Raw genomic sequence first — 116,652 nt, 5'->3', positions numbered from 1 at the left:
CACACACACCAAGTCCTGCCTCTCTCTCTCTCTCTCTCTCTCTCTCTCACACACACCAAGTCCTGCCTCTCTCTCTCTCTCTCACACACACCAAGTCCTGCCTCTCTCTCTCTCTCTCACACACACCAAGTCCTGCCTCTCTCTCTCTCTCACACACACACCAAGTCCTGCCTCTCTCTCTCTCTCACACACACCAAGTCCTGCCTCTCTCTCTCTCTCTCTCTCTCTCTCTCTCTCTCTCTCACACACACCAAGTCCTGCCTCTCTCTCTCTCACACCAAGTCCTGCCTCTCTCTCTCACACACACACACACCTGCCTCTCTCTCTCACACACACCAAGTCCTGCCTCTCTCTCTCTCACACACACCTGCCTCTCTCTCTCTCTCTCTCTCTCTCTCACACACACCAAGTCCTGCCTCTCTCTCTCTCTCTCTCACACACACCAAGTCCTGCCTCTCTCTCTCACACACACCAAGTCCTGCCTCTCTCTCTCTCTCTCACACACACCAAGTCCTGCCTCTCTCTCTCTCACACACACCTGCCTCTCTCGCTCTCTCACACACACACCTGCCTCTCTCTCACACACACCCACACACACAGTCCTGCCTCTCTCTCTCTCACACACACCTGCCTCTCTCTCTCTCACACACACACACCTGCCTCTCTCTCTCTCACACACACCCAGTCCTGCCTCTCTCTCTCACACACACACCTGCCCCTCTCTCTCTCACACACACACCCAGTCCTGCCTCTCTCTCTCTCACACACAGTCCTGCCTCTCTCTCTCACACACACACCCAGTCCTGCCTCTCTCTCTCACACACCTGCCTCTCTCTCTCTGTCTCTCTCACACACACACACCAAGTCCTGCCTCTCTCTCTCTCTCACACACACCTGCCTCTCTCGCTCTCTCACACACACCCAGTCCTGCCTCTCTCTCTCACACACACACCTGCCTCTCTCTCTCACACACACACACACCTGCCCCTCTCTCTCTCACACACATACCCAGTCCTGCCTCTCTCTCTCTCACACATCTGCCTCTCTCTCTCACACACACACCCAGTCCTGCCTCTCTCTCTCACACACACACCCAGTCCTGCCTCTCTCTCTCACACACACCTGCCTCTCTCTCTCACACACACACACCAAGTCCTGCCTCTCTCTCTCACACACCCAGCCCTGCCTCTCTCTCACACACACCCAGCCCTGCCTCTCTCTCACACACACCCAGCCCTGCACACTTTCTGTTTGTGCTTCTTCCACATGCTTCCACTTTCTCCCTCTCTGTCTTGCTTTACCAGCCTCAGTTTTTGTGCTTGTCTCTCTTTCTCTCTTCCTGTCTCTATTTTTGTCTCTCTCTCTTTCTGTCTCTCTCTCTCCCTGTCTTTCTCTCTCACGCACACTGCGACTAACATCGGAGCATGTGACAGTCACCCCAAACCAACCCGCCTGACACTAAACACACACACACACACCACAGCTGACCCTGTGATCGAGTGTCAGGATGATGGTGGGTGGGACCTGCAGGTCCTGCAGCCTGGACTGCTGGCAGCGCCGCTGCTTTCAGTAAGCAGAGTAAAGACTGGAGAGTGGGTGCTTTCAGACTCGGTAGAGTGTAAACGTGTGTGTGTGTGTGTGTGGTCACGGTGTCACGGTCAACCCTGCAGCTGAGGAGTGCAGGGGTTTCCCAGAGTCTGCAGTGGGAGTGTACACAAGACCATCACCATCCCCTCCAAAATCCTCTGGGTCTCTCTGAGAACTGCTTACCCTCTTCACATAAAAAGTTTTGCCTACAGAAGTAGAGACAGGGGGAATGCGAGTGTGAAGAATCTTGATTGGTGAAGAACCTTTACATCAGTAAATGATTTATTTGACCTTTGAACTGCTTTGGAAACCTGGTACTCTGTACAGGTGGAGAGCAGAAAAGCATCTCGGAATGATCAGCACCTCCAACCTTGAGGAGGACATAGAGCTACAACAGCAGAAACACCACCCAGGGGTTCCACTTCTCTGTGTGAAGAACCTCTGAACTGGTAAAGAACCTTTAGACTCATCTCTTTTATAAACATGGTTCTTCTATCGCATCACTCAAAGAACCCTTTGTAACTGTCAGACTTTTGCCAGTCTGGTGAAAAGGTCTGAGAAAACGAGCAGTTGGATAAAATTTACACCGAATTCTTTACATTTCAACTGAAACCAATTTGATTGGTAAAAGTGTAAAAGTGAACACTCTGCTTTTCCAGAAGATCAGAACAGCACCCCTCGCTCCCAGTGCTGCTTAGAGAGCGGCAACCTTGCCTAGACGTCCTTTATGCAAATTCTTCCAACTGATCTCAGACCAGTTTTTATTAACCCGACACTCTGTCCACTTCTTTACAACAGAGGTGTGAGGATCTTAATTTGCTAATGGAGAATTACATCCTTAACACATTTTGGCTCAAGTGTGCTAGTAGATCAGTGGAACTGGGACACTGACTCACTAAAACTAATCTCTGCCTGCAGCCTCTGTCAGAGAATAACACGTCCCAGTAAATCTCTTCATGAACAGTGTCAGAGCTCAGTGTGGGATTTGACCCTGCAGGTTCACATTGTGCTAGCATTTTTAACATTCAGAACTTTTTAGCAATGTGAAGTCAGCTAAAAGGTCTTAACACTGTGTCTTGATTAGGAAAAAGGTTTTAAATCGTTTTAATTACTGTAGTGCTTTAAATGAGTGTGAATTTAAAAAAGAGTGAAAAATATGCAAAAATCTAAGAACAAATCTCCAAAGGCAAAATCATTCACTTTTAATGTAAGGTATTATAATTGAAAGCAATTCTGGAGCATTTGAACTGGTAGGAACAATGTAACGACTGTGGCTGACTATCTATAATAATATAGAAGAATATTAATTTGTTTTTGGACCGAGAAGAAACAAACATTGTATTCATAGTATTCTAGTAAATTAGTATGTAATTTATTTATTATTTTTTGAAGCAATGTAAACATTCCATGTCATCAGGTCATTTTGGAGCATTTCTATGGATCCATCATGACATTCTGACACTGTATAAAGAACAACTGCAGATTCACATTCTGGAGAAAAGAAAAAAACAGCAAATGATATGATATTGCATTACATTCAAACCATTCTGTAAACCCAACTCCTCAGAAAACACACAGAATCCCCTTCAGTGAGATAAAGCCTGCCAGACAGGCCAAACCAAGTGCCCTATTGTACTTTTTCGTCAGGTCAAATCTTCAGTAGTGATGTTTAATCCAGTAAGTAGCAAAATCATAAATGACTGAGAAGTCATCCAAATAAGCACTCTTATTCACCCCCCTCCACCATCTCTGATCTTAACAAAGCTCTCCAAAGAGGACTGATTCAATTATCACAAACAAATCACAGACATGCCTGCCTCCAGCACCGGCTCCGGCCTCTGCCCGGCACGGACTCTACCTCTGCTTTTGGGAGGAGCCTCTTGCTGCACATTGTTCAGTGACCTTTAGCTGTTTGCAGTATTATGTAGACTTCTAGCACTCAACACCCTGCTCCCGAAATAGACTCGTATATATTTAACAATCACTCTGGGGGGCTTAAGCTGGAGTTGCAGACCTAACTCCTTGCGTACGTTCTACTCAGCACTCTTCTGCAGGCTCTTTTCCTCAAACGCTGCAGACAGACATTACATTAGATAGACAGGGTCAGAGATTATATAGTTTATTTTGGTTTTGCAGGCTAAACTACTGCAAGTTGGATTATCACGTGGATCAATTATTCAGTTAGACCCATTATAGTGAATAATTCAGCAGGTGTTTGCTTTTTGTAGTGGCCGAACACTCTCTAGAACACTCCACACAGCGGACCTGAAGCAGCCAATCAAGGCAAAAAGACCCCAGCACGGCGTCCCGATCACAACCTGCTGTAAAGCTCCAGACAGGCCTGCAATATTTAGACTGAAGAAAAAAAAAGCTCCACTATGACTCCTGGTCTCGGCCTTCTGATTAGTGAGGGCTTAAAGTCAGGTACATCACACAGATATTAAAAAGGACCACTGCAGCTGACTGCTGTCCACAGTGGTTCAATAATGGGGTCAAGCTGCAGCTACTGAGCACTACTGCAGCCATGAGAACTAAGTCTAAGCTGTTAACAAAGGGCAGAAACGTTGGACTGTATGTAACTTCCCATAGATGAATAATGAGAGTGGGTCGGGGGGGTGGGGTGGGTTGTTAAAGCAGCAGGGAAAGCACTGGAGTATATTTTTTACTGGACTGGAAGACTCGAGACAGTCAACACCCACGGAAGCGAGCACATTTACATCTACATTTACGGCATTTAGCAGACGCTCTTATCCAGAGCGACTTACAGAAGTGCTTTGCTATTTATCCAAGAAAAGCCTCAGCTAGTTAGAATAGACTAATAGTTCAAAGATACCTCTAAGCTTTAGACATTACTAAACACAAGACAATAAGGTGACCATAGTACTCTATTCGTCCAAGTACTCTCTGAAGAGGTGGGTCTTCAGTCTGCGTTTAAAGACAGCGAGCGACTCGGCCGTTCGGACACCCAGGGGAAGCTCGTTCCACCACTTTGGTGCCAGGACAGAAAAAAGCCTGGACACTTGTCTTCCACAGATTTTGAGGGCTAGGCTAAGGGCTAACCAGCTACAATCTCTTCAGATTGCTAACAGCCCAATGCTCTGATATTAATCATAATAATTACAGTGTTGTTAATTGTCAAACACTTATTAACTCAAAATACATGTTTGACACCTTTAAGAAACTCCATTCTGATGAAAAGGAGGGTGTCATCTACAACTGATATGCCTGGTCTCCCGGGTTAGAATCTCAGAGGTTCAGTTGTATTCCTACCCAGCGAGAAGGGTCTTATCTCTCTATAAGGCAGTGAGCTGGGATAGGGAGGGTCTGTTCACATGTGGGAGTTAAAAAGTCACTCCAGGCAGCTGCCTGGTCAAGAGGAGTGAGACCAGGAGTGACAGACTCCCCCACAACACACACATTCAGAGGACCTGACCTCAGGACCCATAACTATAGGTCAACAGAATATTGATAAGGGCTCAGTGGTTTAACCAGTGGAGCTAGGCTAATACTTCAGCGTTTGCACAACAAACACTACCTGAAGGCTCACCATTTCATGTAGTGTGTTCAAACACAGTGGGCCAAAAAGTAGAATATAACGATAATAAAGAGGTATGAGGATAGTCTTAATATAGCAAAATATTCAAATTCCCAGATTCTAGTGTTTTCTTTTCTGTGCATTGCCTTTAATTTGACCATGATGAAGCTCCAACGTAAACACTATCACTGTGTTTGATGCTGGAGCATCCATTGAAGTTAGGGGACGTCTAAAATGATCAAAACCAAAAACATTTGCCATTGTACCAACTGGATCGAGTTCAGAGTTGATCCAGGCATACTTTATTGGCTCTGCTATCAGCTATTAGAAGCCTGATCCAGTTTAGATCCTTTGTTTTTACCCCTGTTCTAGCTGCACACTCCGGCATTCTAGGTGCTCTTCTGGATGTGCCATTATCATTATAACAATACTGAAATTTGATGGAATTAAATTTAGTAACAGTAAGAAATGTTCAGACTTTTACACCAGTCTCGAAACACTGTCCATGTAAGTTCACAAATGCAGAATATATCTGATGCTGCTGTTTACAAAGTATGAAATTAGCTGTTTACACATGTTGAAACATTTCCTTACAAAGAATTAGCTAGACTAACATTGGAACAATATGTTAAATGTAAATGAATTATGAAACAGCTTACAAAAAATATTCATAATCTGTTTTTTTTCCTTTTGCACAGTTTTATCCTTTAATGAAACATTTAAAATAAAATAAATAAAAAATAAGTAACTTGGCTAAACATCCAAGCAGTAATTAAACCCTGCAAACATGGAAACATTTAGTGCAGTCTCACACCAACAAATTAAAGTGAAAGGATCGGCCTAATTATCCGAAACCCTATCCAGCTAATTTTGTTAATTACAGGACTGATATCTGATCCTAATATCGGATCGGTGCATCCCTAGTATTTAACACTCTTTATCACACTCTCCATAATCGCTTAGCTTAGCCTGACAGTAGAAAAGCTGTTTTGTTAAATGTGACTTTCTGTTTTGAGAATGTTCAAAAATGTTCACAGTACCACAGACGGCTTCAGGTGACCATTATACCTGTCTTCAGTAGAGGTGTTCAACCAGACCAGAGCAGCTGGCGTTTAATGAGGGTTTACTGTCTGAGCACAGGTCTTATTATTGTGTAACTGCAAAGACCTTTAAAAAGATTTCATCAACTACGCAAATGTGTGTGATACATTGTCTGTCACTCTGATATGCTTCAGGGGTGTACGATCTGATCTACACTGATTTCCATATCTACTTACATGGATGCAGTTCTATAAGCTACACACAACGTCTAGGCAAAGCTTGACCTTTTACACATACAGTAATCATCAGCAGCAGCCAAGTCAAATAAGAGTTTTCACTGGTATGGCCTACTTTCCAAAAACTTGCAAGTGTCATCTATTAGTGGAGGCGTGCATGAAGGCTGAAACTTGCAGACAAAGATTTGGGGCCGAATTCACAACAAACTCTACTTTTCTTCTTATCTTCAAGCTTAAGAAAAACGCTGAGATAAATTATTTTCTCATATCTTCTCACAAGAAAATAGGAAAAAATTATGTATTAACCTTATGAAGGCCTCACACTGCTCTCAGACTGTAAGAGGTGAAAAAAGTAGCCTCTAAAATGGTCAGTATAAATACCTGAATTACAGAAGTTAGTAATGTCTAATTCTAAGTCTGACCAGACTAAACATGGAGATCGTGCTTAAGTACTGTTAGACCGCACATAACGTAGAAAAATGGTGTCGCCACATCTCAAATCTTTTAAAGTGGATTTTTCCCTGTTGGCTGTTTCTCCATTTTGCACAGATTTAAATGAAAAATAAAAAATGACAATATGTTGTTTATGATAAGCTGAGAAATGCAGAATAACAGACTTTGTTACAAATGGCTACAAAAGAAAACAATGAAGAATAAATTTAAGAAAATAATGAATAGTGAATCATTCTTATAAGAACTTCTTCTGGAGAATTGCATTCAAGATTCTTACAAACTTTTGTTTCTATCTTAAGATTCTTTTATATTTTTTAGGCAAGCTTTTGTGAATCCGGCCCCAGTGGCAAAAGTTCTGGCATCACTGTTGACAGTCAGCAGGTCAGTAGTATTAGCGATTCGGTTTGCGGAAAGACTCTGACACAGCATCTGACCTCTTAGTCTTTCAAACTGACACATGGTCAGCATTGAGGTCCGTTCCCTGCAGAGCAGCAGCCATTGCGGAAAAAAACAGAAACTTGCTGTTTCTTGACAGGAACCCCAATGAAGAGTCTCCCAGATGCCTTCATGAAGCGCCAAACAAGCAGCTTATTGTCTGCCAGAGGTCAGACTCCTTTCCTGTTAAGTGAGCAAAGAAGACACTAAGAGCTGCAGCATGCCCAAACAACATGTGATATCTATCGAAATACTTTCCTGCATGATATCAGCCTGAATCAAGCCACAAAGGCCCCTTTGTGTGGTGTGGATTGGCCCAGTGCATGTGAAGCCCAACAGGAGGTCAGCATCCAGGGAACAGACTAACCTATATCTGCTGCACGGTCTGGGGGTGGAATAGCAGCCAAGTTCAGGCCTCTGCCACACTGCAATGCTGTTGTAATTGGTAATCGAGGTCAGGCCAATATATCATTTGATCGTTAAAACTGGACAATAATGAGGTCTCGTATGAATTAATTTCAGCAAAATCCCTCTCTGATAAAACTTGTGTATCTAGTATCTTGTTTTATATATAAAGAAGTAGACCACTGATCCAAATAAACTAAAGGACTCCTGAGGATTTACTGGTTTCATGCTTCTCTGCCAATCATGACATCACAAACATATAATAATATAAAAACATTACAATGCTAGCAAGCTCAATACATTTAACTGCAAATCTGATGGTGCTTGATCATCCAGGTTAAAACATGCCCCAGGCAGACTGGTTAAACTGGATGACCAGCATAGCTCTTGACCACCACAGTAAATGTTTTCAATTGGGTTTAGTGGTCTAAAAGCTTAGTCCAACTTGCAGGTCATAGTGGCTCAGTTGAGTCAAGTTGGTCAACCAATATGTTGTCAGGCTAGACATGGTAGTTGGCCAGTGTCACAGTGATTGACCAGCCTGGTTAAGTTGGTCATGCTGGTGGATTAACTAAACTATCAAGCTCAAACAAAAACACACCTGGGCAGCTGACAGTTAAATGTCATATAATTAGGACTATGCTACTATGCTAAATGTCTCTCCAGATCTACTCTACTGGTTGAACACTTGGTTCAGTAACCTGGGACTGAACAAAGGCCAATGTCAAAGACAATCTTCAATACTACCAGTGGACTAAAAATAGAATCTTTCCTCATGGAAAGACAAGAGCTGCCCAATCAGACTCCCAACTTTATCTCATCTCAAACCAAGAAACAACAAACACTGGCCCAAAGAACCTTGGCCATTCAATCACGTCACATCCGTTGTCAGTGACCAGGAAACCCTGAGGTCAGAAACTTGCTTATTTAAGGAGCATGGGGACGGAAGCAGTGAGCAGAAGAGCTGATGAGATCCAAATGGAGGCAGGAAACACACTGATGTCTGGAAGTCTTCTCCCTGCCTGTCACGGCTATGAAAACAAGCCACACCACTTGTGATGTGCCGCCAACAACATGGTGGCATGCTTTCACAAAACCACGGTACGAGCCACACAGCGTCGGAAATCTCAACAACGAAATCGGGATTGAGCGTTTGTGGGTTCAGCCACAGTGGGTTTTTTTTTCGGAAAAGGATATAGAAGATCAGTACGTGATAAATAAATGACACATACTGCATCACCCGCTGAGTGCTGCAGCTCAGGAAAAAACACAGAGGGCTGAAAATTACAGCACTTCCTGCCATTTAGAGGACTCCAATTTACCGCTCTGAAAACGGGAGGAAAAACACAATCTCTCTCAGTGAGTCTATAATTAGTCAAACCGAGGAGAAGAAAATAAAGGCATAGGCCAGGGCTTGACAGAGCTGAGATGGCCAAGTCTCTGACTTTAATCTGTCAGAGCTCTCTAGCGCGACATAAAATGTCAACACAGTCACTGTGATAATGGCACACAATGGCTCATGTATGATCACCAGGCTTGGGTTTGGGTTCTAGGGTCCGGTGGGACTAGTCCAAAAGCGGCTCCTTTTCCAGACCGAATCCTGGAGTTCAGTAGGGTTAGCATGCCTAGAGGCGGCCTCTGCAGGAGCTCACAGTTTGTGGACCAGGCCGCAGTTGTGTCTGAATAGTATTGTGAGTTTTAGAATCAGAATCAGAATCAGAATCTCTTTATTTCACCAAGTATGTTGCACATACAAGGAATGTGTCTTGGTGAGAGCAACATATATGACAAGTAACAAAAAAACATTTTTTACAACAAAAACAGATTATTTACAGTATTAAACTAAAGGAAAATTACACTAAACAATAAATAGGACAGGGGATAAATTAAAAAAGTAAAGTAAAAAGTACTAAGAATAACAAGGGCTGAAGAAGCTGAGAGATGTGAAACAGTTTTAGAGTTCCTTCCAGTCATTGTAGGCAGTCTGGAGTTAAGACTTCCCAACATAAATTACTGCTGAGTAAGGAAAGTCCTGCGTAAGAAATATGAGACCAAAAAGTGCAGATGAATTACAGTTTTAATCAAAATCTTCAGGCACTTTTGCGCTGCATGCAAACTTGTGTCTTACTCCATGAATGCTCAGCAGCGCCCCCGACAGAGCTAAAGCCAAAAACTGCTACTACTACAGTTCTAAAATCCAGACTGAAAATCCACCTGAAAGGTGAAGAATTCCACATGTGGGGTGATGAGCTGTGACAGTTAGTCTGATAAGAGCAGATTGCTAGACCTGGTCTCAAAGCCAGGGGGAATTCCCTTAAGCTTTTGGGCCTCTGGTGGCTCTGTTGCTGCGTGGTGGGTGGAGGTACCCTGCAGCATCCTTCCTCTAATCGACACAAGCTGAAAGAGTGCTTGTTTTAGCGTATTTACTCTGCAGAGCAAAGTTACCTATGTCTAGGGGTGGGCGATATGGCAAACAAAGGTTTTACCGTGATATTTAAAGGAATTCTTTACGACACATGGTATGTCCCAGCTGACATCGAGTCAGCAAAATTGAATGTTAGGAAAACATCTAATGCCAGCATCGATTTACTGCAGAATAGTGATGTTGATGTTTTGTCGTTTTAGGTTGTGATGTTCATTATAAGAGCAGAGCTGTGAACAGTTCTGCTCTTTAAAACCCATCACACAAAAACACAATCTGACCCAGACCTTCTGACAGGACTTTCCTCATCATCTCATCTGAGAACATTCTGAGAGAGATATCGGAGAGTGACCATTTACATATATTTACCTACAATTGGACACATCCAAGGAAAGCAAGACTGAGCTACAGTTATTCTATGATCTATCGTAATACGGGACACCTCATTTGGAGCTCAGATCTGATGTCTCCACAGGAGTCCAGCTAAGTTAGAGTAAAGGAAATAGCTGAGCTCCTCTGAGCTGTGTGAAATCATGGGGCGAGATAAGCCCAACCAGATGAGGCCCAACCCCATTAAAGTGAAACTTAAACAGCCATTCTGGAGAATGCACAGAGGTAAAACTATGATATCTGTGGTTTAGACAGGTGCTCTTACCTGAGGCAAACATGTGGGCTTATTCACCCCACCCACACCCACCACACACACAACACATAAAGAGACATACACACTGTGCAAAACGTGCAAAACGGAGGTTTAAAGAAAAAGCCCTGAGCACGACTCTGAGCCAAATCTGGAACTTAGCATAACAGCCTGTTACTGATATGATCTCCATGACTTTGTAACCCACATTGGACACGTCACATAAGGGCCTCTGGGTCCGGCTAGCCTTAGTCTTTTAAAATAAGAGGGGATATATTTACACGCTTCAACTACAAACATGACTAACTGGGCGATTCCCAAGATTCTTTTAAGTCTCTAAGACATATGGTTAATGTTATCAATTGGGAAAATCACTGAACTCATAATCAATCACATTATATACAAAAAAAAAACCTAAATCTAAAATTAATAAATAAAACAGATATTTAAAGCTTGAGTTTCCTGATAAATTTCAGCATTTTGCTAGTCCCCTTGTGTGTAGACTGTTAAAAGTGCAACATTTATATCATTTCTTTTCTCAGTTGTTTCAGCCTTATTTTCACATAAAAATATTTGGCATAGTACGAAAACACCATTTTGTACAATAGCCTTTACTAAAAGAGAAATTTTAGCACAAAACCTTCAGGGTTGAAGGACTGTCATTTTTTTGTCTTCCCAAAGAGCACCCAACTGACCACTCAAAGACTTATTTTTTTCTTCATAAGAACTGGCCTCCTGCTCCAAGTCTTCTGTTCGTGGACTATATCATGTGAGACTGAGTGAATCGGACTCTTGTGAGTGTTGCTCCTTAATGGGTGTTTCAGTCAAGCATTAGGTCATTACAGCCTCCCGACCTCTCATTTGCTCCGTAATCTCTGTTTTAGTCATACTGGATTACCAAAACTCATGGTGACTTGGCACTTCCACTTTAGCCTAATGCTTCTATTGGTCTTTAGCAGAGGGATTCGAGCATGCGTGATAAGGGCCATTTAGCTTCAGATACCCCAGATACTCGCCTGCAGTGTATTCGATGAAGAATTCTATGTGAAGCTAAAGTGGGAAGAAGGAGGTGCAGAGAACAGGGCTGAGAGAGGGACTAAGTGAAAGACAGAAAGCCAGAGAGGCATGGAACATGGAGGAAACTCCCGCTCACAGTCACAGGAAGACAGAGAAAGGCTCTGGGGAGCTGCAGAGGCAGAGCGTGGGGGAGGTCACTTAGCCATACTGCTCTGGCTAACAGTGGGCCGGCCTATTCAGGGAGATAGTGTGAGAATAACCAGGTCTAAAAAGAGCAGTTGGGTGAAAAATCAAGACATGTTTGTTCATGTATATTACTGGAGCATCAAGGCTAATGTAGCTAACGGTTAATGAAAGTTAATGCCACACCTATTAGCTTCATGCAAACTTAATCTATAGTCTTATCCCTTAAACCCTTTGAACCAAAAATGGCTTTTCTGTGCCATCATTCAAAGACCTTTGTAGTGGCTTCATGTAGGAGAGAATAAAATTCATAATTCCAGATCAAGCAAAACAATAGTGTCTCAATACAATACAATACAATAAATATTAAATATTAATAAATATTAATACAATATAATACAAATAAGGTGTGGCTGGAAATGCTGATGTAAAATTTACATCAGTTTCATCGTTACGGTACTCAGACTGGGTGCCTGGTTTCTAGCGCCGTACTGAAATAGCTCCAATTCCAATGGCGCACAGGCGTATTTTTACATTCCTTCACCGTCCAGTGCCAACGGAAGGCAACTAACAGAATGAAGGCGCTCTTGTGAGCTGTGCATGTAAATGTGTGTGTGTGTGTGTGTGTGGGTATAAGTGCAAGAACTGCACTATGATCACTCCGCATTTGGCTTCATCCTCTTGCCTGATCGAAAGCAAGAATCCAGGCTTCGTCCCAACACAACAGCTAATCGACCCGCCTATGTTAATCGATTCCTCTTCAAATTGGAATCTCCAACCTCACGGTCAGCTCACCTCCTCACCCAGGAGGAACTTTTTCCCAGACTCATCTACTGGCCTGATGCAGAGTCATTCGTCCTTGGTCTGCTGCTGTAACAGCATGTGATCCACCACTTGCATATTTGAAAAGCGTTTACATCATCTCTCCTGGCAGGCTGCAATGCCAAGCCTAGACAAACAGCAAATGGAAAGTGAAGCTGGATGAGCGCTACACTCTGGCATCCACAGCACGGCGTGGCTGGTGGGGTCCACTAATTGTACAAACCCAGCATGAGGCACCATTAGAACATCCAACAAACACAAAAGGATCTACCAATATGAGAAGAGCATCTGATACACTGCATAATCCCCAAAGAAACCAATCATGTGACCTGCCAATGTCTCTTTCGTTGGGGGTTGGGGGCTGAATGTGGACCGAGCACTGCATTCGTTCATACAAGAATCTCTGTTGGCTGATACAGTTATTGGTCATGTCCGACCCAACCTACTCCCATAAGGCCACTGAAGGCCAAGTCTCAGTCCACAACACACCCTCACTTTCAGACTGTAGAAAAAGCTTTAAAGACTCTGCAGGAAGATTGCACAGCTCTGCTGAAAGACATTGTGAGAGGAGAGCCACTTCAAACTGAAGCCACACTGTGTTCTAAAGATAGAGATGGAGGATCTGGTCGTCCTATTTAAAACTGCACACTCATCCTCACTGCACTGAAGCAGGAGCACAGTGCTTTGTTGTTTCTGATGCTCTTTGCCTTTTGAAAACAGAAGGAGATTTAGGAATTGCTAAAATGGTAATACTTTACCTTTGCGGCCCTCGAGGGCAGCCTGGAATTGGGTTTGCACAGATTCAATTTCCAGTGTAAACATGTTCAGGAAGGAGGATAATGTAAAGTATACCACGCAGCGCGGTAGCATTTAAAAGTGAACACAATTCGTAAACACTCTTAGAAATAAAGGTACCAAAAAGGGTTCTTTGGACCAATCTAATAAAAAAACACTTTTGGTTTTCTAAAGAACCTTTCAATGGCTGGTTCACAGACGTTACGGAGAAGTGCGAGAGACTGAACCACACACTGAAATAAAGGTTTCACATTTACATCATACCGACACCTTCTCTAGAAGACAAAGCGTTACTGTCAAAAGAAAACCTTCAAAATGGTTCCCTACCCCAATGTCTCTGGACTGTACTGCTGAAATCCCTTCTTAAACAATTTGACATTGTATACATTTTAAATACGTTTCTCTGCCTTTTAGGATTGACAGCATAATCCTCATGTCATCACAGACTAAATACATCAGTAGTGACAGATTCTTAAAAACTACTATCCAAAAATACTCCCCCTACTGGGTACAGTGATTTGCTGAACTTCATCTAATTAAACCAGTTTAATTAAACTGTTTGTAATGAAACATCCAGTGTTTATTAAGCACTAGCAATGTCCTCCCTATGCTTAGAACAGCATACTGTGTATCACAATTACACAATTGATCATGATATGAAGTTTGCCCTATATAAATATTTTTTATGTATATGCAATTGATAAATAAAATGACAAATCGCTCTTTTTTGGCTAGTTAGTTGCCCAAGCTAATGTTTTCTCTTGATAGCTTAGCTAGCTGTTGTTTTATTAGCTGTTTGACTCATTTTGGAACCTTTCTATTAATCTGTGTCACAGTTTCACACAGTGTAAAGTAAAATTATGTAGAAATGATTTAAAAAAGGAAAAGAAAACGATCCTGACAACAATAATATGAATATTGAAGAAGGCTGTCTTTCGATTCTATAATAAAGGCTCTATATTAGGCTTTCCACCTTTCAGGTCTAAATATCACAGAGGGTCCACACTCCAGACTGACTAAAGGACTAGTGTTTTTTTCTGATACACCAGGGGGTGTTAAGTTAAAGGTACACACCAGTTTATCACACCATCCATTAGAGCACCAGCTCATCAGATGGGAAACACACCCTACACAAGGCTTGGATGATCAAAGCTATGGAGGCCTTCCTGTGGGAACACCCACAACATTCTCACCGGCCTCCAAATTACACCCAGCCCACTCACAGGCAGCACACATAACCATCCCACCACCTCTGCCACCGGGGTTTATGCAAGCTTACAGCACAGATCACTTATGCTCTCTTATGAAGTCAAGCCTGCCAAGGAAAAACAATCGTCCTAAATATAACGGAAAACTCAGGTGTGGGGTTGAATTCCAGACAGTTCCCTTTTTTTAACCTCCTCAATTTTGTTGAGGATAATTCCTACCTTATATCTTCTCCGTCCCAAGCATGGGAGGCTGAGGGCTTGCTCTCTCCGATACACGTGGGCTGTTTCCACTGTTTCATTCAAGGTTTTTATTTGAGTGAAAGAATTGTTTTTACAGTGAACTGAGAGCCTTAGCTAGCATTGTGCTAAGTGACTGAGGGAGAGGGAGGGCTATCCCAAAAAGAACGAGGTCAGCTATGCCATGAATGGCTGTAGCATCACTAAGGATTAAACCTGTGACCAAATGACAATAGGGCCAACAATCATGACAGCTGCGCCATTTAAATTTACTGCATTTAGCTGACGCTCTTATCCAGAGCGACTTACAAGGTTACTCGTATTACACAGGTGGGCCAATGTAGTGTTAGGAGTCTTGCCCAGGGACTCTTATTGGTGTAGCGCAGCATAGTCACCCAGACTGGGAATCGAACCCTGGCCTCCCACATGGTGTGGTAGCTCAGTAGCAGCTAGTGGCACTGGCAGCTTTAGGAGCCATTAAACTGGACAGTGTGCTTGAGACCAAGAGGTCACCTGTTTTGTCCCCTGGACCAGCAGAAAGCACTTTCTCCTAGGCCTAGGCAATATGGTTAAAATATTCTATTAAAAAATAGTCTCTGTCATTCCCACTCAGCACTGCTGCTACCGCACTATGGAGGTTTGGTGGTGGAGCTGCAGGAGGAGAACCTCTCTCCAGAACTGCTGTGTAACGCTGCAGAACCCATAGAGTCATATTAGTGTAAAATCCTGTAGGGTTACTCTACCACCTCAGCCCACATGCTGCTCCACCTTCAGATCAAGCTTCTGCAGCTCTCACACTGTCCAGAAATGCACGTGTACAGCCGTCCATGAGGGGGCGCTCAAACCGTGATTCGGTAGAGGGAGCCTATGAGCAGGAAATACCAATTCCCACATGATGCTGCTTTAAAACTGCTGCGTTGACACTGGAAAACTGTAGGGTTTTCTCCACACATGAAACTGATCAGGAATCAGTAAGGGAATCGATAAAGAATTAGTAGGCAGGAACCAATAGACAGAATCAAAAGACAGACCAAAGCAGCCTCCAACTTAGCAAAGCATCTTTCTGACAGACAGACAGTTTAAAGAACTCATCAGATTAGTGAATGATGATCTAGCTATAACAGTCACTCTACCGGTCAGAGGAGTGGGGTTTTCAGGAGGCAGTTTATGGCAGTGATAAGTGTTTAAGTTAGCTGGCTTTCCTTTATTGATCACTTCTAATGTGGTGAACTGGTAACTGGTTTTCCCAAACTTCCATGCTGCTAAATATCAGGCATTCACCAGTAGATCAGCACCAGTTATAAACAGGCCTGTCACAATAATTACGCTATAAACTCATTTAGAAAATAATTTTGGACGACCTTGATAATGCTGTTTTGTTTATTTGCGTGTATTTAAGCAGAGACGTTTATCGAGGCGCACTTTTAAGTATGATCATCTATTATTCCATTACTTTCCTGAAGTTTTAGTTTTTTGCTGTGGTATCGTTTCAGTACTGGTATTAAGATATTTAGGTAGGTATTGTATTGTAAGTCATACACTAGGCAGAAGTAAAACTGCACTCAACACCACCTGGACCAGAGGCCCATCAGAAACGCTGCAGTCAGCTGAATGAGGATGGCCTGATCCAAGCACACTCTCTCTCTCTCTCTCGCTCTCTCTCTCACACACACACACACACACACACACATACACAAACACTCTCACATTCACAAGTAATCATCTGGTATGTTGATTCCCACCCAGCTCAGGCATTTTTACTGTTGACCAGGAAAATGCTCACAGATCACTTACAGACACAGTGTGTCATTGTGTTAGTGTGTTACTGTTGCCAAGTTAAATACACATCCCGTCACACTCTGACTCCAAAAGAGGAAAAACCTACTAAAAACTTCCCAACACAGCACTCTTACAAAACGGGAACAGGTTATGCAGAAAGCTGCTGACCATTCTTGTGAAACCTCTCTGACATCTTCAGCTTGGGTTGAACCTCATGCTACTCTGCCATCCAACCTCTACAAAACTCAAGCTTGAAGAAGATCCTTCAAAAGTCTTTATGGCTTCATATTCCCAAACTGTGAAGTGTTTGAAAAAAGAGCCAACCTTTTTATCTGCCTCCAGAGAACAGCAACCTTTTGTTTCTAAAGCTGTCAAACAAGTCGGCCTGCGTGCTTTACCAGAGGTGATAGCCCTGACGTGAACTCTCTTCTTAACCGACTTCCAGGTCACATTTTACATATCGCTGGATCAAACGGCTTCAAGCTCTTGAGCCAAAACTACATTTTCTTAGTTTTCTTGCATTTTTTTTATCTTCGTATCTTTAGCACATCAACAACATTCACACAGACGTCTTCGCAGGAATTCCAGAGATGAGCTCAAATGGTCTACTGAGGCTCTTGTTTGCTAGATGCTGTAGTGTGATAAGAGAGGACAGCCCGGTAAGCTCGAGCAGCACATGTGGTGTGCACCCATTGAACTAGTCAGCCAGGCCAGGCTTGTACCGCTGGGAAAAGATTCAGTGTTTAGACAGGAACCACAAGAATGTGTCGATTTTGTAACGTGAAGATAATTACAACATATTGAGTGTACTGAAGATGCACAAAGGCAAAGTCATCTCAGACAAGAACGGGAACCAAAACTAGCGCACTAAGCTTCCGTACGCATGCAGGCCTATGGGAGCGGCTAAAAGTTAAGACAGGCCAACAGGGGACAGTCTTTTTAGCTACCTAACCGCACACCGAGCAGAGAGGACAGCAACACTGTCCGGTAATACTCTGGAATTGTTACAGTGGGTCATTACAGCAACTTAAACCAGAGGAACAGGATCAGCTTTTGGGCTTTTACTTTTTAAATGGTTCTTTAAGTCTAGATCTCAGAAATGTTTTAAATGCTTTTATTTTGTCTGCATGTAAAGCAATTTGATTTCCCACTGTGTGTGAAAGCTGCTATGCAAATAAACCTGCCTTGCCTTGAGCACCTGGAGAACAACAGTAGGTCGTATGTAGACTGTATTTATTCGGTTTGTGTTCATGGCCACAGTGGAGCTGTGTAAAAGCAGATCCTAGTAGCCTATCAGGGCTAACTTTAGCCGTGTAGACTAAAACAATTTCTGTGCCAAAAAATACTTAAAGACAGGGGGGTAGGGCTCGTCAGAAAACAAACCCACATGTAGGCTAATGAAAGTGATCCACCTTTGGCCAGACAGAGACAGATACTGCCCTATGACTCACTGACGCATGACTGTATTACTGTCTTTCTGCTTCCTGCAACACCCACTCTGCAGCCAGCGCCAGGACAGCCCACCTGCTCACTTCCACGCCAGCTCCAGACCTCCACTCCTCTTTTGCTCTTCCAGAGAAGCTCCTGTAACTGTTAAGGAACAACATCCTCCACCCAAATTTGCTAAAGGTGCTAATAATGCATGAAAGCCGGTGGGGAGACTGTTAGCAAGTGGGATTCAGGTCTTATGGCTTGATGCATAATAAGACACAGTGTGTTATACTATATTATGGGACAGTGTGTTTTATAGTAATGAGAGCATAATGTATTATAAGATAATAAAGGGACATGTATAACATATTATGGGATGTGTTATATGGAAATGTAGTGTTTACAGTGTAATTAATGCATTATTAATGTGTTATATGGTTAGAATAGCAAATAAAAATAAAGTGGAATGAGGCCAAAATGGGACAGTGTGTCATAGGGTATTGTGGTACAGTGAGTTATGTTGTAATGTAGTACAGTGCATTCTGAAGTATTATGGGACAGTGTGTTATATGGTAATAATAGGAAAATGGATTAATGCGGTGTGTTAATAAAGAGAACATGGGAAGGACTGAGTCCAGAACTCTACTCGCTTTTGGCTTTTGGCCAACACCCACAGCCGTGATGTTCTTCTGTTGTTATTAACACCTGACCTTGAGTCCTATTGCCTTCAGCTTAGAATCAACCCACCATTTCCAAAGGAGACAAGACTAGGCTTATTCAGTGATGAGTGACAATTTTGTCTGATAAGATTCTGATACTGCACCTGCAATCAGTGTTGAATTCAAGACTTTGGGTTCGTTCAAGGTATCCCCATGCTGACATTTCCTCCTGGTCTTATTGAAAGTCTACTCCAGTAAGCATCAACTGAAACCGTGGAGCACCCCATGACCCTGATGCAAACAGGGCCAATTGGAAGTGGTTCCCAGTAACTTTCATTCAGAGTCATTAAGCTGAATCACTCCTTTCCTGCCTGCACTGCAGACCTTGACGGGGACTGACCTGCAGGCCTGGCTGGACCCTCTCCTGTCATGCCTCTGTCGCTTTATCAGGGTCATTACATCACCCTGTGTGTTGATCCTCGTGGACGAGGTAATGTTTCGGAGGCTGTGGGGACACGCGGCCAACAGCACTCCACATCCACCAACTAAATACAGCCCAGCCTCACACTAGACGAGACCCTATCCCCATATATACTGTAAACACCCCGACTTCTGTTTCACAGGGAGTCTGCTTCCAATTTCAGCTTCTACATCAACAAGGACAAGGAACAACCCAGTCAGAAGAAAGGCTCAGGTACAGATTAGCTCACCAAGGTCTACAATCAGGTATACAGGTATACAATCTAAATGTGCTCTCAAGGGAAGAACATGGTGCTCACGGTCCAATTGTGTACATTAACACTCCATTTTGGAGCACGAAACACACACACACACACACATAAACTTTTTTCAGGTTTTCTGTTGTAAGCACAACTCAACAACTGAATTTTATTGATCCTGAATAAAATTATCACAGTTCTGTACATATTGCACACCGGCACAGACAGACATTACTAGAATACTGAACTGAATGATCATGAATAAACCCGTAGCCTGTAAGTGTTGAAGACTGATCCATTTATTAATTTAAAAGATTGTGTTTATGTTGACATTATTACTGTTCCTTACAGCTGAATGTAACACGAGGGTTAAATATACATTATCACTAAAGATACTGAAGACGTAGCCTTTAGGGTACCATCCCAGTGATATCCTAGGCAGTACAGGTGATACGGCCCAAACTTGCTACAGTGCCTTTATATCTGGCCTTTGTCCACAATGAATGATGGTCATATCTGCAGAGCACTATGTTCACCTCCTCACTCAGATGGTGGTGTAATAGTGGTGTAAGGGATGTTTTTTGGCACAATTTGGGGTTTTAATACTAATCAATCATCTCTTGAAGGCTAGAGACTATTTGAGTATTGGTGCTGACCATGTGCGTCCCTTCATGTCCACAGTTTACCATCTTCTAACGGCTACTTCCAGCATGATGATGCAACATGTCACGATGCAAAAGTCATTTCAGACTGGTTTCAGAAACCTGACAATCGACACAAACATGGCTTGAATCTCCAGATAAGAACAACATGCTACAATTTTGGTCAAGCTGGTCATACTGGTAGATCAGACTGGTCAAGAGCTAAGCTGGTCAACCAGTTTACCCATCAAGCTGTTTTTTTCACCAAGGTACTTAAAAACCTATTCATTGAGGGGTCTCATATGGGGGGTCCCACCCCACTAGGCTTAGAAGCTTAGAGGAGGTTGGGGGCGTTACAAAAAAATAAGTAAAAAAAAAAAACATCACAGACATACGTGACAGCACACGCAGCTCAAAATAGATGGTCAGACCTGCCCACGAGCTGAGAAATGCCTGCTGGTTTGTAATTCTGCGATCACGACACAGGCGAGCAAACGGCACAGACTCGAGGGAGGGAGGGATGGGGGGGGCGTTTAATATTGACTGACAGGCGGTGGGTTACACATTCAAGTATGTTTGATTGACAGGTGGTAGACAATCAGCTATACAGCTCCTTTATGGTTGTAAACTACAAATAAACGTGTGGCAGTACATACAGACACGGATGGGTGGTGTATATCAGCTATATGTTGGCCTTGTTTGTGAAAAAGGAGACAGCAGCGGGGCAGGTGATGCATTACTGTGCACGCGCTGCTGAAAACACCGAGCCCATTCATTCATTACAAACCCAACACGTTACTGTGTTAATTAGATGTTCATAAACCTGGATGCACTGATTTATACACACCTACAGATATACACACATACACACCTACAGATATACACACATACACACCTACAGATATACACACATACACACCTACAGATATACACACATACACACCTACAGATATACACACATACACACATACAGATATACACACATACACACCTACAGATATACACACATACACACCTACAGATATACACACATACAGATATACACACATAGATATACACACATACACACCTACAGATATGCACACATACAGATATACACACCTACAGATATACACACATACAGATATACACATATACAGATATACACACATACACACCTACAGATATACACACATACAGATATACACACCTACAGATATACACACCTACAGATATACACACATACACACCTACAGATATACACACATACAGATATACACACATACACACCTACAGATATACACACATACAGATATACACACATACACACCTACAGATATACACACATACAGATATACACACATACACACATACAGATATACACACATACACACATACAGATATACACACATACACACCTACAGATATACACACATACAGATATACACACATACACACATACAGATATACACACATACAGATATACACACATACAGATATACACACATACACACATACAGATATACACACATACAGATATACACACATACAGATATACACACATACACACCTACAGATATACACACATACACACATACAGATATACACACATACACACATACAGATATACACACATACACACATACAGATATACACACATACACACCTACAGATATACACACATACAGATATACACACATACAGATATACACACATACACACCTACAGATATACACACATACACACCTACAGATATACACACATACAGATATACACACATACACACCTACAGATATACACACATACAGATATACACACATACAGATATACACACATACACACCTACAGATATACACACCTACAGATATACACACATACACACCTACAGATATACACACATACACACCTACAGATATACACACATACACACCTACAGATATACACACATACAGATATACACACATACACACCTACAGATATACACATATACAGATATACACACATACACACCTACAGATATACACACATACACACCTACAGATATACACACATACACACCTACAGATATACACACATACAGATATACACACATACACACCTACAGATATGCACACATACAGATATACACACCTACAGATATACACACCTACAGATATACACACATACACACCTACAGATATACACACATACAGATATACACACATACACACCTACAGATATACACACATACAGATATACACACATACAGATATACACACATACACACCTACAGATATACACACCTACAGATATACACACATACACACCTACAGATATACACACATACACACCTACAGATATACACACATACACACCTACAGATATACACACATACAGATATACACACATACACACCTACAGATATACACATATACAGATATACACACATACACACCTACAGATATACACACATACACACCTACAGATATACACACATACACACCTACAGATATACACACATACAGATATACACACATACACACCTACAGATATGCACACATACAGATATACACACCTACAGATATACACACCTACAGATATACACACATACACACCTACAGATATACACACATACAGATATACACACATACACACCTACAGATATACACACATACAGATATACACACATACAGATATACACACATACACACCTACAGATATACACACCTACAGATATACACACATACACACCTACAGATATACACACATACACACCTACAGATATACACACATACACACCTACAGATATACACACATACAGATATACACACATACACACCTACAGATATACACATATACAGATATACACACATACACACCTACAGATATACACACATACACACCTACAGATATACACACATACACACCTACAGATATACACACATACAGATATACACACCTACAGATATACACACCTACAGATATACACACATACACACCTACAGATATACACACATACAGATATACACACATACACACCTACAGATATACACACATACAGATATACACACCTACAGATATACACACATACACACCTACAGATATACACACATACACACCTACAGATATACACACATACAGATATACACACATACACACCTACAGATATACACACATACAGATATACACACCTACAGATATACACACATACACACATACAGATATACACACATACACACCTACAGATATGCACACATACAGATATACACACCTACAGATATACACACCTACAGATATACACACATACACACCTACAGATATACACACATACAGATATACACACATACACACCTACAGATATACACACATACAGATATACACACCTACAGATATACACACATACACACCTACAGATATACACACATACACACCTACAGATATGTCGACTCACCCTTCCTCCAGTCGACCTCTTCGAGTGGTAGAGGGGATGATAGTGGTTGATATTCCAGATATTCACTGATATTGTGTCACTTCATCGTTACACGACGAGCAAAACACACACGCTGAGACGCGCGCGCGCACAGCAGGAAAAAGGAGTGGGAGCTGAACACAGCCTGCAGCGCGCGAGCGGACCTGCCCACGTTTAAGGCATCGTCGAAAACCGCTGAGCGGAGCTGATTTGCCCCCGCAGTGTCCAGTACATTCCCACGGGCGACAGGGCAGCTCGGCTAAGTTTTTGCGGACTGCCGGTAATTCAGCTGCTTGACCGGAGCCCCGCCCGTAGCGACGAAACTATGCGAGTATCACTGCGTCGAGCGGCGCTACCGCTCCGTTCCCCACCCGTTCTCCGCTAACCCCGCCTCTCACGCGGATTGGTGTTTGAGCGCTCTGACTCCACCCCTTAGGATTGGCTGGCAGTTCACGCTCTGCTCAGAAGCGCTACCGAAACCAAAGGCAGCGAGGCGGGGCTTGTCTGCAGCAGCCAATTGCAAAGCGCGGTGGGAGGGGCGCCGCTGTGGCCTTACAGTGAGGAGCGCACGGGCGTCACTGAGCAGGGTTACAAGTTTGAATAGTTAAAGAGACAGATCCAGCCCGGGGCCCAGATTCAGCTCGCGCCCAGATTCAGCTCGGGCCCAGATTCAGCCCAGGGCCCAGATTCAGCCCAGGCCCAGATTCAGCCCGCGCCCAAATTCAGCCCGGGGCCCAGATTCAGCCCAGGGCCCAGATTCAGCCCGGGGCCCAGATTCAGCCCGGGGCCCAGATTCAGCCCAGGCCCAGATTCAGCCCAGGGCCCAGATTCAGCTCAGGCCCAGATTCAGCCCAGGCCCAGATTCAGCCCAGGCCCAGATTCAGCCCGGGGCCCAGATTCAGCTCGGGCCCAGATTCAGCCCAGGGCCCAGATTCAGCCCAGGCCCAGATTCAGCCCGCGCCCAAATTCAGCCCGGGGCCCAGATTCAGCCCAGGGCCCAGATTCAGCCCGGGGCCCAGATTCAGCCCGGGGCCCAGATTCAGCCCAGGCCCATATTCAGCCCAGGGCCCAGATTCAGCTCAGGCCCAGATTCAGCCCGGGGCCCAGATTCAGCCCAGGCCCAGATTCAGCCCGGGGCCCAGATTCAGCCCAGGCCCAGATTCAGCCCGCGCCCAAATTCAGCCCGGGGCCCAGATTCAGCCCAGGGCCCAGATTCAGCCCAGGCCCAGATTCAGCCCGGGGCCCAGATTCAGCCCAGGCCCAGATTCAGCCCAGGGCCCAGATTCAGCTCAGGCCCAGATTCAGCCCGGGGCCCAGATTCAGCCCAGGCCCAGATTCAGCCCGGGGCCCAGATTCAGCTCGCGCCCAGATTCAGCCCAGGCCCAGATTCAGCTCGGGCCCAGATTCAGCTCGCGCCCAGATTCAGCCCAGGCCCAGATTCAGCCCAGGGCCCAGATTCAGCTCGGGCCCAGATTCAGCCCAGGGCCCAGATTCAGCTCAGGGCCCAGATTCAGCCCAGGCCCAGATTCAGCTCAGGGCCCAGATTCAGCTCAGGGCCCAGATTCAGCCCAGGCCCAGATTCAGCCCGGGGCCCAGATTCAGCCCAGGCCCAGATTCAGCCCGGAGTCCAGATTCAGCCCAGGCCCAGATTCAGCCCGGGGCCCAGATTCAGCTCAGGGCCCAGATTCAGCCCAGGCCCAGATTCAGCCCGGAGTCCAGATTCAGCCCAGGCCCAGATTCAGCCCGGAGCCCAGATTCAGCTCAGGGCCCAGATTCAGCCCAGGGCCCAGATTCAGCCCAGGCCCAGATTCAGCTCAGGCCCAGATTCAGCCCAGGCCCAGATTCAGCTCAGGGCCCAGATTCAGCCCAGGCCCAGATTCAGCCCGGAGTCCAGATTCAGCCCAGGCCCAGATTCAGCCCGGGGCCCAGATTCAGCCCAGGCCCAGATTCAGCCCGGAGCCCAGATTCAGCTCAGGGCCCAGATTCAGCCCAGGGCCCAGATTCAGCCCGGGGCCCAGATTCAGCCCGGGGCCCAGATTCAGCTCGGGCCCAGATTCAGCTCAGGCCCAGATTCAGCCCAGGGCCCATATTCAGCCCGGGGCCCAGATTCAGCTCAGGGCCCAGATTCAGCCCAGGCCCAGATTCAGCCCGGGCCCAGATTCAGCTCGGGCCCAGATTCAGCCCAGGCCCAGATTCAGCCCGGAGCCCAGATTCAGCTCAGGGCCCAGATTCAGCCCAGGCCCAGATTCAGCTCGGGCCCAGATCAAATCAATTCTGTTTGTGTAGCTTTTTATTACTATAACTGTTGGTGTCACAAAGCAGCCAAAAACCACCATGCAGGAGAACCTCCCTCAGAGCTGGAGGAAGAAATCTTGGGAGGAAACAAAACTCATAGGTGGACCTGACCCGTCCTCCTCTGATCTATTTATACATTATTGATAAAAGTTACCAAACCATCTCAACTGATCTACTGCAACATATTCTTAATAATAATATATTAATCATGGTGTAGAATAACTGAATATAGTCATGGCAGTGATGGTCAGAGTAATGAGAGGAATGATGGGTAATAGTGGTGATATTAATAGTGGCAGACAGTTAAGAGTTCATTTAGGTTTAACATGGTCATTAGACAGGAAGCAGTGGTAGGAGGGTGTGCTGCTGGTCTGGCATGGGTGGTGGGAGAGCCTGGTGGTCGGACTGTTGGGTGGCAGCTAGTCTGATACAGGTAGAGCTGTCAGTCTGCCAGCAGATCAGACTGGGTGAACATTTACTGGGAAAAGGTAAAGAAACAGAGTTAGTTCTGAGAGGATTTTATAGAGATCAGAGAATGTTGATCAGTATTTTTTTACAATTTGAGAGGTGGTGATGGATCCAGGTAGGCCTCTCAGGATATTGTAGCTTGGCACACGATTCTCCTCTATGAGGACCTTAAATGAGAAAGAGACTATAACCTTAGACAGAGAGTGCTGGGCATCAGCAAGCCCCTCAAAGACATAAACCTCATGAAGGGGTTTGGAACAAGGTTTTTTATGAGCTGTGAAAGTAATGGAAGCTGTAGTGGCACTTAGACCCAGTTCAATAAAGAAAGATCCAGTTCTGGAAGACTCACATTTGCTGTGTTTGCTGAGATGTGTATCTGAAGTCAAACACAAACAAGTTTGTCTACATATCAGGTTCAAACATCATATCCTGCAACTTAGATTTTAACATCCAGACAAACGTTGTTTCACTGTAATCTTAGTCCATATGGGGCTCATGATTGCTAAACCATGGTCCAGGAGTAATGAATGGATTCTAAAGTGGCCCCATGGGCCAGAAAGAGATGAGAAGAGGACTGGGGTGCAACTTCTGACCAGGCTTCAGTGGCAAAAGCTGGGAGAGCACTCAAGCTCCTCTGAAACCCCATCATTCAGCCTGAGATAAAAGACTTTGAACACCAGGCTTGTGTTTAGCAGAAGAACAGAGACTGATGGCCCATAAAGGGTTTCCTCTGGTACTAACTGTGCAGAAAAGTGGTTGAGCTACTCACAGTCCTATGCTAGGCCTAGGGTTCACCACAGGTCCCACAGGAAGAAAAAGGGAAGAGCAGAACAAGACAGCCCGATATTCTTCAAACTTTCTTACTGGGTTGAGATGCAATCAGGACTCCTGTTTCATAGAGATTATAAGAAAAATAGAGAAATCTGTGAAGGAAATCGTTCATCTCTCTATCTCCGAGAGAGGCTTAATAAATGTCAATCAGCCATTAAACCAGCAGACCCTGTGATATACATTGTGCCATCAATGCACCAACATTATTTATCATTGATTAAAGGTGGTGGTGGGCAGTGTGATAATATACCCTGCTGAAAATGAGGGCCTATGAGGGTCGAGGTCAGGCTAAAACATATCCTAAACTGGAACAGCATAGTGTATGTTGCATTTGATTTTGGTCATGCTTGGTCTTGCCGGTCATGCTGGCCGACCATCTAAACCATCAAACTCAAACGAAAACATACCCTACACTGGTCAAGAGCTAAGCTGGTCACCTAGATTTACCAGCTTGACCAGTTGAGTTGGCCATGCTAGCGTCTTTGTTATTGTAATAGTTGTCCTACTGTGCTTTTCTAAGCTAATAATGGATATAATTGAGCACCTAATCCTGAAGTACTATAATCCTACAGTTTTTCCTGCTTCCTCCCAAAAAACACTACTCCACAATCAGGACCAGCTGGTTTAGGACATCATACAACTGCATGACTGTTTTTCAGAAAAAAAAGTTTTTTGCAAGTGAGATTTATATACACCATTTTAATAATTTTAATAATTGAAATGATTTTAATAATGTTGCCTGCAGACATGTTTTAAAGTCATGATGCATATTTATATCTTTTCTTCAAAATCTGGTAAAAAAAAAATGAAATCAGTGGTTAGGGTTAGGGTTAGAAGTTTTGTTTTTTATTAAAATCGATGCAGTCCCGTGGAAAATTTGGGTTATTTAATCAGGGTTAATCTATATCTCCTGAAGCTTTAACCAATGGGATAGCTGTCTCTACCTCGAGTCCACAAAGGAAAATAAATCCTGATTGGATCATTTACCTTTTCATGGTTCAAGAGTGTAATCCTTTAGTTTAGCCAAAACATTAAAACTAGATCATTTTGCATGACCTCACAAGGATCTGCTGATCTGCTGTGGTGCAGTGGTGCTCAGCGGTTAGAGCTCCGGGCTATTGAAAAAAGGATTGTGGGTTCGATACATGGGCTCAGCAAGCTGCCACTGTTGGGCAGGGCCCTTCACCCTCTCTGCTCCCTGGACACTGCAGCAATGGCTGCCCACCGCTCCGGGCACGTGTGCTCACTGTCCACTGTGAGTGTTTCACTGGTGTGTGTGTGTGTGCACTACACAGATGGGATAAATGCGGAAGCCAAATCTGTCTGTCACAAATGGTCAATGTGGTTGTTTAATGTTAATATATATAGTAAAGTAAACTTATCTCAGCGGATAGTAAACTCATTAAGAACATGCAAAAGCATCTGAAAATTACCACCTGGAAACATCTGCAATTTGACAAATGGACACGAAGGAGTGTAACCCCCCCCCACCCAAAAAAACCATCCCTGCAGATAAGAGGTACAGGCTACTTCTGTTTATGACTTGTGAACAGTGTAAGGTTCTTAACATGACATTTATTGAAATGAGGATTTGCTACTGTAGCTCTACTCTCGTCAGAATCAAGTTTTAATGCACAAATCTCGCTCAAAGCATTTTCAATTGCAACTGCCTTGAACTTGCAGACCTGACTGGAAACATGCAAAATTGGTAATTGACTCGAGATGATCCACAACAAACATCTATTGTGGGAGTGAAATCGTGTCATGCTAAAGTTTGGGAAGCTCTGGTAATCCTTGAGCTTGCTCTTCTTGACGTGGTCCAGTGTGGATGTTGAGGAGTGTGTAGGGTCATTATCCTGCTGTAGAAGCTCCTCCTCTTTTCATCTTCAGCTTTTTTACAGATGAGGAGATTGATTTGATGCTTGCTTCCTATGTTTGAACAAGCCACAGCCCAAATAAGCCGACTAAGGTTCGAGACCTTTGAGACAAATTAATCAATACATCATGGTGTGGATGTGTTGTTGTTTTTTTGCCTCATCAAATAAAAAGCACACTTGCTGCTGGATGATTCTTCAATAACCTGAACTTTTGTTTCCCCAGGTTATAGATTCATAATGAAATGCTTAATTACAAAATAAATCATGTTTGTATTAAATATATAATATAATATAATTATATAATAACCACAACAGAACAAATGATACCAAAATCATTATGATTATGATTTCCATTTTGGTAATTTGGTCATTACCGCAACAGCCTGTGATTTCTGTAGGGAATGTTTAAAAGGTAACACATAGACTAACAGGGAAGCACAGGTCAGTCATGAGAGATCATGTATTTCGTTATTCACTCATTTATTCAGTGTCATTACCGTTTATCCAAGTGCAGCAATATAAAAAAAACTGTAACTGAAATGTGTTTACATAAACAAGTATATCTTCTACCAGCTGTTGCGTGGTGTTAGGAAATCTATGATCCAGGGTATTTTCTTCCTTAAAAATTGTCATTACTACAACACAAATCAGGCTGTGATGGTAATGACACCTGGTGATAGTAATGACAGGTTTTCAGTTTCACCATCAGTCTCTTTGTAACTGATTAGAAATGAAAGTGAAAGACACACTTTTCACTGTTTTTAATCAATATGGCTCTAAGACATCTGTAGAGCTCTAGCGAATAACCACCCAGGTGCTGTTACTGTACATCGTCTCGAGTGTCACATCTACACTAGCGTCTCTCATGTTCCGGCTGCTGAGATCAGATATGGCTGAGCTGTTTTTCCTCCAGCCCGTTTGGAGTGCCACCCCTGCTGATGAATGAATAGACATGAGCAGAGCAGCCAGCTGTTTCTCCTCAGCCTCAGCACAGACGGAGCTGACTGTACGAGCTTCTATACCACTTCCCAGGAGGACACATGATAATCCTACCTCTCCATCTTCCACCCGGACCACCCGTGCACTCGTCCCACACCTGACAGACGCTACAATGCACAGCCGGAGTGCCCTTAAAAATGAACAAGCTTTTAATTAGAGATGGATTTAATCAGAATGATAGAGCAGATGGAGAGGCAACAAGAGACTTTCTCCAAATCGCATAGCAAACTTCTGGTGAGGTGGAGGAATGGAGCTGTTGGAACCTGGTAGAAATCTTCTATTTTCTGACACAGTCACAAGCATAACAAAGCTAAAGCCTTTCTGCCCCAAACCGTTGCCAAACAGTGGGTTCAGGATTAAGGCATGAATTATGCGTCTGTTGAGCAACTTATGACAGTTCAACCACAAGCTATGTAGATATGAGCAAGATTGCAAAAGTCATTGCATCTAAAGAACTAATGTGTTTACTTAATTTACTTCACATGGTATGTCAAAGATATAACATTTCCATGCTATGTGATATATAATCTGATCAGCCATGAAATTAAAACCAATAAAGTGAATATCATTGATGATCTGGTTCCAGTGGCTCCTGTTGGATTTATTAGTCAGTTCTTGAAGATGTTTTTTTTTTTTTTTTTTTTTTTAGTTGTGTTATTTATTGTATGTTTAAGCACCTTAAGGATTGCTGCTCAATTTCGTTGTACATTGTGCAATGACAATAAAAGTATCGTATCGTATGAAGGTGTCGAAGCAGGAAAAACGGACAAGCGTAAGAATCTGAGACACTTTTAAAAAGAACGAAACTGTGATGTTCTAAATGACTGGGTCAAACCAGCTTACAGATCTTGTGGGGTGTTCCTGGAATGCAGTAGTCCGGAAGAACCAGCGACAGGGTCATGGGTGCTCAAGGCTCACTGATGCTCACAGAGGTCCCACCTCATAACTTACAGGACTTAAAGGATATGCTGCTAATGTTAGTGTTGGTGTTCCAGATACCACAGCAGGACACCTTCAGAGGTCATCTGGAGTCCATGTCTCAACAGGTCAGAGCTGTTTTGGTGGCATAAGAAGAACCTACACAAAAAGGAAGGATTTATTGTTATGACTGATCAGTGATATTTTGCTATCCTGAGGTTTTAAACTGCCACATTAAAATTGCTAATAAAAATAAGCACTGTGATTTTCCTTTATTTAACAGCACGTCTCTGGTGCTGGACTGCATCCAATTAATCGTGTCCACATCTGCTCTCCTGGAATTCCAATAGAGGAGTAGATCAGATACTTGTACAGGTACTTGTGAGTCTTTTCTAAACATGTATTTTTAAAGAAAGTCAGCATCTCACCGCTAATGGAGAACATAAAGCTCTCTCTCAACACAATCACCAGCACATGGTGTTCTTGCTTCAGAAAAGAGCAGAATAAAGTGTGTTGAAGGAATCCAATGAGATATTTTGGCCCAAGCTGGAAGCCCTATGTTCTAACTCCCAAACCACAAAAATCTAACACCCACCTCATCAGCATGGAGAGCAGCCACATCCAACTGAGCAGAGCAGCAGTTAATATGCAGTCTAAGTAAAAAAACTCCACAAGCAAATCATATCGTTCTTTAGCCCGATTAAAACAGCAGAGTCTCTCAACCATGACTGCAAGGTAAAAAAGTGTGGATTTTGCACCAGTAAAAAAAAAAAACGTGTGTGCTGGTGCAGATCTGGGGGTCACACCGAGAGAGAGAGAGAGAGAGAGAGAGAGAGAGAGAGAGAGAGAGAGAGAATGTATAACAGTAATAGAGACAGTAACTGCTCTGATTAGTAGTGCCGGGATCCTCCTGTCAGCTGACAGAGCTATCAGGTTAAATATAGCAGAGGTTCACTGAGGCAAACAGAGCAGACTGTGTCAGAGAAAAACACTGCTGCAGTCTCCACAATCTGACCCCATATTTCACAGCAGAATTAGTTAAGACGTAATCCTCCACTGGCCAAAGCAGCCTTCTCCACAGCTTCACCATTCAAACAGGCCCATTAGCCACTGTGAAACAGGTCTGTCCATGGGGAGAGGCTGCATCTGACCAGACGTTATAGTCAGAAATGAGCAGTATTGTGCGGTTACAGTGCAGTGTTCACACTCTTTACAGGTTTCTGTCCAGATGTATATACACTTTTCATAGGCGTGTATAGTAAAGCTTCAGGTAAGGCTCACATCAGCCAACAGAATGGAGAAAAAACCCAGTGTGACCTCAGTGAAATCAGTGTGGTGTGGATGTAGTGGTTTTCAGCCCAACAGACTCCAGAGTTACCCAGAACAGTGGAATAAAGAAACCCATTCAGTGAATGGTGGTTCTGCAGTTCTCTCTTGATGATGAGAGATGGTCAGGCTGGTTGGAGCTGACAGAAAGGCTACAGTAGCTCAGGTAACTCAGGTAACTGCTCTGTACAGCTGTGGAGAGCAGAGAAGCAGCTCAGAATGAACAGCACCTCCAACCTTGAGGAGGATATAGAGCTAAAACAGCAGGAGAACCTCGTCAGGTTCCACTTCTGTCAGCCAAGAACAGAAAGCTGAGGCTGCAGTGGCTCAGCACAGGCTCTCCAACACTGGACAGCTGCAGACTGGAGAAACGTAGCCTGGTCTGATGAGTCTGGGTTTCTGCTGAGGAACAAAGATGGTAGGTTGAATCCATAGACCCATCCTGCCTTGTGAGAACAATCCAGGATGGTGGACATTTCTTGTTGAATTCAAGAACTGAGGCTGCTCTGAGAGCAAACGGAGGCCCTAAAGTGCTGAGTGTTCTCACTGTGCAAACATGCATTTAGGACACTGAGTGCAGTTCTGAGTCACAGTGAGGATTTTTGTGTAGATTCACTGCTGTAGAAAAGTGCCACAGCACTATATATACAGTTGTGCTCAAAAGTTTACACACCCCGGCAGACTTTTTGCTTTCTTGGCATTTTTTCAGAGAATATGAATGATAACACAAAAACATTTTTTCCACTCATGGTAAGTGGTTGGGTGTAGCCATTTATTGTCAAATGACTGTGTTTCTCTTTTTAAATCATAATGACAACCAAAAACATCCAAATGACCCTGATCAAAAGTCCACTTACCCCAGTTCTTAATACCGGGTATTGCTCCCTCTAACATCAATGACAGCTTGAAGTCTTTTGTGGTGGTTGTGGATGAGGCTCTTTATTTTCTCAGATGAGATCTCCCCAGAGTGGCTCAATGATATTGAGGTCAGGAGACTGAGATGGCCACTCCAGAACCTTTGCTTTGTTCTGCTGTAGCCAATGACTGGTCAACTTGGCCTTGTGTTTTGGATTGTTGTCATGTTGGAATTTACATTTACATTTATGGCATTTAGCAGACGCTCTTATCCAGAGCGACTTACACAGTGCTCTGCTTTTACCCAAGAAAAACCTCAGCTAGTTAGAATAGACAAAAAATTCAAATGACACCTCTAAGCTTTAGACTCTACTAAACACAAAACAATAAGGTGACCATAGAACTCTATTCGTCCAAGTACTCTCTGAAGAGGTGGGTCTTCAGTCTGCGTTTGAAGACAGCGAGCGACTCGGCCGTTCGGACACCCAGGGGCAGCTCGTTCCACCACTTTGGTGCAGGACAGAAAAAAGCCTGGACGCTTGTCTTCCGCGGATTTTGAGGGATGGCGGGTCGAGCCAAGCCGTACTTGTAGCTCGAAGGGCTCTTGGTGCGGATCAGCTTTTGACCATTGCCATCAAGTACAGAGGGGCTGGTCCGTTCTTGGCTTTGTAGGCCAGCGTCAGGGGTCTGAATCTGATGTGGGCAGCAGCTACAGGAAGCCAGTGGAGAGAACGCAGCAGTGGAGTGACATGGCTGAATTTAGGGACATTGAAGACGACCCGTGCCGCTGCATTCTGGATGAGTTGCAGGGGCCTGATGGTGCGCAGAGGGAGACCAGCCAGAAGAGAGTTGCAGTAGTCAAGTCTGGAAGTGACGAGAGACTGAACAAGCACCTGGGTGGCCTCTCTAGAGAGGAAAGGTGGAATTCTCCAGATGTTGTACAGGAGAAATCTGCAGGACCGAGTTACGTTTGCAACATGACTTGAGAACGATAACTGATCATCCATGACTACACCAAGACTTCGAGCTTCTGTAGAAGGAGTGACCAGTGAGTTCTCAAAGGTCCAAGTACATCCAAGTTCGTCCCACACGCAGCTTCCGGGCTGATGAGTGCAAATCTGCCTCCAGTATTTGCTGACAACGTGCTGCATTCATCTTCCCTTCAACTTTGACCAAGTTTCCTGTGCCTCACACATCCCCAAAACATCAGCCATCCACCTCCGTGCTTTACAGTAGGAATGGAGTTCCTTCCATCATAGGCCTTGTTGACACCTCTCCAAATGTAACATTTATGGTTGTGGCCAAAAGGTTCGATTTTGGTCTCATCACTCCAAATGACCTTGTTCCAGAAGTTTTGAGGCTTGTCTCTGTGCTGTTTGTTCTTCTGGCGACTCGACCATGCAGCCCATTTTTCTTCAAGTGCCTTCTTATTGTGCATCTTGAAACAACCACACCGCTAGTTTTCAGAGAGTCCTGGATTTCAGTTGATTTTTCCAGGCAGTTGTGGCCGAAACTGTTGTTGGTCTACCTGACTGTGGTTTGGTTTTTACAGAGCTCCTGATTTTCCATTTTTTAATCACAGTTTGAACACTGCTGACTGGCATGATCAATTCCTTGGACATCTTTTTGTATCCCTTTCCTGTTTTATACAGCTCAACTACCTTTTTCCGTGGATCCGTTAACAATTCTTTTGTTTTCCCCATGACTCACAATCCAGAAACGTCAGTGGCAAAGATGCAAGAGTCTGTCTGGATCCCAGAAACTCACTCAGCTTTTATGCTCACACCCTGATTACAAGCAAACAGGTCACAGGTGAGGACGTTACCTTTAGTAGCCATTCAAACCCATTTGTGTCTGCTTCTGTGCATGTTATCAGGCCAAAATTACCAGGGTGTGTGAACTTTTGATCAGGGTCATTTGGATGTTTTTGGTTGTCATTATGATTTAAAAAGAGAAACACAGTCGTTTGACAATGAATGGCTTCACCCAACCACTAACCATGAGTGGAAAAAAACTTTTTGTGTTATCATTCATATTCTTTGAAAAAAGGCCATGTAATGCAAAAATTCTGCTGGGGTGTGTAAACTTTTGAGCACAACTGTATATAATATATATATATATATATATATATATATATATATATACAAATATCTAAAACATATGAAACCTCTCTGTGGTATTGCTCTGAAGAACACATTAACGTCTTTAAGTTTAAGAGTTTCTACATTACTCTTATTAACACAGAGGCTATCTGAAAATGTGCTGTGGGCCAGGTGCAGGACAAAGCCAACAGGCTCCAGAGGGCTAAACAAAGCAGGCATGTGGAAAATACAATGTAAGTCATGCATGATTCAGGACTCTGGAAAACCAGTCTTCCTTTCTCCCTTTCACTCTGCTCTCTGCTGTGCAGTGCTCTGCAGGCGCTGGATGGTAAGATGAGAGGATGGCCATCTGTCAGTGTAAATGACTTGGTAAGTAAATCATTATACATCACACCATGCTCTAAACACTTGCTCAGGAAGGTATAGACGGCAGACACCTGCCTCAGCAACCCCCCCCCCTTTCTTTCCCACAAGCCATCGGTCATAAATATTTCAAAACAGTCGAGTCTTTTTTCTCTGCAAAGAAAAAACACACATGTTTAAAGATTCATCTTCCGCCAAACCCAAACAACAACTCAGTCTTTCCATCTGGAACAGCCCAATGTCAAACACAGCTAAGAATGTAATGATTTGCAGTTCTAGTAATTCTGATGGATTCGTATTATCCTTCAGCAACTTTAAATTCAATTGAATTCAATTGCAGTGATACTTTTACTTCACTGTTAACTTTTGGAAACAGGTTAAAATCTAAAAAGAAACCAATGAAAAATTGCCCAGTCACAAATTGTTCTCTGTGGGATCCAAGCATATGCATCCAGGCAAGTGGTCTCATTAGCAAGGCTTCCAGGAGCTGGAGTGGCCTAGTGTTAGACTGATTACTTGCATCATCACTAAGAAACTAACCAATCATGTCCTGATTTCCACTCAAAACTTTTTTAACATTTCAAGCAACATTAATGTATCATTTTTGTTTGGTACTATTGGAGAGTGATAAAAGATAAGAAGAACAATGCAGAGATTTGATCTTTTTTTCAAGATCTCAGACCTTAATTAGCTTGTTAGGGCTATTAGTTGTTCACAATTATGGTTGGAAAAGACCAGGTGTTTGCAAGTGGTGTTCGACTGTGCAGTGACAAGTTTTATTAGTGCTTTTTCACTAAATTTGAACAATACTGCCAAAACTATAAACTGATTGATATCATAATAGAACATTTCCCTAGACACATCTAACAAGACTAAACAGTGCTTATTCATCCTCACTCCAAAGAGCCAGTGCTGAGCTGGGAGCAGTGAGTCATGATTCAGCAATGGACTCGCGATCAGTCGGTGTGGATGAAGCATTCAGGGATTCGGTGCGTGATGAGCGTCCCATACGTCAGCACCATGCCCCTGTCGCCTATGTGGGGGAGCTTTGCCTGCGTCCAGCCTGCCAGAAAACAGTGGTTCTTCCCTTGCGATGGTGGTCCCTGCCAGAGCCCCTTTCCATTATGCTGACAAACACATGAAAGCTGGCCAAAGCATTGCAACAATGGCTCCAGCCAGACTGACAGATATATGAGCCAGTCAGTGAACCATCCCCGGCTTCTACTACCAGTCATGCCGGGTGAGCTTGTGTGTCTGGCTCTGGGCTCGGCCAGCTGCCGTCCAAGTGCCAACTGGCATTGGGCATGAGCTTACTGTATATTCCACTCTCGATGATTATGTTCCTGCTGATCCTCTTTTGTACATGTTGAACTGTTGAAAATAATGCTGCTCATTGTTCCCTGAAGAAGGGAAGATGGTTCAGAGCCAGGCACACATCATTCTCTCTCATAGGTCAGGATGCAGCAGACCAACAACAGCAGATGTTTGACAATATGTCAAACAGAGTAAACCTTCTGAAAGACTTAAAGGCTACTTAAACTGTAAGGACTAATGCACATGTTCTGTCCAGGTGGGATAGCCTTCATAACCCTCACATTTATTATTTTTATAAAAATGAAGACCACTTAAAGATGAAACAAAGAGCGTCAATTATCCCGTAACAGCAGAGCATGACGAGGTCTGGGATCTCTGTTAGACAGTAACTGAGCAGTCAGTTATTGTAGTTGACGTGTTGGATGCAGTAGAAACTGCAATATTGAAAATGCAATATATCATCTTGTTTCTAGTATCACAATATATCAAAATATACTGAATCGTAACCCCTGTATACGTATCGTGTTGCCAGATTGTTGCCAACAAACAGCCCTAGTAACTACTGACAGTGCTCAAAGGAGGAACAAATCAAAAACTAGTTATGGAACAATACTAATGTTTGATTATAAACAGAAACCTGCATTTTTTTAAAACTTGATTCACATGCTTTAGTACCAAATATATACCCATACTCTAACTGTAGTTTAACCATTAGTGGTGTAAAATTTCATAAAACTGAGAATTTGATACAGTAAGATATGGTGGTATTTTTTAATAAAGCACAAATGTGTTGTGTGTAAAAAAGCTATGAAACAACATGTGTGTGGTGACTCAAACTAGCACACTAGCCTCAAGCTAACATGGTATATAATGTTACACAGGTGAATGTAGAGTTAGGAGCCTTACCCCAGCAGTGTGGTGTGATCACACAGCCAGGGACGTGAACCCCAGATTAACACAGAAATAGAGAAATATTCCCTCTGGAAATGAGAGATTTTTTTGAATGACAAGACTTTTTCAACCAGGTCCCCACAAATCAAATCCCAAAGCCAGTCACGTTCAGTCCCAACGACTTCAAAGTTTACCCCATTATCAAGCTGTTGAGTATAGAGATCTTTCATGAACAGCTGGTGAAACTTACTACTGGACACTTGCCACAGCCCAATAAAAGCGACCCATGGACATATTTCATTTCGGAATGTTTATGGCGTTACTTAAACATATCGGTTTACCCATTAGCAGCCAGCAGCTTGCCCTCGGCCTATTTCCGCCACCATTACACACTGAACCAGCGATCTCTGAACATGCAGGTCTCGCTGGCAAGCCTCCTGATCACTGAGCCACGGCAGCACTGCTTCTGTCCACAGACTCAGACCTGCACCACATGGGAAAACACTTGGTCTTGTACATACATGCTCACAGAGTCTTGTCCGTATGGTTTATTGCTGTAAGATTGAACAAACCACGAGAGATTATTGGTAACCCTTAAAGCAGGACCTAAAGGTGAAAAATAAGAGGCAATTCCAAATGGAGCACACTGTGTATATAGCTGCAGCCTGTGGCCTCTTGCCGCTCAACAACAACATATTGCTGGCCAACTTCAAAGACTGGAAGAGCTTCAGTGGAGCATCTTGGGGGACATGAGACAGGCTTTCCCCTGCCTTAACAGAGCGTCTCTCCATTAACATTTCCAATCCTGTCACAAATAAGAGTGCATTCTCATTAATTAATATTAACAGGCCTCCAGGGCCCAATCCGAATTTCTAAAAGAATTTATTAATTTCGTCACAGACTTGGTAACATTCATTTTGAAAAGAGCAATGATCCATTAACGAAAGAATTTACATCAGTCTTTACTTCATTCTGTCTGCATTACCCAAAACTAACTGGACCCACACATTACTGTAATTATATCCTACTTTTAGTCTTGATCATTTAGATGTTTAGGTGTTAGCACTGATAACCTAAATATTCTTCCTCAAAGTTCAGTAGTCTTAGAATATTACCTAATCGCTTACAAGCCACATCTTAGCCAACATGCTTGTTCATCCCCTTACTATTGTTTAAAGCGCTCAATAACAGCCTGAGAATTTACTGAATAGACTTTTCAGTGTGATTACTAAACATACTACAGGTAAGAACCTCAGATTGCAGCTACCTTTCCAGCTAGAAAATATTAGAGTAATAATAATATTTAAGTAATAATCTGTAATAAAGTTGATCTCTAAATGAAACACAAGCAAAATCAAATATGTCACCAGAGGTCAACATTTAAGCAAGTTTCCTCTAGGAAGGAACAGCCAGAGCCTTCCCAACCCTGGTCCTGGGTTACCCCTTGTGTATTTCTGTGAATAGATAAATAACAAGATAGCAAAGACCAAGAGGACCTTCAGAGAGAACTGTTCATAGGACTGATAGAAAGGCAAACAGAACCCCTGTTTAAATGAAAAAGACCTTCAGAAAGATTTAGCAGACTCTGGAGTGGTGGAGCACTGTTCTACTGTGCAGCTCTGCACTAATATGACCCTCATTAAATGTAATGAGAAGAAAACCTTCCCTGCATCCTCACCACAAAACTCAAATTCATAATCTCAAATTTGCAAAGGAACATTTAAACACGCCTGACACATTTTGGAAACACGTCGCTCTGAAAATAAAAGTCATACATATAAAACAAAGAAAATCTGTGGACAACAGGGTGCAGCATTTCATGTAAAGAACCCCTCTCCAACTGTTAAACACAGGGGTGGGAGGATCGTGCTTTGGGTTTGAGCTGCAGCCAGTGGCACAGGGAACATTTCACTGGTGGAGGAGAAGACTGGATTCAGTGAAACACCAGCAGATTCTGGAAGCAACCATCAACACATCTCCTCATCTGTAAACAAGCTGAAGATGAAAGGAGGAGCTTCTACAGCAGGATAATGACCCTACACTCTCCAACATCCACACTGGACCACCTCAGGAGACCTCCCAGGATTTCAAGGATTGTGGTGGTGGTGCCTTTAAGAGCTCAGGCCCACACGCTTCCACCAGACATGGAGGAAGTATCCTCTAACCCGGGTGTCTGTGGGTAAAACAGCTGTGAGAAGAGTGTTCAGACAGATGGTGATGATGTGGGATTAATAACAGATCACATCAAGTCCTGAACGTTTTATCCAGGGCGCTAACGGAGCTAACTGAGCTATAACTGAGCTAACGGAGCTAACTGAGCTATAACTGAGCTAACGGAGCTAACTGAGCTATAACTGAGCTAACTGAGCTAACTGAGCTATAACTGAGCTATAACTGAGCTAACTGAGCTATAACTGAGCTAACTGAGCTAACTGAGCTATAACTGAGCTATAACTGAGCTAACGGAGCTAACTGAGCTATAACTGAGCTAACTGAGCTATAACTGAGCTAACTGAGCTATAACTGAGCTAACTGAGCTAACTGAGCTATAACTGAGCTATAACTGAGCTAACGGAGCTAACTGAGCTATAACTGAGCTATAACTGAGCTAACTGAGCTATAACTGAGCTAACGGAGCTAGCTGAGCTAACGGAGCTAGCTGAGCTAACGGAGCTAACTGAGCTAGCTGAGCTAACTGAGCTAGCTGAGCTATAACTGAGCTAACGGAGCTAACTGAGCTAACGGAGCTAACTGAGCTATAACTGAGCTAACGGAGCTAACTGAGCTATAACTGAGCTAACTGAGCTATAACTGAGCTAACTGAGCTAACGGAGCTAACTGAGCTATAACTGAGCTATAACTGAGCTAACTGAGCTATAACTGAGCTAACGGAGCTAGCTGAGCTAACGGAGCTAGCTGAGCTAACGGAGCTAACTGAGCTAGCTGAGCTATAACTGAGCTAACGGAGCTAACTGAGCTAACGGAGCTAACTGAGCTATAACTGAGCTAACGGAGCTATAACTGAGCTAACGGAGCTAACTGAGCTAACGGAGCTAACTGAGCTATAACTGAGCTAACGGAGCTATAACTGAGCTAACGGAGCTAACTGAGCTAGCTGAGCTAACGGAGCTAACTGAGCTAGCTGAGCTAACGGAGCTATAACTGAGCTAACGGAGCTATAACTGAGCTAACGGAGCTAGCTGAGCTAACGGAGCTAACTGAGCTAACGGAGCTAACTGAGCTATAACTGAGCTAACTGAGCTATAACTGAGCTAACGGAGCTAACTGAGCTAGCTGAGCTAACGGAGCTAACTGAGCTAGCTGAGCTAACGGAGCTATAACTGAGCTAACGGAGCTAACTGAGCTAACGGAGCTAACTGAGCTAGCTGAGCTAACGGAGCTATAACTGAGCTAACGGAGCTAACTGAGCTATAACTGAGCTAACGGAGCTAACTGAGCTAGCTGAGCTAACGGAGCTAACTGAGCTAGCTGAGCTAACGGAGCTATAACTGAGCTAACGGAGCTAACTGAGCTAACAGCTAGCTCATCCCACTGCTGTTTGTTTTTAGCAGCTGAGCTAGCTGAGCTAACCTGGAGTCCGTGTAGTCCCACACGCAGCTCTGCGGTTCCTCCTCAGCGCATTGCCTGTTTACTCATGCCGACCCGAAAGAGGAAGCTTCTCTGCGCGGCCCCGGCTGCTCAGCGGTCAGAGGCTCTGCCCAAGCAGCCGCGGCAGCGAACCCGCCCAAAGGAGGCCGACAGAGCCGGGCCACAGGACCCAGAGGAGCTCCGCAGTCAGTACTTTCCGGATCAACACGAGAATGAAGCCCGACTGAGCTCGAACTTCTTCAACCAGCCGTGTGTGGATTTAGCTAAAGCCTTTCTGGGCAAGGTAAGCATCAAGTCCTGTCCTCTGTTCAAAAGTTTGTGCACCCCTTGTCAGGTGGGACGTGCATGGAACACTTTTACCCAGTACTGCACTTCCCCTGTGTGTCCTAGAGCTCAGTTCCTTAAAACACACAATCAAACGCGCAGTAATGTGTGCAATTAGTTCATGTTCTAATTTCGCAGGAGAACTAAATGTAATTAAGCCCTAAAGTGCATCTCCGACAACTGTGGGAGTATTCAGTCCCTACCACAGGTGCTCAGAACCAGCAGAACCAGCAGAACCTCACCTCAGAACTTGCAGGTCTTGAAGGATCTGCTGCTGAGGTCTTAGTGCCAGACACCACAAGACACCACAGGACACCACAGGACACCACAAGAGACCACAGGACACCACAAGAGACCACAGGACACCACAGGACACCACAGGACACCACAAGACACCACAAGACACCACAATATACCACAGGACACCACAAGACACCACAGGACACCACAGTATACCACAGGACACCACAAGAGACCACAGGACACCACAAGATACCACAGGACACCCTCAGAGGGCTTGTTGGCTCCATGCCTCGATGGGTCAAAGCTAGTGGGATGAGGTGGACATAACATTAGGCAGGTGGTTTTAATGTTATGGCTGATCTGTTTGACTCGTAGTGGCCTGTTAACTGGGAAGTAGCTCTGCTGTACAGGTCAGAGCGGCAGCTGCACTTACGAGGTTATGATAAACTGATTTGCCTGCAAAATAATATGGAGAACAGCCGAATGTCAGCGGTGGAAGATTTGGTGCACAGCTGAGGGAAAGGCTTGCGGCCCTGCCTGTCAGATCTAACCTGTAAATCGAGCTGTGTGAGAACTTTGAGACATTACTAGACGATGCACATCTTGGAGCCCTCCTCTGCAAGCTGATCAGCTGAGCAACATCTGTCAAACGTAAGAGAACTCTCCTCATGCTGTGTTCATCGCACATTTCCCACTGAGAACTGATCTACTTTTACTTGATCTTAAAGATGAATTCTAGCAAAATTCTCCAGAATGTCTGCATTAGTCACTCAGTAAGATCCTGTAAGCGAGACGGTGAATGTGGTTTGCTGTGTAGAGTCAGAATATAATCACAGTGGTGGTGAATGGAACCAGATGTCTGAAGAGTTCACCCATCCATCCATCTTCCATCCATCCTGCCTTCTCCTGGTCATGGTCAGGTTCTTAAACCTACCTGTAATCAATGGGCACAGACTCGTCTACCTCCTGCACAGGTTGCCAATCCATCACAGGGTACCACACACACACACACACACATTCACTCACACCTAGGGGCAACCCAGGAAAGCCACATGGACCCTGTAACATTCAAAAATCCTCACCGCCAAAGAGCAGACCCAGGACCGATTCCACCATGACCTGCTGAGCCGTCTTTTGGCTACGCCAAATTGCCCCTAGGCGTGAGTGAATAAGTGTGTGTGTGTGTGTGTGTGGTTGGGGGGGGTGTCTAGTGATTCCAGGTGATCTCTGGACCCACCCTGACTACAAAGAAGCAGATAAGAAGATGGATGGTTCAAGTCCCTCTGCAGTGCCCCATTTCCCATCAGACCACTCTGAGTGGTGAGCTGAATTATGCTGAATTATGTACTGCAACAGTTGGCAGTTTTGGAGACCTAGAAGTAGTTGGAGAAGGGTTGGAGACCACAGATGTAGGCCAAATGTCACAAGAAGGCTTTCTTTGTAGTGAATCAGTGCAGAGCCAGGAGTTCAGACTTAAGGGTACAAGCTGTGCCAGTTAGCATTTACACAAGCGCCAGAGAAAGCATTTAGGCTCCAGGAGCTGAATTAGTGATTAATTTTGAACTCACGCCTCCTCTCTGGATATGAGTACGCCTGTGTGTTTGTAATTTACGAGTGCCCGGAACTGTAAAGGGCAAGAGAGTAATAAGAAGTATGAAGGCAAATATTATGTTAGGGGGCATACCACATAAGACAGCCCCCCCACCTCCCACCTCTCCCTCACCATGCATTCCTGCTTCCTGCCCGTCCACAGCTAGCTTTTGGAGGAGGGGCCACTTGTGTGTGTTCACACTATGAAGCATTTACTACACACACACACACACACACACACACACACACACACACACACACACACTGCACAAAAGGACTTGACTTTGTTCAGACTTCCTGTTTAAAGGGTTGCTGTGTTGAGTAATCCACCCAGAAATGTTGCAAACAGTCTCAATCATAGTCATAGCGTGAGGCCGTTTAGTGTAGTGACATCCTATCAGCCCACATGATTAAGCCAATGATATAAAGGCCCTCCAAATATTCAGTAAATGACATTGTTGCTGTTTTAAAAAAAAAAGTGCAGTAATTTTGGAGCATTTCTATTGACCTGTTAATCATGAAATTCTGATACAGTGTAAACTGCAGATGTACATTATGAGAGCAATGATATGTATACATTTATTCATATTTGGAGGTCCTTCATAACCATGGCGTAATCATGAGATCTGATTTGTCCCCTGTGTAAATCTGCTAATCTGGACAATAAGGGTTTATCTCCTCAGTAAAGCACTGCTATCAGAATAAACATTAATAACAGTGTTTACAGAAAGTGGTGGAGGTTCTCCATCAGTGTTCATCATTAGAACATCTCCAAAGTTCTCCTCATGGAGTCTAGTATTATTTAGAGTTCTCCTCAGATCAACACCTGGTTGTAAATCAGGGCTTAATGATGGTAAATCAGGTGAGCTGCTGCAGCAAATTATAATAAAGTGTGTGTGTGTGTGTGTGTGTGTGTGTGTGTGTGTGTGTGTGTGTGTGTGTGTGGGTGGGGGGTGGGGGGGGGGGGGGGGTGTAGAGGGACTGGGTTCGAGGCCTAAAACCTCTGCACTGGATGTAATGTATTGTGGTTTGGTTGTGGTAAACAGTCCCTGTCTTTAATATCAAGGGCTCCACCTGCTGGCAATATCATGAATTTCATTGGAAAAAAACAATTGTTACATTTCATTGTGTGTTAGGTGCTGGTCCGCAGACACACTGATGGCACAGAGCTGAGAGGCAGGGTGGTGGAGACAGAGGCCTATCTGGGTGGGGATGACAAGGCATCCCACTCTGCTGGAGGGAAGCGAACGGAGAGGAATGTTGCCATGTTCATGAAGCCTGGGACCATCTACGTTTATCCTATCTATGGCATCTACCTCTGTATGAATGTCTCCAGCCAGGGTAAGATCTCCCAACTTCTTTAGCAAGAATCACTCTTACACTACCAGTCAAAACACCCCCAGATTGTTCAGTAGTCCAAAGTGGCGGTGCTGCTCGGCCCAGGCTAACCTGCTTTCCCTATTTTACGCGCTGACGTCCTTCCTGCCACTCCAGCTGCAGTCAGGCTGTAGCTTCTCCTCACAGTTGAACCTGAGACCTGCTCCAGTGTTGAGCTGCTGAGCTACAGGCTGTGGTCATGTGATCCGCCTATCACACAAGCTGCTGACTCTCAGAAACTGGTCTTCAAGACTTCAAATCTTAATTTATTTCCATTAATTCAGAGCAGCTGTGAGTTCTTAACCAATGGCCAATTCCCTTGTTTTCTTCTAAAGCCCTGACAGGTTACTGCTTACGGTTATTCAGTGGACTGGACAAAAATGATGTTCTAAACATGCTTTGAGAGGAGGGACTCATGTTAACTGCTGCATCTGTCTATGCTTTTTTGCAGGGGAGGGGGCAGCAGTGCTGTTACGTTCTCTGGAGCCCCTCCGGGGACAAGATGTCATGAGGGGACTTCGGGCAGCCAAACGTAGAGAGGGTGCCAAGACCCTAAAGGACAGGGAGCTGTGTAATGGCCCTTCCAAACTGTGCCAGGCCTTGGCCATCCAGCGTTGCTTCGACCGTAGGGACCTGGCCACGGACGCTGACGTATGGTTGGAGGAGGACTCCAAAACATCAGGGACCGCAGAGGTGGTTTCTGCACCACGGGTTGGAATTGATTCTCATGGAGAATGGGCCACCAAACCTCTGCGCTTCTACCTGCAGGGAAACCCCTGTGTGAGTGTAGTGAACAGAGAAGCTGAGAGCAAACTACAGGTAACTGACAGGGCTAATCAGGCTAAGACAAGAGGACAATTTGAAACCTTCTTGATGTTCTAAACTGGACAGTTTTCAATCATCATAAAACTGTGTCTGATTAAAGGGTTCTTTGTATTGGTGAGTATTTTTCTGTAGATGGCTTTATGTAGCACCACAAAGGGTTCCACTGTCATGAGTCAAAGAACCCTTTTTGTGTAGTGTAGGATTACCTAATTTGCACCAAGACTCTTCTGTAAGAAGCACTCATGTGTTGTCTAATAAACACCCATGAGTTCACAGATGTTTGGGAAAATCCTGCTTAACTACAGATCTATCGCATCAGGAATCAACCCCAGTCCCCTAGTAGGAAACGCTTGAGTGCAACACTAACTCTCCATTTTACAGCTATCCAACGGCGCACAGCACAGGAGGACGAATGAATAATGTACTTCCATTCATGCATCCATTGAAAGAATGTATGTACAATTTATTGGCCATTGACCCTCATATAGTTACCCTAGTCTTGCAGACATATACATACATTATATATATAAGACTATTTTTAAAGCACTGAGATGATTAGTAATGCTGTGCACTGTGCATCCTGGCAGTATTATCCCTAGCTCCAGTGTTGTGCAGATATGGTGTGTCTCACTCTTGTTACTCTGGTGGGGACTGGAAGAGAGAGATGATGGGGTCCTCATGGTTGGTTACCACTAAAACACTACGGAACTTGTCAAAGAGAGTCTTAAGCTGGGAGCGCCGCATATTCTCGTTGTACATGATTTCCTCAAGGTGGTGATGACCTCTAAAGTAGTGCAGCAACCTGTGGAATATTTTAAACAAAACAAAAGGAATTCTTTAAGTAGACATAATGACTGAAGATCATTGGGGATCAGTTTCTGTACAGAACTTACCGGCCCCAACATGTCGCAGTTTGCACATCTACATCTACAACGCAATGATAGAACATGTAAGCTGGACTAAACAACACTGTATAGGCTTTGGAAAACGCTGGTGTTTCTTAATAAATGCCATTACACTCATTCCCAAAACCAGCCTTACAGACTGATACTGATACCCTTCACTGTTAATCAGAATTATTAGTATGTCCATTATTCTGCATGCATACGGTCCATCATTTTGTGCACTGTTACATCCTTGTTTTAAATACAGAAAGAAACAAACACCAGTCTAACAAGCAATTCTGTTAAAATAACAGCTCTAAAGAAACCACAAAGTCAAAAAGCAAGTTGGTAAAGACTTGTGTCTGGTACCTGGCAAACATGCGGAGATCTTCAGGGTTCTGCGAGGCTGGCACGCTGAGGATGGCCTGCTGCTCATGCTCAGTCAGGCTGGCCAACAGCGTCTCAGTCATCCTCTTGTTGAGTGGAGAGTCTCCTCCTGGCATTAGCTCTGCACTGGAGTTGTCCATGCTGGGGCTGGTCAGTGTCATGTCATCACTGCTGGCTAGAGGCAAAGTGTGAATTAGGCCGATTAGACTTGGCTAGAGGGTCAGAGCATCACCACAAGCATTGGCAGTAAGGGGACGTACTTGGAGAGCCAAAGCTGAGGGCGCTAGGGGTGCTCAGGCTGCGGCCGGTCATGCGGCCTGCCAATAGGGTCTCATCATCCGGTGGACCTGGCTGCTCCTGGCTGGGTGGCACCAACAGACACACATAGGTGTGCAACTGGATCAGCAACCGCCGCTGCAGCACCCACACCACCATCTGGATCAGCTGAGCCTGTCCCAAGAGGTGCACACAGAGAGAGCCCTAGAGTGTTAAACAGTGTGTATCTGGAGATGGTGGAATAGTGAGAGGTCAGGAGATGGAAGTGAGAAACCGTGAAGCTCAAACTCTGCTGCTCCTCCTTTAGAAGAACCTCCAGCAGAACCAGAACAGAGCTGGAAAACAGGCCGATTCCAAAACCCCCAAACTGTTACAGTTACATTCCTGTGCCAGTGTCTGCAGATGAGGAGCTCAAACTTGAGCAAAGGTGAGAGGGAGCAAACAGGAATCCATGCTAGGCTAAAGGCTAATACCAGCCAACACTATCTTTCACCATCTCTTTTCTCGATCAGCCGCTCCCTCCAAAACTACCTGGGCTCCGTCAGCTAAATCAAACTGTGGCAGACCAACAGGGTGGTTAAAACACCATCATCTACTGTAACAGTAGACAGAACATGAAGGCATAACAGTACAATTAATAACTGACACATAGCTGCAAACAGAACTGTATAAATGCTTAATTCTTTCATTGAACAATAAAAAAAAAACTAATCTAAAGATCTTCTAGCCTTGGTAAACTAATCCTACGTGAAATCTTTTCTGATTTACCAGAGCGACTGTGAGATTACACCGTAATTTAATAGTTGCTTAAATAAAAATATGAACCTCAGCAAAATATTACCTGGCTTTAGTCCTTTGGTCCAAATCCCTTTGCTTTCAGTAGTGGTGAGTGTCAGGTTTCTAGAAATTTACATTTACATTTAGGGTATTTAGCAGACGCTCTTCTCCAGAGTGACTTACAAAAGTGCTTTACTATTTACCCAAGAAAAACCTCTGCTAGTTTAAATAGACTAAAATTCAAAGCTCCTCTAATCTTAGACTCTACTAAACACAAGTCAATATGGAGACCATAATACTCTACTCTTCACCCAAGTCCTCTCAGAAGAGGAGGGTCTTCAGTCTGGGTTTGAGGACAGCGAGCGTTGGACTCTGCTGTTCGGACACCCAGGGGAAGTTCGTTCCACCACTTCGGTGCAGGACAGTAAAAAGTCTGGACGCTCGTCTTCCGTGGATCTTAAAGGATGGCGGGTCGAGCCGAGCCGTACTTGAAGCTGGAAGGGCTCTTGGTGCAGATCGGCTTTTGACCATTGCCATCAAGTACGGAGGGGCTGGCTGGTCCAGTCTCGGCTTTGTAGACCAGAGTCAGGGTCTGAATCTGATGACCTGGGCAGCAGCTACAGGAAGCCAGTAAAGAGAGAACGCAGCAGAGGAGGAGCTGAACATAGCTGAACTTAGAAACGTTGAAGACGACCCGTTCTCTGTGTTCTGGATCAGTTGCAGGGGCCTGACCAGCCAGAAGAGAGCTGCAGTGGTCAAGTCTGGAAGTGAAGAGAGACTGAACGAGCACCTGGGCGGGTGGAATTCTCCGGATTTTGTACAGGAGGAATCTGCATGACTGCAAGAAATCATCTGGACATGTGATGGAGGAAAGGACAGTAAATGCAGGGGCTGTCTCAATAGCCCTGGGCCATGTGTCTGGGATTTAGGGCCAGCTTTGCTTTTCAACTGGTTTGGTATCATATCTATTATTTTAGCCAAGATTATGCTTCAGTAGATTTTTAACAACTATATGCAAGTTTCTCACCTCTAGCTTCAAATATTCCCATTTTATTCCCAGTAATTCCAATGGCCAACTTTCCTGGAATATGGCAACCCTAGTCATCCCTCACTCTTGTATAGCACTCACCTCATGTACAGGAGCGTCCAGTGGGTTTCGGAACTCAGACAGAGACACAGGCAGAGAGAACTTGGCTAACATGGATGGCAGGTCGTGACCAGGAAACTGTTGGGCAAACTGCTGGGCCAGTGGAGAGTACCTTGGAGAAGACATGAAACTTAATGTACAGATACCTAGGTAATGAAAACATTGCCCATTTTCTATAAACTTTGTGTGCTTGTGGAATTACGGCTCATAATATATTGTTAGACTGACACGATTTATATATTATCATGTAAACCAGGAATGTGGGTAATAAAGGCCACTGGTGCAATACCTACAATTTTAGATTCATATTCCACTTAGCAGCTACATATTCTTTAATTGATATTTTTGCACTCTTAGTTCAGTAGTAAAATTTTCTATTTTTTAAATGTTATGTGTAAACACGGTCAAGATTGCTACTTAATTTTACATTTTGTTGCAATTATTAATCTACCTTGTAACACGAAGGGGATGAGCAAAAAAGATGCAGCACACAGAGCAAAATATTTTCTGAATGAAAAATAGCACAGGAAGGGATTTCAGAAGTTTGCAGAGGTATTGTTAGGCACTCACAGACAGATGTTGGCATGTGGCGACAGCATGTAGACATTGTTCTCACACAGCGGGTACACAATGATGGCTTTGCCCCAGTACACCAAGTGAGCTGCTATCTGAAACACCTGTGGGGAATGGACAGATTGAAAGCTTTAAAAGTCATGAAATATTCTATTCTATACCACAAATACGCTTCTGGACAGGAAAATTCTTCCAGGAACACTGCTTGAAAGGAAATTAGTATTGTTACTTCAAAAACGCCCGGACCACTGTACACTGTACAGTGACAAAAACGTGCACCTTTACCTTTACCTTTACCACTAGGTGGCAGTATGAGACTGATCACTGTAAAGGCATTACGAGCCTCAGTAACTCCGAAAATGTAAAACGTACTTTTTGTCCTTTTTTGTAAGTAATTGACATAAGAAGTAATGTTAAAAATTATAATCCATATTAAGTGAAATAATCAGGAGCTTTGTAAATGCACTATGAGACTGATCATTACAGTTTCAGGATGTGGGGTTTTCAGGATGTGGGGTTTTCTAAATAAGTCTCATTCAGTGATTTACAATGTAAAAAATCATATTAACTAAAAATCCACAATTAAAACAAATATTAAAATTAAAAAAAAATTAAAAAATATTAAATTTCATTTAAATTATGGGGTACTAAGAAGAACTACAGGCTTCCAGTTTCCAAACTTCTCGATTCAGCCCATCTGGACGGAGCCTGGGATGAACCAGGTAGGGGCTAAGGGTCTTGCAGTAATGTACCCAGTCACCTGCAGGAGGGCCAGGTCGGCATCCTGCGCCAGCTGCTGCAGGTTCTTCATGGCCGAACAGACTTTGATGAGTCGGACCAGAGCAGGAGAGCAGTCGAGAGGGAGCTGAGCCAGCTGGGCCTTTTCACTGTCCAGCAGCAGTAGGGCATGGTACGGCCTGCAGGGACAACAGCCACATTTACACGCTACACATGATCATACGAAACGGTTTCAAAGAGACGCAGGCAAGATCACGGCAATACCATTTTATAAGGCTTTGATGCAGAAACTGAATACAGAGTAGTGAGTGCTGTCCTAATTCATACAAGGAGAATAATGTTAGAATTTACGATTAACAGAAACTGAACAGGACTGGGATAAGTAACAGTAAACGTGGACTGGCTGTGATGTAACAGAAGAGTGTAAAAGTATATTTCTAAAGTATCTTCATTCATATATATAAGCACACGCAATTATCTTCTGTAGTAATGCTCAGTGTTTTTGCTGCTTTCTTAACGTGTGAGGACGTGTTGTCAGTGAGCTCACCCTGACTGGCTGTAAAAGCAACTATGGTAGAACAAGGCCTCTGTTAACAAACTGCTTTAAAATAAGACACACAAAACTCACGAGCCAGAAGAGCCAGAGTTTCACGAAGTCTTCTGAATATTAGCACAGCTGTCGCCGAACATACTTTATGAAATCTCCCCAATCTGCTGTGACTTTTTGTTTGATGTCTAATTGCTTTGGGAACCAAAGGAACCGAAGTCGACGCTAACAGTCTTTAATTTGTTGTTATTTTGCTTGTCTAAAAATGAAAAATAACATTCAAATTCACATTTCTACAGACATGATTCTCTGTATTGAATCGGAGGAGTCAGAAATGAAGAATTTGAAACTGTGCTTTAGAAGACTTGACAACCACCATCACTGAGAGCAGATACAGACTCTGACCACAAGAGGAGCCATCTGAACAGCCTGCCTCTGCAGAGCATAGAGAAATTCTCTCACCGAATGGCCTTGAGGCTGCGCTCCAGGGCCTCTGGAGGGATGTGGTTTCCTCCCACGCGGTGGATCTTGTGGGGCAGGCAGAAGCTGACCTCCAGCCAGTTGTTAATGTGAAGTCGCACCACTCCAGTCGTGCAGAGACTGCAGATGAAGCACTCTCACATGATTAAAGTCACACAAAAAAAATTATATATATATATATATATATATATATATATATATATATATATATATATATATATATATATATATGTCCATATACAACTGTCCAGCTCACAAATGTACTTAAATCTACACACGTACTCAAATTACACAAACTCACAAATTCTAGGAAGAGGGGCATCTCGAAGGCTCTGGAAGAACACTCACCTATCATAGGCTTCCTTTAGGTCTCTTGCCAGTTTGCATTTGGGCAGTATGTGTCGAAAGGGTGATTGAGGAGTGCCATCCGCTGTAATTATAACCACACCTTTGTGAAATGGTTTACACTTTGTTAAAATGTCTGTGTGTGTAATTATTCACATGCATTTGTAAATAAAAATATCTAAACCTTTTTTTAAATATATTTTGTTTTTGGAGTATCTCTCTAAAATGTCTACAACATAGATGTTCAGCTACACTAGAAAACTTCCACACTGGATAAATAAACAGCTTTAACAGGAGAGTGAGCGATGGATAAGGACACAGAGTGCGTCTGACCTGGCAGATTGTGTTTGCGGGAAGAACTTACTCTCTGTCAGGGTAGTGACCTCATCTTGCATGGCCAGCATAAGCTTGGCTTCTCTGGTGAGATACTGGCAGCGGCGCTCCTCGTGCTGCAGGGCTATGGCGATCCGCCGGGATAGGTTATGCATGCAGCTGATCACTGAGGAGTCTGCATTTGCCTACGTGGGGAGAGTGTGTTTGTGTCCATATTTAATTCCACAAATATCTGCTAATTGTTTACTGCGCTGTAAACAAATATGATGGTATATATTATGCTGCAGATATGCTTGTGCAGGACTGAAAAAACAGAACAAAGATTTGATGAAAAAAAATCAGCTTGAAAAGGCTGCTGTAATCTTAGCAAATGAAATCCTTTTAAATGTAGTCTAAATAAAAGTATTAATAATATTTATAATATTAGTATTTTAGGATTTATTAATACCTTATTGAATAATAAGGAATTTAGTTCCGGAAGTAATAAATAATGTAGCTTTTGTCAAGAAATGCAGCACAAAACAAGCAAAATGATATTAAGACAACATCATGAGTAGATTAACTTACTTACAACAAGTAAAGGTAAGTTAGAAATTAGTTAATACTCCTTTTTTCAACAGTCTAAAAGCTACTTGCTAAGATAACTGTAGTGCATTCGTATATGGTGATGATAGATTAAAGTAATATAGTTATAATTAAGCAAAATATGATAATTACAGATCTGTTATAATGTGGCATTAGTAATATACACAAACAAGAGACACCCAATCAAATGGTCCACTAATTAATAGATGGTTATTCTGTTAATCGCTTTAATCAGCTCACATATGTATTAGTTTAATACATTTATTCAATTGAATGTTTAAGTGCTAAAACAGTCAAATATGTATGCAATATATAACTTTATTCATTCATTTATTTATGTACACAACCACAGCTGATGACTACATTCAGGGTTTCCATGCATACTGGAGAATTTTGGAAACTTTGGAGACTATTTTCCAGTCATTGGAAACTTCTTAAAATAATTTAAGTGACATCCTGGAAAAGTTGAGCGTGCATATTTTAGCTGCTAATGCCCTATTAATGGATGTTTACCCTGTTTTCTAAAGGACAGATACCTTGACATCCTATCTTACAGTGTTTAATGTTACAAACAGATAACTTGACTTACTCTCTGTAATGCCACTGTTGAACTCTGAAGGCATACGCAAGGTGTTTACTCAGAAAATTCCCTAAACTAGGTCCCTCTATGCTTACATACTACTAAATACAGAAGTATCTGTATCTCTCTACAAAAATAACACTACACAGTCCATCTTTGAAACCAATAAGCCTCACATTTGGAAAAAGTTGTACATATAATACTAGGTACTGAATAATACAGCCAGTATTACGGCATGTGTAAGGTGTTTAAATTGGGAGGCTTAAATGCACTCATTGTAGCATGCTGTCATGTATGTCCTTGAAAATCCTGGAAAAAGACTGGGAACCCTCTTACATTCATCCTAAATGCATAAATACATGATTAAAGCACCCCTGTTGGAAGAAATTATTTGGCTAAATATGGGGTACTTTTGCAGAGTCAGGGTGGGCATGGTGCCTCAGGGAGGTGCAGGGGAGCTGGAGGTGTTAGGGAGGGGGGCATACAGGCCCCTGATACAGGCATGACTGTGCGCTTTGCACAGCTGAGGGAGCTGACTAAGCACTTTGTTCTGCTGAGTCACGGTGGCCCGGGGGCGAGGGTGAGGGTGGGTCAACCTGACTAAGCAGACATCTTAGCTCTGCCCACTACTCTGCCTGTCTGATAGACAGCATGCTAGGGGCTTATCAGAGCCCACTCCCTTTCTGGGAAGTGGCTCAGCGAACTTTACAAACAGCTGATTAGCTTTATCCTATGAGGCAAACCTAACTACAGGATTTATCAAACTATTAAAACAGACATTATTCTACTTTATTTAATATGTTCTAATGTTTTGCCTTGCAGACCTGCTTTGTATGATCACATTTAACTTCAAAACGTTTAAACTTTCAAAAATGCTCACTAATAAATGAGCTTATTTTCTTTGTTCTTTTTAAGAAACTGACATTAAATAGGAAGCTGTTTAGATTATGACATATTTAAAACTCAAGAACCAATTGTACCATACATTATTGTAATGGTTCCAAAAACGAATAAAACCCAATAATGTAATAACTTGCCTGTCTTTCTCGTTAATGAATTATCATTTTTAACAATAATGCAATACCATATTTATTTCCGGATGATCATTTGTTATACCTCATACATATGTTTTGCTATATTTCTGGGAATTATTGTGAAATTATTACAATATTACATGATACACGGATAAACCTTGGTGTTAACACTCACACAAACAGCTTTGGAGATGCTAATTTGACAAACTTTTAACATTTGTTTAGAAAAGAGTAGACATACTCTGACTCATTTCATTTTAATAAGCTAGTGGTAATTCTGTAATATGCTTATAAAAAATATATATTGAAGCAAGTGACACGGCCAGGGATCATTACATGTTATGAAATAACACAATTATATTATTACAAACCCCTGTTCAAGTATAAAATTGGAAATAATACTTTTAAGGATTGCTAAGAAGTGTGGCACATATGCAGAGTCATGTTTGTGTGCCCCTGAAACAAACCTAAATAACGCAACACATTTACTGTATTTTTTATTTTTGCAGTATGTATTTAGAAATTATGCAACAGCGTGTCTCTGCAGAGTATATGATATGTTATCAGCAAAACATAATAATTTTACCAGGGGCCCCAAAACCTTTCCATAGACTGTGTATATAATGTGTGTGTGTCACACAAACTATAAATATTTTTTACAGAAGCATGTGCCTATGTCTGTAAGACTTACAGTAAAAAAATACAGTAAAGTGTAATTGTGAATTCAGATTTTGTCATTTTCAGTAAAATTATTTCATTTATTTTGGTTAGAAGAACACAGGTTTGGGTGCTGATTTTCTCAGTGAACTTCAAACACTGTACGGATTTGTTCAGTTTCACCAGCAGCTCCCCTGATTTACTTTAATGGACTGATAAACTAGATGTGGTAGGGAACCAAGGAATTCTGGCCTTCCCCAAAGAGTTGGTTAAGCCACATTAATAAAAATAACAATGTTACAATAACAATATTATCTGTTTTTAATATAGTGTTCTCGGAATTCTAATATGAGTTCTGAGCAAATAAACTCCTACTGCTTTGATAAATAATTTACTTTTGCTCAGATGTCCAAATCTGCATAGCACTGTAATTTCTTCCCTAAAGGCAAACCTGAGAATTAGATCACATTATATACGAATGCTCTACAAAACTGCAGTTCACAAAAGGCAAAGGAATGCAACACGTTATTGAAAAACTGGTCTCACCCTTAAAGCAAATACAACGCTGAACAGAATCATGGTAGGCATTTCTCTTTTGGGTGAAGGATCCGCCTTGGAGACCTATGAAACATGTTATGAATTCACTAAGCTTTCCACAAACTTTCAATTTCAAATGTTTTCATATTCTCTCAATCTATATATACACTCACACACACACACACATATATATATATATATATATATATATATATATATATGAAAGAGAGAGAGACAAAATGAGAAATCAAATCCAGGAAATCACACTGTAGGATTTTTTTAAAGAATGTATTTGTAAATTATGGTGGAAAAATAAGTATTTGGTCAACAACAAAAGTTTAACTTAATACTTTGTATATAACCTTTGTTGGCAATGACAGAGGTCAGACGTTTCCTGTAAGTCTTCACCAAGTTTGCACAGACTGTAGCTGGTATTTTGGCCCATTCCTCCATGCAGATCTCCTCTAGATCAGAGATGTTTTGGGGCTGTCGCTGGCCAACACAGACTTTCAACTCACTCCACTAATGTTCTATGGGGTTGAGGTCTGGAGACTGGCTAGGCCACTCCTGGACTATGAAATGCTTTTTACAGAGCCACTCCTTCGTTGCCCCAGCAGTGTGCTTGGGATCATTGTCATGCTGGAAGACCCAGCCACGTTCTTCAGTGCTCTTACTGATGGAAGGAGGTTCAGGCTTAAAATCTCACTATACATGATATTCTTCCCTAAACACGGACCAGTCGTCCTGTCCCCTTTGCAGAAAAACAGCCCTAAAGCATGATGCTTCCACCCCCATGCTTCACAGTAGGTATGGTGTTCTTGTGATGCAGCTCAGCATTCTTCTTCCTCCAAACACAACGAGTTGAGTTTTTACCAAAAAGTTCTGTTCTGGTTTCATCTGACCACATGATATTCTCCCAATCCTCTTCTGGATCATCCATATACTCTCTGGAAAACTTCAGACGGGCCTGGACCTGTACTGGCTTAAGCAGGGGGACACGCCTGGCACTGCAGAATCTGAGCCCTTCTTGGCGTAGTGTGTTACTGATGGTAGCCTTTGTTACCTTGGTCCTAGCTCTCTGCAGGTCATTCATCAGGTCCCTCCGTGTAGGTCTGGGATTTCTGTTCACCGTTCTCATGATCATTTTGACCCCACAGGAGGAGATCTTGTGTGGGGCCCCAGATCGAGGGAGATTATCAGTGGCTCCCCACCTCAAACTTAACCCCATCAAGAAAGAGCTGCTGTACATCCCGGGAACTGCTGGACCTAAAAACGATCTTGCCATCTCCTTTGAGAAATCACTGGTCACTCCTTCTACAGAAGCTTGAAGCCTTGGTATAGTCATGGATGATCTGTTATCGTTCCATCGTTAAGATCCACGGAAGACGAGCGTCCAGACTTTTTACTGTCCTCAACCGAAGTGGTGGAACGAACTTCCCCTGGGTGTCCGAACAGCAGAGTCCAACGCTCGCTGTCCTCAAACCCAGACTGAAGACCTTCCTCTTCCGAGAGTACTTGGGCGAATAGCAGAGTGGTCACCTTACTGACTTGTGTTTAGTAGAGTCTAAACTTAGAGGTATCTTTGAATTATTAGTCTATTTAAACTAGCAGAGGTTTGTCTTGGGTAAATAGTAAAGCACTTTTGTAAGTTGCTCTGAAGAAGAATTTCAATCTCTAAATTTACATATGCATTTGTGAGGGTTTCATATTCTCAAAAAATGTGTAATAAGAAAAAGAGAACCAAAAAGTTGTGTGACAATTTAATTTAGAGAAGATATGTCATCCATGCAAAACTAAAAATAACTGTCCAATAAAAACATATTAACTATTTGTGATATCTTTAGCAGCTAACAAGTTATTTATATTTAAACCAATATAACCCAGAGTCTTAAAGTCTTAAAATATTTTTATATATAGTAAATTGTTCCCTAAGTTCCTTGAATCGCAGTGTTAAGACATTTTAGCTTAAATAAAGGATATTTAAATTTAACATGACAGAACCTCATCAAGCCTGGATGCGTATAGTTTAATTTATCCCAATTGCCAACAAAAACAAACTAAATGGGCAACGAATTGTTTAATTTCCCTCTCAGTAAATGAAAATATTTGGGTTGTTTTCTTTCAAGATCTGAAACAAATCAAATATTCAAAAATAAATTAGAAGGGACAAAGACTTTCACAGGATTTGACCATGTATACTGGGAGAATCATGTTTTATATAAAGAAGTGCTTGGTTCAATTCGCTTGTAAAACACCAAACTATCTACAGGTTGCATCTTCCCTCTACTCTGAACGACCAGATGTTGCAAACTACCCACAAAGTCAAAGGGTAAGAACTGCATCACTAGGGGGCATTACTTTCACAAGAGTACTAGGATAGAATTATAAAAAAAAAAAGCAAAATATTTTTTGGTTCAAATTAATTGTGGTTATCTGCAAAATGAATTTTAGAAAAGTGGGAAAATCAATTACATAAATTACTTTTATTTTCAAAAAAAATCCTCAAAGAAGAGAAAGTGAAAAAATAAGTAGTGAGGCAATTATAAATGTTTATCATAAGTATATTATTAATATAAATTCATATAGTTTATCATTTGCAAAAAGCAGCAAAGATCAGTAATCTCTATGCAACAATATTTATTTCACATTAATCACTTTTAGTGGCTGACCACCAATCAATATTCTCTCAACCAGTAGGTGGAGCTCCAAGCTGAAAGTTCTTCTAGTCTAGTCTGCCACTGCTCTTATAGCCTCTTTAGAGCCTTTATTACCCATTACACTGGCCACTCTATCTTCAGTCTCTCACCTGAATAGTGTGGGGGGGCTGCAGAAGAGTAGGATGGCCAACGAAGCGAACATTGTCAATCTTCAGTTCAAACTTTTTGCCGCACATGTCCGACTTGGTGGCGAGGATGGTGGCAAGAATAATATCAGAGAATCTTTAAGGAGGGAATAAAGGAATCAAGCAATGAGAGAACAGTAAACCACCCAACACAGGAGAGAACCTTTAATTACCTTCCCAGTCAATTAGCGGATTCTGATTGGCTTACGAGAGCTAAAGCTAATGAACACTAGGGTTTCTGCAGTCAGACTCCTTATAGGGAATGAACAGAGGATGGGCGGGAAAAAGGCAAATGATTTCAGCTATGCCTGACTGATTAACTGACCTCAGAACGAGAGGAACTCAAAGAAGTGCTTGGCAGAGGACAGTCTCAGAGAGAAGCAATTTTCAGATGTAGGTGACAGACTCATGCTTGCTCTGCTCATGCCCTAGACTAGACCATCCACTCAATTTAAGGCATTAATTAATTAAGAGGTGAGTCAAACCCAAAGAAAGGCCCGATGGTGCAAAAAAGGACAGTGGACTCATTCAGACCTGTAGTCTGGCTCAGTGGTGAGATTGTTGCAGCACGAGAAATTAAAAGGAACCAAAGATTGTGAGATGTTGTTGAGTACTGGGTAAGTTGCGTTTTGTGAGTGTTGATTTCCCATAAAACATCTTGATTACTGGAATATTCCATTTTCACAACAATTTTTTTCTTTCTCACCTCAAATTACAATAAAATTTGTACAATTATTCTTAATGGAAACTTACACTATACATCATGATTTCTGGAATTAGAATTGGGCAGGATATGTCTTGAAAACAAGACATATGCAACGACTTGTGCATCTGAGTAAGAAAAGGGACCGGAAAGGAAAAGAAAAACAGGGTGTACTAGAAAAAAGGAGAGGTGTTTCAGAAGGATTTTTTCTTACCCTGCTACCAACTGTTCATCAGTTAGTGGAGTTTGTTCTCTGAAATGGGAATATAGCAATAAACAAAGAAATAAAGGAAACAAAAAAGAAAAATGCAGCAGGTTGACAGAATGCACAAAATAAGAAAGTTAAAAATAAAATGAAAAGAGCAAAATCACTGAAGAGTGAGGGGAGTTAACATGAAGAAACAGACTTTTCTGTTCTTGTTTCACTAGGTCCATTTACTTAATTTACTATATATTTTTAGGAAAAATTATAAATTTTCGCTTTGCCAATCAACTTCTAATATATGTATTATAATTACCATATACAAAACTTTACGACCACCTGCCTAACCCGCTGTCCGTCCTAGAAAGGTTGGAATCACAGGAACTCTATCGTGGTTCAAATCATATTTAACGCTATGAGTTTGTAAAGATTACAAATTACATAAAAGTAAGATATGGAGTTCCGCAAGGCTCAATTTTAGGACCGCTATTATTTACATTATACATGTTAGCACTGGGCTCAGTTATAAGCAGACATGGCGTTAAAGCCAAACCGGACTATAAAGTTAGATTACAGAAAATGGAGGACTGTGTAAAGGATATAAAACTCTGGATGTCACATAACTTCCTTCTCCTCAACAGTGACAAAACCCAGGTTCTCCTTTTAGGTCCAAAAGACACTAGAAATAAACTATCAGACTTAATGTTAGACTTGGCTGATGCTTCCATTATTCCTGGTCTAGCAGCTAAAAATCTTGGCGTCATATTCGACTCAGATTTATCATTTGAGCAACATATAGCTAATATTAGTAGAACAGCCTTTATGCAGCTTAGGAACATCTCCAAACTAAGAAACTCCTTATCTCTACAGGACGCAGAAAAGCTAGTACACACTTTTATTACCTTATTATAAGGCTCAAACCTCTATTAACATATAAGGCCCTACATGGTCTCGCTCCTGAATACCTGCGGGATCTTATTACTGATTATGAACCATCAAGACTACTTAGATCTCAGGGTGCTGGCCTCTTACTCGTTCCCAAAATTCAAAAACCTCAGCAGGGGGAAGAGCCTTTTCTTATAAAGCCCCCCAACTCTGGAATAACCTTCCAGATAATGTTGGGGACTCAGACACAATCTCAATCTTTAAATCTAAGCTGAAAACTTATATGTTAAGTTAAGCTTTTGGTAATTAATGTTTCCCCTTAGATAAAGGTTGCAGGTCCAGGGGTTCGAGGACACAGGGAATTGTAGTACACTGAGATGCTGGAGCTGTCGTCTCGCTGCTTACACACGATCACTCAGGTTTGTGGACGGTGGAGCAGTTAGATGCAGGCGTTTTCAGGGAGCTCCCGTGTCTGTGTTACCTTCTGGCTCTCTCCTTTTAATTAGACTGTTATAGTCAGACCTGCCAGAGTCGTCAGACACACTCTGATACTGCTCAACATTCTCTGCCCTCCATTAAATCCAATCATAACTAACTCTGTCTCTTTACCTTCTCCCAGTAAATGACCGTCCACTCATCCAGCGCGACCTGCTGGGGTCCCCTCTACCTGTGTCAGACCAGCTGCCACCCACCTACCACTGCTACCTGCCAAATGACCATGTTAAAACCTAAATGGACTCTTAACTATCAGCCACTATTAACCATCATTACTCGCGTTACTCTGACCATCACTTGTATGACTATATTAAGTTATACTACACCACAATTATAATAGATTTATTAAGAATATGTTGCACACCTAAGCAGTACAACACTATAGGTGGTTCGGTAACTTTTATCAATAATTTATAAATAGTGGAGGACGGGTCGGGTCCCCTTGTGAGTCTTGGTTCCTCCCAAGGTTTCTTCCTCCAGCTCTGAGGGAGGTTCTCCTGCACGGTGGTCTCTGGCTGCTCTCTGGGGGGTTTAGGTTTTTATAGCTTCTTATGTTGTTGATTTCTCGTCTTTTTACTGACTGTGTAAATCTGCTTTGTAACGACACCAGTTACACAAATAAATTAGATTTGATTCACCTGTACAAACTCTGGATTAGGAGTCATCAGAGATGATAAATATCATAAATGCAAACACAACAGGTCTCAAGTACTGCAAGTTGATAGGACAAGCCCCCATGGATTGGACCAGTCCTATATGCTAATGGCAGTAGTTTGGTAGAGGAGGAATAACTGTCTGTGTATTGAGTGTTTTTCACTCAATATTATTTATTTTCCTGGGTTTATCCTAAACTCTAGCATGTTTTGCTCTGTATGCAAGTACACAAGAAAAAATTACCATGAGATAAACTTGTTCATTTTGTGCATGTTTGGTAGTAAAGTATTTATAATGCAGGTATTAAGTTAAGATAGCTGATTCTACTAAAGAAACCACTCAGGGAAAGATTCTTTTTTCAGATTCAATTTCATTCTAAATTTTCTTTAGCAAATCTGTAATTTGACAGTTTTAAACTGTACAAAGGAATGGACGAAAGAGAAGCCACTAACAATGCAAATTCCTATTTAATAGACTCTGATTTATAATGAAGGAATGCTATGAAACACAGGAAGAATTTTGAAATGTAAAATGTGTGAAGTAAACTTTGTTGAACTCTGGCTCTATAAGATCGGCACTGATGTACCTCAGTGTTAAAATTAAGATTTCCCACCAGCTGTCCCTCAACAAAGTCCACACAAAACAATGTCCCTTCATGCCATGTACACACTACATGACTTTTAAAATGGTCATATCGCTCTTCTGTCCACACTACAATGACTGTTTTGTGATCAGGGATGTTTACGTGTTTAGGATTAGGGTGAACCAGCAAAAAAGTGAATGCCAATTTGCCTCTGATCTGGGACAAAATACAAACAATACAAAACAATTTTGGTTAAAAAAAAAAATCAGTATCATTTTACAGTTGTATCATCTCTGATAAAACATAAAGCACATCACAACACTACTACCACTGTACTGCCGAACCAGGAGTATTTTTCACTCTTTCCAAAGCAATACCTTGAGTCTCCATCTGAGTCATCTGTGACGTCACCTGCGGTGCTCAGCACATATGGACTCCGCTGTTTTGCTTCAAAACACAATATAAATCACTAGATTAGAACATATTAATGAATCTTAATTTGAACATTTTTTTTTTTTTTTTACTTTTAAAACGTTGTTCCAACAATCAGCAGCCATGTGCTCCTCTAAACAGCTGCCGAGCACTGTAATCATTAACATAACTGATGCCCACAGATCAGGAAGAAACTAAAAGTGTAATTAAAAAATGTCAGTTGGTAAAGGTAAAGGTAACAGTAAAGGTGGAGGTCTGGTGGAGGTCAGCTTGAGGTCTGGAAGACCAAGACAAAATTAAAAAAGAATTCCTCGTAGGACTGTTAGAACGACAAGTCAAAACCCCTGACTGACTGAAAAAGACGATGTAGCACACTCTGAAGCTGTGGTGCACTGTTCCACTGTGCAGCAACACAAGCAGAAATATGACTTTCAATAAAGAGTTGTCAGAAAAAACTTTCCTGTGTCCTCGCAAGGGCTGCCAAATTCCGGAAATTTTCAAAGATGCGAAATTTACCATGGGATTTAATGGGACTTAATGGGAATAAAATGGGAATATTTGAAGCTAGAGGTGAGAAACTTGCATATAGTTGTTAAAAATCTACTGAAGCATAATCTTGGCTAAAATAATTAGATATGATACCAAACCAGTTGAAAAGCAAAGTCACACACTGCAGGGCTATTGAGACACAGCCCCTGCATTTACTGTCCTTTCCTCCATCACATGTACATCACATGTCCAGATGATTTCTAGAAACCTGACACTCACCACTACTGAAAACACACATTTGGACCAAAGAACTTCCTACAGTCAGGTAATATTTAGCTGAGGTTCATATTTTTATTGACAGTAAAAGCACTGAAACATTTCAGCAACTATTAAATGAAGGTGTAATCATTATTGTTATATTTTTCTTTATTTGTATTGTTATGCCTTCATGTCTGCTGCTGACAAAAAAAAATGGCACATTAATGATAGTGTATGATATAGTTCCTTTATTTTATTATAATTATCCAATATTTCCTATTAATTCCAATAATTTCCCCTAAATTTCTAAGATTCAATGGCAGGTTTACATTTTGGATCACTTCCAAAGTTCCCGAGCTAAAGTTCCAATGGAAAAATACAGTTTGTTTTACAGGAAATTGCAAACCTAGTCCTCCCCACACAATGTAGTGTCAGATGCATTCAAATAACTAGCTAAACACACCTGGTGCATTTTGGAAACAAGGCCTGAATACTGAGAACATCAGTACAGAACAGTGAGACCTGCTGAGGGTGCTGCTAACTGCTGATCATGCAGGGTGTCTAAATGTCTGGGGCATTTTATTGCATTTTAAATAAATAAAAAAGTAATCCTGTTTAAAATATGAATCAAAAAGCATATTTAATTTAATCATGCTTAAGTAACAGAGCAAGGAATATCTGCATTCTATCACGAGTATGAATTCAGACAGTCTTACTTGTAGCTGATGATGTGTTTGCAGACACCCGCAGGAACGGATACCTGAAGAGTAGCTTGTTTCCTCTGCTGCCTGAACTAACCAAAATTACACTTATAGGACTGTTTTTTTCTCCGTTTTTATGGAGGATGGTGTCTGTCTGTCTGGTTGACCTGAGGTTTACATCTAATGAGAATTGCCTGGACATATTATTTAATTAAAGGATCATTTCTTTTAAGGAAGCGAGGCGTTTTCACTAGCTAGCTATTCTAACCAGGTTCTACCGTTATCTACTATCCATCTCCCAGTCCACTATTAGAAATAATTCGAAGGCTTTGAGTATAAACAGGCAACTGAAACCCAGATCACGTCCAGTTTTCTGTAAAAGGAAAACCCCCAGTTGAAGCCCGCTATGTCCAGCAGCTAACGAGATAGCGCGGCATAATCGTGTGCCTGATAAGCCGCCAAACCATACCTCGGTGAAATTAGCTAGCACTAGTTAACTATCAATTATTTGTATTCACGTTTAGTATCGACTAGTTTAAAAAAAGAGCTTTTGTGCGATATTTGTCAAGGAAGTGGTGCTACCATGCGCTATTTACTAGCATTAGCTTGGCTCAATGTTTTGAGTCACACTGTTCCTTGACGTAGGATCACAGAAACTAGATATATGGTTCCGCTCTACACTTTTCAGTGCATCCAGACGTACTTAGACGTCCAGACGTAAGCTTATTCGTCTAATGCATGGGACCATCGTTCAAATGTGCTCATAGGTTTCCAGTCCAGTGTGGTTAAAGGTTGCAACACATGAAAGAAAAGTTTGTTGACAAATGATATAACATTATTTATAGATAGAAAAACAAAAACAATTCCCAGAGTACTTTTTAGTACTTTCTCAAAACTTACTAAAATTACTAAGATTCCAGCTTCTTTAACCATTGAATAATAAAATAGAAAATATTACAAAACAAATCCAACCCACCTTATTAAATCAAGCAAGTCAAGTCAGATTTACTTGTATAACTGTTGTCGTCACAAAGCAGCTTTACATAAATAGTGATTAATAAAAGACAGAGACAAAGAAGAAAGAAGAAAATAACGTAAGACATGAAGGATCAAAGACCCACAGTGAGCAGCCAACAGCGACAGTGGCAAGGAGAACCTCCCTCAGAGCTGGAGGAAGAAACCTTGGGAGGAACCAAGACTCACAAGGGGGACCCGACCCATCCTCCTCTGGTGAAAACTATTTAAACATTAATGATAAACATTACCAAACCAGATACAACAGATAGGTAATAGTGGTGATATTAATAGTGGCAGATAGTTACGAGTCCATTTAGGTTTTAACATGGTCATTAAATAGGTAGCAATGGTAGACGGCTGAGCCGCTGGTCTGCTATGGGTGGTGGTGGGTGGGGGGCCTGCTGGTTGGACCGGTGGGTGGCAGCCGGTCTGACGCAGGTAGAGGGGACCTCAGTGGGCAATCTTCCAGCAGGTCGGACTGGGTGGTCATTTACTGTGAGAAGGTAAAAAAAGAGAGAGTTAGTTCTGAGAGGAATTTTATGAAGGGCAGAGAATGTTGAGCAGTATCAGATTGTGTCTGACGACTCCGGCAGGTCTGGCTATAACAGCCTAATTAAAAGGAGAGAGCCAGAAGGTAACACAGACACGGGAGCTCCCTGAAAACGCCTGCATCTAACTGCTTCACCGTCCACAAACCTGAGGGATCGCGTGTAAGCAGCGCGACGACAGCTCCAGCATCTCAGTGTACTACAATTACCTGTGTCCACGAACCCCTGGACCTGCAACCTTTATCTAAGGGGAAACATTAATTACCAAAAGCTTAACTTAACATATAAGTTTTCAGCTTAGATTTAAAGATTGAGACTGTGTCTGAGTCCCCAACATTATCTGGAAGGTTATTCCAGAGCTGGGGGGCTTTATAAGAAAAGGCTCTTCCCCCTGCTGAGGTTTTCTGAATTTTGGGAACGAGTAAGAGGCCAGCACCCTGAGATCTAAGTAGTCTTGATGGTTCATAATCAGTAATAAGATCCCGCAGGTATTCAGGAGCGAGACCATGTAGGGCCTTATATGTTAATAGACGAATTTTGTAATCAATACAGGATTTAACTGGGAGCCAATGAAGTACTGCTAGAACTGGACTGATATGGTCAGATGTTCTAGGTTTAGTAAGAACCCTGACTGCAGTGTTCTGAAGCAGCTGAAGTTTATTGAGGTTCCTGCTGGAACAACCTGACAGTAGTGCATTACAGTAATCTAGCCTTGAGGTAATAAAAGCATGTACTAGCTTTTCTGCGTCCTGTAGAGATAAGGAGTCTCTTAGTTTGGAGATGTTCCTAAGCTGCATAAAGGCTGTTCTACTAATATTAGCTATATGTTGCTCAAATGATAAATCTGAGTCGAATGTGACGCCAAGATTTTTAGCTGCTAAACTAGGAATGATGGAAGCATCGGCCAAGTCTAACAATAAGTCTGATAGTTTATTTCTAGAGTCTTTTGGACCTAAAAGGAGAACCTGGGTTTTGTCACTGTTAAGAAGAAGGAAGTTATGTGACATCCAGAGTTTTATATCCTTTACACAGTCCTCCATTTTATGTAATCTAAATTTATCATCAGGTTTGGCTGAAATATAGAGCTGTGTGTCATCTGCATAAAAATGGAATTTAACGTCATGTCTGCTTATAGCTGAGCCCAGTGGTAACATGTATAATGTAAATAATAGCGGTCCTAAAATTGAGCTTTGCGGAACTCCATATCTTACTTCTGCGTAGTTTGAAGATAAATCTTTGATCTTTATGAACAGATAGCGTCCCGTTAGATATGATTTGAACCATGATAGGGCTGTCCCTGTGATTCCAACCATTTTCTCTAATTTTTCTAGTAATATAGAATGATCTATTGTATCAAAGGCTACACTAAGGTCTAGTAGGACTAATAAAGATACGTAGCCTTGATCAGAGGCAAGAAGGAGATCATTCGTAATCTTCACTAGGGCTGTCTCTGTGCTGTGATTGAGTCTAAATCCAGACTGGAATTTCTCATACATGTAATTTTTACTCAGGTATAAGCAGAGTTGTTGGGCCACAGCTTTTTCTAATATCTTAGATACGAATGTTAAGTTGGAGATGGGTCTATAATTAGATAATACGCTAGGATCAAGATTTGGTTTCTTGATTAAAGGTTTTATAACTGCTATTTTAAGGGTTTGGGGTACATGCCCAAGGCAAAGGGATGAATTTATAATTGTTAAAGAGGTCTGATTATGATTGGGAGTATTTCTTTTAGCAATATAGAGGGAATCGGGTCGAGTGTACATGTTGTACAATTAGCTGAGGATATAATTTTTTCTAGTTCAGGCTGTGGAAGTGGGTAGAAGGCTTCCAGCCTTTGTTCTACAACTAAGTTATGTTCTAAAGCAGCTACATCAGGTGACGGCCATGTTTGATTTAATAAGCAGGGTTGGATTTGTTGTCTAATATTTTCTATTTTATTATTAAAATAGTCCATAAAAACATGACTGGTTAAAGATGTTGGGATCTGGGGTTAAGTATCTGCCTGGCTTTTAGTAAAAAGAACTCTGGGATTGTTTTTGTTTTTCTCGATCAGCGAGGCCAGATACACTGAGCGAGCTTTAATGAGTGCCTTTCTATATTGACTAAGGCTGTCCTTCCACGCAGAGTGGAACACCTCTAGTTTGGTCATCTGCCGTTTACACTCTAGTTTCTGCACTGTTTGTTTTAAGGTACTGTCGGCTCTTTTTCTCTATAAATCCCCCAATCAGATAATAAGCATTTAGAAATGGTGCATAAAAGAATCCAGCTCCGTAGTCAATAGAAAGGCAGAGTGCAACCTTTATTTCTGTATAAAGTATACAAAATAAGTAAAGACTAAGGCACTACATGTAATGCGTTAGCCTGAGACAGCCAGCACTCTCCCAAAGCAGTCTGAAAAGTGGGGCTCCTCTTGGGCCTTATATACTGTCCTTATCTAGCTGTGGCTACCCCCACGCATATTTTTTTATCTTAATTTTTCACGATTTGGGTCCGCTTATATTACTATGGGAAGCCCCTTACCCCTTAATCTTGTCACTTTTGTATTCGCTTATATCCGCCGTTCTTACGACTTAAAAGAGTGCTAACACCTGCAAGGCCATTTGTGCTGACGATCACACTACTGCAGAATTTTGGGTGTTTTCCAATCAGTCTACCTCTGATTCACCCCAAGTAGGCTCTGCCTAGCCCCTCAAGGGCATTTACACTAATCTTGAGTACAGAAATGCTGACTGGCTCAGACATAGTCATTATAGCAGAATACACATACAAACATGTTTATGAGTACATAATGTGATCTTACACACAAATAATCCATCAGTACGAATATGATCACTGGACCACGGTGCGAGCCTTTACTGCCTCCTCATTTTACTTTTAAACGCTACTACTTTGTCTAGGGTTGATTTAATTTTTTTTAAGGATGTCACCTGCTTTAAAACATAACTTAGTTGTAGAACAAAGGTTGGAAGCATTCTACCCACTTCCACAGCCAGAACTAGAACAAATCATTTCCTCAGCAAATTCTACAAACTATACACTTTACCCAATTCCCTCAGAAATGCTAAAAGAAATACTCCCTATTATAATCAGACCTCTTTTAACAATAGTAAACTCATCCCTTAGCTTAGGGCATGTCCCCCAAACCCTTAAATTAGCAGTTATAAACCCTTTAATAAATAAACCAGATCTTGATCCTAGTGTATTGGCTAATCACAGACCCATGTTCATTTGCACAACCAGCACTGCTCCCAGCGGACCACATACACACACACTTAACTACACACACATGTTCATGTTCAGGGAATACTATGTGCAATACCCCCCCCCCCCCATGTGCAATTAAGAGTCTTTTGCTGTAAATAATATTGTTATTGCTCTTTTAATTTTATTATTATGTATATAGTGTAAATTATTTATCCAAATTTTGTAACTGAGTGTCTTGCTATCCCTTTCTGCTGTTACACTGGGAATTTCCCCACTGCGGGACTAATAAAGGACTATCTTATCTTATCTTATCTTATCTTCATTTGTACCCAAGATATTAGAAAAAGCTGTGGCCCAACAACTCTGCTTATACCTGAGTAAAAATGACATGTATGAGAAATTCAATCTGGATTCAGACCCAATCACAGCACAGAGACAGCCCTTCAGTGAAGATTACACACCATCTCCTTCCTGCCTCTGATCAAGGCTATGTATCTTTATTAGCTCTACTATACCTCAGTTCAGCCTCTGATACAGTAGATCACACTATTCTACTAAAAAGATTAGAGAACATGGTTGGAATCACAGGAGCAGTTCCATTGTGGTTCAAATCATATCTACTGAACTCTATCAGTTCATAAAGATAAAAGATTTATCTTCAAATTACACAAAAGTAAAATATGGAGTTCCACAAGGCTCAATTCTAGGACCGCTAGTATTTACATTTACATACATTCTTCTATTAATATATAAGGCCCTACATGGCCTCACTCCTGAGTACCTGCCAGATCTTATCACTGATTATGAACCATCAAGAACACTTAGATCTCAGGGAGCTGCCTCTTATGCGTTCCCAAAATTCAGAAACCCTCAGCAGGGTAAGAGCCTTTTCTTATAAAGCCCCCCAGCTCTGGAATAACCTTCCAGATAATGTTGGGGACTCAGACACAGTCTCAATCTTTAAATCTAGGCTGAAACTCATCTGTTTAGTTCAGCTTTTGGTAATTAATGTTTCTTAGATAAGGGCTGCAGGTCCAGGGGTTCGAGGACACAGGTAATTGTAGTACACTGAGATGCTGGAGCTGTCGTCTCGCTGCTTACACGCGATCACTCAGGTTTGTGGACGGTGGAGCAGAGGGACGCTAGCGTTTCAGGGAGCTCCCGTGTCTGTTATAGTAAGACCTGCCGGAGTTGTCAGACACACTCTGATACTGCTCAACATTCTCTGATCTCTATAAATCCAATCAGAACTAACTCTGTCTCTTTACCTTCTCCCAGTAAATGACCGTCCACTCATCCAGCGCGACCTGCTGGGGTCCCCTCTACCTGTGTCAGACCAGCTGCCACCCACCTACCACTGCTACCTGCCAAATTACCATGTTAAAACCTAAATGGACTCTTAACTATCTACCACTATTAATATCACCACTATTACCCATCATTCATCTCATTCCTCTGACCATCACTGCCATGACTATATTAAGTTCTACTACAGCATGATTATTATATTATTATTAAGACCATGTAGCACACCTGAGCAGTTCAGGTAACTTTTATCAATAATCCATAAATAGTTCTGATCAGAGGAGGATGTGTCGGATCTGCCTGTGAGTTTTGGTTCCTCCCAAGGTTTCTTCCTCCAGCTCTGAGGGAGGTTCTCCTGCATGGTGGGCTGTAGCTGCAAACTGGGTGTATTAGGTTTTCATGTCTTTTAATGTTGTTGATTTCTCGTCTTTGTACTGATTACTGATTGTGTAAAGCTTCTTTGTGACAACAACAGTTATACAAATAAATTTCATAATGTATAATATAATGATGTTATGGCTTATCAGTGTAAACATTAGAATACTCTTTGCTTTGCTGTTCTGAAATTCCTACTGTGTGTGTGTGTGTGTATGTGTGTGTATGTGTGTGTGTGGCAAATGTATGTATTATGCATTACAGTACAATACATTTTAGTAATACGTTTTTATTAGTTTAATATTTTTCACGTAAGGAATCAACGTTTATTATTTTGTTGTGTTTATTGTCAATATTAAAATAAGTAGAATTGTTTTCTTTTATAGCATGAAAAAAATCTTCTTACTTCTTACAATAGTTTTAAAACATAACTATTTGAGCTAAGTAAACGTTCTTTAAACATCTCATTAATTTCATTGTCTGGTTTCTGTTACTTAAAAAATCCACACCATAATAGAGGAGGTTAATCAAACTTTATTTGTTTTAATTATCTGACGTAAAGTCATTCAAAGCAGTTTCGCTAAACTTTAAAAGTATCTGCTGCTGAGAGCGGCAACAACGACTGCCATTAGCTTCTGCCATGTAGCCTGAACCTGGGGAGGGAAGGCGGCTCCGAATTTGGTGGCAACCACAATGGTGAGGCAATCGGCCAGCAACTGTGAAGAATAACACATACATATAATTAAAAACACCACGTTAATTATTCGTTGCAACGGGGGGCATTTAGGCTACTTCATTCGATTTCTAATTTGAGAACATTACTTACCCTGAAGTTATCAGGGTCCACGTTGAGTTTGTCACAGTGCAGCTGGCTCAGATTGGAGTACGTCCCCTTGATATTGTCCAGGTTCTTCACAGCCTTGTCCAGAGCATTTAACACGACTTTGCCGTGAGCAGCAACCTTAGGATTCCCTAGGATGGCAGCTGCACTGGACAGATCTCCAAAGGATCCGAAATACCGCTGAGTCCATGGGTAAACGATCAGCACTCTGTCAGCACACAAAGAAAGAATGTATTAAATATTATATGTATATATTGCTCAGCATGTTACACCAGAGAACACCACTGTTTACTCAACACTTTACCTTCCCAAAGCTTGGGGTCCGATTTCATCAACATTCACTTTGCCCCAAATGCCCGAAATGGCACTCCGTTCAGCATCTGACCACTCTACCATACTGACAGCTTCTGTACCTTTTTGTGTTTTCCAGTGAATAAGCAATTGCTGCAAGCGACACGTGGACTTTTTATTCCCTTTATATCTCCGCCCCCTGCCTGGTACCGAGACTGATTGGTTCTTTGCTGCTTTGATCATCAACGGAGAAATCTTCTGAATTTTAAAAATGTATATAGACTAGAATGTAATAAAAACCTTTTACATTTTTAAAATATATGTGTATATATATGTATTATTGCTTATAATTATTTTATTATAATAGTTAATATTATATTATAATATTGTGATTACCATTAAGTTAAAAGTAAATGATCTCTCTGTCCTAATATCTTATGATGTTTTGTATTAAAAAAAATAATAATTCATGTAAGATTATAAATTCATTGAGCTAAAAAAAATGAGGGCTACCAGATTACTTACACTTATCTAAAACCTAATAAAACGTTTAGTTTTTATTTGTGTTTGTTTTGTTTGTGTTTTGAGAGACCACTAATCATTTTCACGTTTGGTCATCAAAAGCACCAATCATCTTAGCTGTACCAACCTAGCTTATACTGGTAAAAATCAATATTTTGTATTAATATGTTTCAATATTCTGTACACATGTAGCTGATACATATAGTAACATAAAATCTGACTCTGCTATAATTCTATTCACCCTGACCAAGTTTAGAAGAGGCCAATTTTTATCTTACAATGCAGACATGTTCCACCCATTAAAAGTTTTAATTTGGCTACAATTTTATGTGATAACCCAGAATGTCCTTTTCTTTTTCAATTTGGCATGACTTCTGAGTTGCTGTCCTCAGATGACCTACAGTTCTCATGTACCTCATGAAGAACTGGTTTTGATGAATGCTCCTTAAAAGAATGTAATTTGTAGACAGTTGTCGTAGAGTCGGAGTTTAGAAACCATTGAAGGATGACCAAATAAATATTGCAACCCAAGGGAATAAACAATACTTTACAATCGGTTAGTTTGTCTTCAATATAGAATAGAACATAAAATGTGTCACTATACGTTACACAAAATAAGGGTGCTACAAATAATTGTTTAAGCGAAGCCAAAATTAATATTTTGGTTTATCAAAAAATATTTTCTTAGTTTTGAAGAACCTTTAAATTGGTAGAGCACATTTACATCGACTTTTTAAAATATTTAAAAGGTTCGTGCGTGTTTTATTATTATTATTTTTTGCATTCTATTAAAAAAAAGATTGGCAATGTTCTGCCATTAAGCCAAATAGCACGAACATACTGTCCTGAAATGCTGACCTGTTTCGTTGCTGGGTGTGGCACCAAAAGGTGCTATAAAAACTCTTCGCTGTCAACACAACAGGCGTTCTTCTCCTGTAAATCAGAAGTAGGAAAGACTAAAATGAGTTTGACAGCTAAGGACAAGGCCGTGGTTAAGGCTTTCTGGTCTAAAATATCTGGAAAAGCTGACGCTATTGGCCATGAAGCTCTAGCGAGGTAAGGATGCACGCTTCTACCTAAATGGACAATATTTGCATTTTAACAAAATAGGTGAAATACTGCGTCCATGCTTCCTCACAAATCCACCTTCTCTTCACAGAATGCTGGTCGTCTACCCTCAGACCAAAACGTACTTCTCCCACTGGCCTGACCTCTCTCCAGGTTCTGAACACGTAAAGAAGCATGGCAAGACCGTAATGGGAGCGATCTCTGGAGCCGTGGAGAAGATTGATGACCTGCTTGGTGGACTGAGCGCCTTAAGCGATCTTCATGCTTTCAATCTGCGCGTGGACCCCGGTAACTTTAAGGTAGGTCATGGCAAAAGGGGTCTTTCTAAAGGAGAATTTTGTGCTGATGAACTGTGTCTGATTGTGGCATTCTTTTTCTTTTTTTCAGATTTTGTCTCACAACATCCTAGTGACTCTTGCCATTCATTTTCCTGGTGAATTCACTCCCGAGGTGCACGTTGCTGTGGACAAGTTCCTCGCAGCCGTGTCTTCAGCTCTTGCTGATAAATACAGATAAAGAAAACGAGATCATTGATGTACACATCATTTAACCGTCTTTAACTGCCGAGAAATGGCAAACAAATTTGACAAATAAAGTGATTTTAATGTGTAACGTGTTTTGGTCATTGTCTTGGTCTTGGACAACACATAGGTATATACATAACATGATAGATTTATGAAATGCGAAGAACCTTTACAGTGGACGTTTAGGACTTTTAAACAAGGTTCTTTACAAATATATCAACCCAGACAGACAGATATAGACAGACAAATATCCCCTAGAGAACGATTCTGTACCATCTCGACTAACAATGATGTAAAATTGGTCTGAGAACTGCTGGACTGTAACTCATAGAAGAAAGAAAGCACGGCATAACTGAAGGAAAACTTTAGAGAATGAAGAAAACAAATAACCTTCAGAGACAAAAGTGAACTATAGCTAAGTTCAACCTTACAAATGTGTTATAAATGAATAAGTAATCAACCATTCAACTGACAAATTAAGCTAACCAAGGAAATAAATTTAAAAATATTAGAATATATAAAAAGAAAATATAAAGAAAGAAAGAAAGAAAGCGCTATCCCGGCACAACATAAAACAAGAAAACAACTGGATTTCTCATAAAAAAATATTTTGGATCCCCAAAGAACATCTGTGTAGCTGTTTTCAAATAATTATTTGTGAAAGGTAGAGTCTATTTAACCTTTCCAAATTTTAATAAGCACAAAGAGCTATACAGTATTTCCATGGCTAAAACCTATACCCAGTGATATTTAAGAATGTATATAAGAGTGCATATGAATGAACTTGTCAAGATTTAAGCACTGTCCCACTTTACCTGAAAATGAAATACAGGGGCTGATTGTGTTCTAGGGTCATTCCTGAGAAAAGTGTATAGACTGACATTTCATGATGTTTACATGTGGCATACCAATTATCATCCATTGCTTGGTTTATTGTCCTGCTACTAGCTTATGATACCATCAAGTGTTGGACTTCAAAGTAATTTTAAAATTACTTACATTTCCCAGGCAAGAATATGATCTTTTTAATTTCACATCCCAAAATCCCCTTGTAAAAAAAATAAGAAAGTATGGAATTTCAGGTAACACTTTATGTAGGATTGCTACTTTTGCATTTTATTTAGAATTGCATATACATAGTTTTTACTTCATCTTTAATAACAAGAGAGTTTACATTAGATTATATTACTCTTAAATTACATTGAGTACATAGCTAATTTAAGATGTAAATTATAGGGTACTTAACGTGAATGACAAATAAAGTCATGTTTCATATTGTATATCAAAATTGACAAGACTGACAAGGAATGAAAGAACATCTTATCTAAATTTAGAAGGCCCCACCCTGTTCATTGGTTCCACTTGATGTGTTAATAACTGAAATGCAAATGTTTTTTTTTCTTTTTCTCTTTTTCTGCTTTATCTTTTTCTACTTAGTGTTAGTAGTTGTAGTAGTGGTGTCTTATTAGTATAGTTATGACTGGTTAGGCATGTCAGCAGTTTAGCAGTCAGCAATGATGGCATTCTATAATGTGAAAATGTTATCTGCCAATTATGCTCTTTTAAGCAGTTGACTTAGAATCTAAACATGAAATTGATGGATGTCTACAAACCAGGGATAAGCTATGAAAGTATATCAAAGCACTTCTAGTTTAAAAATTTCACTGACTGAGGGGTCTTTAAAATGGCTGTTTAAAGTAATGCCAAGACAAGATGTGAGTGAAAACCTTCAGATGAAACAGCTTGTATAGTGGTCAAAAAGGTAAAGCAAACTCCCGTTATTTTACACTGTGGACTGATGACAGTAAAATTAGACAGCACAAGAATGTTGTGTTTCAAGCTGCTTTCTTTGTGATATCTCACAATGGGGGTGTTACAAAGACTGCCAGGGTTATTTGGCAAAATATGTAATTTACCAGGGTGCCCAAACAGGATGTAGACCTTAAGGATCAGGTAAGTTTGCAGTGATTAAATGTGCACTTTACAAGGTCAATACAGTTTATACTTCTACAGCCATACCTGTAAAAAACAAAAAACTGTATTAACCATGCAGTTAATACAAATATGTAATACAGTTACCGATTTAAGTGACTCATTTGTGTTGCTACTGATTGTGAAATAATTCATGGATGTTTAAATGAACGACATAAGCAGTAAGGTGCATTCAAAATGGCTTTATTATTTTGTCTGAATAATATTTTTGTCAACAGCTTTGTGCACTGAATTGGTGTTTAGCTGTTTCCCCATTCATTGAGAATGACACTAGTGGTACTGCCTTCCCAGAGCAGACACAACGGCAGCCAAGAACTTCTGCCAGGCCTCCTGCACATCAGGGGTGAAAGCGCTGGGTCCAAACTTCATGGCCACACATACGGTGATGCAGTCAGCAAGAAGCTGGAAAATGACAATTGACAATTATCACACATATGGTAAAAGTCACACTGCAATCCATGGACGGTTATAAGGTTAACTATTTTGTGTGGAATGTTTATAGGACAATTAAGAATCTAGATCTGAAACCTACCCTGAAGTTGTCAGGATCCACGTGCAGTTTCTCAGAGTGCATCACACTCAGACTAGAGTAGGCAGCCTTGATGTTGTCCATGTTCTTGATGGCTCTCTCCAGCCCACCCATGACCACCTTACCATGATTAGCCACTTTAGGGTTGCCAATGATGGCGGCGGGGCTGGACAGGTTACCAAAGGCAGCAAAGTGCCTTTGGGTCCATGGATACACGATCAGAAGCCTGAAATTAAGAACATTTGGGTCATACATAAGAATGGCGATGCCCAAGACACATGTAAAGACTATGCAGATAATATGTTTAATATAAACATGTAGTTACCTGGATAGAGCCTGAGGTCCGATTTCATCAACACTGATCTTTCCCCACAGGCCAGCGATAGCGCTGCGCTCGGCATCTGTCCACTCAACCATACTGACGTTTTAGGGTCTCTTCACTTACTTGCTTGAAGCTGTTCAATAGAAATCCCCTGAGCATTACAGACACACAGGACAATTTATTGAGTTTTTACGACCACGCCCACGCAAATTTGATTGGCTCACTTCTTGTCGGGCACAGAGCATACATGACTGGACAAAATATGTTGGCATGTATTCTTGGCAATCTTATCAAGACTATGAAATTAAGATTAAACTGTCACACCTCGAAAACTTGACACGACCTTCAGTGTACAGACAGCAAATTCAAGCACTTATAGATTTTGCAGACTTGCAGATGCCAAATAATAAAAGTAACTGTGCTGAATGAAAATTGTGAACACATTTTTGTTGACAAAATAAAGGTGCTACAAGGGTTCTTTGAGTGATGCCATTTGTTTGTAAATAAGTAAAGCACCTTTATAACAACGTTTTTAAAGCTTTATCTGTTATAGAACCAAATGTGATTCTTAAAGAACCAGTTTACAAGTACAGTCTTATTTTATCACTTCAAATGTATGTATATACTGATTATTGTTATTTATTATTGTCAGATCTTCAAAGCTGCAATTTTGGCAGACTCTTCTTAACTTCTAATGAAAGTCACACCTATCGGGACAACGGCAAATGATATAAATAAAGATAAGTTTTTGTGAGACTACATGTTTCAGGAACTATGATTATGTGTACTAACATAGTCAACATTCCGTGTGCAGCCACTTCAAAAGAGCACTTCTAAAAATAAAGATACAAAAAACTTTTGAGTGATGCCAGAGATCAACTTTTGATTCTATAAAGAAACATGTTTGTAAATGAGTTGTGTGAGTATGAAGAACCTTTTCACCTTTGTAAATAAACTTTCCATCAACTGTAGACTTTTTGAAACAAACAGTGGTTCTTCTCATCACTCAATGAATCTTTGTTTTTTAAGAGTGCAGTGTAATTGCAACACTTATCACAACACTTAACACAGGTTTTTAATTAAAACTAATATATACAGAAAAAAAAACTAAGCAAATAGTTTCATTCTAAAATAAAGAAAAGTTCTAAAGCAATGCTGGGTCAAACATGATTCAGCAGAATTAATCTGGGAGCACAAAGTTATAGTTGGGGTAAAAAAAATATTTTCGTTATCTTATTTCAGTGTAAAAATTGGCACCGTTTTGATTAGACTGGGTGGAGACCAGCTGAAACGCCTGTCAGAGGTGTGGTTTGGAGGAGATGCTTGGGTGGGTCTGTTTCTGGATTAATATAAAGGTGGTCAAAGTGTTCAAGTTCATCAGGAGCTTTTAATTTCTGAATACATCCTGAGTTGAGGAAACGAAGACATAACGATGAGTCTCACTGCTAAGGACATTGCTGCGGTCAAAGGCCTTTGGGCCAAGATCTCCTCCAAGGCTGATGACATTGGTGCTGAAGCCTTGGGCAGGTAATTTCATTCTCTGTATATCTAGTGTTAATGTAGACTGAAAGGAATGCTACTTCAGAGATTTCAACACGTTCGACTTCATCTTGCATTTTAGACAATACATTCATTTAGATCTTTTGTTTATTTATTATTGTTTCCTTAATGCCAGACTAATCTATACTGTATCCATCAGAATGCTCACCGTGTACCCCCAAACCAAGACCTACTTCTCCCACTGGGCTGACGTAAGCCCTGGATCTGCTCCAGTAAAGAAGCATGGAAAGACCATCATGGGTGCTGTTGGTGAAGCTGTTGGCAAAATTGAAGACCTCCCTGGAGCTTTGTCCCAGCTCAGTGAACTACATGCTTACAAGCTGCGAGTGGACCCTTCCAACTTCAAGGTAGATCTCTTCCAAATGACTTGTGACTGCCTATATATATATATATATAAACAGGCAGGAATAGTAAAACATGTTATTTAATGTTAATGTTAATGTATCTGTAATAAATCTAAATCTGGAAGTTGTGGATAACTTTGTTAGTAATGTAGAAATGTTTAGTAAAATGAACTAAAACTGTTCTGTTTTCTCTTTAATCTTAGATCCTGGCTCACAACATCATTGTGGTCGTGGGCATGTTGTTCCCTGGGGATTTCACTCCTGAAGCTCATGTGTCCCTAGACAAGTTCCTCCAGAACTTGGCCTGGTGTCTGGCTGAGAGGTACCGCTAAATCACCAGTGGGAAGTAAGAGTCCAATGGCGCAGTTCTTCTTGGACACAGCCATGTCTAAATAAAGTTACCAAATGAATAAACATACAGATGCTTCATTTGTGTTTTTATGGTAAACGAAGTATGTAATATATAATTTTAGTCAAAGGTCATATGTGGCTATTAATGACCACTACATTTCAGGGTGCAGCTAAAACAACTGGTTACGAGATAATGGTACATTGCCAAAATTTTTAAAGTTCCGTTCACAAGGCCACTTAAACCCTGGTTTAATAAATTAATAACTGGTCTTGGTTCCATGACATGATACATGATGCAAGGGTGCAATCCCTTTTTCAAAGTGTAAATAAGTTTACAAATCTTAAATATTAAATCCATTATGTACAATTTAGACACAGCATCAATTTATTTATTAATTTAGAGATAAACTGTAAAAAGTAAAAGTGTGTGAGTAATGTTTCCATTTAGATACATGTTGCAGATCTAGGAGTTAATGGACACAGGGAAAACTGAGATTCTAGAGCTGTCGTCCCGCCACATGTATGTGATGGACGCCAGTGTTTTAGGGTGCCCCCGTGTGTTATCTTCAGGCTCTCTTATTTTAATTAGGCTGTTATGGTCAAACCTGCCAGAGTCATCAGCCATACTCCGATACTTCTCAGCATTCTCTGATCTCTTTACATTTTCTAGGTTAATGATTACCTATTTATCCGGCTTGACCGACCTAATGGAAGGCTGACCGCTAAGATCACCTGCACCTGCATAAGAACAGCAACCCTCTCCTGCCACTGCTATCTGCCTAACAACTACATTGGGCTCTTAACTATTTGGTACTCTCATTACCATCTCTACTATAATTATATTAGTTTATATATTATATCAGGATTATTTCAGCACACCTGAGAAGAAGATTAATCTTGGTGGTTCAGGGACCTTTATCAATAATTTATAACTATTTATGATAAGAGAAGGATGCAACCATAAAAACCATAGAATTCAAAGAGGGTGTATTTTGTTTTTCATGACTCTTATTTTTATTATTCTAGCCTTCTTTTTTATTTTACTATAACAAAGCTTTTAATGTTTGTAAATAAAATACAACAACATGATACAACACATATCTGAAATAAATAATTTCTAATCATTTATTTAATAATGTAGCTCATTTTACATATAGTGTCAGGGCCATTGTTTTGTTTTATACTAAACAAGTATAATTAAATGACTTTTTTTTTAGGAAAAGGGTGTTTAAAAGTGAAAGGTAGATATTAAAACAAGCACTGTCCATTTACTTTAAAGGAGCAATAACTCTATAATTATCATACTCTATTATTTATCATATAAATAATCAGTTATAGACAAACAAAAAATCAAATGTCTAGACAGATGTTATGTAGAATATAATAATTACAATGAATGGTAAACAAAAGAAGTATAGAAAATACACATAAAACACATAATTGGAAACTAATGATAGCAGCCTTACATTGATATACTTTTGATTTGTGTGGGCTGTCTAGACCACAAGTCAAAGTTATCATCAACTTGAAAGTTTTAAAACTGGTTCAGATAAACATTCTGAATAAAACGTTAAAGACAGTTAAAACAGCTTCTTTGAGGTAAAGGCTAAAGTTGTGTATTAAATAGACTTAACAGGAACACACTTAATGTAATTCATAACATGTTAATTAAACTGGTCCCCAGTTTAAATGTTTATTTGTAATTTGTTATTTTCTTTACAAGACTGTAGAAAAAATAAACACTGAATGGGTTCTTTTAGATTAGGACACCAGTAAAGTTATTTAATTTGACATACTATCAAAATGCATCATTCTAATTCACTTCATCAGCATCATCAAATGTATGTGTTAATATGTCAGTTGCTGACATTAAATAATTGGAACGAACAGATTATTGAATGTGAAATGACGAACAGAGTAAGTGTATAAAAATGATTAAGAAAATGTATTTTCCATTGTTGACCTTACCATTATTTTCTTTTTGTGAGTATAAAGTCTGGCACATTGACATGCCAAGTAAGCTGTTTTTTGCATGTGAAAATTCCTGTTTGGAGACGTTGTCTTCAGTATGTGGAATGTACTCTGTTACTAGTAAATGCAGAATTACTGAAAATTTAGAGGTGGAACATGCTTAAAGCTCATTCTTCACTTCATCTCCTCAGGGTAACTCAGTCATGTGTCTCAGTCCTAACTCCATTTATCAAGAAAGGCCTCATCTTCTAGCTCAAAGTAGAAGCAACATAAATTCTAGCCCTGATTCTCATATTTCCTTCCGTCTTACAGTTACACATTCTTATGTGACAGGAAGCATAACACTCATCTGTTTCTCTGTTGTGTTTTATTCTGTTGTGTTTTGGGAGGGTAGTCCTGTAATTGACCACCAGAGGCGCGCTCTCGACTATAAAGGGGCTTGGTAAAAGCGCTGTTAATCTCAGAAGGAAAGCCACGTCACTCATCAAGGCACTTGCAACTTGCAATTGACTATTACTTATGAAAAAGTTCATATATTCTTGATAAAGGACCCCTTTAGTTAACGTACCATTGGAAATGTGTAAATAAGAGAGAAGCTAGGTAAGCACACTTTGGGAAAGCCTACAAAGTAATATTTGATCTCCCTAAGGACTATTGGATCGGTTGTGAGAAAATGACAGCAGTAAAAATTCCAGATCACCTTAGAAGAATGAGCTTGGGCTTTGGGGTACAGTGAATTCATTGACCAAGGGTAAGTTAAGAGGAGAGGACACGCCCAGATTGCAAATTGATGCCAGAAACCAATACGAAAGCTGAGAGTTAGCCTTAAGAAGGATGAGAGGGCGAATCACACTCCAGTTGCCAGTGGCGACACAATTTTCAAACACGTTAATAAATCCCTCAAAAATAACAAAGTTAAGAAATTTGTAAAATATGTCAAATTTTACAAATGATTTTATTTGAGTACAGACACAATGACAGTGATTGTGTTGTGTATAGAATGAACAAGCCCATGGATCTAACAGAAATTGATGGTCAACAGAAATGTAAGAAATATAAAAAGAAAAAAAAAGAAATATAAAATATTTTATACTGGCTGTTTTTTTATTCCTCAGAAAAATACCTCATGCAAAGGAACTGAATTTCAGATAGTTTGGCTTGATCAACTTACATTACATGTATGTGGTATTTATCTTAATTATTTAATTAAATAATAGCGTCATGACTGGCTAGGACAACGACGGGTGAACACTCGCAGGGACGGTGCGACAGTACAAGAAACACACGAAACCCCGCGCTCGTCAGACCCAACTAAACTTACTGGACTTGAGCAACTAAGGGATTAGTCGCCAAATCCCCAATGCGACCAGGTAGGAACCAGAGCAGCGAACTACACTACACCTGAACTTGAACAGACTCTAATAGACGTCCTCGTGAACAACACAACCGAAGACCAGCCCAACCCTCCAGGTGGGCTTAGCAAGTGAACCCAGACGCCGCCACTCCAGGTCGGCATGGAAACCGTAATTCTCGGCGAGGGGAAGCTCGCGTTTGCTCCCTATATACCCAAGCTCTCAGGTGACCCAAAACATGCAATAAACGTAAATGAAACACACGTGAATAAACATGACGTTGTGCATGGAGGGTTGTCAACCTAAAAGTCCAGTGAGTGACGTGAACGTGAATCCAGAACTTAAACGTCCGTGACATGAACATGAACATAAGAGTCCTTGACCCTGAAGCCTGTGGACCGCGACGACGCGGACCCGACAGATAGCAGAGCTATTGATATAGTTAACTGGCACCATTTCTTCGCAACTGATGCACTATTGCTCAATGGAATATCCAAAATTCTAAATGTTATTTTACAGCCTTCTCATACCTTGTGAATTTCAAATACATCTACAGTACTATTTAATCTTTCTATTTTGTAGCTTTTCTTTTCATTCACATTGACACTGGGATACAGGAATTAAAAATGTGTGTTTGACAGAAAAACAATTATTTTAATGAATGACAGACAGAGGCTCTAAACTCTAAACTGTTAAATGTAAAATCATGTCCTTGTTAGGTTGCATCTGTGTATAACTAGAGCTTACTATACCTATGTAAAATGCTCATAAAGGGCACATTGAGAAAAGCAGTCCTTACTGCAATCAGTGGTGGCTGGGAAGTGTTGTTGAAATGAATTATGCATAATTTTCTGCGTTGGCAGTTCACGCAATATATCACAATAAACAGTCGGCTATTCAGTTAAATTGCGTTTCAGATAGTTTTATTTACTTGTCAGAACAATATCTTTGGTCAACAGCTTTGTGCATTGGTTTTAAAGCTGAACTTGAGCTGTTTTTCCATTGAGAATGACACTAGTGGTACTGCCTGCCCAGAGCAGATGCAACAACAGCCAAGAACTTCTGCCAAGCCTCCTGCACATCAGCGGTGAAGACAGAGGGTCCGAACTTCATGGCCACACATACGGTGATGCAGTCACCAAGAAGCTGGAGAGGACAATTCCAAACATCATTATCACATACTTCTCACACTGAACTCCATGGACTGTTACAAGGTTAAAGATATTGTGAGATGTTTCGTAAGACATTGAAGATGCTAGATCTGAAACCTACCCTGAAGTTGTCAGGATCTACGTGCAGTTTCTCAGAGTGCATCACACTCAGACTAGAGTAGGCAGCCTTGATGTTGTCCATGTTCTTGATGGCTCTCTCCAGCCCACCCATGACGACCTTGCCATGAGCAGCCACCTTGGGGTTGCCGATGATGGCAGCGGGGCTGGATAGATTACCAAAGGTAGTGAAGTGCCTCTGTACCCAGGGAGCAACGATCAGAAGCCTGAAATTACGAACAACCGGGTCACCTAAAGGAATCGCGATACGCAAAAAGGCAAGAACTCAGCAGAGTGTTTGATCATTGTCACTTACCTGGATAGAGCCTGAGGTCCGATTTCATCGACACTGATCTTTCCCCACAGGCCAGTGATGGCGCTGCGCTCGGCATCTGTCCACTCAACCATACTGACGTTTTAGACTGTCTTCAGTTACTTGCTTGAAGCTGTTCAAAGAAATCTTGAGCTCAATTTATTGACGTGTTTAACGTCCCCACCCTTCAGACAGAGTGTGCTATGATTGGCTCATTTGTCTTTGGACGTAACATAGGGGAGTGAACCTGACTAATTGGCATTTGGCCATGAAGATGTTTTTTGAAAGTCTTATCACCATATTGTAACTATACATCTGATTCGTTGCTTTTAAATTTAGTTTAATTTGCATCTTAATAATGAACTTTATTTTGGTAAGAAATAAAACATTTTCATAGAAATTCATATGAAGCCAATAACGGCTTGCACGGCTGTATATGGATAAACACTGTAGTATGTAGATTGTACATGCAATATGTGATGATGTAAAAATTTTATCTGAATGATACCAGCCTATACATTGGCTTGGTGTTGATTAAAATGGGTGGAGGCCAGCCTTAACGTTTGAAAGAGGTGTGGTTTAGATGGTTTGCTTGGGTGGGTCCGTTTATAATTTGATATATAAGTGGAGAACGTGCCGAAGTTAAGCAGGATACTTTTTAAATACATCCTGAGCTGAGAAGAAAAAGACGTAAAAATGAGTCTCACTGTCCAGGACATGGCCGTGGTGAAGGCATTTTGGGCCAAAATCGCCCCCAAGGCTGAAGATATTGGTGCTGAAGCTTTGGGCAGGTAATTCCACTTCTTTTGCTGTTGGGGGTTGCAATTTAGGAATGCGTTCAACAAAACTAGTCATATGATATTGTTATATAGTTATATATGTTATATATATTGTTATGTACTACATTTTTACAATAGCTTTCTTGGGATGATATCTAGACCCCTGCCTAATCAATACTGTCTCAAACAGAATGCTCACAGTGTACCCCCAAACCAAGACCTACTTCTCCCACTGGGCTGACCTGAGCCCTGGATCTGCTCCAGTGAAGAAGCATGGAAAGACCATCATGACTGGTGTCGGTGAGGCAGTTGCCAAAATTGAGGACCTACCTGCAGCTTTGTCCCAGCTCAGCGAACTCCACGCTTACAAGCTGCGAGTGGACCCTGCCAACTTCAAGGTAAGCATTTTAGTACGAACACTTTAGTACGAAATAAGGTTGCAGATATTTATTTTTACAAGTAAATAAAGATTTACCATCATGAATAAATATTAAGTAAAATGTATATGACGTTTATGGAGGATAATCAGTCAACATGTTCCTATTTTTTACAGTTAGCATCAAAATTAAATGACAGTAGAAGTTAGACACTCACGACTGTTCTATTTTCTCTTTAACCTCAGATCCTGGCTCACAACATCATTGTGGTCGTTGGAATGTTGTTCCCTGCCGACTTCACTCCTGAAGTTCATGTGTCTGTAGACAAGTTCCTACAGAACTTGGCCTGGTGTCTGGCTGAGAGGTACCGCTAAACCACCAATAGGAAGAAATAGTCGAATGACGCAATTGTTCTTTGAGACAGCAATGTCTGAATAAAGTCACCAAATGAACAAAGCATTGCATATTTTACTTGTGTTTTGTTATTAAGTTAAGCGATTAGAGGAAAAGTGTCGATCTTTACAGCAAAATATAAACTCACAATATGTTTACTCAGTGGTCGAAACCGGGCTGACATTTGATCAATCTGCAGGTATCACTTTTTTTAAAATATAGTTTTACATATTGTATTAAATTGCATTTCCAATGTAACCTTCTTAAACAGAAAACAGAAAAAACCGACTTTCTGCGAACAATGTCAGGTAATCTGAATGAGGATTTCCTCTATGAAGCAGAATGAAAGAAAGATTTGTAGCTCTGACATTTTTACTAGTAAACATCGTAAGCATAGTTTTGATGCATTTACTTGCTGTCATGCAAAAACCTTGTATCTTATTTTTTTTGTTGCGTTTACATCATTTAAATGTGGCAGTTGTTCTTTACATTGAGTGAACATTTCATTATGAATGGACCAATACAAATGCTACAAAATAACAATTATAATAAAATAACTTAAAAACGTTTCATAATTTCATATGTAAAAAATACATTGATTTCCAATCAAACATAAAACGATTTAAGATATAAAATAGCCTGTGTTGTAAAAAAAATGGCAATAAAACGTGCTATGCATGCAGACTTGCTGTATGCCAAGCACAACGAAGTGTGGAGATTTTTCACTTCTCGGCGATGTGCATTGGTCGAATGACACTGTTTTATGGGAAGTGTTCACAATTCACCGGTTAGCTTTATTGGATTAGCGATTTCAAATTGTTGTATTTAAGAAAACATCAGCAATAGTTTTCTGATTCGCGTATATCTGAGCTCAGGTTTTATTGTTTCGTTGAAAACCTTCGCTGTGGGATCCAGCTAGCTCACATCTTTTGGTAGTTATTACATGGTGGAATGTTAGGTAGCATTACCAGTGGATTAATCAAGTTCTCAGATAGTTCTTTGGTTTCATGATGGATAGTAGACTTAACATTACAATAATTTGCTGCCCGATTCAAATAGCCATCTTCTCTCATTACTTTATCTGCTTGCCTTTGCGTGAGTGAAAGAAAAATGATGTATGGAAACCGCTGGCTAACATCACATTTTATTAGCTACAGCTACGGTTCTCTAAGTGTTACTGAATACATTTAGTACACTATTAGCTTCTGAATCGACCATTTCATATACCAATGAATTTTTGATATATGTGGGTGAGTAAATCTGAGCGAACTTTAATGGTTAGATCAATTGCAACGCAGTTAACACTAGTAACACTAGTCTTTTTTATTTCAAGCTGCTAAAATGTCAGAATGAACTCCTTATGCATCTTTATTTTCGTTATTAACAGTATGTGTGATTAGATTCTACACTTAATTTTATTGCATATGCATTTTTTGTGTGCATTGTTCTAGCTGGAGGAGCTGGACGACAATTTATACTTTGCATTTGTCGCTCTACCTGACTATAAAAAATCTTTTTCAAGGCAAGTTGAATGCGCATACTGTACAACATAACTAACTTTCAGGTACTGTACAAGGATAGAGACATAACACACGTCACTTTCACTCACCCCTTGTACTTATTCGACCCAAAGGTTTTCAGACACACCAGCCCCTCACAAACACACACACAAAGTCAGATTTGGACTCCCCCCCACCTAAAAGTTGACAGACACCCCCCCTCCTTCCTTAATCACTCCAACCACTTGGCAACCAACAGTAACAGATAGATAAAACCAATCAACCCTTTGTGAAAGATCTTATTCTTCCCTTCATGTTTTTCTTTCAGCTCTTTTCTATGTTTCTTCAGAAAATGCAAATCTTATTTAACTTGTGTTTTGCACAGTAACAGAAATATTGGCAAGTTGCTGTGATTAATTGCTTCATTCATTTTCTCATTACAAACTACATGGTAAATTTAGTGTTTTTTCATTTGTTCTTTAACTTCAAGTAGTATTTGTTAAAAATGTATGGATGTCTGTAGGACTGTTTAATGCTGTTAGGTCTTTTGAGCACTTGGTTCCTATTTGTGTATTTGTCAGGGTGTTGGCTAAGACTTAATTAAAGATGAACTTGAAGATCATTCTACAGCAGAATTGCACTAATTTAGTATTATTTTGTGAAGAAAGTAACACATTAGAAACAGTTTAATAGTTGATTGAAAGTAATTTGTTTGGATATTTGTTTTGTCCTTACCTTGTTACACTTAGTTCTTCTGCAATCTCATTTTTATTTCTGTGCAAGTGAGACTTTACAAACACTGTTGAAAGATTGGTGTAATTCCACCTTCTCCTGATCGACTGACAGCTCACCAATGGCCTGAATGAGTTCTATTGCAGATTTGAACACACAAAAGACAACCACTCTTGTCCCCCACGCTGGCTCTCTTCCCTGTGTCCCCTGCTCATCTTTCCATCAGCTTGGAGGATGTTTGCAGGCTCTTCAGCAGACAGAAGGTGAGGAAAGCCTGGGGCATGACTCAGTCTCTCCATCCAATCTAAAACACTACTGCGACCAATTAGCACCAGTTTTCACTGGCATCTTCAACAGATTACTGGAACTCTGCTGTGTTTCAGCCTGCTTTAAGACCTCCTAATGCTTTTACCATTAACTGTAAGAAGAATACTTGGGCGAATAGCAGAGTGTTCATCCTATTGACTTGTGTTTAGTAGTGTCTAAACTTAGAGGTATCTTTGAATTTTAGCCTATTCAAACTAGCTGAGGTTATTCTTAAGTAAATAGCAAAGCACTTTTGTAAGTCGCTCTGGATAAGAGCGTCTGCTAAATGCATTAAATGTAAATGTAATGTAAATGTATGTACACAATATGTTACTGACCTTCAGGTGGTCTTTACACTCTACATTTGTTACTAGCAACAATTCAACTTTTTTTGTTCTCTTTGTTTTAAAATTATTTTATAGAGTGTTTATTTTTACACAAATGGTTGCAACTGTAACAACTGCAGTTTCCCTCCTGGAATCAATAAAGTATTTCTGATTCTGAACTAACAATTAATATTCCTCAATCTCTCTCCAGTTGCCAACGACTACAACTAAACTAACATGCAATATATTGATTTAACTCAAGGATCCTATTGGAATGTACACATTTATCAAACATCATGGGCTCTGGGGTACAGTGAACTCAATGACCTAGGGTACGCTAGGAGGGAAGGACACGCCCAGTATGCAAATCGCTATGTGTCAGAAACAATCGGGAAACGAAATACAACGATAGTTTATTTTCAGATGTAACAGGATCTCACTCTTAAATACTATATACATATTGTTGTACAACCAAAAATCTCATTCCAATAATTATTTTTTTAATCCGTTAAACATTATATTACGCAAAAGAACTGAATTATAGTTTCTCTATATAAGCTTACGTCTTATAGTTATTTCATTAAGAAGTGCAGTTAGGTTTTCCAGTGATGCAAAACTATTGATACAGTTTAACTGGCATAATTTCTTTACAACTGAATATCTGAACGCTTTAATGTCTTGAAGTTTCCTGCATTTTCATGCCTTATAAGTTTCTAATTTCCTAATAATATTTTTTGGTTTTTAATTTATATGTAGTTTATTTATTTTATACATAAACTATACTTTTTAATGATTTACAGGAATAGGCCAAATGTAAACCGATTATATCCTGTGTATGCATAAATGACACAAGTCCCCCAAAGGCGGTCCCGGGCCGCGGCTCACAGGCGAAAATGAACTCTATGTTAATGAATCATGTCATGTTTAGTCAAAGGAAAGACTTTTATGTTGAAAGGGTTATGTTTGTCATGTGACTATTCTTTGTTTGGTTAATGTGTTACATCTGTGGGCTGGTGTATTTATTTATTTATTTATTTATTTATTTATTAATTAATTAATTAATTAATTAATTATGCTGGTTGCCGTGAATTACTCCACATGCACCCAGGTTCTTCAGTTAACGGTAGAGACTCAGGATTCAGCGGTCTGGTCTGTAGAGTCCATCCTCGTACAGAGGACTCTCTCTCTACCTAGCTAGCTTAGCAGGGGAAGCTAACTAGCTAGGCTGCTTTTGCCTCAGGGTCCATTAGGGAGCCCATTAGGGAGCTACTGCAGGTCTGTGGTGATCTCTCGCCAGGCTTCATAGGTTCAGCGAGCTGGGGTCCAGGAGCTCCAGGAGTGAGCGACTCTCCAGCTCGTTTCAGCAGTTGGCTCTCCTCACCGTCGGACCGGATCAGTCGTCTAGGTCTGGCGGCTGACTCCTCACGCCCTCAAGTCTAGTAAGTTCAATGCGCCTGACTAGCGCTCCTCTATATGTCCTAGTTCATAGCTTTCCCAGGCTCGGCTTGGAGGTTTATGTTTCTGAGTAGCGGTACTGGCTCAGCCCCGGCAGCCAGCACTGCCCTAGTGCCTCACCAGCCCCAGCTGTGTTCTTCTGTTCGTCACGGTTTTGTTAAGTTCTTCCTTATCCCTTGTGATTGGTGCTGCATTTCTGTTTGTTTATGGTTTATTGTTGTCAATAAACTCCTCGCTTTGGTCCATCCCCTGCGAGTGTTCTCCCCTCATTGTCAGACCGAGTGGATCATGACAGCCCTAACCAAATAAAAATAATTTCTATTTTTCAGTACACTCCAAACTCACAGATAATAATAGACATTTACACAGATAAACCACATAATTTACTTCAGTCAGGGGTGGCTGTGAAGTGTTGAAATTAATTATGCTATAATTATATATATATATATATATATATATATATATATATATATATATATATATAAATAATGTATTATATAAATATAATCTATAATGCGTTGTAATGCGTAATAACAGTCGATTATTCAGTTGAATTGCGTTTCAAACATGTTTTATTTTTTTGTCATAACAATCTCTTTGTGCATTGGTTTTAAAGCTGAACTTGAGCTGTTTTTCCATTGAGAATGACACTAGTGGTACTGCCTGCCCAGAGCAGATGCAACAACAGCCAAGAACTTCTGCCAAGCCTCCTGCACATCAGCGGTGAAGACAGAGGGTCCGAACTTCATGGCCACACATACGGTGATGCAGTCACCAAGAAGCTGGAGAGGACAATTCCAAACATCATTATCACATATACTTCTCACACTGAACTCCATGGACTGTTACAAGGTTAAAGATATTGTGAGATGTTTCGTAAGACATTGAAGATGCAAGACATCTGAAACCTACCCTGAAGTTGTCAGGATCCACGTGCAGTTTCTCAGAGTGCATCACACTCAGACTAGCGTAGGCAGCCTTGATGTTGTCCATGTTCTTGATGGCTCTCTCCAGCCCACCCATGACGACCTTGCCATGAGCAGCCACCTTGGGGTTGCCGATGATGGCAGCGGGGCTGGATAGATTACCAAAGGTAGTGAAGTGCCTCTGTACCCAGGGAGCAACGATCAGAAGCCTGAAATTACGAACAACCGGGTCACCTAAAGGAATCGCGATACGCAAAAAGGCAAGAACTCAGCAGAGTGTTTGATCATTGTCACTTACCTGGATAGAGCCTGAGGTCCGATTTCATCGACACTGATCTTTCCCCACAGGCCAGTGATGGCGCTGCGCTCGGCATCTGTCCACTCAACCATACTGACGTTTTAGACTGTCTTCAGTTACTTGCTTGAAGCTGTTCAAAGAAATCTTGAGCTCAATTTATTGATGTGTTTAACGTCCCCACCCTTCAGACAGAGTGTGCTATGATTGGCTCATTTGTCTTTGGACGTAACATAGGGGAGTGAACCTGACTAATTGGCATTTGGCCATGAAGATGTTTTTTGAAAGTCTTATCACCATATTGTAACTATACATCTGATTCGTTGCTTTTAAATTTAGTTTAATTTGCATCTTAATAATGAACTTTATTTTGGTAAGAAATAAAACATTTTCATAGAAATTCATATGAAGCCAATAACGGCTTGCACGGCTGTATATGGATAAACACTGTAGTATGTAGATTGTACATGCAATATGTGATGATGTAAAAATTTTATCTGAATGATACCAGCCTATACATTGGCTTGGTGTTGATTAAAATGGGTGGAGGCCAGCCTTAACGTTTGAAAGAGGTGTGGTTTAGATGGTTTGCTTGGGTGGGTCCGTTTATAATTTGATATATAAGTGGAGAACGTGCCGAAGTTAAGCAGGATACTTTTTAAATACATCCTGAGCTGAGAAGAAAAAGACGTAAAAATGAGTCTCACTGTCCAGGACATGGCCGTGGTGAAGGCATTTTGGGCCAAAATCGCCCCCAAGGCTGAAGATATTGGTGCTGAAGCTTTGGGCAGGTAATTCCACTTCTTTTGCTGTTGGGGGTTGCAATTTAGGAATGCGTTCAACAAAACTAGTCATATGATATTGTTATATAGTTATATATGTTATATATATTGTTATGTACTACATTTTTACAATAGCTTTCTTGGGATGATATCTAGACCCCTGCCTAATCAATACTGTCTCAAACAGAATGCTCACAGTGTACCCCCAAACCAAGACCTACTTCTCCCACTGGGCTGACCTGAGCCCTGGATCTGCTCCAGTGAAGAAGCATGGAAAGACCATCATGACTGGTGTCGGTGAGGCAGTTGCCAAAATTGAGGACCTACCTGCAGCTTTGTCCCAGCTCAGCGAACTCCACGCTTACAAGCTGCGAGTGGACCCTGCCAACTTCAAGGTAAGCATTTTAGTACGAACACTTTAGTACGAAATAAGGTTGCAGATATTTATTTTTACAAGTAAATAAAGATTTACCATCATGAATAAATATTAAGTAAAATGTATATGACGTTTATGGAGGATAATCAGTCAACATGTTCCTATTTTTTACAGTTAGCATCAAAATTAAATGACAGTAGAAGTTAGACACTCACGACTGTTCTATTTTCTCTTTAACCTCAGATCCTGGCTCACAACATCATTGTGGTCGTTGGAATGTTGTTCCCTGCCGACTTCACTCCTGAAGTTCATGTGTCTGTAGACAAGTTCCTACAGAACTTGGCCTGGTGTCTGGCTGAGAGGTACCGCTAAACCACCAATAGGAAGAAATAGTCGAATGACGCAATTGTTCTTTGAGACAGCAATGTCTGAATAAAGTCACCAAATGAACAAAGCATTGCATATTTTACTTGTGTTTTGTTATTAAGTTAAGCGATTAGAGGAAAAGTGTCGATCTTTACAGCAAAATATAAACTCACAATATGTTTACTCAGTGGTCGAAACCGGGCTGACATTTGATCAATCTGCAGGTATCACTTTTTTTAAAATATAGTTTTACATATTGTATTAAATTGCATTTCCAATGTAACCTTCTTAAACAGAAAACAGAAAAAACCGACTTTCTGCGAACAATGTCAGGTAATCTGAATGAGGATTTCCTCTATGAAGCAGAATGAAAGAAAGATTTGTAGCTCTGACATTTTTACTAGTAAACATCGTAAGCATAGTTTTGATGCATTTACTTGCTGTCATGCAAAAACCTTGTATCTTATTTTTTTTGTTGCGTTTACATCATTTAAATGTGGCAGTTGTTCTTTACATTGAGTGAACATTTCATTATGAATGGACCAATACAAATGCTACAAAATAACAATTATAATAAAATAACTTAAAAACGTTTCATAATTTCATATGTAAAAAATACATTGATTTCCAATCAAACATAAAACGATTTAAGATATAAAATAGCCTGTGTTGTAAAAAAAATGGCAATAAAACGTGCTATGCATGCAGACTTGCTGTATGCCAAGCACAACGAAGTGTGGAGATTTTTCACTTCTCGGCGATGTGCATTGGTCGAATGACACTGTTTTATGGGAAGTGTTCACAATTCACCGGTTAGCTTTATTGGATTAGCGATTTCAAATTGTTGTATTTAAGAAAACATCAGCAATAGTTTTCTGATTCGCGTATATCTGAGCTCAGGTTTTATTGTTTCGTTGAAAACCTTCGCTGTGGGATCCAGCTAGCTCACATCTTTTGGTAGTTATTACATGGTGGAATGTTAGGTAGCATTACCAGTGGATTAATCAAGTTCTCAGATAGTTCTTTGGTTTCATGATGGATAGTAGACTTAACATTACAATAATTTGCTGCCCGATTCAAATAGCCATCTTCTCTCATTACTTTATCTGCTTGCCTTTGCGTGAGTGAAAGAAAAATGATGTATGGAAACCGCTGGCTAACATCACATTTTATTAGCTACAGCTACGGTTCTCTAAGTGTTACTGAATACATTTAGTACACTATTAGCTTCTGAATCGACCATTTCATATACCAATGAATTTTTGATATATGTGGGTGAGTAAATCTGAGCGAACTTTAATGGTTAGATCAATTGCAACGCAGTTAACACTAGTAACACTAGTCTTTTTTATTTCAAGCTGCTAAAATGTCAGAATGAACTCCTTATGCATCTTTATTTTCGTTATTAACAGTATGTGTGATTAGATTCTACACTTAATTTTATTGCATATGCATTTTTTGTGTGCATTGTTCTAGCTGGAGGAGCTGGACGACAATTTATACTTTGCATTTGTCGCTCTACCTGACTATAAAAAATCTTTTTCAAGGCAAGTTGAATGCGCATACTGTACAACATAACTAACTTTCAGGTACTGTACAAGGATAGAGACATAACACACGTCACTTTCACTCACCCCTTGTACTTATTCGACCCAAAGGTTTTCAGACACACCAGCCCCTCACAAACACACACACAAAGTCAGATTTGGACTCCCCCCCACCTAAAAGTTGACAGACACCCCCCCTCCTTCCTTAATCACTCCAACCACTTGGCAACCAACAGTAACAGATAGATAAAACCAATCAACCCTTTGTGAAAGATCTTATTCTTCCCTTCATGTTTTTCTTTCAGCTCTTTTCTATGTTTCTTCAGAAAATGCAAATCTTATTTAACTTGTGTTTTGCACAGTAACAGAAATATTGGCAAGTTGCTGTGATTAATTGCTTCATTCATTTTCTCATTACAAACTACATGGTAAATTTAGTGTTTTTTCATTTGTTCTTTAACTTCAAGTAGTATTTGTTAAAAATGTATGGATGTCTGTAGGACTGTTTAATGCTGTTAGGTCTTTTGAGCACTTGGTTCCTATTTGTGTATTTGTCAGGGTGTTGGCTAAGACTTAATTAAAGATGAACTTGAAGATCATTCTACAGCAGAATTGCACTAATTTAGTATTATTTTGTGAAGAAAGTAACACATTAGAAACAGTTTAATAGTTGATTGAAAGTAATTTGTTTGGATATTTGTTTTGTCCTTACCTTGTTACACTTAGTTCTTCTGCAATCTCATTTTTATTTCTGTGCAAGTGAGACTTTACAAACACTGTTGAAAGATTGGTGTAATTCCACCTTCTCCTGATCGACTGACAGCTCACCAATGGCCTGAATGAGTTCTATTGCAGATTTGAACACACAAAAGACAACCACTCTTGTCCCCCACGCTGGCTCTCTTCCCTGTGTCCCCTGCTCATCTTTCCATCAGCTTGGAGGATGTTTGCAGGCTCTTCAGCAGACAGAAGGTGAGGAAAGCCTGGGGCATGACTCAGTCTCTCCATCCAATCTAAAACACTACTGCGACCAATTAGCACCAGTTTTCACTGGCATCTTCAACAGATTACTGGAACTCTGCTGTGTTTCAGCCTGCTTTAAGACCTCCTAATGCTTTTACCATTAACTGTAAGAAGAATACTTGGGCGAATAGCAGAGTGTTCATCCTATTGACTTGTGTTTAGTAGTGTCTAAACTTAGAGGTATCTTTGAATTTTAGCCTATTCAAACTAGCTGAGGTTATTCTTAAGTAAATAGCAAAGCACTTTTGTAAGTCGCTCTGGATAAGAGCGTCTGCTAAATGCATTAAATGTAAATGTAATGTAAATGTATGTACACAATATGTTACTGACCTTCAGGTGGTCTTTACACTCTACATTTGTTACTAGCAACAATTCAACTTTTTTTGTTCTCTTTGTTTTAAAATTATTTTATAGAGTGTTTATTTTTACACAAATGGTTGCAACTGTAACAACTGCAGTTTCCCTCCTGGAATCAATAAAGTATTTCTGATTCTGAACTAACAATTAATATTCCTCAATCTCTCTCCAGTTGCCAACGACTACAACTAAACTAACATGCAATATATTGATTTAACTCAAGGATCCTATTGGAATGTACACATTTATCAAACATCATGGGCTCTGGGGTACAGTGAACTCAATGACCTAGGGTACGCTAGGAGGGAAGGACACGCCCAGTATGCAAATCGCTATGTGTCAGAAACAATCGGGAAACGAAATACAACGATAGTTTATTTTCAGATGTAACAGGATCTCACTCTTAAATACTATATACATATTGTTGTACAACCAAAAATCTCATTCCAATAATTATTTTTTTAATCCGTTAAACATTATATTACGCAAAAGAACTGAATTATAGTTTCTCTATATAAGCTTACGTCTTATAGTTATTTCATTAAGAAGTGCAGTTAGGTTTTCCAGTGATGCAAAACTATTGATACAGTTTAACTGGCATAATTTCTTTACAACTGAATATCTGAACGCTTTAATGTCTTGAAGTTTCCTGCATTTTCATGCCTTATAAGTTTCTAATTTCCTAATAATATTTTTTGGTTTTTAATTTATATGTAGTTTATTTATTTTATACATAAACTATACTTTTTAATGATTTACAGGAATAGGCCAAATGTAAACCGATTATATCCTGTGTATGCATAAATGACACAAGTCCCCCAAAGGCGGTCCCGGGCCGCGGCTCACAGGCGAAAATGAACTCTATGTTAATGAATCATGTCATGTTTAGTCAAAGGAAAGACTTTTATGTTGAAAGGGTTATGTTTGTCATGTGACTATTCTTTGTTTGGTTAATGTGTTACATCTGTGGGCTGGTGTATTTATTTATTTATTTATTTATTTATTTATTTATTAATTAATTAATTAATTAATTATGCTGGTTGCCGTGAATTACTCCACATGCACCCAGGTTCTTCAGTTAACGGTAGAGACTCAGGATTCAGCGGTCTGGTCTGTAGAGTCCATCCTCGTACAGAGGACTCTCTCTCTACCTAGCTAGCTTAGCAGGGGAAGCTAACTAGCTAGGCTGCTTTTGCCTCAGGGTCCATTAGGGAGCCCATTAGGGAGCTACTGCAGGTCTGTGGTGATCTCTCGCCAGGCTTCATAGGTTCAGCGAGCTGGGGTCCAGGAGCTCCAGGAGTGAGCGACTCTCCAGCTCGTTTCAGCAGTTGGCTCTCCTCACCGTCGGACCGGATCAGTCGTCTAGGTCTGGCGGCTGACTCCTCACGCCCTCAAGTCTAGTAAGTTCAATGCGCCTGACTAGCGCTCCTCTATATGTCCTAGTTCATAGCTTTCCCAGGCTCGGCTTGGAGGTTTATGTTTCTGAGTAGCGGTACTGGCTCAGCCCCGGCAGCCAGCACTGCCCTAGTGCCTCACCAGCCCCAGCTGTGTTCTTCTGTTCGTCACGGTTTTGTTAAGTTCTTCCTTATCCCTTGTGATTGGTGCTGCATTTCTGTTTGTTTATGGTTTATTGTTGTCAATAAACTCCTCGCTTTGGTCCATCCCCTGCGAGTGTTCTCCCCTCATTGTCAGACCGAGTGGATCATGACAGCCCTAACCAAATAAAAATAATTTCTATTTTTCAGTACACTCCAAACTCACAGATAATAATAGACATTTACACAGATAAACCACATAATTTACTTCAGTCAGGGGTGGCTGTGAAGTGTTGAAATTAATTATGCTATAATTATATATATATATATATATATATATATATATATATATATATATATATATATATATAAATAATGTATTATATAAATATAATCTATAATGCGTTGTAATGCGTAATAACAGTCGATTATTCAGTTGAATTGCGTTTCAAACATGTTTTATTTTTTTGTCATAACAATCTCTTTGTGCATTGGTTTTAAAGCTGAACTTGAGCTGTTTTTCCATTGAGAATGACACTAGTGGTACTGCCTGCCCAGAGCAGATGCAACAACAGCCAAGAACTTCTGCCAAGCCTCCTGCACATCAGCGGTGAAGACAGAGGGTCCGAACTTCATGGCCACACATACGGTGATGCAGTCACCAAGAAGCTGGAGAGGACAATTCCAAACATCATTATCACATATACTTCTCACACTGAACTCCATGGACTGTTACAAGGTTAAAGATATTGTGAGATGTTTCGTAAGACATTGAAGATGCAAGACATCTGAAACCTACCCTGAAGTTGTCAGGATCCACGTGCAGTTTCTCAGAGTGCATCACACTCAGACTAGCGTAGGCAGCCTTGATGTTGTCCATGTTCTTGATGGCTCTCTCCAGCCCACCCATGACGACCTTGCCATGAGCAGCCACCTTGGGGTTGCCGATGATGGCAGCGGGGCTGGATAGATTACCAAAGGTAGTGAAGTGCCTCTGTACCCAGGGAGCAACGATCAGAAGCCTGAAATTACGAACAACCGGGTCACCTAAAGGAATCGCGATACGCAAAAAGGCAAGAACTCAGCAGAGTGTTTGATCATTGTCACTTACCTGGATAGAGCCTGAGGTCCGATTTCATCGACACTGATCTTTCCCCACAGGCCAGTGATGGCGCTGCGCTCGGCATCTGTCCACTCAACCATACTGACGTTTTAGACTGTCTTCAGTTACTTGCTTGAAGCTGTTCAAAGAAATCTTGAGCTCAATTTATTGATGTGTTTAACGTCCCCACCCTTTAAGCAGAGTATGAGGTGATTGGCTCACTTGTCTTTGGACGTCACAGAAGGGAGTGGACCTGACTGATTGGCATTTGGCCATGAACATTTTTTTATGTGGAAGTCTTATCTCGATTCAGAGAATCAAGCTACATGAGATGTTCTAACTCAGTGTGAACAAGGACATGGCTATACATATTAAACTATAGAATTCATGTGTGTTTTACACATGAGATGTGAAGGATTTCAGAACAATAAGCATTCTGTATTACTTAATGAAAAGCATAGGAAATACATGTTAATGTGCTCCTATGTGCTTAATTATTGTATTTTATAGTGTTAAATACCATTTAAAACTTGCAGATGTTAATGTTTGGATGTAAAAATTGACAGAGGTAGGAAAGTATGGAGAATGAGAACTCAACAAAATAGCAAAATACCATACTGCACACAACACCAACAATCGCCACACTTATATTTTCTTAAACCAGTCTTTCTCTTCGTTACATACCACAATATCCACAGTTTACAACCTGTTGTAACGTATGCTTACTCATTAGGCTGTAACTACGCATTTGATTCTGTGCTTTTAAATGTAATTTTATTTATCTTAATCTTTTTTTAGGGTAAGACATGAAACTCCAACATTTCATAGAAACCGATTAATCATATATAACCTGTTGACCATGTATGGGGACATACAGTAATGTAGATTTATCAAAAAAAAAAGTTATCTAAATGATACCAGGCAATACATTGGCATGGTCTTGGTAAAACTGGGTGGAGGCCAGCCTTCACTTGTAAAAGAGGTGTGGTTTAGATAGTTTGCTTGGGTGGGTCAGTTTATAATTTAATATATAAGTGGAGAAGGTGTCGTTCTCCACTTAGCAGGATATATTTTTTTTAATACACCCTGAGCTGAGAAGGAGAAGACGTTGTAACAATGAGTCTCACTGTCCAGGACATGGCCGTGGTGAAGGCATTTTGGGCCAAAATCGCCTCCAAGGCTGAAGATATTGGTGCTGAAGCTTTGGGCAGGTAATTCCACTTCTTTTGCTTTTGGGGGTTGCAATTTGGGAATACGTTCAACAAAACTAGTCGTACATATAATTTTGTTATATAGTTATATATGTTATATATATTGTTATGTACTACATTTTTACAATAGCTTTCTTGGGATGATATCTAGACCCCTGCCTAATCAATACTGTCTCAAACAGAATGCTCACAGTGTACCCCCAAACCAAGACCTACTTCTCCCACTGGGCTGACCTGAGCCCTGGATCTGCTCCAGTGAAGAAGCATGGAAAGACCATCATGACTGGTGTCGGTGAGGCAGTTGCCAAAATTGAAGACCTACCTGCAGCTTTGTCCCAGCTCAGCGAACTCCACGCTTACAAGCTGCGAGTGGACCCTGCCAACTTCAAGGTAAGCATTTTCTTAGCACGACGAAAGGTTTCAAATAAAGATTTCCCCATGGAATATTCCCATAAATATGGAGCTAAAATGTATATGAAGTTTATGGAGGATAAATCAGTCAGCATGTTTATAAATGTTCTTACAAATATCAAAATCAATCGACAATACAAGTTAGACACGACTGTTCTGTTTTCTCTTTATCCTCAGATCCTGGCTCACAACATCATTGTGGTCGTGGGGATGTTGTTCCCTGCCGACTTCACTCCTGAAGTTCATGTGTCTGTAGACAAGTTCCTCCAGAACTTGGCCTGGTGTCTGGCTGAGAAGTACCGCTAAATCATGAATGAGAAGAAACAGGCGAACGACGCAGTTGTTCTTTGAGACCGCAATGTCTGAATAAAGTCACCAAATGAACAAAGCATTGAATGTTTCATTGGATTTTGTAATAAGTTAAGCAATTAAAGAAAGATCGATGTTCAAAGCAAATTTCCATAGCACATCTGCTTTCCCAAAATTTTTGCTCAGTGAGTGGGGGAAAAAACAGCAAACTTTTGATGCAGTTCACTTACAGTCCACTAACTTTCAGGACATAGTTTCATAACATTTCATAATGAATTCCATTAAAATTTTTTAAATTTAGAAATTAAACTTGAAACTTATGCTAAAAATTCTGCAAAAACAGCTAAACAAAAAAGTGTTTCCCTCCATGAAACAAAGTTTGCAGTTCGGTTCTCTACAGTATTAGGATACCCAGATATCAGTTCAACGGCCACACTCCATTATAGTTCATAAACATATTCATCTTACAATTTAAGCTGAAATGTTTAAAACTACATAGCCTATAGGCAAATGTATTGAATGTATTTTGGAATTAGTCAACATTCGTCTAAACCAAAGAAGATGTATCAGTAATGTTTTATTTATGAAAAAATATTTGTGACCTTTGGGTCGTCTTAACACGGGCTGTCTCCTGTCAGAATATTTTTTTTTACTGTAATCAAGTCATGTTATTTTTTCCATTACAACTTGCGTTAACCCATAGTTGTTGTTTTATTTACCTTCATTTATTTGAGGAGGACCTACACCAAAGAAAGCTTAGGTGTATCACAGTAAGCAGTGTCCCACATAACGGCAATTCAGACTACTTCTTGTAATAATGTACAGGAGGGTGTGAAGTTGTTCAAGTGATCTTCCGTAGATCTTAGGGGGTGAAACTGGAAGGGCTCTCGGTGAAGATCGGCTTTTGATCATTGCCATCAAGTACAGAAGGGCTGGTCCGTTCTTGGCTTTGTAGGCCAGAGTCAGGGGTTTGAATCTGATGTGGGCAGCAGCTACAGGAAGCCAATGAAGAGAGATCGCAGCAGTGGAGTGACAAGGCTGAATTAATGGAAACACTGTAGAAATGTACTGTGAATGTCATTGCCACCAACTGGCAGCAATTGACCTGCAAATTACTATTAAAAATCACAGTAACTGGCAGCTATAGAACAGCAATTTACTGTATAAAACGGTTTAGTGTATACTAAACTGTATGCAATGTACTGCATTTATGTTTACAATTGTAGTGTTCTAATTGTGAAACAGTAATTTGCAAATGCTTTTACATGTTGAAATATGATGGCTAAAGATGACAGTGTCAGAAATGTTTACTTAGAGCTGACAAAGAATTTAAAAAAGAATGATCATATATGAGTCACACTTTCTAGTTGCAGCAGCCAGGGAGCTAGAAATTCAATAAGGAAGGAAACTACAGTTTCCAACAAGAGCTTGTGTCATCTAAAATTACTGTATTTACCCAATGAATATCCAAGTTTAAGCTAATTTGCCAGGAATATAAAATACAGATAAAAACAGTTATTTATGGTACTGGGGATGAAGTATCAGTCATGCTCTAAAATTCCTGATTTACCAGGGTGTTGTACAATGTACATTGTACAATACATCAATTTATTCAGGAACTACAAATAAATTCCAAACTTGGAATTTAATTGTACTTAATTCATTGATCACTAAGATGTTCCAGTTAACCATCATGATGTGCGGTTAGACAAAGGCAGGACATTGCAGAGTTGGGAATGACATGACACCCCATTTGAACACTTTCCAGTAAAACATGATAACTGTACACTATTCAAAGCATTTACAAAGAACAGTTAAACTTTGGGGTTTAGCAGGTCTCTCCTGCTCCCCTGATACCGAGTGCCTGACATGTTTCTACATAGCTCACTCCCCTTATCAGCATCAACCAGTAATGACCTTGGCTGAATGTGGGAAAAAAAATAAGGCACTGTATATATGTATATAATCTGTTATAACTTACCGTCTACATAATTGACCAAATATTGTTGGACTTTGTACTAGCAAAAATGTGAATCTATGTAAATTAGTGATAACATAAGGCAAGACCTAGATCTGATATTATTACTAATAAACATTTCATAGTTGATACCTGAAATGAGAATTTCTACTTGGGAAAACTGAATTGGTTGGACTACACTTTTATAACATATTAAAATACCCAAAGAAAAACAAGGAGTTAACAAACAACCCAGCAGTGGTTTAAAGAAATCTTATATTATAAAGGAGACCAAATTACATATTAATATAGAGGAATACAGTGACATCATATAATTTCTATTACATGACTATAGGGTTTTTGAAAGAGCTGAGTTTAATAACCTTAATATAGGTTTAACAAAACCTAATTACATTTACATTTACATTTACGGCATTTAGCAGACGCTTATATCCAGAGCGACTTACAAAGTTCTTTGCTATTTACCCAAGAAAAGCCTTAGCTAGTTAGAATAGACTAATAATTCAAAAGATACCTCCAAGCTTAGACATTACTAAACACAATACAATAAGGCGACCATAGAACTATTCGTCCAAGTACTCTCTGAAGAGGTGGGTCTTCAGTCTGCGTTTGAAGACAGCGAGCGACTCGGCCGTTCGGACACCCAGGGGCAGCTCATTCCACCTCTTTGGTGCCAGGACAGAAAAAAGCCTGGACGCTTGTCTTCCGCGGGAAGGGATGAGGGATGGTGGGTCGAGCCGAGCCGTACTTGAAGCTCGAAGGGCTCTTGGTGCGGATCGGCTTTTGACCATTGCCATCAGATACGGAGGGGCTGGTCCAGTCTTGGCTTTGTAGGCCAGCGTCAGGGTTCTGAATCTGATGCGGGCAGCAGCTACTGGAAGCCAGTGGAGAGAACGCAGCAGTGGAGTGACATGGCTAAATTTTGGGACATTTAAGACGACCCGTGCCGCTGCATTCTGGATGAGTTGCAGGGGCCTGATGGTGCGCAGAGGGAGACCAGCCAGAAGAGAGTTGCATTAGTCAAGTCTGGAAGTGACGAGAGACTGAACAAGCACCTGGGTGGCCTCTCTATAGAGGAAGGGTCAAATTCTCCGGATGTTGTACAGAAGAAATCTGCAGGACCGAGTTACGTTTGCAACATGACTTGAGAACGATAACTGATCATCCATCACTACACCAAGGCTTCGGGCTTCAGTAGAGGGAGTGACCAGTGAGTTCTCGAAGGTGATGGCAAGATCGTTTCTTGGTCCAGCAGTTCCCGAGATGTACAGCAGCTCCGTCTTGCTGGGGTTGAGTTTGAGGTGGTGAGCCGCCATCCAAGACGAGACGTCGGCGAGGCATGCTGAGATACGGGCAGGAACCTGTGTGTCAGATGGTGGGAAAGAGAGCATGAGTTGAGTGTCGTCGGCGTAACAGTGGTAAGAGAATCCATGGGAGGATATCACTTTACCAAGAGAGTGAGTGTACAGTGAGAAAAGAAGAGGACCAAGAACTGAGCCTTGTGGAACGCCAGTGGAGAGACTACAAGGAGCGGACGTGTCGCCCTGCCACGTTACCTGGTATGAGCGTCCCTGCAGGTATGATGCAAACCATTGCCATGCAGAGCCGGTAATTCCAAGACCGGCAAGGATAGACAGGAGGATCTTGTGGTCCACTGTGTCAAAAGCTGCGGAGAGGTCAAGAAGGATCAGAACCGAGGACAGTCTGGCAGCTTTAGCTGCATGGAGCTTCTCTGTAACTGCAATGAGAGCAGTTTCAGTAGAGTGTGCAGCTTTGAAGCCAGACTGGTGGGGGTCCTGAAGATTGTTTAGAGTGAGAAAGAGAGACAGTTGGTTGTAGACGGAACGTTCAAGAATCTTTGAGAGGAAAGAGAGAAGAGAGATAGGTCTGTAGTTGCCGATGTCCAAGCTGTCTAGAGTTGGTTTCTTTAGGATGGGCACGACTCTGGCAGACTTGAAGGCCGATGGTACCTGACCTGACGACAAAGAGCTGTTTATGATAGAGGAGATGAAGGGGAGGAGGTTTGGAGTGATTGTTTGGAACAGAGGGGATGGAATAGGGTCTAGTGGACAGGTGGTAGGATTATTGGAGGTGAGAAGATGTAGGAGGTCATCTGTGGAAAGAGGAGAGAAGCAAGTCAGAGAAGAGGGAGGAGGAGGGCAGTGTCTAGAGAAGAAGGAGACAAAATCATCTGCAGACAGGGTAGTGGGAGGTGGGGGAGTAGGAGGGTTGAGGAGAGAGGAGAAGATGGTGAATAGTTTGCGTGGGTCAGATGCAGAGGATTCCAATTTCCCCCTGTAGTAAGATGCTTTAGCGGCAGCAACTTCCGTTCTAAACCTGGAGAGAAGAGACTGATAGGAGTAGAGGTCGGAGTCGTGTTGTGACTTCCGCCACTTCCTTTCAGCCAGTCTTAGCTCTCTACGGTTGTTGCGGAGAACATCTGACAGCCACGGGGAAGGTGGAGAAGAATTTGCTGACCTAGGGGAGAAAGGGCAGAGAAGGTCGACAGAGGTGGAGATAGAAGAGAGGAGAGTGTCTGTAGCAGTTTCAAGTGGGAGAGAGGAGAAAGATTCAAGATGGGGAAGAGTGGTCAGGACAGTTGAGGCAAGAGCTGAGGGGGAAACAGAGTGAAGATTGCGGTGAAGAGTGGAAGAACTTGCAGAAGTGGTAGTTGAAGGAGCAGAGAGGGGGAGTGAGAAGGAGAGAAAGTGGTGATCAGAGAAGTCCAAAGGAGTCACAGCCACATCCAGAGCAGGGACAGAGAAGTATATTTAAAACCAGCCTACCTTACAAGCTAAAGATGACCCCAAGTAAAAAAGCAAGCACACTGATTTCTGAGTGGCTCCACACCTAATTTATCAAGATTGGAGGCACTTGGCTCCTCCTCTGCAATTCACACTTCTAGCTGGCCTGAAACTACACCTGAATCAGCACCTCAATCAACTAGTGAGCACCAAGCTTCTATGTTAACCTTAAGACAAGAGTGTTAGCAGAATCTAGTTAGAAGTATATTTAAAACCAGCCTACCTTACAAGCTAAAGATGACCCCAAGTAAAAAAGCAAGCACACTATTAATGTGTAATAATTAATGTGTAATTAATGTAAATAATTAATGTGTAATAATCTAGAATAGTCTAACAACTAGGGTTAGGGTTAGGGCAGAGCTCAGCTCAACAGTGTATACTATGCTCAAATTCAATTGAGGATGCCATCAAAAGACTTTTCAGACTTTTCAGTAATCTGTTCAGTAGTACAGACATGGACAATTATATGGTTTTACTGGAGACCACAATAAGCACCCTCTCCCACGCAGTTATCCAGAGAGACACTGTGGATTCAGCAAATTCATCGTCGTTCAAGGTTCACATCACTGATCACAGACTCCCTCTAAATTGCTAAAAGAAATTCTCCCAATTATAATCGGACCTCTTTTAACAATTGTAAATTCATCCCTTAGCCTTGGGCATGTACCCCAAACCCTTAAAATAGCAGTTATAAAACCTTTAATCAAAAAAACAAATCTTGATCCTAGTGTATTATCTAATTATAGACCCATCTCAAACTTAACATTCGTATCTAAGATATTAGAAAAAGCTGTGGCCCAACAACTCTGCTTATACCTGAGTAAAAATTACATGTATGAAAAATTCCAGTCTGGATTTAGATTCAATCACAGCACAGAGACAGCCCTAGTGAAGATTACGAATGATCTCCTTCTTGCCTCTGACCAAGGCTACGTATCTTTATTAGTCCTACTAGACCTTAGTGTAGCCTTTGATACAATAGATCATTCTATATTACTAGAAAAATTAGAGAAAATGGTTGGAATCACAGGGACAGCCCTATCATGGTTCCAATCATATCTAACGGGACGCTTCCAATTTGTAAAGATAAATGATTTATCTTCAAACTACGCAGAAGTAAGATATGGAGTTCCGCAAGGCTCCATTTTAGGACCACTATTATTTATACTATACATGTTAGCACTGGGCTCAGTTATAAGCAGACATGGCGTTAATTTCCATTTCTATGCAGATGACACACAGCTCTATATATTAGCCAAACCTGACGATAAATTTAGACTACAGAAAATGGAGGACTGTGTAAAGGATATAAAACTCTGGATGTCACATAACTTCCTTCTCCTCAACAGTGACAAAACCGAAGTTCTCCTTTTAGGTCCAAAAGACTCTAGAAATAAACTATCAGACTTAATGTTAGACTTGGCTGATTCTTCTATCATTCCTGGTTTAGCAGCTAAAAATCTTGGCGTCACATTCGACTCAGATTTATCATTTAAGCAACATATAGCTAATATTAGTAGAACAGCCTTTATGCAGCTTAGGAACATCTCCAAACTAAGAAACTCCTTATCACTACAAGACGCAGAAAAGCTAGTACATGCTTTTATTACCTCAAGGCTAGATTACTGTAATGCACTACTGTCAGGTTGTTCCAGCAGGAACCTCAATAAACTTCAGCTGGTGCAAAATGCTGCAGCCAGGGTCCTTACTAAAACTAGAAAATTTGACCATATCAGTCCAGTTCTATCAGCACTTCATTGGCTCCCAGTTAAATTCCGTATCGAATACAAAATTCTTTTATTAACATATAAAGCCCTACATGGCCTCGCTCCTGAGTACCTGCAGGATCTTATTGTATATTACGAACCATCAAGACTACTTAGATCTCAGGGTGCTGGCCTCTTACGCGTTCCCAAAATTCAGAAAACCTCAGCAGGGGGAAGAGCCTTTTCTTATAAAGCCCCCCAGCTCTGGAATAACCTTCCAGATAATGTTCGGGACTCAGACACAGTCTTAATGTTTAAATCTAATCTGAAAACTTATATGTTTAGTTCAGCTTTTGGTAATTAATGTTTCTTAGATAAGGGCTGCAGGTCCAGGGGTTCGCGGACCCAGGGAATTGTAGTACACTGAGATGCTGGAGCTGTCGTCTCGCTGCTTACACGCGATCACTCAGGTTTGTTGACGGTGGAGCAGATAGATGCTGGTGTTCTCAGGGTACGTCCGTGTCCGTGTTACCTTCTGGCTCTCTCCTTTTAATTATGCTGTGATAATCAGACCTGCCGGAGTCATCAGACATACCCAGATGCTGATGATCAACATTCTCTGCCCTCCATAAAATTCCTCTTAGAACTAACTTCTCTCTCTTTACCTTCCCCGAGTAAATGGCCACCCAGCCCGATCTGCAGGAAGATTGCCCGCTGAGGTCCCCTCTACCTGCATCTAACCAGCTGCCACCTACCAGTCCGGCCAGCGGGTCCCCCCCCAACCCGCCACCACCCATGGCTCACCCGCCAGCTGCTGCTGCCTGTTTGGTGGCCGTGCTGAAACCTAGATGGACTCGTGCCTGTCTGACACTATTAACTTTCTGTTGTATCTGCTTTGGTAATTTTAATCATTAATGTTTAAAACAGTCTGGCCAGAGGAGGATGGGTCCCCCTTGTGAGTCTTGGTTCCTCCCAAGGTTTCTTCCTCCAGCTCTGAGGGAGTTTTTCCTTGCCACTGTCACCGTTGGCTTGCTCACGGGGGTCTTTGACGCTTCATGTTATTCCTTCTTTCTTCTCTGTCTCTGTTCTTTATTAAGTACTAATTATGTAAAGCTGCTTTGTGACGACAACAGTTGTAAAAAGTGCTATACAAATAAATTTTACTTGACTTGACTTGACTTGACTTGACTTTTAAGTTGACGGTCATGTTTCACGTTTCATGTCATGTGTTAGTTATCCGCACGTGTGTTTCATTTGTGTTCTTTGTTTTATTGATTTGTGTCACCTGAGGCAGTGGTATTTAGGGAGCAAACGCGAACAGTCTCGTTGCCGAGAATTAATCGTCCTGAGCCAACCTTGAGTTTTGTATCCTTAGTCAAGCATCTAGTTAGAGATTCACAAGGACGTCTGTGGGAGTCATTCATGAGCATGATAAGGTTCAGGTTTGTCTGTGGATCGCCTCCTGGGTTCAGCGACTGATCTCACAGCTCCTTAGTCACGCCAAGTAAGTTCTGTTGCGCCTGACGAGCAAGGTTTATGTTATTCCCTGTTTATCCTCTGGCACGGCCAGTTGTTTGTGTTCTTATTCTACCTCCCAGTTAAGTTGCCCTGACATGATTTAACATGTCCCTTTGGTCACATTAAAGGTGAAAGGTGCACGTATTTGTCACTGTACAGTGTACAGCGAAATGTGTCCTCCGCATTTAACCCATCTGGTAGTGAACACACACTCACACACACACACATGTGTTAGGGGCAGTGAGTACAGACACACACCCAGAGCGGTGGGCAGCCAACTCCAGCGCCCGGGGAGCAGAGAGGGTAAAGGGCCTTGCTCAAGGGCCCAACAGTGGCAGCTTGCCAAGCCCGGGAATCGAACCCACAACCCTGTTATCGATATCCCGGCGCTCTAACCGCTGAGTCACCACTTTCATAGATTTTTTATTTTGGGGTACCATCATTTTTTTGTCCAGGCCTGTTTAATGGGTTTATTTTTTTTATAATTCTGTTGAAGCATGGCATGATTTTCATTTGTTAATTTTCATAGATTTTATTTATTATTACTTTTGTCAGATTCAAGTTATTTCTGTGACTATTGTGGGCTTTTCTTTCATTAACCGAGGGGTACCAACAATTTTGTCCACGTGTGTATATGGTAAATTGCAGTTTAAGTGGAATGGTAATGACTGAATTAGAGGAGCAATATGATAACAAAACAGGGACTGAATTATGTAAAGTAAGTTCCAGAAGCAGGTTACAATGACACTGCATGTCTGTCAAAATGCAAACAAACAAACAAACCAACTAAATCCAGATTACTAAAATCAGATTAATTGTCCAAAATCCTGTTTAATTATTCAGTAACATATATTGTTAGCCTAATACAATAATTTAAAGTTATTTTAAATTAATAACTTTAAGCTTTTAAGTGGTTGTACACACACTTCTTGTCTTAAACTAGTTTATGATTTTCAATTAAGGTAGTCAAAAAAAACATTTATTCTGGTTTAGGAGGTACTTTTATTATGTTATGTTACACATACAAGGAATTTGTCTTGGTGAGAGCAACACGTATGACAAGTAACAAAAAACACAGAACACAGATTATTTACAGTATTAAACTAAAGGAAAATGACACTAAACAATAAATAGGGTAGGGGATAAATTAAAAAAGTAAAAAGTACTGAAGGTAATAAAGAGCTGAAAATATATTTACAGAAAAGAACATCTGTACAGGTGTGCAAATAGTCATAGTGCAAATAGGCAGAGTGCAAAATAGCTGTTCAGTTCGGTTTGGTACAGTTCAGTTGTATGTTTTGAGGTCACAGTGGGAGGTGTGTATGTCACAGTGTATGTCACAGTGGGAGGTGTCCACTGTGGTTGAGGAGCGCTACAGCTCTGGGAAAGAAGCTGTTAGCATGACGTGTTGTGCTGGTTTTGATGGATCGCAGTCTTCTACCAGAGGGGAGTGTCTGGAAGAGGAGGTGTCCAGGATGTGAGGGGTCAGATGTAATCTTGCCAGCCCGCTTCCTCATCCTGCTGGTGTAGATCTTCTGAAGTGATGGCAGGTTACATCCTATGATCCTCTCTGCTGTCCTGATGATGCGCTGGAGTTTGGCTCTCTCTTGTGAGGTGGAGGAACCAAACCAGATAGTTATGGAGGCTGTGATAATGGACTCGATGATCACTGTGTAGAACTGGATCATCAGGGTCTGTGGCAGGTTGAATTTCTTGAGCTGTCTCAAGAAGAACATTCTTTGTTGAGCTTTCTTGATGATGGAGATGGTGTTTTTCTCCCATTTCAAGTCTCTGGAGATGGTGGTGCCCAGGAACTTGAGTGACTCCACCATTGATACTGCAGTGTTGTTGATGTGGAGGGGGGGAAGGGTGGGTGGATTGCGTCGGAAGTCCACCACCATCTCTACAGTCTTTTCTGTGTTTAGCAGCAGGTGGTTGTTGCTGCACCAGGACACCAGCTGCTCAATTTCCCTTCTGTAAGCAGACTCATCACCGTTGGCTATGAGGCCCACCAGAGTGGAGTCATCTGCAAATTTCAGGATCTTTACAGCTGGATCTTTGGAGACAGTCATTAGTGTAGAGGCTGAAGAGAAGGGGTGAAAGAACACAACCCTGAGGGACTCCAGTACTGAGTGTCCGGAGGTCTGAAGTGTGCTTCCCCAGCCGCACCTGCTGTCTCCTGTCTGTCAGAAAATCCATGATTCACCGACACATGGAGTCTGGCACTGACAGCTAGTTTGGCCTGAAGAAGCTGCGGCACAACAGTGTTAAAGGCCGAGCTAAAGTCCACAAACAAAACCCTAGCATAGTTTCCATGGCTGTCGAGATGTTGCAGGATAAAGTGCAGGGTCAGGTTCACCACATCATCGACAGACCTGTTTGCTCGGTACACAAACTGCAAGGGGTCCAGCAGGGGGTCTGTGATGGACTTCAGGTGGACTAGGATCAGGCGTTCAAAGACCTTCATGACTACAGAGGTCAGGGCGACAGGCCTGTAGTCATTCAGTCTGGCGATGGTGGATTTCTTGGGAACTGAAATGATGGTGGAGGTTTTGAAGCAGGCTGGAACAGAGCAGAGTTCCAGTGATCTGTTAAAAATGTCTGTAAACACTGGAGCTAGTTGGTCACAGCAGTGTTTTAGGGTGAATGGAGAGACTGAGTCGGGCCCGGGGGCTTTCCTCACCTTCTGTCTGCTGAAGAGCCTGTGAACATCCTGCAGGTTGATGCAGAGATGAGCAGGAGGCAGAGGTGAGAGGGCCAGTGTGGGGGTGGGGGTGGGAGTGGAGGTGGAGGGGGGTGATGGGGGGTAGACAGTCTGATTGAAGGTGGAGGAATGGAAAAAAGTAGTAATTGGGGAAATGGGACAGCTGATCCCTTTTTTTGTAAATTTCCCCACTGCGGGACTAATAAAGGATTATCTTATCTTATCTTTTAGATATGATGTTTGATGAAGTGAGCCAATCACAGCTGACACACTTTTGCCCATTTAACTGTGTTAAATCTCATTGCAGAGATACAGTAAACAGTATAATAATATAAAATAAAATAAAATAATATAAAACATAATGTATAAATATATAAAATATAATTACTTGTAAGAAATGGGGTCATTAATAATGTTTTACTGAACATAGCAGTACTTGCGGGTGTATTAACTGCATAAAGAACATTTAAGCTCAGTTCCAGTATATAAGCCATGTCTAAATAAGCAGGGGGGCATGTTAGTTTATCTAAACTCTAAATGTATATTATTGCTGTACTGCTCACTGTCACCAGCTAAACAGCGAAATGACTGTTAACCTGAGAAAAAGAGCATGCTTGGCGAATAACGAACCAACAAACGAAAGGTTTCTTGAAGAGCTTTACAAACCGAAACGTAACGATTGATCTTAAAAGAACGTGAACGTTAAAACATAGCAAACTTAAAACATAGCAAACTTAAAACATAGCAAACTTAAAACAGCGATCAGACGAACCTCATTCAACCGAACAGTTCACTGAGTCAAATACACAATACATATTTTATTAAATCCGAATGCGTTTAAACGTGTGTAAAATACCTATAATTCACACATATAACCTCACTAATCAACTGAAAGTAATGCCAGAAATGGTTTAAATGAACATTTAAAATATATCGATATATGAACAGAGCGGAATATGGAGTGAGGCTGTATCGTTTTTATCGATATTTGATTGCTCAAGTCTAAATCTTGCGCAGCGCCATTATGACTCTGTGCTCTGCGCACAGCCCCACAGTTCAGACTACACTAAATCAACCTTTACCGCTATATTAACAGCACCATACACAGATACCATACACACACCTAAAAAATACAAATACTACAAACACTGTGACTCAAGTATTGTCTGAACAACAATAAAAATAAAATAAAGAATAGGGCCCACATTCTCACAGATAAGATAAGATACTTTTATTGTAATTGCACATTGTACAACGAAATTGAGCAGCAATCCTTAAAGTGCTTAAACATACAATAAATAACACGACTAAAAACAAAAATATACACAAATTTACACAGTGGATGATGAAAATATATATAATATAATTAACAGATTATTGCACAAATCCTGAGTAGTTAAGAGATTTTTCAAAATAAATATGGGAAAGTGAAAGTGCGCATGGCTGGTGAAAGTGCAGCTATCAGTAGTGTTGTTAATGTTGTTGTTGTTGTTTTTTTTGTTTTTTTTCAGTTTTCAGATCCTTGGTAGTGCTCTGTGAATGTGTGTGTGTTTTGCTGTGTTCAGGTCCCGTACAGCGCTGGGGTAAAAACTGTTTTTCAGTCTGTTTGTCCTGGATGTGATGGACCTGAAGCGTTTTCCAGAGGGCAGCTGTTGGAACAGATGATGTCCAGGGTGGGAGGAGTCCTTCAGGATGTTGGCTGCCCTGCTGAGGCAGCGGGAGCTGAACAGGTCCTCCAGACTGGGCAGTGGACAGCCGGTGATCTTCTGGGCTGAGCTGATCACTCTCTGTAGTGCTCTCCTTCCTGCCGCTGAGCAGCATGTTGAGATGCAGGAGGTCAACACACTCTCAATGGCACAGCGGTAGTAGGACACCAGCAGCTTCTCATGGAGGATATTTCTCCTGAGAATTCTCAGGAAATAGTCTCTGCTGTGCCTTCCTGACCGCAGCTGTGGTGTTTGTGTTCCAGGAGAGATCTTCAGAGATGTGCGTACCCAGAAATCTGAAGGAAGGCACTCTTTCCACACAAGCCTCATTTATGAAGAGTGGTGTGGGGTCGATAACCAGTCTATAACCAGTTCCTTTGTTTTGGAGGAGTTCAGGGAGAGATTGTTCTCTGCACACCACTCAGCCAGTCCCTGGATTTCATCCCTGTAGGCGGTCTCGTCTCCACCAGATATGAGTCCCACCACGGTCGTGTCGTCCGCAAACTTGATTGTGTTGCTGGAGTGGGTGGGGGTGCAGTCGTGGGTGTAGAGTGTAGAGGAGAGGACTCAGCACGCAACCTTGTGGAACTCCAGTGTTGAGTGTTACCCTGGAGGAGTGACGGCGGCCCAATCTAACAGACTGGGTGCGGTCTGTTAAAAAGTCCTCAAACAGGTCGTTAGAGGAGTCCACGGTCTGCAGGCCTGACGGTGTTGTTTAAATGCGTTGTGGTCAAATAAAACACAAACTGACCTCTTTCCTCCAAAGAGCAAGAAATAAACGTTAACCTCTAAACAGTAGTTCGGTCTCGGTCCTGCAGCCTGAGCTAGCGCAGTTGAACGGCACAGTGTGATAAAGGTCCTGTATCGGTTCTCAGTCCGACAACCACACATCGGACCGTACTCTCACAGCTACTGGCTGGATACTGGCTCGACAATAATAAACAGTGCCGCCTGTTCTCGTGCTCGTTCTCCAGCATTCACGCTTCTGCCCCTCGGCCCGTTATTGCCCTCCCTTTCCCCCTCCGTGCTCAACCTGTTGCCCCTTGCTCCCGCCCACTCTCCAAGCTGATTGGCCGCTAGACATTGGACCACCAGATCTTATTGGCTCACAAAGAGAAAAAACCTAAAGCGTTTAATAAGGTACATAGCCAGATTAGCAATACACATAAAATCCACTGTAACACGAACCAGAACAACAGTTAAAAAAATATAAAAATGAGCTCAGTTTTAACTTACAGAGCATGTGGGGAAACGGTGGCTCAGCGCTCCGGGCTATTGATGACACAGGGTTGTGGGTTGCTCCCCGGTCGCTGGAAGTGGCTGTCCAACTCGGTGTGTGTGTGTGTGTGTGTGTGTGTGTGTGTGTGCTCACTGCCCCTAGTTCACTAGTGTGTGTGTGTGTGTGTGTGTGTGTGTGTTCACTACCATAAATGGATCAAATGCGGAGGACACATTTCACTGTACATATTACTTGCGTTACCAAGTCTTTGGAAAACTCACCTCAGTTTGTTACCGGATCTGTCATAAAGATGCGCTGCTTTTCCTGAGTAGCGTGTACACAATTAAACAACACAACTTTAAACAGTGGTAAATTAATAGTTCATATGTTTACTAATAGTTACATGACTTACTGAGTGATTTAATTTTTGTTTAAGTTAAAGGTTGGAAAAAATAATATATAAAGAAGTATACACAAAGAGAAAACAATTATTTGGCAAAAAGTAATTTTTAGATAAAGAAAGTGTGTTAGAAAAGATGACATGAAAAGATGAACAACTTTAAGGACGCCAGTTTTGCTAATGTCCCCCCAAAGCCTTCGTAGTCTACAAAATTAAGAAAAAGCTACTTCTTTGTTGTCTTCGTCTCTGCATCTGGCACGTGGCCAGAACAGTACATACAATAAAATCACTTAGAATCAATCATATTGAGTGCTTAAAGTTAACTTAAAGATTTATTAAAAACAGAAAATTATTATTTAATAGGAATAAACATTTTTATCATGAAAAGTGCATCTATTCATGTGACTAGACATTTCAGTTTTTTTGTTTGTTTTGTATGGGCTGACGAACAGACTAATGGAATATTATTATTATTATTATTATTATTATATAAGGTATAATAATTAAACAATGAATACTGGTATCGTGATCTAATTATTACACAACATTGTTTTTGCTTAAAATAGCGAGTGGGTTCTTTGTTTAATTATATTTTCTATTTTTGCAGGGTGTCCTATGCAATTAAAAATTAGTACTTCAAATTATTTTAGGATTTTGTGATTATTGCAGTATATACTGCCTGGCCAAAAAAAGGGCACCACCTGGATTTAACTAAGCAAATTGGATTGACATTAATTGACATAAATTAACACTGATAATAACAAGAAAACTATTTCTTGACTAAGTTAAAATCTAATTGTCATTATAACGGTTATAAAACAATTTTATTTAAGATACCCATCAAACAAAAATATCAATATCTATGGGCTACTTAGTAGTAAGAGTAATTGGCTTTGAAGAGATTTACCTATGTAAGGATAGGTCCTAATTAAAGGTGAATGTGTCTAGTTTTTTTTCCATTTTATATATTTTTGTTTAAGGTTCTTGTAAACCTTTGTGGATTCTTTTTGGAAAAATAAACACCACTTAAAAAGGAATTCATTTAGGTTTAAGAACAGAATGAGATTTTAAACTCTTGAGATGTTTGTTACTTATTTATGGGCATTTCATAAGTGAAAGGCATGCTTTATTTGGTTTAAAGACAGGTGACTGACTTGATTCTTTAACAGCATTCCATTCATTTTCTATAAGAAGGTATTGGCTTACTTTTGCTATATGGTTTAGGTCATTGTCTTTCTAAACTATAATGCACTGTCCTTTCATTTCTTTTAGCATTTGATGAAATCTGCAAGTTTTTTCAGCAGTCATATCACCAATGAACATCGCTGACAGACAAATCTGTTGTAACATATGCTGTAACAATGCAACCACAATGATTTTTTTAGTTTGTAGTAAGAAGGAAAATGATCACACATGGCCATGATGCTGCTTATCAGTCATTGGTTCAATTAAATTTGCTCCTTTAAAAAAATATGTTTTTGTTAAACCCTTACAAATGAAAGCTGTAAACTACCACTTTAGTCACATCTTAATTGCTTCATTTCAAATTCTTTGAGGTAGTGTACAAAGTAAAAATTACGTTACTGACAAAACACTGGACTTGACTATATGTTGACATTATTCCTGTCACTAAGTTTCACCACATATTGACATTTCATGCAGTTGCAAGCAATAGAATTTGAGCATGCCAATTTTTAATAGCATGTTAACTGTATTATTAGAAGTTCTGCAATCAAAAATAGTATGTTTACCAACATTTGTAAGCTGAGACACCAAATGTTTTGCCAGAGTATAAATAGTACTCTCATAAAATAAATAAATGAACTAATCAAGCTCATTTAAAAGAGGTTTTATTTATTTGTCAGGATAATCTCTTTTGTTTGGGCATTACGTTGATCTTAAGCTGCGTTTCCCTTAAGTGAGAATGACACTAGTGGTACTGCCTGCCCAGAGCAGATGCAACAACAGCCAAGAACTTCTGCCAAGCCTCCTGCACATCAGGGGTGAAGACAGAGGGTCCGAACTTCATGGCCACACATACGGTGATGCAGTCACCAAGAAGCTGGAGAGGACAAACAGTTATTCGTTTCATAGTCATACGTTCAGTTTAGTGAAAACTGTTATTATCGACTTTAAATGTAAATAACCTACCCTGAAGTTGTCAGGATCCACGTGCAGTTTCTCAGAGTGCATCACACTCAGCTGAGCGTAGGCAGCCTTGATGTTGTCCATGTTCTTGATGGCTCTCTCCAGCCCACCCATGACGACTTTACCATGATTAGCCACTTTCGGGTTGCCGATGATGGCAGCGGGGCTGGATAGATTACCAAAGGAAGCAAAGTGCCTCTGAACCCAGGGAGCAACGATCAGAAGCCTAAAATGAAAAGCAGCGAAAAAACGATGATTTGCATACAAGGCAGGAACCGCACAAGTAAGTATCGTCAGTCACCTACCTGGATAGAGCCTGGGGTCCGATTTCATCGACACTGATCTTTCCCCACAGGCCAGCGATGGCGCTGCGTTCGGCATCTGTCCACTCAACCATACTGGCGTATAGAGTCTCTTCGGTTAGTTGCTTGAAGATGTGCAGTATAGATTTCCTGCGCAGTACAGAACACAAGAGCAATTTATTCATGTTTAGCGTTCCCACCCTCCAAAGAAGGCACAATTTGATTGGCCAGTTTCTCCGTGAACGTAACGCATACGTGACTGCACATCTTTGATGGGAGCAAAGCCAAAACATGTTAAAATGTTGGCATGGGTGGATATTTTATTATCCAGATTAACAAATGATTACGCCTCACAAC

At 41.1% G+C, this 116,652-nt stretch overlaps 14 protein-coding genes across 23 annotated transcripts in view; 6 read left to right on the top strand and 8 right to left on the bottom strand.

Moving 5' to 3' along the window:
• Positions 1 to 24,040, bottom strand: part of rhbdf1a (rhomboid 5 homolog 1a (Drosophila)) — a 59,037-nt gene extending 34,997 nt beyond the window's left edge. For 3 of the 5 annotated variants that reach the window (XM_072676587.1, XM_072676590.1, XM_072676591.1), the window contains exon 1: positions 23,655 to 24,040. The gene's annotated coding sequence lies outside the window, so the exon portion shown is untranslated. Of the gene's footprint in view, positions 1 to 7,286; positions 7,471 to 23,634 lie in introns of all 5 variants that reach the window. The other 2 variants (XM_072676589.1, XM_072676588.1) reach the window with 2 other exon arrangements.
• Positions 24,041 to 41,486: 17,446 nt separating this feature from the next.
• On the top strand, positions 41,487 to 46,152 carry mpg (N-methylpurine DNA glycosylase). Its single transcript, XM_072676586.1, has 3 exons — positions 41,487 to 41,803; positions 44,814 to 45,018; positions 45,506 to 46,152. Exons 1-3 carry the CDS (start codon positions 41,567 to 41,569, stop codon positions 45,934 to 45,936), a joined length of 873 nt encoding a protein of 290 aa, XP_072532687.1. The 5' UTR covers positions 41,487 to 41,566; the 3' UTR covers positions 45,937 to 46,152.
• A 165-nt stretch (positions 46,153 to 46,317) lies between these two features.
• nprl3 (NPR3-like, GATOR1 complex subunit) lies at positions 46,318 to 64,619 on the bottom strand. 3 transcript variants are annotated; one of them, XM_072676583.1, is made up of 14 exons: positions 64,019 to 64,619; positions 62,501 to 62,570; positions 59,519 to 59,557; positions 58,566 to 58,698; positions 55,769 to 55,843; positions 52,398 to 52,551; positions 52,037 to 52,118; positions 51,671 to 51,808; positions 50,684 to 50,840; positions 49,921 to 50,027; positions 49,333 to 49,462; positions 47,411 to 47,600; positions 47,133 to 47,325; positions 46,318 to 46,681 (listed from the first exon to the last, which is right to left on the bottom strand). In XM_072676583.1, exons 1-14 carry the CDS (start codon positions 64,203 to 64,205, stop codon positions 46,516 to 46,518), a joined length of 1,821 nt encoding a protein of 606 aa, XP_072532684.1. In that variant the 5' UTR covers positions 64,206 to 64,619; the 3' UTR covers positions 46,318 to 46,515. The 3 variants fall into 3 exon arrangements, with proteins under 3 accessions (XP_072532684.1, XP_072532685.1, XP_072532686.1); XM_072676584.1 differs by lacking the exon at positions 59,519 to 59,557; XM_072676585.1 differs by lacking the exons at positions 58,566 to 58,698; positions 59,519 to 59,557; positions 62,501 to 62,570; positions 64,019 to 64,619 and adding an exon at positions 56,122 to 58,168.
• Positions 64,620 to 70,969: 6,350 nt separating this feature from the next.
• Positions 70,970 to 71,747, bottom strand: hbba2 (hemoglobin, beta adult 2). The gene is made up of 3 exons (XM_072676582.1): positions 71,601 to 71,747; positions 71,282 to 71,504; positions 70,970 to 71,171 (listed from the first exon to the last, which is right to left on the bottom strand). The coding sequence occupies exons 1-3, from the start codon at positions 71,690 to 71,692 to the stop codon at positions 71,043 to 71,045; spliced, it is 444 nt and encodes a 147-aa protein (XP_072532683.1). The 5' UTR covers positions 71,693 to 71,747; the 3' UTR covers positions 70,970 to 71,042.
• Positions 71,748 to 73,029: 1,282 nt separating this feature from the next.
• On the top strand, positions 73,030 to 73,789 carry hbaa2 (hemoglobin, alpha adult 2). The gene is made up of 3 exons (XM_072676576.1): positions 73,030 to 73,165; positions 73,269 to 73,476; positions 73,565 to 73,789. Exons 1-3 carry the CDS (start codon positions 73,071 to 73,073, stop codon positions 73,691 to 73,693), a joined length of 432 nt encoding a protein of 143 aa, XP_072532677.1. The 5' UTR covers positions 73,030 to 73,070; the 3' UTR covers positions 73,694 to 73,789.
• Positions 73,790 to 75,860: 2,071 nt separating this feature from the next.
• On the bottom strand, positions 75,861 to 76,709 carry ba1l (ba1 globin, like). Its single transcript, XM_072676566.1, has 3 exons — positions 76,548 to 76,709; positions 76,226 to 76,448; positions 75,861 to 76,095 (listed from the first exon to the last, which is right to left on the bottom strand). The coding sequence occupies exons 1-3, from the start codon at positions 76,637 to 76,639 to the stop codon at positions 75,964 to 75,966; spliced, it is 447 nt and encodes a 148-aa protein (XP_072532667.1). The 5' UTR covers positions 76,640 to 76,709; the 3' UTR covers positions 75,861 to 75,963.
• A 1,209-nt stretch (positions 76,710 to 77,918) lies between these two features.
• LOC140552355 (hemoglobin subunit alpha-like) lies at positions 77,919 to 78,866 on the top strand. Its single transcript, XM_072676575.1, has 3 exons — positions 77,919 to 78,071; positions 78,244 to 78,451; positions 78,652 to 78,866. Exons 1-3 carry the CDS (start codon positions 77,977 to 77,979, stop codon positions 78,778 to 78,780), a joined length of 432 nt encoding a protein of 143 aa, XP_072532676.1. The 5' UTR covers positions 77,919 to 77,976; the 3' UTR covers positions 78,781 to 78,866.
• A 4,162-nt stretch (positions 78,867 to 83,028) lies between these two features.
• LOC140552353 (hemoglobin subunit beta-like) lies at positions 83,029 to 89,141 on the bottom strand. 2 transcript variants are annotated; one of them, XM_072676573.1, is made up of 7 exons: positions 87,487 to 89,141; positions 85,077 to 85,229; positions 84,813 to 84,873; positions 84,411 to 84,512; positions 83,707 to 83,836; positions 83,395 to 83,617; positions 83,029 to 83,268 (listed from the first exon to the last, which is right to left on the bottom strand). In XM_072676573.1, exons 5-7 carry the CDS (start codon positions 83,796 to 83,798, stop codon positions 83,137 to 83,139), a joined length of 447 nt encoding a protein of 148 aa, XP_072532674.1. In that variant the 5' UTR covers positions 83,799 to 83,836; positions 84,411 to 84,512; positions 84,813 to 84,873; positions 85,077 to 85,229; positions 87,487 to 89,141; the 3' UTR covers positions 83,029 to 83,136. The 2 variants fall into 2 exon arrangements, with proteins under 2 accessions (XP_072532674.1, XP_072532673.1); XM_072676572.1 differs by lacking the exon at positions 87,487 to 89,141 and having other exon boundaries at positions 84,411 to 84,873; positions 85,077 to 85,233.
• Positions 83,848 to 85,356, top strand: LOC140552361 (hemoglobin subunit alpha-like). The gene is made up of 3 exons (XM_072676580.1): positions 83,848 to 84,494; positions 84,673 to 84,880; positions 85,105 to 85,356. Exons 1-3 carry the CDS (start codon positions 84,400 to 84,402, stop codon positions 85,231 to 85,233), a joined length of 432 nt encoding a protein of 143 aa, XP_072532681.1. The 5' UTR covers positions 83,848 to 84,399; the 3' UTR covers positions 85,234 to 85,356.
• Positions 89,142 to 90,024: 883 nt separating the features above from the next.
• Positions 90,025 to 92,444, top strand: LOC140552360 (hemoglobin subunit alpha-like). The gene is made up of 3 exons (XM_072676579.1): positions 90,025 to 91,582; positions 91,761 to 91,968; positions 92,193 to 92,444. Exons 1-3 carry the CDS (start codon positions 91,488 to 91,490, stop codon positions 92,319 to 92,321), a joined length of 432 nt encoding a protein of 143 aa, XP_072532680.1. The 5' UTR covers positions 90,025 to 91,487; the 3' UTR covers positions 92,322 to 92,444.
• Positions 90,125 to 96,238, bottom strand: LOC140552352 (hemoglobin subunit beta-like). 3 transcript variants are annotated; one of them, XM_072676569.1, is made up of 6 exons: positions 94,575 to 96,238; positions 92,165 to 92,317; positions 91,901 to 91,961; positions 90,795 to 91,600; positions 90,483 to 90,705; positions 90,125 to 90,352 (listed from the first exon to the last, which is right to left on the bottom strand). In XM_072676569.1, the coding sequence occupies exons 4-6, from the start codon at positions 90,884 to 90,886 to the stop codon at positions 90,221 to 90,223; spliced, it is 447 nt and encodes a 148-aa protein (XP_072532670.1). In that variant the 5' UTR covers positions 90,887 to 91,600; positions 91,901 to 91,961; positions 92,165 to 92,317; positions 94,575 to 96,238; the 3' UTR covers positions 90,125 to 90,220. The 3 variants fall into 3 exon arrangements, with proteins under 3 accessions (XP_072532670.1, XP_072532669.1, XP_072532672.1); XM_072676568.1 differs by having other exon boundaries at positions 90,795 to 91,961; XM_072676571.1 differs by lacking the exons at positions 92,165 to 92,317; positions 94,575 to 96,238 and having other exon boundaries at positions 90,795 to 92,045.
• Positions 96,239 to 97,218: 980 nt separating this feature from the next.
• On the bottom strand, positions 97,219 to 98,063 carry LOC140552354 (hemoglobin subunit beta-like). The gene is made up of 3 exons (XM_072676574.1): positions 97,889 to 98,063; positions 97,577 to 97,799; positions 97,219 to 97,446 (listed from the first exon to the last, which is right to left on the bottom strand). The coding sequence occupies exons 1-3, from the start codon at positions 97,978 to 97,980 to the stop codon at positions 97,315 to 97,317; spliced, it is 447 nt and encodes a 148-aa protein (XP_072532675.1). The 5' UTR covers positions 97,981 to 98,063; the 3' UTR covers positions 97,219 to 97,314.
• Positions 98,064 to 98,329: 266 nt separating this feature from the next.
• On the top strand, positions 98,330 to 99,889 carry LOC140552359 (hemoglobin subunit alpha-like). The gene is made up of 3 exons (XM_072676578.1): positions 98,330 to 99,090; positions 99,273 to 99,480; positions 99,679 to 99,889. The coding sequence occupies exons 1-3, from the start codon at positions 98,996 to 98,998 to the stop codon at positions 99,805 to 99,807; spliced, it is 432 nt and encodes a 143-aa protein (XP_072532679.1). The 5' UTR covers positions 98,330 to 98,995; the 3' UTR covers positions 99,808 to 99,889.
• Positions 99,890 to 115,698: 15,809 nt separating this feature from the next.
• LOC140552351 (hemoglobin subunit beta-like) lies at positions 115,699 to 116,427 on the bottom strand. The gene is made up of 3 exons (XM_072676567.1): positions 116,299 to 116,427; positions 115,997 to 116,219; positions 115,699 to 115,907 (listed from the first exon to the last, which is right to left on the bottom strand). The coding sequence occupies exons 1-3, from the start codon at positions 116,388 to 116,390 to the stop codon at positions 115,776 to 115,778; spliced, it is 447 nt and encodes a 148-aa protein (XP_072532668.1). The 5' UTR covers positions 116,391 to 116,427; the 3' UTR covers positions 115,699 to 115,775.
• Positions 116,428 to 116,652: the final 225 nt, after the last annotated feature.

The sequence above is a fragment of the Salminus brasiliensis genome, chromosome 3, assembly GCF_030463535.1.
Source record: "Salminus brasiliensis chromosome 3, fSalBra1.hap2, whole genome shotgun sequence".
NCBI lineage: Eukaryota > Metazoa > Chordata > Actinopteri > Characiformes > Bryconidae > Salminus > Salminus brasiliensis.
The sequence above is the reverse complement of the archived record's forward strand: the minus strand, read 5'-3'. Positions and strand labels throughout refer to the sequence as shown.

Excerpts from the sequence above, each read along its gene's own strand:
- LOC140552351 (XM_072676567.1), bottom strand. The coding sequence starts at position 116,390 with ATGGTTGAGTGGACAGATGCCGAACGCAGCGCCATCGCTGGCCTGTGG. Across the intron at positions 116,220-116,298 it reads GGACCCCAGGCTCTATCCAG|GCTTCTGATCGTTGCTCCCT; the intron begins GTAGGTGACTGA and ends TTTTCATTTTAG. Across the intron at positions 115,908-115,996 it reads TGGATCCTGACAACTTCAGG|CTTCTTGGTGACTGCATCAC; the intron begins GTAGGTTATTTA and ends TGTCCTCTCCAG.
- LOC140552353 (XM_072676573.1), bottom strand. The coding sequence starts at position 83,798 with ATGGTTGAGTGGACAGATGCCGAGCGCAGCGCCATCACTGGCCTGTGG. Across the intron at positions 83,618-83,706 it reads GGACCTCAGGCTCTATCCAG|GCTTCTGATCGTTGCTCCCT; the intron begins GTAAGTGACAAT and ends TCGTAATTTCAG. Across the intron at positions 83,269-83,394 it reads TAGATCCTGACAACTTCAGG|CTTCTTGGTGACTGCATCAC; the intron begins GTAGGTTTCAGA and ends TGTCCTCTCCAG.
- LOC140552360 (XM_072676579.1), top strand. The coding sequence starts at position 91,488 with ATGAGTCTCACTGTCCAGGACATGGCCGTGGTGAAGGCATTTTGGGCC. Across the intron at positions 91,583-91,760 it reads GGTGCTGAAGCTTTGGGCAG|AATGCTCACAGTGTACCCCC; the intron begins GTAATTCCACTT and ends TGTCTCAAACAG. Across the intron at positions 91,969-92,192 it reads TGGACCCTGCCAACTTCAAG|ATCCTGGCTCACAACATCAT; the intron begins GTAAGCATTTTA and ends CTTTAACCTCAG.
- LOC140552355 (XM_072676575.1), top strand. The coding sequence starts at position 77,977 with ATGAGTCTCACTGCTAAGGACATTGCTGCGGTCAAAGGCCTTTGGGCC. Across the intron at positions 78,072-78,243 it reads GGTGCTGAAGCCTTGGGCAG|AATGCTCACCGTGTACCCCC; the intron begins GTAATTTCATTC and ends TGTATCCATCAG. Across the intron at positions 78,452-78,651 it reads TGGACCCTTCCAACTTCAAG|ATCCTGGCTCACAACATCAT; the intron begins GTAGATCTCTTC and ends CTTTAATCTTAG.
- mpg (XM_072676586.1), top strand. The coding sequence starts at position 41,567 with ATGCCGACCCGAAAGAGGAAGCTTCTCTGCGCGGCCCCGGCTGCTCAG. Across the intron at positions 41,804-44,813 it reads CTAAAGCCTTTCTGGGCAAG|GTGCTGGTCCGCAGACACAC; the intron begins GTAAGCATCAAG and ends ATTGTGTGTTAG. Across the intron at positions 45,019-45,505 it reads TATGAATGTCTCCAGCCAGG|GGGAGGGGGCAGCAGTGCTG; the intron begins GTAAGATCTCCC and ends GCTTTTTTGCAG.
- hbba2 (XM_072676582.1), bottom strand. The coding sequence starts at position 71,692 with ATGGTAGAGTGGTCAGATGCTGAACGGAGTGCCATTTCGGGCATTTGG. Across the intron at positions 71,505-71,600 it reads GGACCCCAAGCTTTGGGAAG|AGTGCTGATCGTTTACCCAT; the intron begins GTAAAGTGTTGA and ends GTGTGCTGACAG. Across the intron at positions 71,172-71,281 it reads TGGACCCTGATAACTTCAGG|TTGCTGGCCGATTGCCTCAC; the intron begins GTAAGTAATGTT and ends TATTCTTCACAG.
- LOC140552359 (XM_072676578.1), top strand. The coding sequence starts at position 98,996 with ATGAGTCTCACTGTCCAGGACATGGCCGTGGTGAAGGCATTTTGGGCC. Across the intron at positions 99,091-99,272 it reads GGTGCTGAAGCTTTGGGCAG|AATGCTCACAGTGTACCCCC; the intron begins GTAATTCCACTT and ends TGTCTCAAACAG. Across the intron at positions 99,481-99,678 it reads TGGACCCTGCCAACTTCAAG|ATCCTGGCTCACAACATCAT; the intron begins GTAAGCATTTTC and ends CTTTATCCTCAG.
- LOC140552352 (XM_072676568.1), bottom strand. The coding sequence starts at position 90,886 with ATGGTTGAGTGGACAGATGCCGAGCGCAGCGCCATCACTGGCCTGTGG. Across the intron at positions 90,706-90,794 it reads GGACCTCAGGCTCTATCCAG|GCTTCTGATCGTTGCTCCCT; the intron begins GTAAGTGACAAT and ends TCGTAATTTCAG. Across the intron at positions 90,353-90,482 it reads TGGATCCTGACAACTTCAGG|CTTCTTGGTGACTGCATCAC; the intron begins GTAGGTTTCAGA and ends TGTCCTCTCCAG.
- LOC140552361 (XM_072676580.1), top strand. The coding sequence starts at position 84,400 with ATGAGTCTCACTGTCCAGGACATGGCCGTGGTGAAGGCATTTTGGGCC. Across the intron at positions 84,495-84,672 it reads GGTGCTGAAGCTTTGGGCAG|AATGCTCACAGTGTACCCCC; the intron begins GTAATTCCACTT and ends TGTCTCAAACAG. Across the intron at positions 84,881-85,104 it reads TGGACCCTGCCAACTTCAAG|ATCCTGGCTCACAACATCAT; the intron begins GTAAGCATTTTA and ends CTTTAACCTCAG.
- hbaa2 (XM_072676576.1), top strand. The coding sequence starts at position 73,071 with ATGAGTTTGACAGCTAAGGACAAGGCCGTGGTTAAGGCTTTCTGGTCT. Across the intron at positions 73,166-73,268 it reads GGCCATGAAGCTCTAGCGAG|AATGCTGGTCGTCTACCCTC; the intron begins GTAAGGATGCAC and ends TTCTCTTCACAG. Across the intron at positions 73,477-73,564 it reads TGGACCCCGGTAACTTTAAG|ATTTTGTCTCACAACATCCT; the intron begins GTAGGTCATGGC and ends TCTTTTTTTCAG.
- nprl3 (XM_072676583.1), bottom strand. The coding sequence starts at position 64,205 with ATGTCCAGGCAATTCTCATTAGATGTAAACCTCAGGTCAACCAGACAG. Across the intron at positions 52,552-55,768 it reads GCGTTGTATTTGCTTTAAGG|GCAAATGCAGACTCCTCAGT; the intron begins GTGAGACCAGTT and ends CTCCCCACGTAG. Across the intron at positions 50,841-51,670 it reads CGCAGCCTCAAGGCCATTCG|GCCGTACCATGCCCTACTGC; the intron begins GTGAGAGAATTT and ends TTGTCCCTGCAG.
- ba1l (XM_072676566.1), bottom strand. The coding sequence starts at position 76,639 with ATGGTTGAGTGGACAGATGCCGAGCGCAGCGCTATCGCTGGCCTGTGG. Across the intron at positions 76,449-76,547 it reads GGACCTCAGGCTCTATCCAG|GCTTCTGATCGTGTATCCAT; the intron begins GTAACTACATGT and ends TCTTAATTTCAG. Across the intron at positions 76,096-76,225 it reads TGGATCCTGACAACTTCAGG|CTTCTTGCTGACTGCATCAC; the intron begins GTAGGTTTCAGA and ends GTCATTTTCCAG.
- LOC140552354 (XM_072676574.1), bottom strand. The coding sequence starts at position 97,980 with ATGGTTGAGTGGACAGATGCCGAGCGCAGCGCCATCACTGGCCTGTGG. Across the intron at positions 97,800-97,888 it reads GGACCTCAGGCTCTATCCAG|GCTTCTGATCGTTGCTCCCT; the intron begins GTAAGTGACAAT and ends TCGTAATTTCAG. Across the intron at positions 97,447-97,576 it reads TGGATCCTGACAACTTCAGG|CTTCTTGGTGACTGCATCAC; the intron begins GTAGGTTTCAGA and ends TGTCCTCTCCAG.